Genomic DNA, 144,179 nt, shown 5'->3' on the forward strand with positions numbered 1-144,179 from the left:
TAATTTGTTTTAATTTAATTTTGGTTGATTTTGACAAAGAACTAGTTGGAAGATCAATTCAAAGACTTTTGGACCAATGGGATTACACCAACAGGAAGAAACTTGAATTTTTCTAGCTCAATAATGATGGAGCAAAACTACTTGCCACAAGTCTCGGTTTAGATTTCTTTATGTACATTATAAATAGTAGTATGGAGAATGAGGAAGGGTTCCTCTTTTTTGAAAATTAGGGACTCTTAGCAATTTTGTGATGGAATTTTCTTGTTGTAGATTGAGAGAAATACTCAAATCTGAGTTTTTAGGGTTTTCCTTTCAAGATCTAACCATTGTTAAAGAAGTGGAACTTGCATTATTGCAACTCTTTTCTTTGCTAGCAAAGTTGAAAGTCTTGGGAGGATTGTTGGAGAAATATATTGTAAAAGAAGAGCACAAGATCCAAGTTCATCATTGTACTTAAAATACTATTATTTGCAAATATACTTTATTCTTTTAATGCTAGATTTGTGCCAATTATTCCATGTTTTACACTTACATTTGATATGATTACATAGATCTGCTATTTATTTAAATTTCTTGATATGCTTTTGCATTAAATCAAATTTTTGACTAACCATTTACTCATAATTTTGTCATCATAAACGATTTAATTGTCATTCAATTTGTGTGAACTTTTTCCAAGTCTTAATGACTCATCTCTTATTATTTTTATTCCAAGACAAAGCATGCCATGCACTTACAATATTTATTGTTAGAACTAAGTCGACAACTTGATATTCATTATTGAAAGCATGTTAAATCCCCATAATATTTAAATCCTTGCACTTGGTATTTGGGTGCTATCTTTTAGGTATCGAGTTAGAATAGTTTCTTTTGTTTTCTTGCATTAGTAAGTTGGCTTGTATTTAAATTTATACTTATATTTAAATCTCATTTGTTTTTAGAAGTCTCCTTACGCAAAAGAAATCTTAGTAGTGGTTTGGTTGAGCCCTTGTTTTAGTTTAAGGATTGCTTTCTTTTAAGCTAGCTACAAGAGGGTAAGCCTTATTTCTATATTCTTGTTGATAAGTAATTATGAATACTACAAGTCAACAGGAAGGATGAGGGGATAACTGGACCCATTAGAACTAGTCAAAATCAACATTCCAAATGGATAAGGGCTTAGTTTGGGGCCCTAACCGGGTGATCTCCCTATTGTTGATTTTCGGTCATTTTTTACCATCAATAGGATCCAAAGTAGTTGTTCTAGGATAATCAGTGGGTTAATAGTCAAAATTTTATAGAAATAAACAAAAGGTCCAAACGTAGTCATTAGATGGAATGTGAAGGGTTAAAGTTCAATTATTATTATTATTATTTAAATTGAAATTATGAAAAAAGGATTAAAATCCAATATATAATACAAAAAAAAAGAAAAAAGAAAAAAAGATTAGGCTATGAAAGGACCATTATATCAAAAAAACATATGAATATTATAAAATATAAATATTTAAAGAAATTTAATAAGTAAAAAGTATATACATGAGGTACTCTTTATTATCCTATATTTCGCTCTTCATTAAAAACCATCCCCTTTCCCATTTTTACTTGACATCCTTCCTTGTCATCATCTTTTTTAAAAGAAAATACCATTTTTCATCTAATATCATAGTCAAAATCCTTCAAATATCTTATTAGGGAATCCATTTTCTAAAAAAATGGGGTTCGTATCACTAAAAAGTTTACCCTCTTTTACCACTACCCCTCTTATAAAGTCCCTAAAATACCCTAAAAATTGAAATTTATATTAAAAGGGGAAGGATATTTCATTTGATCCCTAAGATATCAAAAACTATATACCACCCATACATTTCTATAGACTCATATTTATATACAAGTATAAAGGGGTGATATAAATATTTTACATACATGGTGATATGTTTTGTATAATTTATGGTGTAACCCAACCTCTCAAGCCACCCCACTGCCAAATCAAATGTGACTCATAAGCCTTGAGCCGACTCGATATGCCAAGTCATTTCCATCATGTGCAAAATAATAGGTCAGACCACGTTGTGTAGGCACATTTCATGTGTCAACAACTAAATTGGCACCCAATTGACAACAATATGACATATGATTGTTCGATTAACGGGTAATAATGGTCACATTCTGCCACCTTACACCAATATCATTTTGCAACATGCAATAGTTTGTTTGGCAGCTCAAGGCATGCCCCATTAATCCAAATTAATTACTCCCAAAAATCATCTACCAAGAATTACAATCATTGAAGTCAAGATTGAATCTACAGATGTAGTCAGACACCATGGGAAGAGTAATTAATAGGGTTGAGCTAGTGAATGTAGGGGTTGTACAAATGAATCCAAAGGTATGGGGGGTATTTGTTAAGGTTGGATGGGCCAAGTTTCTTACCCACTTTCAGGGGCATGATACATCCATTGCACTGGAATTCACATAGACTTTTAATGGGGCTCAAGCTCTAGTGTGTCAACTCATGATAATGGTGAACGAGGAGATGATAGAAGTTGTTACTAAGTTATACAGGAAGGCCAAACATGGTCTAAGAATTTCAAGATTTCCATAGAATGTTGGTGCCCTTTCTTGCAGGAATCATCACCATTACCAGATTTAAAGAAAGGCATTCATCATGAGGCTTTCCTTCCTCTAGCGCAGGACATGGTGTTTGTAGTACAAAAATTGTGACTTGTGAAGGTTGATACAACATATCATACCACTTCCATATCAAGATCCTCATGCACCTGACAGGGCATAAGCCTCTAAACATGTTATATTATTTTCTAAAATGTTTAACCAAAATGGCAATGTTGGAGAGACAAAAAAAGAACCCTAAAGTCAGACTATGTCACCAAGTGTTAATTGATGCCAAATTGCACTACCTAGATATACCTTGAGACACTTTTATTCAAGGGATTCAAAGCAAACCCTGTGCAAGGGTTTTATCATGCAAGAAGTATATGAAATGAGAGGCTCCTTTTGCATGAGGACATTGAAATGCAACCAAGGGATAATCAATGTTGCATGCCTAGAAGGGTAAGGAGCCAACACATAACTTCGAAGCCTCAGATTTTGTCGAGGAATTAAGCACCAAACCATCTTATGGGCTAGATTACAGTGCACCAAAGGTATGACATAGGGTTGTGAATATTCTATGAGTAATGAAGCTACTAAGCCAATGGTTCCACCATAGATAGAGGATACTGCAAAGTATGTTGCATAAGAATTACCACAAAATTTCATAAATGGGACCAATGAAGTCAAGAAAAGGAAAGCAAAGTGAGGTAGAGGTAAGAGTCTGGATCTAAAAAAAATTTGATTTTCTAGCCATAGTTATCAGACCCTCCTAAATCCAAACGAGAAGTTAATTCTACAAAATGAGAAACTCAAGACTAAATTAGAATAATCCAAAAATTGAAAATCTAAGTACCCTACTTGACACTATTGATCATGAAGAAAACCATGAATCTAGGGCTAAAGCATTTTTTAGAGGGACGCACAAAGGAGGCTTAACAAATTATTAATATTATTCTAGATGATATCCTCACGAACACCTATCTATTCCTTCAATTGAAATCATATATGCCTTAATGGGAAACTAAAGACGACCTTTATTATTTATGCATTATCACTAAGGAGAGCCAACGACAAGTCATCAAACGAATAAGGAAAATATGGTTTTTTATGTACATGAAACAAGAGAAAAAGTGGAAAATTCATATCAGAAAGTGCAAGGATCTTTATTTGAAGGAACAAAAGCTTGAGAAGGCATCGTGTGAATTAGGGATGGAATCTTCTACCTATCGGGTACCTTCCATGGCATATCCCATTTACCTGCATGATCAATGGACTGCTTTCCAACTTAGATAACTCAGGGATGATCAACCCTATGAAATTGATCAACCCCATACATTTATTGAAGTTTATCATAACTCAAAGATGACATAATAAAATTTACTTTTTGAACTCTACTTGTTTAATTTTGTTTTACAAGGAAACTCTAGGTGGAACCCTAATCTCTTTGTTGGGGACCTATAACTAAGAGCCTTTATGTCTTATATAACCAATATGGTAAAATGGAAGAAGGCATCTCACTTTTATGCCCATATAGAGACTGGAGGCATGCTCACGGTCAAGGAGGAATATCCACTTAATGGGTTGGTTGTTAATCATTTACGAAGGCTAAGAGAGGATCCAAGTGATTCAGTCACCATTCTGCATAATCAACATTATGTTGTCATAAAATATCATGAACTAGCTAGGACCTATTCACTAGAGGCTTGCTTAGTTGCATGTGACATTTGGGAGGGGTTTCCACCATTTTTGCAGGATAAGCATCTTATCAGATATCCCTACTTCAGTCTTTCCCTCAACAGGGCAATGTTTTACACTTGTTAGTTACTTAAGCATGGTCCATGTTGGGTGGGACTTCATTTTCACTACCCATTGCTTTGGTATTCTACGAGATTTTACAGAGCTCCTGTTCAATGAGACAAAGAGGAAGAGAGGTCAAACTAGATAGAAATAGACAAGACATTGGGATATTATAATCCAGGAGAATTTGGACACCCCACTTATAACTAGGGTGAATTACATGCATGAAGCCCCAAAGTAGAATGAGTTGCAAGACACCATGCAACCAAAATAGTTAGGGGTACATGACCAACTATTAAATTAACACTCTTTTTATTTATTAAACTATCTCTTTTCCCCTAATTTACCTTTCTTTTTCGACCCGTGGTCATGATATGCACACTTTATTACTCTTACACTCACATGTGTGTGTGCGCACTTGTTAAGTTCTTTATTTCCTTGTTTTAGTTTATAATTAAGGAATGTTGAAGAAGTATCAAAGTGCAAGTGTCATGTAAGTTGGTATATACATATATGTTTATGTTTAAATTTTGGTGTGCACATAATAAAACGATGGACTAACTATGATACCAAAAGGTTTTCCTAAGTTACTATATTGGTTGTCAACAACAATTTCAGTTTTGATCAAGCACCAAGGAAATAGTTCCAATTCAGGACCAAGGATTTGATCAAGAACCAAGGAATTTCTGTTAGAGACCAAGGACTTTTTCCACTACATCCAAAACCACAAATCATACTATTATTTTGTAACTAGACCTAAAAGAGAAGCCCAATTACTTTGCAACCACATGGATTGATTTTGGAAAGACAACTAAATAGGTCAAATATACACATTGACACCAAGAATCATGGGTCAATGTGCCAATTTGCGTAGAGCATATTCGATCCAACACTGTGGGCCACCATAAATCATTAATGGAATTAATACCCGGTGCTTGTGGTATTTCCCCAATATTCACCAATTCCTAGCATTTTGAATTCAGCCAACACACACAGTTTCAAGTTGAGTAGGGCCATGAATTAGAACACTCATGTCAGATCAATGCATAGGATGTGTAGATGCATACAATTTTCATGTTAAGCATGAGATTGGAAAATGACACTGTATTTTGTTTTATTGTTATTAGATTGTTATTTTCGTTTCTATTCAATCCACCAAGCGAAGTCGTTCTATTATCCAAATATGAATTTAGACTCTTGCAATTCACATATATGTGTGTGTGTGTGTGTGTGTGTGTGTCAACGCTCTATCCCATAGAGTAGTGATCAACATATGAACTTTGTAATCACTATTTTCCTTTAATATAATTCACGATTTAAAATTGTGAATGTGAATTTCTTTTGATTTTTGTGATTATACTTTAATGCATTGTTGTGGATGGGTTTGAGATTAGATTTAAGCGTGTGTTGATAGCCTAACAATGTGAAGGTACAAGCCGACCTTGTGCAAGGGCCCACTCCAGGTGCGGTTTTGTGCCAACTTATTTTCCTATCTATTTTGCAAGTAGAATTAGTTGTTTAGTTATGTTTTCATGTATTTAAATGCTTTTACATTTAATTGGTCTTAATTTGGTTTGTTAGAATAACAATTCTCATAGTAGTGAACGTGTGGTTTTATGTTCTTTTCAAATTCATAGATTAACAATTATTTTAGATTGGGTTGATTGGGGTATATTTCAGATTGCTCTAAAGCAGATATTACATAATCGAGTGTTGTAGAATTGCTAGGATTTGAGTTCACTCGGTGACACTGAGCTAACCTCCCTTAAACGAAACCTAGGGGTATGAGGCACCATTTAGTTGAGTAGTGGGTTGTCCTTGAGCTAACTCTTCCATTTGATTCTGGGTCCCCATGAGTTTTCTTTCTTAGGTCATTAAGAACAATGTGAGGGGTTTTCCTCTTGTGTATATTGCACAGAGTGCCTCAAAAGTTTACCAACCCTGGTTTGACAAATTAAATGTATTGTTTATCCTAAATCCCCATTAAAATAAGAAACATATAAACACACCATCAGAAGGCATACCATAATCCATGTTGATTGGGCTTTAAAGTAATTTTTGTGAATGGAGTCTACTTGAATAAGATTAGATTTAGGCGATTGATAAAGTCTAGAAGCAAAAACTATGTTATGAGCAAGTTGTCATAGGATGTAGATTGTACTTTTCATGTGGCCATGAAGTGACTTTATGTTGTAAGCATTGTCTTTAGTATATTAATATCCCCGTAAACCATATGGAATGAAGAAGAGAAATCAAACTACTAGAAAACCCAAATTTTAGAGAAGTGCTAAGGAACATTTCCATTTCCTAGAGATCATGAACCCACCCAAGGAGATGGACCTTGTAGTTGATAAAATTGATCATTAATGGTTGCCTTGCAAGAGATACTTGACAGAGGAAGATAATGGTATTGATATATTGCAATAGGAGTTGTTGATGTTTGTGTCTAACATCTCACCTCACGGGGCTCAATAGGTGGGAGAAAAGGGATAAGAGACATCTCTACCTAAAAATATTATGTGTACAAAGCAATCAAGGTTGCCAAAAGGCCCCTCTACATTAGATCTTGGAGACAAGGGGTAGATTAAAGTTAATAAAATAAACTAGAAGGGGGGCAAAAGATTATTTTAGATTATATAACTTTCTGGTTAAGGAAAATCACAATACTTCAAGGATTCTCATTTATGTTCATCAATACAAACTAAAATGACAATTACAAATCCTAAAAATTGCATCAATAGAATTTTTTGTAAATGTTATAAGATGTAATAAAATTAATTAGTAATCAATATGAAATTATGTTTTGGTAATTGTGTCATTTATATTTATTTATTAAACAATATTGATTATTAATTTTGTAAGTGAAATTAATCCAAGGATAAAAAATTAAATTTCCAATCTTAATAAATGCTAATAAACAAAATATATATATGATTTTTTTGTTTTGTTTTTTTCTTTCTAAAGATTAGAGATAATACAAATGACATAATATTGCCTTCTTAAAAATTACAATGTTTTATAATAAACTTTAACAACCATATCCTATGTAAATTAGTTATAATTTATGGTGTATTTAGTTATAATTTATGGTGTATTTAGGCATAATGTGAAAATGTATTTTCTTTGAATGTTGTGATGATTAAACTATATAAAATTTATTAATAAAATAAAATAAAATATATTTCTTTCAAAAGATCGGGTAGTATTTTGTATTATAATGAAAAGTTGGAGATTGGCCAAGAAGCCTTACATTCTGCATTATGTGCCAAACACTACTACATTTTGTGGCCCACAAAGTAGAGCTTCTATGCATGTTACAAAAATTACTTAGTCTTCTGAAACAGAGCCTACTATAGATCACAAAAGACTCCTAACAATAATAGATATCTAAAATACATAAAAATGCTTCAGATAAAAAGGAACCCTAGGTTGTCTTCTCTTTGCGTCACCATCCTCAGGTTGGTTTTCAAATTCTTCATACAATTTTGTGCTTTTTCCGCTTTGGATCCTCACTAGTTATAACTATGTCCATATAAGACTTTGCTCCAATGCTAAACTTGCTTTCTAGTTCTGCCATCCCAAAATACAACACAGGCAATTCTAAGCACATCTTTGAGTAAAATATTGATTTGCAGTAATTCATGTTTGGTGGTCATGACTAGCTGAAAAGCCATTCTCCCTTTTTCCTCTACGCCTCCACTATGAATTAGAGTTTGCATTACTCCTTCAATTGACGCCATCAACTTTTCCAGAAGGCAATTCAGGTTGACCAACTCTCGTTCATGGGAAGTTTCCCCTAGAGCATCCATGTGCAGACCTTGCATCTCCTCACAATTGAAGCCAAGAAGAACTAACCAATTCTAATCCCTGCTATGTTTACTCAAGGATGGTACTGAGCAAGGATGAAATAGAACATTTCCCTTTGCTTAAATCCAAATCATCCACGGATTTTCCACCTTGGCACATTAAATTGCCATGCCTTCATATCCACAAATAGATTACAGAGGATTTCGTGGAATGTCAGCCAACCGATACAAAGAAAGATCGTAAATAATTTTGAGTTATTGAGGTTTAATTGAAAATTTGATGCCAAACCTCCCATCACATGAATTAACACCATTCCTTCTTGAAGGGAAAAATACAATTGCCACTTGCACCTTATTGAGGCAATGCTCAATCGCCAGATGGAAAAATAATGAAAACAAAGGACCTCCATTTTGTCTTGCCCTGGCAAAGGAGTTATTGCTAGCCTACATTCCATTCCCAATCTTAGATTGCTGACCAAATTTTGTTTACAAGGTTGATTTATATAATCAACTTTCACCATGAGAGTCAGATTCATTATTCTTTTGCTTAAAGACTATTTCAATAAGGCTTGATACTATAGCATTTCCTTTTATTTTCATGGAAGATGGGAGATTAATGTTACCCTTTGATTCACTTCTAGACCCCATTGAGACAAGGTGACTCCTCTATTTGCCATTGAATCGACATTCATATTCAATTGTCTTATGATGTGAAATAAATTAATTTATTCAAACTACTGAGATAGTAAGACTATCCCTTTTCCTTTTTTTTTGAGGAAATATCCGGGAAGATCCACTCGAAGGGATCACATCCTGCTGGCTTCTTAGCAAATCCTAACCCCAAGTGTGTCAACGAAAGTTGACCTCAAGACCTCCCATTAGTGAGGTGCCTTAGCGATGAGAACTTGACTAATTGGGCTAACCCTCGGGGCTATAGTAAGACTATCCTTTGTAAAGTCGGAGGGAGATCTAAATTTGATGAATCCCTTGCTTTCTTCAATTCATGAATTATTATCATTGAGTCTCTGAACACTGGAAGTTTGGTGATTTTCCTATAAATTACCAATTCTAGGCCTTGCCAAAGATCGAGATATTCCGCTTGGTTATTGGATGCTATTCCGAGAACCCAAGCAAATTACAGCTTTATTTGTTCGTCAGGTCAAAAGATTACCCCTCACGCTCTTGACATCCCTAAAATGAAATAATATTATTAAAAATATAAATAAATTATATTAATTAAAATTAATTTACAATATTTTTATAAGGTTATATTGTTTTTGATTTTGGTAAAAAAACTGACTGTCAATTACTTTGAAAATTTTAAACAAATCCTATGAAATTTATTAAAGTTTTGAAAATAATAAATATTAAACCAAATATTTTGAAAATTAAAAAATAATTTTTCATTTTTTAAAATATAAATCATTTTTTTCTAATTGGTTGATGACTATTATGTGGTTTTAAATTGAATTGTCAAATATAAAAATTATATTAATTTTTTTTTATTAGCCAAGTGTCATAATAATTTAGGTTTTTTTACAATATTATAGGGCCAATACCATGTCTTATCATAATTTAGGCTTTGTTACAATATTATGGGGCCAATACTATGTCTTATCAATACCACATCCTAAAAAACTATAACTCATTTCAAAATAAAAATATTTAACTCATTTCAAAATCAAAATATTTTATTTTAATTTAATTTTATAACATTTTTTAAATTAAAACTTAATACTTACAATATAACAAGATTCTAACCATGGATATTTACCCCATGTAATTAGTTGATGACTATTATGTGGTTTTAAATTGAATTGTAAGATATAAAAATTATATTAAAAATAAAAAATTAAAAAAAAATTTCTATTAGCCATGTGTCATAATAAGTTATGCTTTATTACAATACTATGGGGCCAATACCATGGCTTATCAATACCACATGCCCAAAAACCACAATTCATTTCAAAATCAAAATATTTTATTTAATTTAATTTTATCACATTTTTTAAGCTAAAACTTAATATGTACAATATAACAAGATTCTTAACCATGGATATTATTAACTTGTAAATAGACTTTTTTACTAACTTATTACTACCACTTTCCAAAAAACCATAACTCGTTTCAAAATCAAAATATTTTATTTTATAACATTATATATATTATATATATATATATATATATATATATATATATAATTTTCTATAAATTTAAAATTATCAATAAAATTATTATTATTATTATACTTCAGGTTTTGCATTGACTTGCTATTGTTGGAATCACAATTGCCATTACACTAGAACCCATAGGTGTTAGTAAACATACACATTCCCAGAGTTAAGGAATCCACAAATTGGTGGTTAAGCACATGCCACAAAACACATGGGGAATGTTGGTTTCTCCCATATCCAACAATCTCCCTCCCAACGCGAGCAGGGTGTGATTTGAACTCGAGCCCTTTGGCTCTGATAACACTTGTTGGAATCACAATCGCTGTTACACCAAAACCCCCAAGTGTTAGTAAATAGACGCATCACTAAAGTTAACGGATCCTCCAGAAGCGGCGAAGCACATGTCACGAAACACACAGAGAACATTAATTTATCAAATATCCAACAACTATTAATCTATTTTTGACTAATTTTTTTAAAAATTATGATATAATTTAACTTTATACATTAAATTATATTATTCTTTGATAATATTTAAATTTAATTCTCTCTCCTCTAATTCATTCATTTTATTCCCATCTTATTTCATCATGATGATTTCTACTACAATAGTACTACATTGACTTGATATTTAATGTTTGATTGCTAATATATAATAACTAAAGAAAATAAAATGTATGGTTCATCTGTCCGTCCAATCAGACAATATCCCACCACCATTTCCACCAACTATTCAAACCTTCTGCGCTGAATTGTGTGAACAAAACAACTAGATAAAACTTTCTATTTTATTCAAATTTTACAATAAGAGCACCAATATCAAAAAAAAAAAAAAAAGAAGCGGATCATGCCTTTTATATCCTTAGACTTTTTCCGGACACACATGCAATCACAATTACATTACCTACATTACCTTGTGACTATTAACTTTAATATTTCACATTTAATGTTAATATATATCACTAATTAAATGAACATATACTTCATAAATTTTTATATAATCAACCAACACACATTTTTAAAATTCTCCTGTCTATCTGATCTGGCAGTATCACCACTCTGATATGATCAATGATGACCCAGGTTCATGCTGCGGCCTCCGGGGTCCTTCATATGCAATTTTCTCGGTCCTCCTCATGGGGACACAAATGTTTTTTAAAATTCTCCTGTCTATTTGGAAAATGTCTCCACTGAGACACCTGTAATACTGATCATTATATAAACTTAATATAATCTATTTTGATTTTTTCTTCTGAAAAAAAAAAAACCAACACACATATTTTTATAAAATTCAAAATATCCTCAACGCAATTTCTTGTGGAATATTTTCCGTGCTTTTCAAATGGTGGTATGATCCTGAGAATTTTTTAATTAATAAAATTTTATGTATTAATATATAATCACTAATTAAATGAACATATACTTTATAAATTTTTATTTCAAAAAGGGAGGGGCTAGTTTCCAGAAGAAGAAGCATTTATTGGTTTTTTTTTTTACATATATTACATATTGGTCAAAGCTGACGTCACATCTCATTACAACCTTCAATGAAACTTTTTTATGTAGCAAAGCGCTTCAATCGGGACTCGATCACTGGTGGGGTGCGTGGCAGCTGTCTGCCCCAACCGTTGATCCATGCACTCGTGTGTAATAATAAGCTTTTATATAATCAACCAACATACATATACGATAATTTTGGAATATTTTTATAAAATTCAAAACATTTTCCACTCATTTTCTTGTGGAATATTATTATTATTTTTTTTCAAAAGAGTTGTCTATGCAGATAGGGGAATTGTTCGGATAATTAAAATGATAACTAAAAGTAATCATATTTTTGATGGTGGAAATGGATTCAACACCATCCAAAATTTTTAGGGCACCTAAAATCTTGAAATTTGACAACTCTAACTTGCCAGATTTTTTCAAAATATAACTGGAAATAACTTTCCAGAGAAAAAAACAGTCTTATTAGACTATGACCTTTTCAAATGGTGATATGATTAAGACAATTTTTTAATTAATAAAAATATATAAATGCACATATTTGATAAATCAAATTTTAATAGCTAAAAAACACATAAATAAAATTTCAAGAAAACATATAATACATAAAGGTCCTAAACACACCTGGAATTTTATGTTCACAAATTTATTTATATAACTATTAAATAGATATTAACCATATAATATATTATATAAAATTAAAAAATAAAATATTTCATTATACATTTATCTAATTAATATTAATAAATTTCTTATCTGCATATCAAATTGCAACTTTATTATATTTAAACTAAACCATAGATACTAACTATTATGTAACACTGATTTAAAATGGAGTCGTTTACTGAGATGAAGGAATTGCCCGGAGGCTAAAAGTAGCCAGAATTTGGGAAAAAAACAAAAAAATATCTTGTAAAACATGTTTTTGATGGTGGAAATAGATTCAACACCATCAAAAACTTCTAGAGTAACTAAAATATTAAATTTTAATAGCTGTAACTTGAATTTCCATAACTTTGAAGGAAAAAAAATCACCATTTAAAATTATCAAATAAATCAGTTTAAAGTTTTAAAAATAAAATAAAATAAAATCTAACAATGTTCATATTGCAATTATTACACTAACACCACACGGCATTTTCATGTTATTGGATATCCGCAAAATGGAAATAGCGCTCCCCTCCTTTCCTTCTTCGGTTTGGATGGCCAAAATAAAATTCAGTCTCTGGGCGTTTAGATCAAATCTATTAGCTTTCATGAATACGACTGCAATACGACTGCAAGTGGTTTATCTCCAGATGACAAGCATTATTTCTCGTCTACTTCCCTGCCATCTTCACCCAAATCCATTCCCTCAACCATCTTATCTGCCGTCATCCAAATCCTCCAGTGCTTCTATTTTGTTACTGTTACCTGCAATACAACAGTCATCGAGAAGGAAAGATTCGGATGGGTCTCTGCGTTTTAGGTGGTTATATTCATGGCAACAACAGCATTGGGGTGAGAAAGAAGATGATTTGGCAGATGGGCCAGTGCAGCCAAAGCCTTACACAAGTCTTCAAATTGGATTCGGGCAATGTGGAATGAATTATTCTAAGAGAGGAGTTGTTTCCACTCGCAGGGAGGGCTTGATTTCAGTTGCTCTGCTGGCTGCATTAATGGCTTCAGGTCACGGCAATGCTGGAGCTCAAGGTTGCTCTTAAGTTTGTACTGAATTGTTATTTTTAATTTTTTTATATTGTTCAGATAGTAAATCTGTTGCCCAACAGCACGTTTCAGGATATGTCTTTATCAACTCCCTTACATGCAGCGTATTTTAAATGTAATGCTTATGCAGTTGTAACTATTATGCCCCCTGTTCAACAAACATCAAACATACTACTGACAACACGTCCTTGTCTGTTACGCCGTCCAAGAATCCCATCCTCTTCGTGTAAGACAATCAAACTGGAAACCAAATAAACTGTATATTAATTGATTTCAATAAATGATGTACAATGTGTACATATTAATAAGTACATGAAACAATTGAATTAGTTTCTGGGGCTTCTTGGACTCCAATAACTACTCAACTAACCCAAGCTTAATCCCATCTAACATTCCCCCTTAATCCGAAGGATGTACCAAAGTCCAACAATGAGAGTTCAAAATGCAAAAATGCATCTCAGTCAAGAGCTGAATGTCTCTCAGAAATGGTTTTTAAGGATAACCACAAACCAATATTGGAGAACTCAATGTCTCAACCAACACCAACTTTGGAACCTTCATAGCAGTTCTCAGAACAACCAAAAATGTGGTTTTAAGGTGACCACAAACTCTAGAATTGTCACAGTAGTTCCTTGAACAATTCCAAATATGGAAGTGCTCGTTCACAAACAACTCAATCAACTCAACTCTGACTCAGGCTTGCTTGACATCTCGAACTCGACCCTGTAGCAGACTATCAACAATTGTTCCCCCCTTAATCCGAAGGGATGTACCAAAGTCCAAGAATGAGAGCTCAAAATGCAAATATGCATCTCAGCCAAGAGTTGAATGTCTCTTAGAAATGGTTTTTAAGGATAACTACAAACCAATATGGGAGAACTCAAGGTCTCAACCAACACCAACTGTGGAACCTTCATAGTAGTTCTCAGAACAACAAAAAATGTGGTTTTAAGGTGGCCACAAACTCTGGAACTATCACAACAGTTCCTCGAACAATTCCAAATATGGAAGTGCTCGTTCAAAAACAACTCAATCAACTCAATTGTGACTCAGGCTTGCTTGACATCTCGAACTCGAACCTGTAGCATACCATCATCAATTCCCCCCTTGTCAGATACAGGTTGAGAAGTCTTTTTCATCACTGCAAGGCTGGTCATCGCTCTTGAACATATCCTTCGGTATGACCTATAAATCTTCTTGGCTGTTTTCGTCCAATCCCAAGAAGCAATCCATCCGAAATTTAGCTGCTCTCTTGCAATAGTCTTATTTTTGGAACATCTATTTGTATGGTGATTGCGCTTTTCACAATGTTCACATCGGTGAAGATCAAAACACCGATCTTTCACATGTCCAACTCTATTACACTATTGGCATCTATCAACTTGCTCTGGATCAACACCATCCAGAAATCCAACACTTCGGAATTGTATAGGTTTAGCAAAATTTGGAATGTGAAAAGATATATTGAGAATATCCTTGTTGTAATTCAAACCAGTTCTGTGTTTATTGTGTGTAATTTTTTCCCATGGTCTTATAAAAGTTTTGGTAACGATAGGCTTCACATTTGTATGCAAATGACTCTCGCATACACTTGCCTGAACATGACTTTCCGTTGCACCCAAATTTTCTCTTGAAATCACTTCATTACTCTGATCATTCTCTAACTGATGATCAGGCTCAAACAAACTGTTGTTCTAAACAAGAACAGGTTCATAATTCTTCTTTTGTAATTCATGTAGTTCATCTCACTGAAACTGGGACTCTAGCTCCAAGAATTCAATTTTGCTTTTAGCATTTTTCAAACATGATTGGATGTCAAAGAGCATGTCCTTGCTGACTTGGACACAGTTATGAATAGTAGACGACATTAAATTGTTTAATAATTGTAACAAATCATCGAGTTTAGTCATTTTCTCTAACAATCAACTTTGAAAAAAGGGGTGTCGGCTACCACCGGAAATACACCCAATAAAAATGAATTTACAATGTAAGATCAACAATGTTCAAGTGAAACTATTGCAAACAAAAATTATATCTTCTTCACAACTTCAAAAAATGTCTCCACAAAGATTTGAACTTATGACCTTGTAATCTTCAATATCCCAGATTAGTTCTTCTAACTACCATGTCCTTTTCCTTTATTGATTTTATATTTCGTAAATTTTATAATTAAAATCAATGCTCAATAAAAATCAAAACCTATGTCAAATTCTTTGTGGACTGCGACCAACTAATGGCCTCTTTTTATTTGCTGTCTTGTTTGTACAAAATATGGCCATGTTCTTTGATGTCTCCAACATATGGAAATGCTTGCAGGTGGTTTCTACTATGGGAAAACAAAGAATAAAACCATCTCTTCCTCTTGCTAAAATAACTAGTATCTCCTTGATAAAGGTTCCCACTTCTCAGAACAGACCACACTCAACATAACTGCAATTATGAGGATACCAAAACAAATGACCCATTTTCTCTGCACTTTCAAAGAAATTAATATGCATAAAATTTGGAAGGGAAAAATCAAATCTTGGTCGCCGAGTTCAACTTTATATATTGAAAAACAACATCAACAAAACTTTTCTTGTTGAATTCTCACTGGCTCTCAGCATTTGCCCCGTTTTGCACCATTGTTAAACACATTGTTAAAAAATGGTTAAAAATAAACCAGAGATGCAATCAACGGGCCACGGTCATTAAAAGTTCAAAAAACTTCACTCACAGAGCCACACTTTCAATAAAGGCATCAAGAAAGAGTGAGTACGCTGATAAGTAATCATAAGTTCTTCGACCACAATGTTTAACAGAATTGAGATTGAAATAGAATTAAATAAAAAAAATTGATGCTTTTGTTGTGGTGAAATTTCCTGTATTAGTTGTTACAGTGAACGCACTGGACTCCACCGATTCCAAATAAAATGAATCCAAATGTACATGGTCCAATATAAGCAGATGAAATGCCAATTAAAAAAGATCGCTACAACTCATGAATATGCCCCTCACCTGGCATAATCGGATTTAGGAAAAGGTTTCAAGTTTTCCACCTATTTCAAAACAAATTCCATTCTATTTTTCATTGCATAGAAGCAATCTTTCAGGGGGTTAGAGTAACATCACCATACCTTCTTCTCAGTCTTGTCTTTGACCATCAATAGTTGCCTGTAGTTAAAAAAACAGTTGCAGCACGCACCCTCAACTACTCACGACTGTTATTCATTGGAATGGCATTATCGTAACAATTCGACCCGTCGTTCAAAAACTCTGAACCGGTACACATCTCATCACTGAAATAGAAAGTTCGCTCTTGGAACTAACTTGGTCTTTTAAGATTCATCAACACAAGAATCCAACGCAGTGCACGACAATTAACACATCTAACTTCTTGTCCTAACAAAGAAAGAAAGAAAGAAACATTGTGGAGCTTCAAGGATCTGACCATGTGGTTCTAGGCCCAACGAGAGAAGCCACAAAGATGTGTCCAGGACAACCCGGAATCTGACCGGTGGCGGCCATACCCTGTGATTTCTTTGCTGAGACATCAAGGAGATTAATGGGTGAATTGAGGGTGGATGTAGCTAACTTTGGAACTGAAGTTACTTTTGGGGCCTGCATAAGCAGATGGAAGAAATCGTCCCGACACTTGTCCTGGTCTTAAGACTTGGTTAACTTAGGGTGCTATGAAGTAACGATGGACTTGAACGAGTTCTTGACAGACTCGTACCCAGAACTATCTGCATATAATAATGACAATAGCAAGGGTTTCTGTAGTATGGCTCATAAACAAGGCGAGGTTTTACAGAAGTAGCTCAATGACTTATATGCTACAAACCAAAGTGGTCAGATTCACTTTGGTACTTGTATCATGTGAACACAAAACATGGTTGAACATTATTGGTTATTAGGTAGTAATGGTGGTATGAAGACAGGGAAGGAAGGACTGTTGCCATGATAAATTTTCAGCAAAAAATAAAAGCATTTCAAAAATTAAGACACAATATATATGAATATACTCTACTCCATCAGGGCTATGTTCATATTGCTGGGGCGCTGCATATTCAAAACATATTGAATTTGCATGGATCGTTGAAAAGAAAACCAATCACTCATTCGTTCACCAATATCTGATAAAACCTCCAAGTTATTTACTGTCGACCCACTTTTCACCCGCGCTCTATAAGAAGGCCACACAACCATGGCTCAAGTTACTCAACAGAGCAGATAAACCTCTGCTATGATATTCCTCAACTTGGGTTCTAATACCACTGTAAGACAATCAAATTGGAAACCAAATAAACTGTATATTAATTGATCTCAATAAATGATGTACAATGTCTACGTATTAATACTTACAAGAAACAATTGAATTAATTTCTGCGGCTTTTTGGACTCCAATAACTACTTAAACTAACCCAAGCTTAATCCCGAGGATTATCTGTCTAACACTTCTGTCTGTCATGCCCTCCAGTGACATGTGACCTCCTGTTGTTCCTCGAGACTGTTTTATGTATAAGAACAATACCAAGGCACGTTATGGAGGACAATATCCTACTTTAGGCTCTCTGAAAGTTTTTAGTAGCTAGAGGGGTATCCCTCATATGAGAACTGGGAATTCTAGTAAATCTAAACACAAAGTTTAAAGATAGGATTTTAAATCATTTATAAAAGAAAATAGAGGGATTTTTTGGCAAGAAAATGAAAACTTCATTTGACAGAGGGCAGAGGACATGATATTCTTTTTTGTTTTTTGTTTTGTTTTTTCCTATGTGGTTCATAGATCCTAGAGATCAGTGACTGCTATGTCCATGGAATATTTGTATGAAGCAGATCCACCCAAAGGGATCACTTCTTGTCGCCTCAACCACAAAGATTAGTTACAACCATTTCCTAACTGTTGACTTGTACATTTTTCTTTTTATTTTGTTTTTTTGGTCCCAATTGCCAATTTGGTACTAGTGGTGCTACCTTGAATGCTAATGAGGTTGACTCCGGAACTAATTTTGTGACTGCTAATGAGGAAACAATTGTAGAACTTTGAGGAGGATTCAACAATGGCCCTTTGTTCCTGCTACCCACCAAAAGTGGGTAACCCCTAGGAGAATTTTTCTCTCCTCAGTTGACAGCCAACCAACGAGTAGCCCTATGATGGTCAACACATAGCATTATGCTAGAGTTATCCACCCATTACTCTTGTCAGATCTCTATCTCATCTGGCATGCTTCTTGAAGGAAGGTGGGTCATTTCTTGGAAGGTACTCTAACCATTCTAGCAATCACGTGGTTCATTTATGTTATGTGCATATTAATATGGATCATACGGAAAACTAGATGATTGAACGATCTCGATTGTATCCTTGTTCTCACATTTCACTCGGGAGGTTAGTCTTTGACTCTACTCCAGTGGTTTCTCCTTTGAGGCCTTAGGGTTTAGGAAGGGCACACTGGGGAGACATTGATTGCTATAGTGTGTCCAAGGTAATCCATCTCTCCCCAGTCATCCATCTCCATTCTTCAGGTTGGTAGTCATTGGGATTGACAACCTATATCCACGCCCTTGAGTCAAGGCTCAGAAATTTGGCCTTGGAGGTTGATGCAACTGAAAACACGTTAAAAGCATGTAAAGCCACATTGAAAGAAAATGTAAATGTGAAAGATGGTTGGGACATATGTAGTATGTGGAAAGAAGCCTAGCATGAGCTCTACTCCCCTCATTGTGAAATTTCCTTGGGCTGCAGTAACTGGAGTTTATTCTTCTCATTGATTTAGTAGTTTATTTGTTTTATGACAAATAACGAATAAATCACACTGCAATTCTTCACAATAAAAAAAATATGTCGCGGAAGTAAATCAAAAACTGAGAATTAGATGCACGCACATAAAAATTGACACGATTATTTTGGACTGAAAAGTCCTTGGAAAAACCTCGAAGGGAAAACCAGTGCAACAGAGGGGTTTATTTTATTATTATGCAACAAATTTTGAGAGTACAATAATCTAAATGCCCAACTGGCTATCCTCCAGCAAATATACTGGAAAAATATTTGGAGATCCCAGAACTCCTTTGCAAATCGACTTGGCCTCCTCTGGCCTGCTCGAACCTCACATTGGGTACTCGCATGGCACCTTGGAATTTGCACTGCTGGCATTGGAAATTTCTCATTGCTTGGAAATTGGCTCCAAGTGAGTCGTCTTGCCTTCCTCTATCACTGGAAACCACTTGCACCTCCTCCTGAATATAGATCTAGCCTCTAGCTACTGATCTATGGCTCTCTCGACAACTTGCACTAGGGTTTCTGGCAATTCACACTAGCTTCTGCGACCCTCTCTGCAAATAATTCGACCTCCTTTCTCTCGCCAATCCGACATTGGAGAAACACTAGAAAACTCTCCTGAATCCTACTCTCTGATCTGCTACTGCTCCCTCTCTTCGATTCTCTCCCTTTGGCTCAAATTGCATCCTCATTGTGTTGAAATTTGGACAACTATGGGACAAATTTCCCCATATAAACCCTAAGACCCCAAGAGGAGCCCATCTCACTCCAAAGGAGGATTCAATTTGCATAAAAGAAATTATTATTATTAATATGTTTGACACCTCTCTAATTACTATTATATTGTTGTGACAAAATTATATGGGCAAGAATATTTGAATTTTGTTAAAATTGGCAACTAGGGCCAACATCCACCTTAGGACAACTCATATGATGGAGATGATTATTGCATTGGATTCCTCTTTCGGAGAGGTACAATTTTGATATAAAGACCATCTCATTCTGACAAGCATAAATGGAATTATGGATTTATTTCTCTTATGGTCAAAATTATCAAGGTCGGCTCTAGTAAAATGTAGGCTCACGAAGCCCAGTAGATGTGTCTCTTCACCCTCAATGAAGTGTATGTTGAAGTTTCTAAGTTTACTTAGTTTAGAAACCCTTCATGCACCTTTTCTGATTTATTCCTACCTACTTGTTATTTTTCTTTAACAAGTTATTTACAAAGTAAATACTAAAAATAAACACCAGTGCATGCTCAACATATTACAGATCAGTAACTAAAAGAAACAAGAACAAACACACCACATGACACCATTATTTTTGGATCAATGTCCCCGGAAAAACCCAATGCGGGAAAACTGGTGCAGCTATCTGAGGGTTTTCTTATTAAGCAATATCAGAGTACAATCTGGGTGCCGTAACTGGCCTACCCAACAGATAATTTCCTTAGCAACTATACCTCACAGTTTGAGAGAAATCTCCTGGCTGAAACCCCGGAAAACCCTTTCGGCAGCTCCTCAACACAAAACTGCTCCTGCAACCCCAGCGTCTGCCAAATCTGGACTGCCTCAGCCCCTCTCTGTCTCACGCTGGCCCTACGTTATCCTTTCTTGGCCCTCGTCAGCCCCAGGAGGCCTTGCGTCAGCTCTGGGAGCCTCTGCATCAGCTACGCCGCCCCTCTAGTGCTCTGCGCAGCACTTGGCTGCCTCTGCGTGGCCCTACGTGAGCCTTTGCTGGCTCTGCGTCACCCTCCTTGGCTGCTGCGCTGCTCTCCCGACATAATCTCTGCCTTCTTTGTTCCTCTGTACTCAATGTCCCTCAACTGCTCTCTCGATCACTGATTCTATCTGTCTTAGCAAACCCCGCTCTAGAGAATAGAATAACTGATCATCTGGTGTGATCTCCAAGTGACCCTCAAGTCTCCACTTATACTTTTCCTGTTGACGATTCAATGACCGAGATTAAGTCCCTAATCAATGGCTAATATTAGATCTGGCTTGATCCATGCCTTTTGGACCACTCTAACACAGATTCATATTAATACACATTAATATTTTATTTTCCCTAAGTTTAAACTTAGGGACTCCATTAAAAATATTAATTATTTTAATATCTCCTGATCTGTTTAGAATTTGCCCAAACCCTTTCTTGGTATTGGAGATCTCATGTGCCCCAACCTCTCCACCAAATTTTGTGGCTAGATCACATTCGATGCTACCCCAAATCAACACTCCCTCTTAGTGAGGACTGTGCCCAAGCAATACTCCTCACTAAGTATTACTTTGATCATCCGACAGCGGTACCTGTGTTGATGCTAGGCCTTCCTGCCCAACATCCTCTGCACTGCTGCCCATGGTTCTGCCACTGCCACTGCTGTATCTGTACGACAACTCCCTTTGCATCCGTGCTGCTGCTGGCCCTTTCTCCCAGCATTGCATCCGCACTGCTTCTCCTCTCATCATGCTGCATCGTGTTGCCCGCTGCTACACTGCAACTCAGTTACTGATCTCCCAACTGACCTCCCTGTTGGGCTAGAAACACCCACTGATGCTGAAGCTCCCTTTGTCGCTGACAAGTGCTCCCTCTCTGACCTTTGTGCTACTGCAACAACTCCTTGCATCTCGCACTGTTGCACACCTCTCTGTGCCATCCTGCACTAGTGCAACACTCTTGTGCCTCTTGCACTGTAGCTCTCTCTGCTGCTCCATTCGCATCCGTCTCTACCCACATCAGCCAGTCCTGCTACTCCTCGTTGGGGCTCCCGTATCAAGGTCTAATCCAAGAGGCTGGGTACCTCGAGGATCCTGCCCCTCATCGCCTATAGTTCACCTGACTACAGCTTGATGTTTCCCCATTTCCTCTCAAGTGGTGCGTTTTCACTCATGGCATAGTCATCATCTGTCAAAACTTCCTTCTCTGCCCGTGTTGGCGCTGCCTTAGTCTCAGAAGACTCTCCCTTACTCCTCTTCCTTGGGCACTGGGTCGCATAATGACCCATCTCCCCACAGTGGAAGCACTTGATCTTGGAGCAATGTTACTTGGGAGCGGGAGCGGAAGCGGGAGCGGGAGCGACCATTTTCAGAAGCTCCCGGTTTGGGAGCGAATCTCGGAGCGATTTTTTAAAAATATATATATTTTTATATTTTTTAATTTTTGATACATATATGTCAACAAAAACATGTAGAATGATGAATTAGATATAAAAAACATAAAAAAGCATAGATTGAACCATATAACAACAATCATCTAGAAGTTATAATCTTCATCAACCACGTCCGCAAGTTAGTAACATAGTAACATACAACATATTGAGTCTCATGATTCATCAATCTTAAAGTTTCAAGCTTTCAAAATTCAATATATAACATTTATCATCATTGATCACCAAAGTTGTACTTGTAAGCTAAGTGTAACCATTACAACAAATAATATCTAACATGAAATGAAATGTTATAAAATGAAATGAAATGAAACAACTTTCAACTTTCATGAAGCATCATATTCATAATTCATTACTAATGAGTTATAATTGCCAACTTCAAACTTAAATTGTCATATATTGTTTAAAAAAATATCATAATAAATATGAAAGAGTCAATAGTTATAAAAGCTACTAGAAACTAGAAAAGAGAAGTAAATCTATTATCTATTTCTTATGCTTGGGCCTCTTGCCACCACGAGAAATGTCTAATTTTTTAGTCTTGTTGCAAAATCAGGATCTTTGTCATTAATATCACCCTCCAAGCATTAATATCCAGAGGTATCTTTGTCATTACCTTTGTATCTGTATAGGGATCTTTGTCATTAATATCACCCTCTAAGCATTAACATAAGATAGAAAAAGCATAGCATGTCAAGTCAAGATTTTGTTTGAGTGATGCGTACATTTTTAGAAGGGTCATGATAGAGGAGTTCGACAACCAATGTCACTAACATCAAGGTACATAGATGGATTGGTACTCTTGATTAAATATGAGTTCCATACCCTAATACATGACAAAATTCAATGGAAACATTGCAATCCCCCATTCCTGAAATCCTGAAAAACTGATAAGTCTGCTGGATTTTGAATGAAATCTAAAATTCTACTTTCTCCATATGAAATCCAATGAGGACGAAACCACTCTCAAACATCCTGAGTCATTTCATGGTAATGTTAAAAATTTAAGTAAAAGGATGAAAATGAAAATTAAAGAAAATGTCACTTTTACTTTAAGAATTTAACATTACCATGAATAGCATATCAATACTAGGGCCTAGACTTGATCATTAAGTTGCCCCACTCAAAAACTATTTGTTTCTTTCAAAAAAAATTGCATTTCGAACATTACTACAAAAAAAAAAAATGCAAAAAAGGCAAAACGCTCCCGAAAAGGCAGGGAGCGAAATTTCTTTTAGAGAGCGCGCTCCCGACCCGCTCCCGAGTCACTCCCGCCCGGAGCGCGGATCGGGAGCGGGAGCGAGGGGGGGGGGCGCTCCCCCGCAACACTGTCTTGGAGAGATCTTTCATCTTCCGCTTCTCCTGCTTTCCCTCAAATGCTAAGGCCACATCCTCCTCCTCATGCTTAACCTTGATCCCTTTGCTGCTGCTACCTGTCTTTGACTGCCGTCTGATTTCTTCTTGGCAAAGAGCTACCCACATCTCGTCCCAATGTAGGAGAGTCCCTCTGCCCAGGATGCTCTAGACAAACACTTCCCACTCTTCTGAGACATCATTCAGGGTTGTCCTGACCATAGCTCCTGATCCGGTGTCGCTCCTATAACAGTGAATTGATCTCGGATCTCATTCAGTCCTTCGAGGAAGGAGTCAATCGATTGACCCTTCTTCATCTGATACGACCTCATCTGGTTCTCGAGCAACATTCTTCTCTGCACAGAAGTATGCTGGTACAGGTTCTTGAGAGCCTCCCACATCTCAACTGCCGTTTCCTTCTCGGCTATATGTGGTACCACATGATCCTTGACCCCGTCAAGGATAATGCACTTGGCCCTTGCCATTGCCTCCTCGTACTTGTCGTTATCATTGGGGTCGACTGGGATAGCTATAACCTTCAAGGCGAAGTTCTTGACACGATTCCTGTCAAGCACTGATAAGATTCTGGCCTTCCAGACTGCGAAGTTCGATGCTCCGTCCAGTCTATCCTGGTCTCTTACCCCGTGTAGTGCCATGACGCTCCTTTACTTCCTTCCTGGAAGTTCTCTGTTCGACTCCTCTAAGTCTCAACTTCGTCTGGAAGTTCTCTTCTGGACTCCCTCTGAGTCCTGATTTCCCTCCTGGAAATCCTTTTGCCGCTTGTCGAGATGCCCCCTACTTTGATCGTCTTGTGCAACTGCATTGCGGATCCAGGTTCCTTGGCTAGAAACCCTTGGTAACAACTCCTCTGGGCCTGCTCTGTCAGGTACTGTTCTGACTACAGTACCTCACCAGCTCCACTCTGCAATATTCCTGCAGCCTTCTAGACTCCAACAATTGCTTTTCTGTGAACTGCGTCAGCCCCTCTCCGTCTCACGCTGGCTCTGCGTCATCCCAGATGGGTTTGCATCAGCCCTCTGGCCCTTTGCGTCAGCAACGCTGGCTTGTCTGAGGCTCTGCGCAACTCCCGGCTTCTTCTGCGTGGCTCTAGCTGGCTTTGCGTCACACATCTTGGTTTCTGCACTGCTAGAAACAACTTCTGTCACCTCGGGACAACTATTTTCTGCTGCTATTGCTCCGATCGACTGATGTCTTTTAGTCCTCCTTTGATCTGCAATCACGCTCTGATACCATGTTGAAGTTTCTAATTTTACTTAGTTTAGAAACCCTTCATGCACCTTTTCTGATTTATTCCTACCTACTTGTTATTTTTCTTTAACAAGTTATTTACAAAGTAAATACTGAAAATAAACACTACTGCATGCTCAACATATTACAGATCAGTAACTAAAAGAAACAAGAACAAACACACAACATGATACCATTAATTTTGGACCAATGTCCAAAAACCCAATGCGGGAAAATCGGTGCAACTATCTAAGGGTTTTCTTATTAAGCAATATCAGAGTACAATCTGGGTGTTGTAACTGGCCTACCCAATAGAGAATTTCCTTAGCAGCTATACCTCACAGTTTGAGAGAAATCTCCTGGCTGAAACCCCGGAAAACCCTTTCGGCAGCTCCTCAGCACAAAACTGCTCCTGCAACCCCAGCGTTTGCCCAATCTGGATTGCGTCAGCCCCTCTCTGTCTCACGCTGGCCCTGCGTCAGCCTTTCTTGGCTTGTGTCAGCCCCAAGAGGCCCTGTGTCAGCTCTGGGAGCCTCTGCGTCAGCTACGCCGCCCCTCTGGTGCTCTGTGCAACGCTTGGCTGCCTCTGCGTGGCCCTTTGTGAACCTTTGTTGGCTCTGCGTCACCCTCCTTGGCTGCTGCGCTGCTCTCCCGACATAATCTCTGCCTTCTCTGTTCCTCTATACTCAATGCCCCTCAACTGCTCTCCCGATCACTGATTCTATCTCTCTTAGCAAACCTCGCTCTAGAGAATAGAATGACTGATCATCTGGTGTGCTCTCCAAGTAACCCTCAAGCCTCCTCTTATACTTTTCCTGTTGACGATTCAATGGCCGAGATTAAGTCCCTAATCAACGGCTAATATTAGATCTGGTTTGATCCATGTCTTTTGGACCACACTAACACAGATTCCCTAAGTTTAACAATAGGGACTCCATTAAAAATATTAATTATTTTAATATCTCCTGATCGGTTTAGAATTTGTCCAAACCCTTTCTGGGTATTGGAGATCTCATGTGCCCCAACCTTTCCACCAAATTTCATGGCTAGAGCACATCCGATGCTACCCCAAATCAACAATGTATAAATAGGAGAGACTTTTTCCTCATTTGGACATCATCTCATCACATCTTCTTCTCTCTCTTGATTGGGTCATACAACATTGGAGGCATCTCTCTTTCTTCGCACGTGTGGCAACTCTTTCTCTCTCTACTTTGCACGTGTGGCAGGAGGCCGAGTTTTTCTGGGTGAAACAAGTTGCAGATTTCAGGGCGTTGACCAGCGTTGACTTTGGGTGATTTGACCAGCGTTGACCTTGATTTTTGTGCCAAAAGTTTGATTTTAGGAGGTCACATTTATTGGCTCAGACATCGAGGTGATTGGGGACAATTTGACCAGCATTGATTTCTGTTTTGATCATAGAAAATTACAATAGGCTTTCTCTCTCCTTTGACTGGGTTTTGACCGAAGAATTTGGGCCAACCTTGACTCTCCTGGAAGGCCGAATTGAACTGCTGTTTGGAGGATGTTTTGGGGCAGCTTTGACCACCGTTGACTTTCTGGTTAGGGTTGATTTGTCTGTTGATTTAGCAGATCTGTTTTGGGCTTATACTTATGATATTTGTACTCTCTCTGCTGAACTATTGAAAAATAATAAGAAGATTTGATAAAAGGGTTTCCCCACATTGGAGTTTGTCCCTGGCATCCGCCACATCTTGTGTCCACTTGTCTTGGCTTGTCTTCTGCATATGATTTTATGTTCTATCTGCATTTACTGTCAATGTTTATATGCTAATGTGATTGCTACTGGATATAATTCGAATTTGTCATTGGGCTGCTAAAGGAACATTGAAGTAAATTGTCTTAAGCATAGAACATACCATTGCTATCTAAAATTAACATGGGATCAGAGCTGAGGTGAAGACAAAGCCCAATCAAGAGTGAATCAAAGCAATCACTAAGGGAAGCTGTTGGACTAGGACTTGGAACTAGTCCCAATGAGGACTACATCTTTCTTCAAATCCGAGGACAAGCTTAAGGACAAGTCCGACTACCATGCATGGAAGATGACTTTGGATTTGACTTTGGAAGAGAATGATGCCATGGACTATGTCAAAGGAAGAATAACAAATCCTCCTTAAAATGCATCCGTTGCTGCTCAAACCAAGTACAAGAAAGGTGAGGTAAACGCTAAGAAGATTGTTGTTGATTGTATTCATAAGCCTTTGGTTGCATATATTTCTGATTTGGAAACACCTAAGGGGATGTATGAAAGGCTAGTTGGGATGTTCAAAGTGAACAATGCAAATCAAATCCTCTTTCTCAAGAACAAGTTCAAAGACATCAAGATGGATAGAGGAGAATCCATCCAATCCTACTTCATGATGATTACCGAGATCAAGAGTGATGTCCTATCTATTGGAGAAGTCATTGGTGACAAGGAGCTCACTCTTATTACACTTGGAGGCCTTACAAGAGATTGGGATGTGTTCAACACCACCATCCTCAACAATGACAGGATTCCAGGATTTGAGGAACTATTGGCCAGATGTACTCAAGAAGAAATAAGGATGATGGAAAGAGACAAGCCCTCAAATGGAAACAATCCTACTTCCTTCTTCGCTCATTCTAGAAGAAGGAACAATGCTGGTCCAAGGAATCAAGGACAAGGGCTCAGGACGGGGTTCAAGGAAGGAAGAAAAGGAAGGTGCTTCAATTGTAACAAGTTTGACGACTTTGCCAGAGAGTGTCCTCACAAAAAGGATACTCCAAGAGATGATGGCAACAATAATAACAACAAATTCAAGGGCAATGGCAATCGAAGGAACAACAGGTTCAATAACAAAGGAAAGAGGAATGCTTTTGCTGCTCAAAATGGAGGTGGTCGTCTTCCTAAGAAGTCGAGAAACTCTAGGTATGATGAAGCTAATGTTGTAAAGCAAATGAATTTTATCCTATTTCTACCCTCTCCACCACCTCTCCTCTGGATACATTGGATCACTGGTTGATTGATAGTGGTGCCTCAAGGCACTTCACTGGGTACAAAGAAGCTCTCTCAAACTTGGTTGAGAAGGAGACAAATATGGAGATTATACTTGGGGATAATGCCACTTATCTTGTGAAAGGAACTAGGACCGTTACTCTTCACTTAAATCAAGGTCAAACCCTTCACCTACAAGAAGTGCTATATGTACCTTACTTGAAAAAGAACTTGGTTTCTATTTCTTCGATGTAAGACTAAGGTTTTAAGGTGTCATTCATTGATGGGAAGGTTCGTCTTTGGCAAAGGAATCCAAGAGATGCATTCACTCTAGGATTCAAGGTTGAAGGTCTCTATCAGGTTGGAGGAATTCCGTTGGGAGCAATGATTTGTGACAACTCTCTAATCCGAATTATGGCACCGGAGATTTTCTCACCTTCATTTCAAAGCCTTACTCGATGTAAGGAAGATGGTAACATGGATCCCAAAATTCAACTTAAATCATGAAGGTGTTTGTCAGGGATGTGAAGCTGGAAAACATACAAGGGGACCATTCCCCTCAAGTGAAACTCAAAACATTGATATTCTTCAATTGGTCCATTATGATCTATCAGGTATGTTGCTTGTGACATATTTGGGTGGATATTTATATTATGCTATTTTTGGACTTCTCTTGTAAGACATGGAACTATTTCTTAAAGAAGAAGAACGAAGTATTCAAATGGTTCCTCTCCTTCAAAGCCTTGGTTTAGAATCAAACAGGGAAGAAGATCAAAATTTTGAGGACCGATAATGGGACCGCATATGAGTCTAATGAATTCAAAGACTATTGTAGAGAAGCTGGCATTAATAGGGAGACTACAACCGCTTATACTCCTGAACAAAATGGTGTTGCCGAACAGAAGAATCGTACTATCATTGAAACCACCCAGGCTATGCTTCATGATCAAGGTATTTTGAAGTTCTTATGGGGAGAAGCTGCCAACACCAATGCCCAGATCAAGCTTCGGACTTCAAGACACCCGAAGAAGTATTCATTGGTAAGAAACCTGATGTTTCTCATTTTAGAATTTTTGGTTGTCCCGTATATTTTCATGTGCCGAAAGAGAAAAGAAACATACTAGATGCATCTGGGAAGAAAAGAACATTCGTGGGCTACAATGAAACTTCGAAGGCATATAGATTCTATATGCCTGGTCAAAGGGAAGTGGAATTAAGTCATGATGTCACTTTCGATGAAGATTCTGCTCTTAGAAAGATCCAAGATCTTCCTATTCCAAGGAAGGCCAATGATGATGCTGATGCAAAAAAACAAGATGAATCTCCGTCCGATGAACCGATGCCCGATGTTGAAAGTTTGATGGATCCCATTGATCCACCTCCTAGTGAGCCCTCTACTACAAGGAAGAGGCCTTTGTGGCTCAAAGATACTCTTGAAGATGCCGAGAAACACATTGCATCGAGGGGGACATTTCGTGAAAGCAAGAAGCCAAATAGGTACCAAGGGTACTTAGCTGCCATGAGTACGATTGTACAATCTGAGCCTTGTATATTTGAAGAAGCTGTGAAGAACAAGTTTGGAAGGATGCGATGAACGAGGAGTATGAGACTTGAGTTAATCATGAAGAATGGTGTCTGGGATGTGGTTCCTAGACCCAAGGATACGTCTGTGGTTACTTCGAAATGGCTCTACAAGATCAAACATGGAGCTGATGGGAATGCTGAGAAATTCAAGGCCAAATCTGTAGCTCGAGGCTTCTCTCAAAAGAAAGGAGTAGACTATGATGAGATTTTTGCACCAGTTGTCTGATATACCACCATCCGTTCGATCATAGCCCTTGTTGCCTCGCAAGGATGGAACCTTTATCAGATGGATGTCAAAATTGCCTTCTTGCATGGTTCGCTTAAGGAGGAAGTATATGTGGAACAACCTGAGGGGTTCAAGGTTCAAGATTGTGAGACACATGTATGCGGGTTGAAGAAAGCCCTCTGTGGGTTGAAGCAAGCCCCTAGGGCTTGATATGAGAGAATCGATAGCTATCTTATGAAGTTGGGATTTATGAGAAGTGATGCTGACTCGAACATTTACTTCAAGGTTGAAAAGGACAAACCTCTCATTCTGGTCATTTATGTGGATGATCTCTTTTTGAAAGGTGATGACCCTCTCATTCATCAATGCAAGAGGGAGTTGGCTTCTGAGTTTGAGATGAAGGACCTAGATCTGATGCATTATTTCCTAGGGTTGGAGCTCTGGCAAAAGGCAGGTGAGATTTTCCTTTCTTAGGGAAAATATATTATGAAATTACTTGAGAGATGTGGGATGGTGGATTGCAAGTCTGTGGCTACTCCGATGGAACTCAACTTTAAGAAGCTATGTGGAAGTGCTGCTGGGCCCGAATTGGAAAACCCTACCGAGTATCATCAACTTGTCGGGGCACTGATGTTCTTGGTCAACTCCCGTCTTGACATATGCTTCACTGTGAACACGTTGAGTCAATATATGGTCGAGTCTCATCACATTCATTGGATTGCTGCCAAGAATCTCTTGAGATATCTCCAGGGCACTATTCACTATGGATTGAGATACACAGCCACGGATTTGACACCACATGTATATACAGATGCTGACTGGCCTGGCAGTGTGGTGGATCATAAGATCATGTCTGGGTGCTACTTCTCTTTGGGGGCTGCTTTTATATCATGGATAAGCAGGAAGCGTAAATCAGTTGCATTAAGCATCGCTGAGGCTGAATATATTGCTGCGAGTATGGTCTGTTGTGAAGCAGTTTGGTTGAGGAAGCTCTTCAGTGAGCTATTTGAGCACATGCTAGACACCACTGTAATATTCTTCGACAACTAGAGTGAGATTCGTCTATCAGAGAATCCTGTGTTCCACGACCGCTCCAAGCACATTGATATCAGGTACCACTTTTTCTGGGATATGGTACAACGGGGAGTAGTTAGGCTCCAACACATCAGGACAGATGAGTAGGTTGAAAATATTCTCACGAAGCCTCTCGAGAAGGTCAAATTCTTAACCTTTTGAGAGAGACTTGGAGTCGTGGAACGACCCTCTTATGAGGGTCCTGTATGAGTTGAACATAGAGCTCTGGGAGCTCCTGGGGGCATGGGGTACTTCTTGGAGCTAGCTATGAGCAACCATAGGGTGAGTGGTTCACCTTCCCCTAGTGGTGCGCTGGATATAGGGTGAGTGGTTCACCTTCCCCTGTGATACCCCATTATGGTTGACATGTGTGTAGGGTGAGTGGTTCACCTTCCCCTACAATTGACATATGCATAGGATGAGTGATTCATCTTCTCCTATGGCATATGAGCAGGATGAGTGTTTCATCTTCTCCTATGGCATATGAGCAGGATGAGTGGTTCACCTTCTCCTGTTGTTGCCCCAACACATCCTACCCATAGAGTCCGGGACTCATGGGAAGTACCTCTCATCTGGCCAATGAGTTGGGAAAAGCTGGTTAGGGACCATAGCACTACCGATGGACACATCGTGTACTGTTGTACTCCCTATGACTAGGATGCTTGGTGTTCAACAACTTGATCTGGGATCAAGGACTGACTTTAATCAGTGAAGAGTGGTATGATACACTTTCGATCACTTCTTCTTCATTATTATTTCATGGTTCAGCAGAGCAGAGTAGAGCAATGATGGCAGAAATAGTTCAAGATGACAGGTCAACATGATGAAGGATTGGCAGGTGGAATTCTCCCTAGTTGAGTGTTAAAAGCTGGCAAGTAGGGCCAACTTCCACCTTAGGACAACTCATATGATGGAGATGATTATTGCATTGGATTCCTCTTTTAGAGAGGTACAATTTTGATATAAAGACCATCTCATTCTGACAAGAAAAAATGGAATTATGAATTTATTTCTCTGATGGTCAAAATTGTCAAGGTCAGTTCTAGTCAAATGTAGGCTCATGAAGCCCAATAGATGTGTCTCTTCACCCTCAACAAAGTGTATAAATAGGAGAGACCTTTTCCTCATTTGGACATCATCTCATCACATCTTCTTCTCTCTCTTGATTGGGTCATACAACATTGGAGGCATCTCTCTTTCTTTGCACTTGTGGCAATTCTCTCTCTCTACTTTGCACGTGTGGCAGGAGGCCGAGTTTTTTTGGGTGAAATAGGTCGCAGATTTCAGGGCGTTGACTTTGGGTTATTTGACCAGCGTTGACCTTGATTTTTATGCCAAAAGTTTGATTTTAGGAGGCCGCATTTATTGGCTCAGAAATCGAGGTGTTTGGGGACAGTTTGACCAATGTTGACTTCAGGTTGACTTCTATTTTGATTGCAGAAAATTACAGCAGACTTTCTCTCTCCTTTGACTGGGTTTTGACCAAAGAATTTGGGCTGACTTTGACTCTCCTAGAAGGCCGAATTGAACTGCTGTTTAGAGGGTGTTTTGGGGCAGCTTTGACCACCATTGTCTTTCTGGTTAGGGCTGATTTGACTGCTGATTTAGCAGATCTGTTTTGCGCTTATACTTGTGATATTTGTACTCTCTCTCTCTGCTGAACTATTGAAGAATAATAAGAAGATTTGATCGAAGAGTTTCCCCATATTGGGGTTTGTCCCTGGCATCCGCCACATCTTGTGTCCACTTGTCTTGGCTTGTCTTCTGCATATGATTTTATGTTCTATCTGCATTTACTGTCAATGTTTATAAGTTAATGTGATTGCTACTGGATATAATCGGAATCTGTCATTGGGCTGCCAAAGGAACACTGAAGTAAATTGTCTTAAGCATAGAACATACCATTGTTATCTAACATAAACATATTTGAATTTGAGTAATTCCCTCTCCAAGCTACAAATTCAGCGTCGTAATGCTCATGTCGGCCTTCCTCTAATGGTCACGTCCTTTCACTTTCGGAATCAACTATGAACATCCTATCAATGTTCATTCAAAAGTGGCATACTTGACTTGATGTTCGATACATTGCTCTGTGGCTTGCTATAACTTCGTTATGGTTCATATGTCTATTTCTAAGGTTCATTCGATTGTTTTACTTATCTGAGGCTCACATTTATGGAAGATCGTATTTATTTTTATTTAATTTTTTATATTTTATTATTTTTTTGTATGGAAGACTTGCATCCTTGATTACTGTGGCTTGAATCAATGGTTCGGATCTAATTCTCTATTGCACGTAATTACTCAATAGTGGCACACATTTATTGTTTGACTCGTAAACAATGTCTCACTTTTCTTGTCATCTCTGTAGCTAGATTATTGTGGCACACACTTTGTGGTCGCATTGCTTGCTATTGGTGGCTCGCATATTTATATCTATGTATTTTATTTCTCATAGGCTTGCATTGATGTTTTAGTGGCTCGCTTTATTTCTGTAGCTCGCTCTCCTAGTATAGTAACACACATGTATTCTTGTGGATTCGCTTTTGTGGCTCATTTGTATCCGTAGTTTGTCTACTCTATGATTCACATTCTATGTCACAATTGCTTGCTTTACATATATATCTGTGGATCATTTATGTGGTATCACTTGACTATTCTGGCATCGCTTGAATGCGTAACACGCACGATGGCATCGCTTGACCATTCTAGCATCGCTTGACTATTTTGGCATCGCTTGATGACATCACTTGACTATTCTGGCATCACTTGACTATGTAACACGTACAGTAGCATCACTTGATCATGTAACACGTGTCACAATGACCTTTGATATGGATGTAATGATAATTGTGATAGTGATCTTGAGACATTGATAGTGATTTATATGACTATGATCTTTTGATATGGCAGTGAACATTGAAATGATAGTAACCCTAATATTACAACGACCCTAATATATTAGTAAATTTCTGTTGGAATTTCTAATTTTAACCCGTTATAAATTCTTCCTATACTATCTGATTTATTGCTTCCTACTTGTTCAATTTCTTAACAAGTTATTTACCATGTAAATACTGAAAATAAATATAAATACAATATCAACACATATAGATCATCAACTGAAAGTAAACAAGCACACAAATGACACCGTTGTTTTTGGACTAAATTCCCCGTAAAAACCCAATGCGGGAAAACTGGTGGAGCTATTCAGAGGGTTTTATTATTATGCAGTTTCAGAATACAACCTAGCTGCTAGAAATGGCTCACCCAACAGAGAATTCCCTCAGAGTAGTACCTCTCAGTTGGAGATAGATATTTCGGCTAAATCACTGGATGAACGATCCCATAGCAACAATGCAGCTTCTGCTGCTCTGCATCACTCTGATAGGGACTGCGTCACCCTATCCCACTCTCCAGCTCTTAGTGTGTCCCACAAAATGCTCCCAGTGCTGCCTCTAGGCCCTGCGTCAGCCTCTCTAGCCCAACGTTAGCCTCTCTGGGCTCTGCGTCAGCTTCTGGAGCCTCTGCGTCTGCCGTTGGACCCTCTACATCTCACACGTTGGCCCTCTCTGCCTCTGCGCAGCTTCTGGCTACCTCTGTGTGGCCACTGGCTCGCTCTGCATCAACGTCTCCCGGCTCTGCGCTGATCCTCCCGGTACTAACTCTGCGTCTCTGCTATGTATTCACTGCCCCTCAGCTGCAACTCAGATCACTCACTCTATTTACTTAGCAAACCCTACCCCAGAAAATCGAATTCTTGATCTCTCTTGGTGTATTCTCCAACTGACCCTCAAGCCTCCTCTTATACTTTTCTCGTTGGTCCATCAACGACCAAGATTAAATCTCTAATCAATGACTAAGATTAAATTTGGCTTGATCCATGACTTTTGGACCATTCTAACCCAATTTTATATTAATACCCATTAATATTTTATTTTTCCTAAGTTTAGACTTAGGAACTCCATTAAAAATATTAAGTATTTTAATATCTCCCAAACCGGTTAGATTTTGCCCAAACCCTTTCTGGGTCTTGAATATCTCATGTGCTTTAGCCTCTCCACCAGTTTTCATGGCTAGAGCACGTCTGGTGCTACCCCAAATCAACACTCCCTCTTAGCGAGGATTGTGCTCTAGTAATACTCCTCACTGAGCATCACTTTGATTATCTAGCATCGGTACCTGTGCTGATGCTAGGCCTCCCCACCCACATCCTTTGCACTGCTGCATCCTGTACTACTGCCCATGGCCTTGCCACTACCACTACTGCATTTGTACGACAGCTCCCTCTGCATCTGTGTTGCTGCCCATGGCCCTGCCACTGCCACTGCTGCATCTGCACTGCATCCCCTTCTCCTCACGCTGCATCGTGCTACCCATAGCACTGCCACTGCTAACTGCTGCACTGCAACCCAGTTACTGAGAAGGAAGTAACTGATCCACCCAACTCTGACATCCTTGTCAGGTTAGAGACTCTCCCGAAGCTGAAGCTCCCTCTGTTGCTAACAAGTGCTCCCTCTATTAACCTCTGCGCTGCTGCAACAACTCCATGCATCTCGCACAGTTGCACATCTCTCCGTGCCATCCTGCACTGGTGCAATACTCCCGTGCTTCTCACACTGTTGCATTCTGCTAGCCTCTGCACTGTCCCGAGACTCCTGCACTGTAGCACGCTCTACCACTTCATCCGCATCCGTCTCTACTGACATCTTCTAGTCCTGCTACTCCTCTTTGGGGCTTCTGTAGCAAGGTATAATCCAAGAGGTTGGGTACCTCGAGGATCCTGCCCCTCATTGCCTGTAGTGCATCTAACTACAACTCGATGTCTCCCCAGTCCCCACTTCCTCTCAAGTGGCACATGAGCACTCATGGCACAATCATCATCTTTCTCCACTTCTTTCTCCGCCCTCGTTGGCGCTTCCTTGGTCTCAAAAGCCTCTCGCTTACTCTTCTTTCTAGGACATTGGTTCACAAAATGACCCAGTTCCTCACAATGGAAGCATTTGACCTTGGAGAGGTCCTTCTTTCTTTTCTCCTGCTTTCTCGTAGATGCGAGAGCTGCATCTTCTTCTTCCTCCTTCTTGATTCTGACCCCTTTTCCGCTACTCCCCGCCTTGGTCACCCATCTGATCTCTTCTTGATGAAGAGCCACCCACAATTCCTCGCTATCTGGAAGGCTCGACCTGCCTAGTATGCTCTGGACAAATACCTCAATCCTCTGAGATTGCGTTCAATGCGGTCCTCATGGTCAGTTCTTGATCCGACGTGGCCCCTATGGAAGTTAGCTGATCACAGATCTCCTTCAATCCACCAAGGAAGACATCTATCTGCTCTCTCTTCTGCATCTGGTATGAATGCAACTGATTTTCAAGTAGCATCTTCCTCTGCACGGAGGTATGTTGGTACAATTTCTTCAGGGCCTCCCACATCTCATTTACCGTATCCTTCTTAGCAATATGCGGCACAACATGATCCTTGACCCCATCAAGGATGATGCAGTTTGCCCTGGCCATTGCCTCCTCATACTTCTCATTTTCAGCTAGGTCAACTGGGATCACTATCGTTTTCAAGGCAAAGTGCTTGATGCAATACCTGTCTAGAATGGACAAGATCCTGGCCTTCCAAACTACGAAGTTGGAAGCTCCGTCCAGTCTATCCTGATCTCTCAGCCCATTCACTGCCATCTTGCTGCTCTTCTTCCGACTCCTCTGAGTCTCTTTACTTCCCTCCTGGAAGTCCTCAGTTCGACTCCCTCTGAGTCTCGATTTCCTTTCTGGAAATCCCTCCTCCTTGGTCTTTCCCTGTTAGGTACTGTTCTGAACACAGTACCCCACTAGCTTCGCTCTGCAAATTATCCGCAGCTGAGTATCCCATCCCATGAGCCCAGCAGCTATGACTGACTTACTATGACTGGCTTACTATGACCTTCTTGCAATGACCAGCTAGCAATGACTGGCAATATGACCGGCAATTAGGGGTCCTGCCTGATTATTAGGATTGGGGAGTTCATACTATTAAGAAGAGGACTAGTGACTCTGTAACTCATGCATAATATGGAACCGAGTTACTACCTTGACTTTTTATGGATGAACAAGAGAAACTGTTGATGAGTCTCCAGGGGAAGAAGAAGGGGAAGTATTAGATGGCATTTTTCTTAATGATGATTAGCCCTTTCACCTAACTCTTGTCCTCAACAACTTGAAGAACTGAGCCTTTAGGCTCTGCGCAATCCTGACACCGGCAAAATCTGCACCTACTGGCCACAGCGTTAATCCTTCATGACTGAGAAAGATGACCGGGCATTGCGTAGGTGAGGTTTGATCCTCTCTACCACTGCGCTAATCATCCTCCTCGCTCGAACTGATAATGCAGACACTCCGTGTCACCCCTTCCTTGCTGCTTTTTGCTAGGAACAACTTTTGTCACTCGGGACAACTGTTTCTGCTGCTACTGCTCTGCTTGGCTGATGCCTTTAGTTATCCTGTGATCTGCAACCACGCTTTGATACCATGTTGGAATTTCTAGTTTTAACCCATTAGAAATTCTCCCTGTACTATCTGATTTATTTCTTCCTACTTGTTCAATTTCTTAACAAGTTATTTACCATGTAAACACTGAAAATAAATACAAGTACAATATCAACACATACAGATCATCAACTGAAAGTAAACAAGCACACAAGTGACACCATTGTTTTTGGACTAATGTCCCCGGAAAAACCCAATGCGGGAAAATTGGTGCAGCTAATCAGAGGGTTTTATTATTATACAGTTTCAGAATACAACCTGGGTGCCAGAAATGGCTCACCCAACAGAGAATGCCCTCGGCAGTAGTACCTCTTAGTCGGAGACAGATTTTCCGGCGAAATCACTGGATGAATGATCCCACAGCAACAATGCAGCTTTTGCTACTCTGTGTCACTCTGATAGGGACTACATCACCCTATCCGGCTCTCCAACTCTCAATATGTCCCACGAAATGCTTCCAGCGTTGCCTCTAGGCCCTGCGTCAGCCTCTCTGGCCCAACGTCAGCTTCTTTGGGCTCTACATCAGCTTCTGGAGCCTCTGTGTCAGTCCCTGGACCCTCTACGTCTCACACGTTGGCCCACTCTGGCTTTGCGCAACTCTTGGCTGCCTCTGCGTGGCCACTGGCTTGCTCTGCATCAACCTCTCCCGACTTTGCACTGATCCTCCTGGTACTAACTCTACCTCTCTGCTATATATTCACTGCCCCTCAGCTGCAACTCAGATCACTCACTCGATTTCCTCAGCAAACCCTGCCCCAGAAAATTGAATTCTTGATCTCTCTGGGTGTATTCTCTAACTGACCTTCAAGCCTCCTCTAATACTTTTCTCGTTGGTCCATCAACGGCCGAGATTAAATCTCTAATCAACGGCTAAGATTAGATTTGGCTTGATCCATGACTTTTGGACCATTCTAACCCAGTTTTATATTAATACCCATTAATATTTTATTTTTCCTAAGTTTAGACTTAGGAACTCCATTAAAAATATTAATTATTTTAATATCTCGCAAAACGGTTAGATTCTACCCAAACCCTTTCCGGGTCTTGGAGATCTCATGTGCTTTAGCCTCTCCACCAATTTTCATGGCTAGAGCACATCTGATGCTACCCCAAATCAACAACTTCTGACAATGACCTTGATACAGGACAAAGATCTATATGTATAGCAGTGACTTTGTTGCATGGTAGAGAGCTTGATGAATGACATGGTAGTGATCTTGACCTCGTTGTATGACAGTGGCTTGGATGGATGATCAATGACCTTGGGGTATGACTTGTCTCTATGATGATGAGATGACAATGATGATGTTCCTTGATAAGTGAATTACAGTGACATGTATGATGCTACTTGAGACAATGATACGACAATATCTCTCTTGAACTTGTTTGATTTCAGATTGTTCAGTTCACAAACTGACTTGGGTTAGCCCTAGGAGGCACGATGTGATTATACTTATAGTATCTCATTCTTATTGTACTTTTTGTCTCAGTTGAAGAATTGATGAATATCTAGGAAGAAGAATTTGGTTGGGTTTTACCCCTTGTGGGGTTTTGCCCTTGTCTCTGACCTAATCCCGGTGTCTCTATTGTGCATGCTTCTTTTCGACTATTCTTTACTGTTTCGCTATATTGTTAATGCTTATTGTTCTCTCTACATAATTGCTAAATATGAAACAATATTATGGGGTGAATGCTATATGAAAATGCTGAAAAGTTTAAAATTGCAATTATTTACAACATAGAGCAATTTAGCCCGAAAAATTAACATGGTACCAGTGTTGATTTGTGGTAGCATCGAATGTGATCTAGCCATGAAAATTGGTGGAGAGGTTAAAGCACGTAAGATTTCCAAGACCCATAAATGGTTTGGGGAAATTCCGCCCGGTTGGAGAGATATTAAAATAATTAATATTTTTAATGGAGTTCCTAAGTCTAAACTTAGGAAAATTAAAATGTTAATGGGTATTAATATAAAACTAAGTGAGAATGTTCTAAATGACATGGATCAAGCCAAATCTAATCTTAGCTGTTGATTAGGGACTTAATCTCGGCTGTTGAAGACTCAACAGGAAAAGTATAAGAGGAGGCTTGTGGGTCAGTTGGAGACACACCAAGATTGATCAGTCAGTTCAGTTTTCTGGAGTGGGGCTAGCTGAGAAAATTCGAACAAGTGATCTGTTGCAGCGAGGGGCAATGAGTACATAGCAGAGAGGTAGGGATAGTGCCTGAGGGTTAGTGCAGAGAGCGAAGACGCTGATGCAAAGGCAACAAAAGCTACGCAGAGGCAACTGGGGACTGCGCAGAGGATGAGGGGCCTGTGTTGGGTGACACAGAGGGCCAAAGAGCTGACGCAGAGAGTCAGAAGGCTGATGCAGAGGCTTCAGGAGCTACGCTGAAGCTAGCAGGGCTGACGCAGGGCCAAGAGGAAGCACCAGAAGGATTTTCGGTGGGGCAGATTAGAGTTGAGAGGCTGAATATCTATCTCCAAAAATAGGTATTACTGCCATGTAACAATCTCTGTTGGGTGAGCCATTTCAGCACCCTAGTTGTACTCAAGAATCTGCATAACAATAAAACCCTCAGAACTGCTGTATCGATTTTCCCGCATTGGGTTTTTTTAGGGACGATTGTCCAAAAATAACGGTGTTCCTTGCATGTTTGTCTCAGTATTTCAGTTGCTAATCTGTATATGAGTTAAGGCTGCGTTTGTGTTTATCTCAATATTTATATTTATAAATAGCTTGTTAATGGAATAAACACGTAGGAGAAATAAACCAGATAATGCAGTAGGGATTTTTGACGTCTCAGACGTAGAAATCTCAACAATCAGAGCTAGTCTAAAGAAAAGTCATTGAGATCACCCTCGTAGACACCTATGATAGAGCAAGCATGCGTGAAAGGGATGAAGATGGCAGGGACCTAAAAGAATGCTAGGGTTTGAAGGAAACCCTAGGGAGACCTTTTGTTCTTGCAAGTACATGATATGGTTTGGGAGAAACCCTAGGAGTAGCCTAGATATGAAACAGGGTTGGTATGATTCAAAATTGTTCATAATATGATATGATCTGGAAGAATCCATTTAGTTATTCCAGTACTTGTCTAAGATTTAGAGAAAACCTAGATGGACTTGTCTCCTTCCCAAAAAAAGATGATATGATGCAAATTCAGTGATCATCTTGTACATTGATAAGTTGAGCTTGGCTGACAATGAAGGAAACTAGGGATACAAGTAGTACTCAAAAGGATGCATTTCTTCTGAAGATGTCTTTGACATTTGGTTGATGGACAATGGTGGCTCTTGGAGGCAAGATCAAGAGGGAGCTTATAGCTTCCTTCATACTTGGTTAAAGATAAGGATTTTCAAAAGCTTATATTACTTCCTTATGTCGCTGCTCTTGTTTATCATTTTAGACTATTGTTTATTCTTCCTGCATAAGTATTTGAATGATTTGTTCTCTAACTTCTTGGATGAGGATGTGATCAAGGAAAACAAACCTGAGGATCATCAGGATGCAGAATGGTGCAGGAAGAGTAAGCTCAAAGAGGGAGCTAGTGCATGAAAATGAAGGAGCCACTCTCATATCTAGAAAAGAAAGATAGCCCTGGCTCATCATCAGGTACACTTTTATTATGTTTATTTAATTTTTCTATTATTGCACTTGCTCTTGTCTTGGGCTCATTAGGTACAACAGATGGATGTAAGGACCTAGTCCTCAACATCGAGATTGAGAAGGATACAGAGCCATCCCATGATTAGAGTGGCACTTGAAAGATGGACAAGAGCTCAAACTTTGAAGGAACGATCCTCGTCTCCTAGGTTGATGTCTATGATTGAAGAAGCTTCCTATTCAAAGGGAGTAGATTGTTAGGTTGGATGTAACTGTTTGATGAGATGATGAAAGCTATATTTCCTTCATGCAAGGACCTTTTTAGATGACAAGTTGTAGCAGTGTTAGATGCCTTGTCTATGTTAAATACATCAGTGATAAGAAATATGCTTTCAGAGGGAGAAGTTTGCAGCTCCTATTGCTAGATACTCTACTATCAGATGTTTGTGTCATGTGAAGCTGGCTTCCTCCGTGATGATCTTAAGGAAGAAGTGTATGTGGAGCTACCTCAAGGCTTTGAGGCACATAAGAAGAGACTCATGATTTCAGATTGAAGTAAGTCCCATATGGACTCAAGCAAGTCCCATGGACTTGGCATGCTTGGTGTTAATTTGGCAGCTTAGGGACAAATTCCCTCCCTTGGGCAGTCTTCCTCGTCCAGAGAAGCCTCAAATTGCCCTTGGAATAATTTAATTTGGTTAAGGAAAAATGTATTTTTAAAGTGAAAACCCATAATGGCACAAAAGTCAAGTTTAGCCTAAAAGTCTAATTAGCCCTCCTCCAGTGCCTATAAATACAAGTCAAGGCACCTCATTTGGAGACATCACATCAAGCATCTCTCTCTTCTCTCATTGGTTCGTACATTTGAAAAATTGCAGGGTTCTCCTCACACATGCGAAGGAGGAAGTCTTCTTTTTTTGTTGACCGAATTCTACTTTTGTTTGGGTGACTTTGACCAACATTGACCAACCCTGTTTTGGGACGTTTTGACTTGCTTTAACCAGAATTTGACATGTTTTGGAAGGTCACATTTATTGGCACAAGGAACGAGCTTTCTTGGGCATGTTGACTGCAGTTGACCACAAGTTTGACAATAGGCTTTGACTGCAAACCTTCTCTCTCCATTGACTAGGTTTGATCGTGATTTTTGGAGCTGTTTTGACTGAGGTTTGACCAACATTGGAGGCCGAGTTTATTGATTGTTGACTGAGCTATTGGAGGGCAGTTGGTGTTGAAATGTAACTAGTTTCGGTCTTCATAATTTGTATTGAGTCATGACTTGATGTAATTATTGATGTACTTATCAAAAGAAAAGAAATGAAAAATTATTTGTAAAAGAAAATTATTATTATTGAAATGGATTTCTTGCCCATCATGTTGTGGTCCTAGGTCAAAGCACCCGTTGAGTGCTCTAGGAGTCTTGTTGACAAGTCAAAAGGTCAAAGTCATGATGAACTAGCCCCTAGAGGGCTCATGTATCAAAGAAGAAAAATTACTATTGTAAAATGTGATGCCTAGAAGCCTCTAAGGGATGAGTCGGCCAACCCTCTTCATGTCGGCCCAAGGAGGCCTAATTCGCTCTTGTGAAAGGCTATATAAAGAAGAGCCGCACCTCATTTGTGATACTTTGATCAAGTGAAGCATTTCTAGCAAAGTCTGGGCAAGGAAGAAAGAGGGAGAGCAAAGTTCTCACGGAATCCAACGAAGTTCTTTTAAAAGTCAATGAATTGGTTAAGGAAGGAAATCTCTGTCCCTGCTTCCCACACATGCGAGTTTTGGAGGGAAACCTAGGGTTTCCTCAATCTTGTTTTGCAGAGAAGTTGTTTAAGGGTTTGGCTGGCTCATCTCTTGGAAGGTTTGGCCTTGGGTCAAGGTCAAGGTCTTGGAAGTCTTCATTGGGACTCTATAAGAAGATAATTTTGTGGGTTTTTCTCTCTAGAAGAGGTTTTGGCCCTAGCTAGCAACCTACATCTGGTGTTCTTATGTTTGCATTGTCATCTTCTTATTGGCATTTGTCTTGATGATGAACAAAACTAAATAATAATGCTAATGTTCTAATATAACTCACAAGAAAATGTAAAGAATTATAGAGACATCAATTCAATAAACACCCTAAATTTCTGCCCTAGATTTCTCAACATGGAATTAGAACTAAGGCTTTGGGTAGAGGGCAGAAAGAAGATCAGTTTGGCATCATATCATCTCAAGGAAATCATTTACCCTAGACCAAATTTATGAAGGCTGAAGGATCAATATTCTGGGCTAAATTAGAAGCCCTAACTGCAGAAATAAGAACGCTAGCATTCACAGAAAAAATCTAGGGCATTTTGAAGGCAATCAACCCCTGTTCTAGAAGACCGAGAGGCATTTCTAATAGCCCTGTCTAGGACGAGCACTCTGTCAATCAAATTGAAGTTTTGGTCACCTCTTTTTAGCCCTCTCCTCTGTAACAAAATTGTAGACCTATTCTAAAAGGAACGTAGGCATAAAAGTTCTGTGTTTGAAGGAGCGAAAAGTTTTGGAGATGGCCGGGTAGCTAGAAGATCTTCACTACTTAAACCAAATTCATCAATCAAACAATCAAAGCTCTGGATTTATTATATTAGTCTTCTTCTTTGTGGTTCTCAAATCTCTGTCACAAGGCCGCATAACTACTTCATCAGAACAAAGATATGTGAAGGTCATTTGTGGATGTTGAGACCCTTACCTAGCAGCCCTAAGGAAGCCGCATTCTTTGGTATATGAGCGAAGGTTAGCAGTATCTCCAAGAGGTCTACAAAATCTTCCAATCTTCTAAAGCTATCTCTGATATGTATAATTTATTTCTGTTGCAAATTGTTCTGGGTATTGGAAGGCATCAAAATACATATCTACTATCTTCTCCAACAGTCTTAGAAGAGGAGGCAAACCCTCTATTAAGAATCAAGATTTCTGTGATACTACTATTGCAAGTCGAAAGCTCTAGAAAAGAACCAATTTTGATTCGTTCATGTCATTTGTAAGCCCTAGAAGAAGCATTACTCTTCTCCTATGCAAATAATTGATCCATGATTATGAGCATAAGTCTTATCTCCAACTTCTGTCATAAGTACCAAAGGTTTGGAATGAAGAAAAGCAAGATCCAATCTCTACATGTTCAAACCGAGATTCTGAGCATTTCTGTGGGAAGTCAAGTTTTGAAGATCGAATCAGTCCTTAGAGATACAAATTAGAGACTACAATCATCATATAGGAAGGAGCCAAGATCTCCTTCATATTGACTACAAAGATATTCCTTAGTCCTGTAAGAAAGAGACGTAGATCGAGTTATTCCAAGAATATCTTAAAATTATAGTCACCATTGCTCAAAGTTTGTTGACCTGAATAAATATAAGTATGAAGGATCTGTACAGACATTGGTAATAAGGTTGGCACTCATATATATATAGATACTATTCTATTTCACCCTAAGTCAGTAAGCCAACCTGTGGTAACCTTGATCAAGGGTCCATAAATTTATTTGGCCACATTTAGAGTTAAGGGAAGCCACAGGTTGTAGGTAAGATCAGACTATTGTGATAGTGACATCATCAGTATACGGTAATTTTGAGAGATTGTTGACAAGCATTGAAAATATTGCTACACTTATATCTATTAGTCCAGCGTGATCTGTGCAAAATGGTTAGCAGAAAAGAAAAAGGGTTATAGACTTTGAAGAAATAACAAGGTTATATCATTGTGACAGTCATCAATAATTCTGTGTAAATCAACTTTTGGGTATACGAAATATTGTCACACATGTTGCAAGCAATTTTGAGGACCTGTGCATTTTAAGGTGGATACAAAGGAACAACATTCTATTAAAATGTAGGTTTTAACCCCGTACAGAAATTACCTGCATACGAATTCTAAAACACAGAAAATAAATAATGCGAGAGTAGAACACATATACACAGAGATTTTCCCTTGGATCCCAAAACTGGGACTACCAGCTTGATTTTTCATTATGTTCCTTTCAATGTTATAATACATATTTATACATGCCGAAGCATCCAATACCATGGACCGAAAACCATCGCGTCTAATACCATGGACCAAAAACCATCGTGTCCAAAAAACATGTGCGAAAATCATGCACAAAACCATAGGTGGGTCCACCCAACCTAACATAGGGTCCAAAACCAAAAATTTTTGGGGCGCTGCCCCGGACCCCATAAAGTGGGGTTACAGGTGCCCCTCAAAACCCCTGTTAACTACGTGGAAAGAATATAACACAACCCAACATTCTCCCACTTCTTATTTTCTTTCCACAGGGGGCCACAAGAGAGCTTGGTCATTTTTCCAGCCCTAAAATGCCCATTGTCTCTCTACAACAAGAGAACTTCTCAGAGCTCACAAATTTTGTCAATTGCATCTGCAGTATTCTTCAAAGTGTCCACCTTTACCAGCAACACCTTTTTGTCTTCTATCATATCCCTCACAAAATGATACTGAACATCAATGTGCTTTGTCTTTGAATGATATGCAAGGTTCTTTGCCAAGAAAATTGCACTTTGGCTGTCACAGTCTATCCTTATAGCTTCCTATACTAACCCCATACTTGAACACAATCTCTGCAACCAAACTGCTTCCTTGTTTGCATGAGTGGCTGCCATGTATTCTGCCTCTGTAGTTGACAGTGCCACTACAGATTGTTTCTTACTCATCCAACTGGCTGCACCTCCAAATAGGTTAAACACATACCCACTTGTAGATCTTCTCTGATCCAGATCTCTAGCCCAGTCTGCATCAACAAAGCCATGAATATCCAACACTCTGTCCAATCCTGGTCTTCCTTGGTAGCACAAACCATAATCACTAGTGCCATGCAAATACCTGAAAACTCGCTTCACTGCTGTCCAGTGCTCCTTCCCTAGTTTTGACATAAACCTGCTCAATGCTCCCACTGCATGTGCAATGTCTGGTTTAATACAAACCATTGCATACATCAAGCTACCGACTGCACTTGCATATGGAACATGGGACATGTCCTCTTCCTCTTCTTGTGTCTTGGGACACTGTTCAGTAGATAACCTCACACCTACAGGAATAGGAACCTTCACCGGTTTACTATCCTGCATATTAAACCTTTGCAATATTGTCTCGACATACTTCCTCTGGTTTAACCAGAGTTTCCTCTTTGCTCGATCTCTTTTAATTTCCATGCCCAAAATATAGTTTGCAGCACCAAGATCTTTCATGTCGAATTTGGAGGACAATTGGGTCTTCAAATCCTGGATAACTTCTTTGTCATTTCCAACCAACAACATATCATCCACATACAAGACCAGATAAATAAAACGGTCACCAATTAATTTAAAATACACACAGCAATCTGCTTTGCTTCTGGTGAAGCCAAGTCCCCATATAAATGTATCAAATTTTTGATACCACATCCTTGGTGATTGTTTTAACCCATATAGAGACTTCTTTAACTTACATACCAGTTCTTTCTTACCCTTCACCGCAAAGCCTTCAGGTTGCTTCATGTAGATCTCCTCTTCCAGATCCCCGTGAAGAAATGTTGTCTTCACATCCATCTGTTCTACCTCAAAATCAAAAGCAACAACAATAGATAAAAGTAATCTAATAGAAGTTACCTTGGCAACAGGAGAAAAAATATCACCAAAATCAATTCCCGGCACCTGGGAATAACCCTTTGCTACCAACCGAGCTTTGTATTTCTCCACATTTCCTTCTGCATTTGTCTTCTTTTTGAACACCCATTTGCTGCCAATGGGTTTCCTTCCAGCGGGCAACTCCACTAGATCCCAAGCCTCATTTTTGTGCAAATATGCCATTTCATCAACCATGGCCTCTTTCTAGAGTTTTCCATCCTCTGAATCCACTGCTTCCTTCACAGTTCTGGGATCATCATCAGTAACAGACAGTAAAATTTGAACAAGAAGCATATGGACTATACCTTTCTGGCTGCCTTCTTTCTCGAACTGATCTTCTCACAGTCGGAGTTTGTGGCTCTTCATCTTCTGATTCCTCCTCTAATGTAGAATCTGATTCTTCCTCCTTTAGCTCAAACTCTATCTTCTCAGGTTCCTTTGGTTGGACTTCATGTTTAATAACATCTTGCACCTCTCTGAACACCACATCTCGGCTGTACACAACCTTCCTTGTTACTGGGTTCCAAAGCTTATAACTCTTTAAACCATTCTTATATCCAATAAAGATGCACTTTTCAGATTTACTATCCAACTTGGTTCTTTTCTCCTTTGGAACATGTACATATGCATCACATCCAAATACCATCAGATGTGAAAGAGAGGGTTTCTTACCAGTCCATACCTCTTGTGGAGTCTTATCCTCCAACGCTGATGAAGGTGACCTGTTGACCAGGTAACATGCAGTATCCACCGCCTCTGCCCAGAATCCTGTCCTAACCGACACCACTGAGCATGCTTCTTGCCCTTTCCATCAATGTCTTATCCATTATTTCTGCAACTCCATTTTGCTGAGGTGTATATGGAGTAGTCTTCTGTCGTGCTATACCACACTTCTTACAGAATTCTTCAAATTCCTTGCTGCAAAACTCTCCACCATTATCTGTCCTCATCACCTTTATCTTCTTTTCTGTTTGATTTTATACGAGAGCCTTAAATTCTTTAAACCTGTCAAAGGCTTCAGATTTCTTCTTAAGGAAATATATCCATGTATTCCTTGAGAAGTCATCTATAAATGATACATAGTACACAGACTTACCCAATGATGGAACCTTCACAGGTCCAAACACATCACTGCGCACAAGTTCTAATATCTGTTTCGCCCTCTTACTACGAGAGGGGAAACTCACCCGATTCTGCTTCCCATATACACAATTTTCACAAAAATCAAAATCCAGAGAACTATTACTCATACCTTCTACCATACCCTTACCATCAAGTATTCGAAGGCCCTTCTCTCCAATATGTCCAAGCCTTTGATGCCACAACATGGTCTTTTCTCCAGAGACCACTAGATTTTCTGCTCCACTTTCAGGAACCATGGAACTGCTGCACCCATTAACAACAGTGCTACCTTGCAGCTTGTACAGAGTTCCAATCTGAACTCCCCGCATCAATACCAGTGCTCCCTGAACCATCTTGCAGGTATCCTTCTCGAACACTGTTTTTACCAATGTTGCATTAATCGTTATCGGGATAATATCGGCGCAAGGAAAAAATCGGAATTATCGGGAAATAATCGGGAAATAATCGTTTGGTACAAAAATATTCATTTTTTTCAATTTTTTTAATATCTAAACTATCTACAACATAAAATAAATACATTGACATATGATAAAATAACTAATATATAAGATGTTTAATATCATTTCTAGTGCTAAAATCACACATAACATTGAATCGTGTCCTGAATAGTAAGTCCTGACTCCGGAGTCCCAACTCAGCCTCAAAATATCAACAAAAAATATAATAATGTATCTCATCATGTCATAATGTCATATGCAATAAAATGAAGAAAATAACTAAAGTCTAATCCTATTGATTTCCTCTGTCCCTCTTGCGAGAAAATGCCATAGCGTTCCCTTTCCCTCTAGATGTAGATGATGGTGCTGTTGGAGTTGGCAGTGGAGTCTACTATGCTCTAGAAGCTGAAGAACTAGAAGTAGGAGCTATAGGAGGTAAACCATGTCCTCTACTGGTGGCAAGGGTAGCCTGGGCAGGTGGTGTCACCTGGAAACATTACAGTCTCCCAATCCTGAAATCCTGAAAAACTGATAAGTTTGCTGGATTTTGAATGAAATCTAAAATTCTACTTTCTCCATATGAAATCCAATGAGGCTGGAACCACTCTCAAACATCCTGAGTCATTTCATGGTAATGTTAAAAATTTAAGTAAAAGGATGAAAATGAAGATTAAGGAGAATGTCACTTTTACTTTAAGAATTTACCATTACCATGAATAGCATATCAATAATAGGGCCTAGACTTGATCATTAAGCTGCCCCACTAAAAAATTATTTGTTTCTTTAAAAAAAAATTGCATTTCAAACATTTAGCATCCCTTAAAAAACAAAAAAAAACATTATAAAACCTCGCTGCCAGAGACCCCCACGATAATTTCAATTGTTATTGCGATAAATTCAATAAAATCGGCAAAAAAAAATTCCGGCGATTATTTCGTATAGTTATCGCGATTTTATCGGGATAGCGAAAAAATCGCGATTATTTCAATTTATCGCGATATTATCGCGATTTTCACAACACTTGTTTTTACACCTGCATCATCCAGCTTACTAACAGAAATCAGATTTCTGGCTAATGCAGGAATATGCAGAACATCCGGAAGTGTTCTAACCCTTCCACCTTGTAGTTTCAACTTTACTTTTCCACGACCAATGATTCTAGCCTTTCTGTCATCCCCCAAGAAGACATCACCACGATCATATTTCTCATACTCACAAAACCACTCTCTATGGGGAGTGAAGTGAAAGGATGCACCTGAGTCAATCAACCATGCCTCATGATCTACATGTGTACTTGATGAAGCCAAGTACACATCCCTACCTTCATCTGAGGTGGTTTTCGCCTCTGCAGAAGGAGCCTCATCAGATCCCTTTCCTTTGTCAGGAGCTTTAGATTTACAGTCCCTTTTGAAGTGGCCTTCCTTTCCGCATTTCCAGCACCCCACCTTTATAGGTTTTCCTGGAGATTTAGATCTCCCACTCGATGACTTATTTTTGTTTCTATTCTGGGACTGTCCTCGTACAGACAAGGCATCACCATTTTGGCTCTCCATATTTTTCTGTCTCATCTCCTCCGTCAGCAAGGCTGAGACTATTTTATCAAACTGCAAGGCAGTTGCATTGCTACCTATTGCAATAACCAGACTGTCCCACGAATCTGGTAGAAAACACAACAAACTGATGCACTTATCTTCATCTGAAATTTTAATATCAACAGATGCTAACTGACTTACCACAGTATTAAATGCGTTTAGATGCTCTGTCACCGAGTCTCCATCTTTCATCCTCAGGTTATACAGCTTTTTCCGCAGGAACAGTTTATTCACCAGAGACTTAGATTGGTACAAAGTCCCTAACTTCTCCCACAAAGCCTTTGCTGTAGCTTCCCTTGATACATTCAACAATACTAAATCTGAGACACACAATTGTATTGTGCTCTTTGCCTTTTGATCCAACTTCTTCCATTCTTTATCAGACACTCCCGTTGGTTTAGTACCCGGATCTACCACGATCCACTGATCTTTATCCACCAACAGATCCTCCATATTGAGTTTCCACAACTCAAAACTCTGTCCATTAAATTTCTCGATCTCTATCTTTCCACTGCTCGCCATCTTCTTTCACCACCAGAATCGATCTCGCAGATCTCCCACTGAACAGGGTCTATCACAAGCTCGAGCGAAACCCCTCAACAACAAAGGCGTCCCCTTGAAGCCAAATCTGCTCTGATACCAAATGTAGGTTTTAACCTCGTACAAAAATTACCTGCATACGAATTCTAAAACACAGAAAATAAATAATGCGAGAGCAGAACACATATACACAGAGATTTTCCCCTGGATCCCAAAACCGGGACTACTAGTTTGATTTTTCATTATGTTCCTTTCAATGTTATAATACACATTTATACATGCCGAAGCATCCAATACCATGGACCGAAAACCATCGCGTCCAAAAAACATGTGCGAAAATCATGCACAAAACCATAGGTGGGTCTGCCCAACCTAACATAGGGTCCAAAACCAAAATTTTCTGGGGCGTTGCCCCGGACCCCATAAAGTGGGGTTACGGGTGCCCCTCAAACCCCCTGTTAACTACGTGAAAAAAATATAACACAACCCAACAATATCATTGTGACAGTCATCAATAATTCTGTGTAAATCAACTTTTGGGTATACGAAATATTGTCACACATGTTGCAAGCAATTTTGTGGACCTGTGCATTTTAAGGTGGATACAAAGGAACAACATTCTATTAACATAAATGAAAAATTGTAGTCCAAGGGGCTAGATGCAGGGTCACAATTTTGTGAAGAAAGGAAATATGTTCCATCATAAGAAAGGGATGTCGTTTTGTTGTCTCACATCTTGGAAACTTCTAGAAATTCTTGGGTAAATGATATCTCGTTGCGGACAACCCTCAGAGATTTATGCATCACTGATAAACAAGCAGAAGAGTAGTAGTATGATGGAGCAAGAAAAGATAAAGAAAAAACAGAGAAGGATATCTCGAGTTGATGCACACCTTGAAGGAAAAACAATAAAGAATCCATGGCATTCGAAATTGCAGGGCTCTATAAGTATGTAACCATGAGGTATGTATGGCATATTTTTGTTAAGGGTCCAACATGAATTGTTGTAGGGTTGACTGATTGTATAGGGTTTGTTGTTAAAATTGTTGACTCTAGTAAAAACCTTAGTCATATAGAAACCTAACTTTGTTCCCTCAAAGAAGTCCTATCCCTTGGTCTTTAGGGTTTGTGTACAATCTAGGGCTCATGTCAAGTAAGCATGGATTAGGTTGATAAGACATGGAAGTCTTGATCTATGGTTGGCACTTGAAAACCCTAGAAGTACAACCTCTACGTCTTGTGGCAACCTTATATTGAAAGATTGACATCATGCTTTTGTGATTGTATACTTTGCTTGGGTGTAATTGTCAATAAATGCTATAGGTAAGGAAGTAAAGAAAGAAGGATGGGCAGATCCTCTCTTTTTGGCAAGCATGATGGAAGGAGGGAACTGTAAGGATCCTTGGATCCTTGGGAAATATGATAGATCCATGATGTAATTGTGCAACTGTGGATGCTTGGAAGAATCAATGACAACATACGAAAGAATTCATGGTATAGTAGTCAGCTCGTTGATAGAAAGATTTTGCTACACACTGATAATAAGGATCATTTATGGATCCTCCTTCGGGATGACATGAAATGAGTTGTTGTTGGAGATTTCCAGAATAGAACTGTGTAATATTTGTGATCCGTCCAATGTTTTGGATGGTAACTCCATCCATCATCAGGGACCAAAGAGCCTTGTGCATAAACGAGTGTTGAAGAGCCTATTAATAGGATAAAAGGAACTAGGTATCTGTTGGATTAATGGTAAAAAGTAATTAATAAGTAAATTAGAAATAACAATTATAAATTATTTGACCAAAATCACTTTTAACAATTAAAAGGAATTAGTTAAAATTTAATGATTAAAATAGATAAGTAACACTTTTAGTTTTGAAAAATTAATAATATTTATTAATTGAGAAAGCTTAAAGAGAATTAGGAATGAAATAATTAAAATAAGTTTTTTTTTTGAAAATAAGAATAAGAATTAATCAATAAAGGGGGTTTAGCATAAAATTAAAATTAATAATTAAGTATTAACAAAAAGAATTAGTTGTCAAGTCTCACTAGCACAACCAGTTGAGGATGGGCCTCGTTAGCAAGGCGTCCTGGGATCAAAACTTATGGGAGGTGGTTGTGCCCTGTGCTAGGGGGAGGAGACATGCTAAAAAATTTAGTCAACTAAGGGTTGGTGTGGCCGAGGCTGGGTGCGATCCCCGGGTGAATTTGACGGGTTAGATGCCCCTGGGTCGCGGCTCCTCAAGCCATAGGTCAAGCTTGGAGGATCACAGACAACTTCACAAACAAAAAAAAACAATAAGAATTAGTTAAAATTGACCAAATTTCAAATGAAATAAGAGATTTAAAATGAATTGGAATGAGAATTAATAAAAATAATATTTTTTTTTAAATTTCTATAGTTAAAATTTAATAATTAAAAGTAGAAAACACAGATAACTAATGAAATCGTGAGACTTAAGATCTAAAGCAAGAGTTAATTAAAATAAGAATTGAAGTACTAATTGCACATAAAAATTCAAAAAAGAATTAATAGAAATTAAGAATTAATCAAATAATAAGATTAAGATTTGTTAATTAGAATATATATATCTGTTTTAATTAGATAAAAATAATAATTAAGAATTTGTCAAGATGACCATAAATTAAAAATTATTAAATAATTAAAGGAAAAGAAAGGCTCATAAGGGAAAGAGGGCAATAAAAGTTTTGAAGGCATCTAGGGAGGGGGAGAAGTTAACCAAGGGAGGGTGAAGAGTCAATGGGTGAGATGGTAGATGACGGGTTTCTTCACCCTAGGAAGAATGGCTATGATGATATCACTGTTTTTGGAGTAGGCAAGCTTGCTGGTTGAGTGGCAGCATGATGGACCTCATCCTGGAAATGAGGAGCAGGGCTAGATGACTGGCTGAGATATGTTCCGCTAAAGACTCTGATGAAAAAATTAAAGACCATGAAGTTGATGAAGACATGATATGCTCTGCATGATCCTGCGATATGGAGAAGATCCACTTTAAAGGAGGATATGATGACTCCATTTTGTTGCTGCCTTGGTACTTAGTCCCATGAGTTGATGTACATCATGATATTAGATATGATATAGCAAGTTGTAGATGGTTTGATGGGTCATGTCCTGATCTCTTTCCGGATGTTCAAAAAGTAGCCATGTTCGAGCTCTATGATGATTAGTTCGTGATGAAGATGATGATATAACAAAGGGCCATCATAAAAAGGTAACTTTAATTTGATATTCATTTTGATATTTGAACTCATTTGGTTGAGTTGAAACATGACTACCGAAAGAGGGTTGTAGAATGTCACCTACAACCAGTATGATTGGATGGAAGATCCTAAAAGAAGCATGACATGAAAGAGATTGCTGGATGAAGGATAACCAGATGTGGACTAAAGGATCACTTTCTGAGGAAAAAAAGGATGACATGATTGCTGTTTCAACACTATGGTTTGTTGAAAGGAAGTGATGAAGAAGATGGCTGATGTCCTACGAAGAAGTTATGAAGAAGAAAAGCTCCATGATGAAGCCATATATAGAGGGTCATGTAAGAAAGCTTGTAAGTGTGATGATAATGATAGAGCCCTGAGAGCTACTATCATAGCTGCTAGTGATTGACACTTCTCCCTAGTTGAGAGGGAGCTCCTCCCTGGTGGAGAGGAAGTGACGAATATAGTTCTCTGCTTCATGTGTCATGCACTAGACCAGGACTAATAGCCGTGTTGTCGCCTGGATTGTACAGTTACAGCGAAAACCGCTCAGGGCGTTGGCTGTCACTCTGATCCCCGCCCACTCCGTTCTAGCTGTCTCCCAATAACAAACTATGGGGGGTAGTCCCTATGGAATGAGGTGAAGGAAAACAAGTTGGGAACCAACTTGCTTGGGAGACACGGATGAGTGGCCTAGCTACTCGTTTAAAATTATCGAGACTTAGGGATTTAATGAGATTTAGAGATGAGACCAATGCCTTATGGAGTCACAATTCTTGCTTATTACAAATTTAAACCAAGTAACCGGATGGACACCTACTACTTAATATGATAGACTAACCTGTATGAGATGCAACTCCTAAGAACTAGGTGTGATGCAAGGGTGTTGGTTGATTTTAGATTAAATGCTTTGTCTAAGTTGAACCTTTCCCTTAACTGTTTTGAGAAACAACCTTCAGAGTAGGTTGTGGGATGGAAGCCAACGGGAAGCACACAGTGGCCTGATTAACGATACCTCCCCCCGTGTTCCAACCACTCAGTGCCTTCGGTGCTGTAGAGATTGTGGCTCTGACAACTGCAAGGTCACTGTGTTAACTGCTAAGAAGGACTGAAGCCCTCAAACTAATCGGAAAAGGGTTACCTTAGGAGTCTATAAACCAAGCTTATGCTTGGAGGTAAATTGTTAATGCAAACTATGTCTTGAATGCTTATGCAACGATGGTGAGTGGAATTATCTTGAGTTAAGATTAGTTTATATTATTTAAGTACTTAATGCGAATTTCCTTATAGCAAGAATACTTAACACGGATTAGATAACGATCTTAAAACAAGATGAGTGCTTAAGGATACAAGTGCATGCTTCAACTATGGATTAATCCACAAGATGCCTAACCAATTCTTGACAAGAACTTAGAGCAATTTTTCTACTTATCAATTAGCCAAAAAGTTATAAGATGCCAATCGCAATTAGCCAAAAAGTTATAAGATGCCAATCGCAACTACCCAAGATGATTCCAAACAAGATTATGTGTGATCTTATTACTCAATGCCAATTATTAAGAGAAGCTCAATCAGATTCAGAAGATCCCAATATACCAAAGAGACTTATCACCAAGATGATTTATGATTTAAGTGCTTTAGTGAGTGAACCAATTAGATGTGAAATATGAATTCTTACATAAACTCACAAGAAAAACACAATGTTAGCCACTTCCACAATGTAAATGCTAGGTACAAGTAACAACGAAATATAGAACTATGAAAACTTATGTACTTTATGTTCCAATGATGTTTTTATGAGCAATAAGTGACTATTATGACAACAGTAAGAGAGTTATGACAAGAAGTAAATTCTCTTTAGCTATCAAATTCAAAGTGTATATGCTTGCCTAATGTCATAGAGAGGAACGCAACTGCCAAATAAATTTAGCCAACTCAAGAATCAAATGTGTTAGCCCTCTTAAGATGTATTTTGCCACGGTTATATCAGATCTGAATGTTAATTACAACAGTAAGAAAAGTGCATAAACAATTAGTTATTAATGCTTGAACCAATGCCAAATTTGATCCAAAACTTAGAAGAATTTGCAAAAACTGAAAAATCAAGTTTTTAGTCCCGTTAGAGTGTGTTATTCAGAAAACTTCAGATCTGATTCAGTGATTATACAGAAAATTCCAGCAAACAAAACTTTAGATCTAGGCTGCATCTTTGAAGCCCAAGTGGCCAAAATTTAAGAAAATCCAAATTTTGCAATTTTGAGTTATTTTGATGAATTTAAATGTGATTTTAGGGCTTATGATATCACTGTTATAAAATGAAAATTACAACAGTAACAAAATAGTGAAAATTAGGGTTTAGAGAGAAAACCCTAGGCTCAAGGCCTTGAAGATCCCTTGACCCAAATTCGTTGAAACTTTGGGATGAAGTTGCCACCTGAAAAAGTATATTTTTTGAAATCCAAAACCTGCAAAACCACCAAGTATTCAGTCCAAAAAAATTAGAGATGAATTTAGGGCAGATTAGGGTCAAGGAGGGCCAACACTAGGCCTAATAGGGCTAGCGTTGAGAGGTAAGGGAGCTAGGAGGCCGAGGAAAAGGTGAATGAAGAAGGAGAAGGCCAAGAAAAGTCAATGCTGAAGGGGGAAAGGCATACAAGGTTGGACGACTAGGGCTAGAGGGAAAACGACTAGGGCTTAGAGGCCTGAAGGTCCACAGATAGGCCTAAGGGCAACCGTCTAGAGCTTTTGAGGGAGGCTGAGGCTTTTCAAGGCCAAGGCTAGGCCAAAAATGGCCTAAAACCCTTAGCGCAGGGTTAAGGAGGGAAGGCTGAAGCCCCTAGGGCTCACGACCAGTCCTAAATAGGGCCAAAAAGCTTCCGCTGGGCATTTTTAGGCTGCCGCAGAGGCTGAAGAGGGGGACGCTGCTCTCGGAGGGGCTGGATCCGGGCCCGGGAGGCCTGAAAAATGAAACCCTTGCTTTAATTTTTTTTTCTCTTCCAGATCTGATTTTTTCTGCAATTTTTCCAATAGTTGGCCCTGCAAAATTTCTAGAAACTAGATCTTATTCTCAAGGGTCTAGATCTAGCTCTACATCAGCTTCTTCTCTTAACTTCACATGCAAAAATAGAAATAAAACACCCAAAGGCCCAAATATATACAAAATCTCAAAACCCCATAACCCCAATTAGCAAAAATAACTTACAAAATAATTTTACAAACATACAAATATAAGGGTTTTGAAAAACAATTTTTTTGAGTAATAATTTTTTTATGGATATTTTCTTTGATAAATGGCTAGAATATACTTTAGAAACCCAATGCACACTATAGCCTTAGTGAAGATTAAATCTACCACATAAATATTCAGGATGCAAGCAAAGTTGATGCCTGCTCACAATTTGTGAACTTGGAGACCAAGGATTGAAGTGCCCACAAACACTATGTATTTATCTCAAGAAAATCCGTTAATCATATGGCGAATCAAATCACCTAAGATTAGCCTAAAACTATCAATAGAATGATTTTATCTCCATCTAATGAAAAACATATCTTACCATTTATCAACACAACATAGGAAAACGTAGTAAGTACATACCACAAATAAATGAACATGGAACACCTTGAATTGCACCCCAATGTCTTTATTATGATAGAAATAAAATTTCCCAGTTGGACAATAGTGTTACATAACATGTTTCAACAACAATTTCTTAGCCAAAAATTTGATGGCTAGAGACTCAAATGACTCTCTAATTTATAGATAAATTCTCCAAGTGGAAAAATAACGACTAGTTTGCTTGATTTTTGTCAAAATAATCTCGACCGTCAAAAAATACTTGATCATCTTTTAATCTTAGCCGTTGAATTTTTATTATTTGAGGAATTTTCGAATTTATCATTTAATTCCATTTTTATTAGCTCAAAATTAATTATTTTGAGCTAATTTCCTAAAAAATTTGACTTTGATTTAACCACCAAGGTCCAAAGGTCAATTTTTCTTGAAATATCCAATATTCCTTTGGTGAAGGACCTCCAAAAATTCATTCTTTTAAGACCTACGAATTTTTCCACTTGAGAATTTAATTTTCCTAAGACATTTTAATTTGACTCTAATTAATTAATTTTTTGGCTTAAAATTTAATTATTTTTGCCAGAAAAATTAATTAATTGACACTTGAGGGGATTTAATGTTTTTTCCACCCTCTAATATTTTAACCATGGTGTCTAAGTATGAGGGACCATGCATTAAAATATTTTTTACATAAGATTTTTTACAATTCAACCCTCAAAGGGGGAATACTCGTTCGGCTTAGACCCTCAAATTACATACCCAATCATGCAACATAATATGATATAGTAGACCAAGTGATTTGTAATAAAATAATTTAGCCAATTAGCTTAAATTATTCTCAAACCACTTTTACATAAGACTCAACTAGAAAACTATGACTCACCTAACACTTTGATGAAGAATTCCACCCTAGCTTTGGGGTGAGGTTGGAAGGAAAAACTTTGCCGACCATCTGTGTTTAGAAACACAAATGAATCAGTGAGACGAAAAACCTCGTAAGATGAAACTCTTGCCAAAATAATAGGCTTGCTTAGGTTGTTACATACGTTCACAGTTTTACTAACATCATTTACATTACATAACTTGTAGAATAGGTTTACAACGACACATAAACTGTTGATAGATGATCCGATCTTGTTGAAAAAATAGGTACTTCCGCTTCCTTGGAACTTTGACAAAAAACGTGCAACTTCTGGCTCCATATGGGGATATGTTGTTTCCAAGAAGTAACGTGAGAATCCCAAAATCCTGCATCCAAGAAAACAAAAATCCATCAAATAGATATCCATTCAAAATTGAAATTATCATGCATACATAATAAATGTCATTGGAATAGAAAATTCTACTCTAACAAACTGAAACATAAAAGACATAATATAAATGTGTGAAATAAAACTATCTAATGACATGAAATAAAAGGGAGTAGGGTTAGATATACTATACAAAACGATGTTCTATGGCATTAGATGTCATTGATGAGGTGCAATCTCGGGCATCTGCTTGTTGATTGGTAGATTAATGGGCTGCTTTTCAGATGTCCCTTGTTGAAATTTCACCCTCTTCAGTCGGTGTAACTGCTCATCACTCTGTTGCATATCTCTATCAAACTAAAATCTGTTTCTCTTTCTGCTCAGAGGAGGGGATGGGCGGTGAAATGAAGAAAAGTGATAGACTGGTTGAACAAATTCTGACTCGAAGTGCGGTGGATGACCCTGTGGCGTAACTTCTTCACCATTTTCCAATCTCTTTCCAATCCCCTCCTAGGACCCTTTTCCAATCCCCTCCTAGGACCCTTGCTAGTTTGAACAGTAACACTATCCACAAGCTAGGCTTGTTGGGATTGCCACCCATCTGGCCAATGGTTGAGGATACTTGAGATATACTATAATTCTTACCATATATGGTAACTGGTATCCTGCTCAAGTGATGGGATGCAGGTGTTCTACCACTTGACTCTTGAGGGTCAAGGTGGGAAGGATCAATGGACAATAGGATAGATTGCGATCTTTACCTTACATGGTAAGTTGTATCGTTCCTATTGTCGGACAATAGGATAGAGTGTGATCCTTACCTCTCATGGTAAATGGTATCCTACCTATTGTAGATCAAATATATAGGGTGGCAGATTAATCTCCCCTATTGTCTGTGGATATAGGGTTCGTCTTCTATAGATAAGACATCATTATTCAACTGATGATCAAAGGGGAGACAAGCTGAGATGAGATGTGCTGAGATGGATATCTTGTTGATACAACTGAAATGAAGGTCATGCAACTTGACTTGGAGGCTTGTAGGGTTTGGAGGATCTAATCAATCTCCTCTACCGTCGATTGTGGATTATTCTTCTTTTATGAGACAAGATGAAATGCTTCGAAACTAGATAAGATGAGATATTTGAGATGCGACTTTTGATGTAGATGGAAATTCCTCCCTAACTGAGAGGGAGCGTTGAAATTTGGACAGCTATGGGACGGATTTCCCCATAGAAACCCTAAGACCCGATGAGGAGCCAATCTCGCTCCAAAAAAGAATTCAATTTGGACAAAAGAAAATATTATTATTAATATGTTTGACACTTCTCTAATTACTATAATATTGTTGTGACAAAATTATTTCTGTAATATTTGAATTTGAATTTAAGTAATTCCCTCCACAAGCTACAAAGTTTGTTCATAATGCTCATGTTGGCCTTCCTCTAATGGTCACATCCTTTCACTTTCAAAATAAACTATAAATATCCTATCAATGTTCATTCAAAAGTGGCATACTTGACTTTGATGTTTGATACATTGCTCTGTCGCTTGATATACCTTCGTTATGGTTCATATGTCTATTTCTAAGGTTCGTTGGATCGTTTTACTTATCTCAGGCTCGCATTTAAGGAAGATCATATTTTTTTTTTGTGGAAGACTTGCATCCTTGATTACAGTGGTTCGAATCAATGATTAAGATCTAATTCTCTGTGGCACATAATTTCTCAACAATGGCACGCATTTGTTGTTTGACTCGTAAACAATGGCTTGATTTTCTTGTCATCTCTACCGTGGCTCACATATTTATATCCGTGGATTGTATTTCTCACAGGCTCGCTTTGTTTCTGTAACTCACTCTCCTAGTGCAGTAACACGCATATGTATTCTTGTGGATTCGCTTTTGTGGCTCATTTGTATCTGTGGTTCGTATACTCTATGATTCACATTCTATGTCACAATGGCTTGCTTTACATATATATCTGTGGATTGTTTGTGTGGCATCACTTGACTATTTTGGCATCACTTGACTATTCTGGTATTGCTTGACTATTTAATTGACATGGTGGCATCACTTGACGATTATGGCATTGCTTAATCAGGTAACACGTATCACAGTGACCTTTGATATGGACGTAATGATAGCTGCAACAATGATGTTGAGACATTGGCAATGATTTATATGACTGTGATCTTTTGATATAGCAGTGAAAGTTGAAATGATAGTAACCCTAATATTACAGTGACCCTAGTATATTAGGAAACTTCTGACAGTGACCTTGATACAAGACAAAGATCTATATGTATAACAATGACTTTGTTGCATGGCAGAGAGCTTGATGAATGATATGGTAGTTATCTTGACCTGGTTGTATGATAGTGACCTTGATGGATGATCAGTAACCTTGGGGTATGACTTGTCTCTATGATGATGAGATGGTCGTGATGATGTTCCTTGATAAGTGAAATACAGTGACATGTATGATGCTACTTGAGACAGTGATATGAGAGAAACTCTCTTGAACTTGTTTGATTTCAGATTGTTCAGTTCACAAACATAGTTGTAAACTGACTTGGGTTGGCCCTAGTTTTAGTTTTTGTAGCATCAGATATATTTTAGCCACAAAATTTTGTGGAGAAGCTAGAATACATGAGATCTCCAAAACTCAGAAATTGTTTCTGGAAATTCTGCCTAGAAATGACTTAATTAGATTATTAACTAATTTTTAAATATTTCCTAAGCCTAAACTTAGGGAATATGGTTAATTAAATCAATATTAATTAAGTTAAGGCGTGAATCATCTAGAAACTCACACAGATCGATCCAAAGATGATCCTAGCCATCGATTATGTTTTAATCTTTGCTGTTGGTGGTCTAACAGAGGATTATAAGAGGAGGTCGATGAGGTGATGGAGAAGACACTTGAGTGGTTCGATTTATGAGCATATTGATTTCCAGAGTAGTAGCATTTAGTTGGCACAGAGAGAGCTAGAGATCGAAGCAGTGTGAGAGGGGCAGGGATAGTGATCTGGAGAGGCAGCAGCAAGAGGACCGAGTTATTCCCAAGAGGCAGCGCAGAGGCTCTGTACAGTAGCTTTAGCAGGCAGATCGATTTGCTGGTGAGAAAATCGTTGTCAGTTCCAGAGGCCCGGAAGAGGTTCCAGAGGGCTGGAGAGATGATTTCCTCAAGAGCTGGAGGCAGAACGACTTCATTAGTTGTAGTTTCGAGCCACACGTGTGGCAGAAAGCGCAGAGGCATCACAAGAGAGGCTCACATTGGGGTTTGGAGGACAAGTTTTTCTGAAGGCAAGTCATGCCAGAGATTTCCTGTGGGAGTGTTGAAATTTCTAAGTATTACTAGTTAGAAATTTTATCTGTATTCTCTGGTTTATTTCGCCTACTTGTTTAATTACTAACAAGTTATTTAACCATATAAACATTGAAATAAACATAATACAGTCTCAACCATCTACAGATCAACCACTGAAAAAAATAGACAAACACACAAGGGACACTGTTATTTTTGGACAATCGTGCCTGGAAAAACCCAACTTGGGAAAACCGGTGCAGCAGTTCTGAGGGTTTTTATTATTAAGCAACTTTTCTGAGTACACTGGGTGCCAAACTGGCTCACCTGACAGAGATAAAAAATCTGGCAGTAATACCTTTCTTCGAAAGCCCTTCTGGCCTCTAAACAGTCCCTGCTAGCCTCTGCGTGGCTCCCTCTGGCTCTGTGTCTGCCTCTCTGCTTCTGCGCTGGCCCTTCGACACTATCTCTGCCTCCCTGCCTCGTAATCATTGCCCCTCGTTGCAACTCTGGTCACTGATTCGATTTCTCTTAGCAAACCCCGCTCTAGAAAATCGAATGACTGATCACTCTGGTGTATTCTCCAACTGACCCTCAAGCCTCCTCTTATACTTTTCCTATTGGTCCTTCAACGACCGAGATTACATCTCTAATCAATGGCTAAGATTAGATTTGGATTGATCCATGTCATTTAGAACCTTCTAACCTAGTTTTATATTAATACCCATTAATATTTCATTTTTCCTAAGTTTAGACTTAGGATCCAGGAACTTCATAAAAAAATATTAATTATTTTAATATCTCCTTAACCGAGTAGAATCTGCCCAAACCATTTATGGGTCTTGGAGATCTCATGTGCTTTAGCCTCTCGGCCAATTTTCATGGCTAGAGCACATCCGATGCTACCCCAAATCAACAAGGAGAAGAGAAATTCCCTTCAATATTTTGCCCAAATTTTCTTGCTATGGATTGTCAGTTTCAGGCATCCAAATGGTACTCAGATTTTTCACTACTGCATAATATTAAAACCTCATCTGCTGCACCGGTTTTCCCAAGTTGGGGTTTTTCCGGGGATTTTTGTCCAAAAATAACCGTGTTATTTTTATGTGTGTGCACTAGCATTTCTTCCAGTGTTTATTCTTCCGCAGTTTTGTTTGTGAAGATTGCATTGTGATTTATTCAGTATTTACTGTAGCAAACAACAAATAAATTGTTAAATTAAATTAACAATTAGGAGAATAATTTTGAGTTGCTGCAATAGGATTTCAGTTTGGAATTTTCACATGGTATTGGAGCACTGTTGATTAGCTAGAGAGCTTAGAGGCGAAGAGAGAAGGAATTTCACTAGTCATTGTGGGCAGTAGACCGAAATTCCTAAGGGCAACACAGTTGTTCTGCCAGGATGGCGAATTACTTGTGGGGGTTCAATTTTTTTGAGTGGGGCAGAAAAATTCGATCTCTCCAGATCGAGTGAATCCAGAGGTATAGGGAGCAGCTCAATATTTTCGTTGGGCATATCTCTAGTTGGATGTAGTGGTTTTTTCAACAGTTCGCTAGAGCAGAGGCAACGTCGGGCGGAAGGAAGAAGAGCACACACACACGGAAAATTTTCCCCAGGGAACTTCTAGTCTCAAGAAATTCGATTTTTCTTTGCAAATCAATAGTCGTTGTGAGAAGATCTTCTCACTCCAGAAGGGAGTGCGAATAATAGAGCAGCAACTGAGCAGAAAGAAAGAGGAAGTTTTCTACAGATCATTGAGATGGCCACTGCTGGGCTTTGTGATCAGGACAAGTTGGATGGAGCTTCCAACTATGTCATTTGGAAGGCAAGGACGTCCTTCCTTCTACATGAATATGGCCTGAAAGCCTATATTGATGTAGTGGTAGTAGTTCCCACTGATGCATATCAGTTGAAAGAGTACAAAAAGGAGATGGCATGGGTGAAGAGGTTGATCCTAGACGGAGTCCGAGATCATATTGTCTCACATATAGCTGGCAAAGATACTGCCAAAGAGATGTGGGAGACTCTCTCCACGCTATACCAGGGTACTTCCGAGTAGCGAAAGATGTACTTAGAGGAGAAGCTGAGATGCATCAGGATGCAGAAGGGGGAAGGCATAGATCCCTTCCTCACCAGGGTTCAGGAGGTTCCGGACCAGTTGTCAGTTGTTGGGGTAACACCTCAACCCACAGAGCTAGTGCGATTGGAACTCAACAATGTCTCAGAGGAGTGGCAGGTATTCATCCAAAGTATCTTGGGCAGAGATACCTTGCCAAGGTGGGACAGGATGTGGGCCGATTTGCAACAGGAGGAGTTGAGACGAGCTCTATTGAAGAGCTCCATCAGTGGCAGTAGTAGCGATTGAAGTAGGTGAAGGAGGAGGAGAATGTGGCCCTCGCATCTAAGTGTCCCAATCAGGGATAGGGGGAGCAAAGGAAGATGAAGAAGGACCTTTCGAAGGTCAAGTGCTTTAGATGTGGTGATCTTGGTCACTACAGTACCTAGTGTCCTCTCAGGAAGAAGGACAAGAGGAGAAGCAGGACCAACAGAAAGCTTCAACAAAGATCGATAGGTTGTCCTCCAGGATGGAGGAAGACTTTGCCATGTTTGCTGATATACCTCCAGGAATGAGGTGGGTAGATTTGTTGTTGTAGTTCGAGAGTGCTACAGATGGGCAGGATCCTTGAGGAGTCCATCTCATGGATCATTACCTTGCTACGGGGGCCCACAATACTCAGTAGTAGAATGGATCATTGACATTTTATGCAGTCAAATTCTAGAGTGACAGATGCAGGGACTAGTAGCAGTCAGATGTTGAGGAGTGCAGTGCAGAGTTGGCAGTAGTGAAGAGTCAGCAACAACACAAATTTTTCAGTGATAGTGTAGATACTAGCAACAATCAGAGGCTTGGGTGACAAATGCATTATACTGATCACACTTGATTCAGTATTTTGGATGCTTTTCAGTTGCAGATGTTGTAGCGCAACAACAACAAAAGAGAGGGAGTTGCAGTGTTGGTAGCAGTTCAGCAGGGTCAGCAACAACACAGATGCAGCGTATATCAGAGTTGCGCAGTGGTTGGTGGGCTGTATGTCTAGACATCAGCAGTGTGACAAGAGATGATGCAGAGATAGGGTGTAGGAATTTACAGGGTAAGTTCCTTAGATAGAACACCAAAGGACACCGCTCACAAACAGATCGCAGATCAATACACTAGTATTTTTGACGTGGTTAAAACCCTCAAAGAGGGAAACAGTCCACGGCCTGAGCCAATGCGGCCACTTCAAGCAATTTATTAATAAAAGAATGAAAATTTACATAAGCTTCTCTCATGGACGGTTACCCTACAAATGACCCTCCATGCTCTTTAAATAGAGATCATGGACCAATCGGGTGTTAAGCCACGGATCAAGTGTCGGTAATACCGAGGAAAGAATGAACCATCGGATCACTACATATCGTGACCATCGGATTTTAAGTTACAAAAAGTACATAGTAAAGAAACACACTTTACCTAACTCTATACTAGACCAAGTTATACTTAACTATTTCCTATGTGTCGGAATATCCTAACATAGGGTATTGCTACAGGGTGTGCAATAGCACTAGAACACATTCCTCGCTAAGAGGGAGTGTTATTTTTTGTAGCATTGGATGTGTTCTAGCAACAAATTTTGTGGAGAGGCTAAAATACATGAGATCTCCAAAACTTAGAAATTGTTTTTGGAAATTTTGCCTAAAAATGAATTAAATAGATTATTAACTAGTTTTTAAATATTTCCGAAGTCTGAACTTAGGGAATATGGTTAATTAATCAATATTAAGTAAGTCAAGGGCAGAATCATCAAGAAACTCACACAGATCGATCCAGAGATGATCCTAGCCATCAATTATGTTTTAATCTTGGCTGTTGTTGCTCCAACAGAGGATTATAAGAGGAGGTTGATGTGGTGATGGAGAAGACACTTGAGTGGTTCGATTTCTGAGCAGATCAATTTCTAGAGTAGCAACAGTCAGTTGCCCGAGAGAGAGCTAGAGATCGAAGTACTATGAGAGGGGCAGGGACAGTGATTTGGAGGAAAGATTTCCAAATCCGAAGAGGCAGTAACAAGAGGGCCGAGTTATCCTAGAGAGGCAATGTAGAGGTTCTGCGCAGTAGCTTCAGCAGGCAAATCGATTTGCTAGTGAGAAAAACTATTCTCAGTTCCAGAGGCCAGGAAGAGGTTCCAGAAGGCTGGAGAGACGATTTCCTCAGCATCTAGAGGCAGAACGACTTCATGAGTGGTAGTTTCGAGCCACACATGTGGAAGACAGCGCAAAGGTAGCACAGGAGAGGCTCACACTGGGGTTTGGAGGCTGAGTTTTTCTGAAGGCAAGTCGTGCCAGAGATTGACTGTGGGAGAAGGGAAATTCCCTTCAGTATTTTGCCCAAATTTTCTTGCTGTGGATTGCCAGTTTTAGGCATCCAGACTGTACATAGATTTTTCAGTGCTGCATAATAATAAAACCCTCATTTGCTGCACTGATTTTCCCAAGTTGGGTTTTTCCAGGGACTTTTGTCCAAAAATAATTGTGTTATTTTTATGTGTGTGCTAGCATTTCTTCCAACGTTTATTCTTCCGTAGCTTTATTTGTGTAGACTTCATTGTGATTTATTCAGTATTTGCCGTAGAAAAGAACAAATAAATTGTTAAATTAAATTAACAATTAGGAGAATAATTTCTAGTTGTTGCAATAGGATTCCAGTTTGGAATTTTCACACCTAGGAGACTTGATGTGATTATTGTATCTCATTCTTATTGTACTTTGTATCTCAACTGAACAATTGATGAATATCTAAGAAGAAGAATTTGGTTGGGTTTTCCCCCTTGTGGTGTTTTGCCCTATTCTATGACCTAAATCCTGGTGTCTCTATTGTGCATGCTTTTCTTCTACTGGTCTTTATTGTTCTGCTGTATTGTTGATGTTTATTGTTCTCTCTACATAATTTGTAAAGAAGAAATGATGTTATAGGGTGAATGTTATATGAAAATGTTGAAAAGTTTAAAATTGCAATTATCTACAACAGAGAGCAATCTAGCCCTAAAAATTAACACACTAAAGCTATGAACTAGGTAGCTTGACCTACCAAGATAACTGATGCTCTCACAACCGTGTCTCTCCCATCCCTTTGAGCTGCTATTATAATCTCTCGTTGAGACTTCAAAGGCCAAGATTACATCCTCATCAACGACTAAGATCAATTAGACTTCATCAATAGAAGTCTTTAGAGCAATTTTGAGCATCCTTAATTAACTTTAATTAACCAACTTTCCTAAGTTAGACTTATGAAATAATTTAATTATTAGCTAATTAATTTAATTAAGCTGTTTTAGAGCCATATTTTGCGAAAGAATTTCTGGGTTATGGAGATCCTGTGTTCCTTACCCTCTTAGCACCATCTGAGACGAGAACACCTGTCCGATGGTACCACCATAATAAAAAGATAACACTCCCTCGTAGCAAGGAAGGTGTTCTCTCTCCCCATCATCTCTCCACTACAACGTATAGTTGGACAGACCATGCTGCTGATATCTGCCATCCATTTCACCTCTTTTTTTCACATCTCAACTGATCTGATTCCCTGCCACTAGAAATCAGTGTGAAGACATCAATCTGTCGAACATTGTCCACCAACAACTGCACATACTCTCATCTACCTCACACTATTGTTGTCACTGCTTTGGTGTTGCGACCACTGCAATAGTGAGTCTGATCTCACCTGATCTCTGTCTGAACAGAACTAAGAAATTTCTCCTGGATGGAAACTCTCTCTAGGAGTCTCACTCTGGTTGGAACTACTCTTGCCTTCTGCAACTGGACAATTTGCATTGCCTCCTCCAAATACACAAATTTCCTGCAATTGCAACTAGAAACTCGATCTCTCCGGATCTATTGTGTCCCTGCAATTGGTTCTGCAACTATCCTTGAGTTTCTAACTGCAACTAGCTCTGCTCTGTTTACTAAGCATCTAATTGTGCCTAACTGTCTCTACGCCTCTCAAGTATCTGACTGCAACTAGCTCTTCACTGTCTCTCAAGACTGTGCTTGTTGAACACTAATCCTACTACTTTGTATTGTGGGCTCCTGTAGCAACGGAATTGATCCATGTGAAGAATAATGTTCTTCAAACAGATCTTGCCGAATCCTGCAATCCTAAAGTATCATGCTCCTCCTCCATCTGGAGGTGTAAGTGCTATCAATGCGAACTTCTCCAACCTGAAGGTCAACTTATCTATTTCCGCCGAAGCTACCATTTTCTCCTGCCCCGTCTTGTCCTTCTCTTTGGACACTGTGTGACATAGTGACCAAATTCACCACGTCTGAAGCATTTGACCTTTTCTTCTTCTCGCCTCCCTTTGAGTTCTGTGGTTGACTAGGACCCTTCTTCGCTTTCCCTTTTGTAATATTCCTATCAATTCTTCAGTGAAATCAGGTGCACAATTTCAATCTTTTCAAACAAATGTTTCCAAAAGTATTTATGAATTCTCTTTGACAGTTTTTATCAAACACTTAAATTGCAAACTCAGGAAATTCACTTCAATAGATGACAATAATATTTTATCAAACAATTGGCATGCAAGAACACTTTCAAAGGCAAATCTAATCTTTTATTAGGAGCAAATATCAAAAATTACAAGGCCATTGCAGAGATAACACCTGGAACATGCACAATCCTACAGTACTCTCCTTGGTGAAGCTTTGAAACCCACTGGGCCTACCCAGATTAGCTGCCTCAGGTATGGGGAGCAATTCAGCCTATTTGGGGAAGCTACTACAAGCATGAAATATTAATTTCGATCCCCTTTAATGAGCTGCTACAGGTCTGAACCAATTCGGCCTTCTTGGAACCTTGGAATGATCTGCTTCAGGTGCTGATATGGTCTTCAAATCTGGAAACAAATTCGATCCTTCTTACAGCTGTAACTTGGCAGCCCAACAATGTAATTTGGCCCTTCAAGAATTGATTGGAATTCTGATCATTAATTTCCTCTGCTACAACACCTCCAATTGAACCAATTTCAGTCTCTGAAATATATATATATATATATATATATATATATCAGCAGAAATGGATGTATAACTTCGAATCCCTGAGTATACCCAAAATGATAAATGGAAAAACTTAAATCTGAAACATGAATATACCAGTGACTTCTTAACTCAGATTTCAGTCCCCAAGTGATATCTTCAAGTCTGGACTGTTTGTGGATATGAACATATTGATGGTTCCTTTGGCTTAGAATTTGGTTCCACCATTGAAAAATTGCATCATGACCTCCATGCAAGTAGGCTGCTTGGCCCCTTAGAGAGCTAGGCCTGGAAACTCCTAATTCTTTCAAAACAATTAGGCCTTCCCTTGGAGACAGAATTTGCTCCCTTTTTGCACTGGTAATGGATGGAAAACTTGGCCCTCTTTGGTGATTAATTATTAACCATGCCACCCTCTTAAAGACATCTGGAAATGCACTATTTATCTCTGCTACAGTCTTCAGATCTGATATGATGGAATTGACATTAGGCTGGTCATCACATTGCTCAATTCAGCCTCGCTGTAGACAACCTCTGCTCTTGGACAATGCGCAGAACAATGCTCCAGTTCTGGGAAGATAACTCGGTCCACCTGGCGTACACAATTTCAGCCTCAAAGCTTGACATCAAAAGTCAGATTGACCTCTGGAAATAACAAATTTGGCACTGTTATCTGTGATCCTCTTGAAGGTTGATTTTCTGGTTGCTAGACAATTAATTTGGCCCTTCTTGAAGGAAGAATTCTGGTCTGCATTTTTTGATCACAAGAACCTTCTCCAGAACTTGATATTCAGCCCTCCTGGAAACAATATTCAACTCGCCCTTCTTGGAGGGAAGGAAATTCGGCCTCAAATGATGGAAATAAGAACTTGGTCCCTGAATAGCCCTGCAAACTGAGTGACAATACCATTAATCTCCTGCAATATAGAATTCTTGTTAAATCTCAAAATAAAATTCAACCAACCAAACCATCAAGCTCTAATTGAAGATCTAAGTTAATCTTCCCAACTAACTAACTAGGGTGGCACTCGAAGTCCACTAAAATTAGCTTGAGTTTCGCCTGAAACTCTTCAACTCTCTTGAGCTCCTTTCAATTGTCAAAGAGATAGATAGAATTGAGTGATTTTCAATTGAGCCCGTCTTCCATTTATAATTCTCCCTTTAGTCTCCTTCTAGCTTCTAGACTCTCATTTTCCCTATTATTTTATTGGTGGTGCCCAATTTCCACTAGGAGGCTCTTGCAGCCATTTTGAATTAAATAATAATTTGCCTCCTTTATCAATAAAATATTATTTTTCCACCAATCTCCAATGAAATAATAGTTTTCCTCCATCCTCCAATAAAATATTATTTGCCGCCATTCTCCATTAAAATAATACTTTGCCTTCCTCTAATAATTTATTCTTTTGCCGCCATACCATTAAAATAATAATTTCTCCTCCTTTTTCACAAAATAGTATTCTCCCCTCCTAGGACCCCTGCTAGTTTGAGCAGCAACACCCCCAAGGCCACACCCAGTGGATTGAAGATTTCTTCCACGTGACCTGAGGTGTGGGTTAGGCAGCGATAACAAGTTACAATAATCAATCTTTGAAAAGTACCATATACTGATTAGCATCATCATAAGTTTGCTCTACACAAATTCCTATATGCTGAACTTCAATTTTTTATATTAGGTTAATGCTTGAGTTATTATTTGAATCATTTAATGCGAAGTCATAAATGCTGTAATGTCATATGTATGTTCTTATTTCATATTTCATAATTGCTCCTTCTTTCATAGAGGTAACATGATGGTAAGAAAACATATGAAGACCTTTTCAAAAAAAGCTTTTTGGTTTTCATAGAAGGGCGGCAAGCCAATAGCCATTTAAACAAATGCAGGACTTAATTTCTACATTTGAAAGGAGGGAACTATGTATATGCCTTTAAGTTTTATAGCAAGTTCCTTAATTATATTAATATCTAAAGTGTGATCTTCCCTTCATTCTGCACGTGATGGGTTGTATGTAAAATAAAGCCTTATACCTATAAAGTTTAGGCAGGCTTGTCATATTTGGTCTTTATTGTAAATAATTTGAACTTTCTTTGTCTGTGAACAGTAGACATCCATAGAACAATTTTATGGGACTGGCTTACTGACAAATCCAATCTGCAAATTGAATGTATTTACACTTCAATCAAAATTTTGTGGTTTTTGAACCTAATCTTTTTAATTTATCAGTGCTTAGTTTCTGAAGATCCTCTTATGCTTGAAATGCAGATGAGAAGAGTATGAATAGCCTTGAGAGATTCATTGATGAAAAAGAAGGTTTTTCTCTTCTAAAACCATCCAATTGGAACAAGGTAAATGCATATCCACTACAGAAGGGAAGGGAATTTCTGCAGTGTCACTTCCACTTTCTGATTTTGACTCAATTCAATCATGAAATTAAATCATTAAATGCTTAAGCTCATTTACTGTATTTGTACTTTACATGATGTTGGTACTGAAATTTCTTGGATATGAAAAGTTTTATGTGCATACAAGAATGATTTTTCAACTTTTTTTAAAGTAGGTTGACAAAGCAGGTGCAACAGTGCTATTTGAAGATCCTGATGTCAGGTCCAACAACATAGGAGTTGTAGTTAATCCTGTACGCATATCTTCTCTCAAGGACTTTGGCACTTCTCAGGATGTTGCTAACAAACTTTTACAGGCAGAAAGGAAAAAGGTAACGCACATCCTATTTAAGACCTATCTAAGATAATTCTCTGTTATGGGCTCATCCTTGTCAATCTGCAGCTGTCTTCCTAATGATGTAGAGTGATCTATTGTCTGATGCTTTTTTCCTTGGGGTTTGTTGCCATAACTTTTGGTCCTTCTCATGCTGAGCCATTGTGTTTGCTTGATGAATGCCACACAGCCAAGCACAAATGATGTGCGGCTCATTCGGATTGAAGAGAGGGCAATCCATGGAGATATTCCTCTTTATGAACTTGAATACACTTTGGATAGCACAAGGGGAATAAAGAGGGTTTTCTCAGCAGTTACTGTGGCATCCAAGAAGCTTTATTTATTGAACATTTCCTATTCAGACAGTCCAGATAAACCTCTCTTGCCAAATGCTCAAATGAGGTTGGAACAAGTACTTGATTCTTTTGATGTTTTGAATTAGTCTCCGATGATCATGAGTATCCTTGTACCATACACTTGCTGCTGTTAAACAGGCTTCGTGGCACTCTTATTCTGTTGTCTATACTGATTCCTATGTTGGAAAACAGAACTGATAAATGTGAAAAATATAATATGCAATATATCCCATTCAAATCTTCTTAATTTCAGTACAGCTAATTTATATCTGTTCATTATTGTGTTTAGCTTCACAGAACTCAAAATTGCACTGCCTATCAGATGTGTTGTGATTGTGAAAGCAGAGTGCAACAGTTAAGTGTTCAGTCATTTTATCACGGGGTCTCTTCATAGGTGGCTATATGGTTTCTGTTCATTAGGGCTGTGCTAGGTATTATTGAAGAAATATTGAGACTTTCCTATATATGGCCATATAAATCAGTAATCCTTCCATACAATGATAACAGTAGGGATTAATTCCAGGGCAAAACCCCACAAAGGGGAGAACCCAACTACCTTCTTAGAGAAATCTTCAAATCAACAGGAGAAACGAAAGTCAATGTTGCCTTCCACAAGTGCTAAGGTCCTTGTTACCCACCATTCTGTGGGTGATATCGCTAGGAGATTTTTTTTTCTCCAATATGGTCCTCAGCCGACAGCCAGTAGCCCCTTGCAGCCACCAGCTAGCTCATTGTGCCATTTCTTTGCCACCTGAGTCAGCCATGTGGTCTCTCATCCATCTGCCATGATCGTATATTTGAAGGTGAGCCTCCCGAACCTAAAGTTATGCCTTGCCGTTTGGTAATTGAGTATTTTAGTTTGCTTATCATGGACACTTTTGGGCATGGATTAATGGGGGGATTCGGCGAAAAGAATGGGCTAGGTCTGTGATCTCGTCCCCTAGACCCCTTTTGGATATTAACCTAGTATTCTAGTCCCATGGGATCTCTTTTACTGACCATTTGGCCTTAGGGATGGTATTTCACGGGAAACCCTGATTTTGGTTGCGTGGTCCCGCTCCCTTATCTGCATATATTACCCCTTTTCTACTCATTATCACCCCATTCATCATTTCTCCAACCTGGGTCCACATAGGATTGGCTTTCCCCTTTCCCTTTGCCCACACCTTGGGTTAGGCCTGGAATGATCCCCTCGAGGTTGATGCAACTAAAAAGGAAGATAAAAGCATAATTGGTCACATTCAACAGGAAAATATACCACAAAATGTAAAATATGGTTGGGACAAACAAATTTAGCACGTGGGCAAAAGCTAATACATGAGCTCTTCCCCATCATCATGGCCATCACCTTAGTTCGTACAGGGTCTATGAGCTTCCTTCATCATATAGGAACCCATAATTGTCCCAACCCCTGGTGGGCAATGAACCGCCCTACCTTAAAAGGGGGTATTCACTGCTATATCTCGCACGTCATGCTCTTACCCCTTGAGCCCTGAGTAGTTAGTCAAAGAAAATCATTAAAAGACAAAAGGAATATAAAGAAGGGTGGAAAAATCAAGGGCAGGGGTCCTCTTGTACCACGATTGCTCCCTCCTATACATTATATACTCAAGTTTTGGCTTCCTTTTTATTAGCTTCCATTATATCCCAGCATGTGGCCCAGGGTTGCCCCTTCTCATCCCCTACTTCATTCAAAACTCTATCACACACCACCACCTTTTAAAGGATGTACCTTGAACATATTATTCCCTTTAGAAGTAGAAACCACCTAATAGGATACTTGGTTAACCCCATTTGGAGTTTGGGAGACATTGGCACATCCCGAAGCCCATTATGGAAGGGCAGGCCATTATGAAGTCCCCACCTGTGGTCCATGGTTGGTAAGCTCATTTACTCGATTTCTCTAATGACTTGTTGTACTAGAAGGCTAGGGGATGCATTGGATCTTATGCAGGATTGCAGATGGTCTCCATCTTGGGTTTGGTCTCTCTATACGGGGTCCTAACCCTCCAGAGGGCTACATTGGCACATGTAGGGTGTGTGTTGAGAGCCATGGGCCTCCACAGCAGTAGACAACACTCCATGGATCCATGTGGATGTTCAAAGATTGCTCGAGATTCACCTATTGGACGAGGAAGATGCACTTGTTCACCTTTGCCCAGCCAACCCCATAGATGTACCATGCACTTGGCAGCTGATTCAGGACTTGTAGGATGATGTGGCATCACCCACACCATCATCAAAGCCCTTACAGATGATCTACAGGCATCTTCGACTCATTTGGAGACCCATGAGGTTGTTATTGTGCCCCCACACCCACTGGGACCACAACAGGTTTATTGTTTGGAGAACAAGGGGCCAAACCCTTGTCCATCACTTTTGAGGGTCCTATTCTTCATTATGGCACCAATGGACCTCATCAGGCCTCTTGGAGGGCCATACGACATGTGTTATTCATCATTTGACCTCTTAAGAGGCTTATTCTCTCATTTGTGAGCTAGTTTCATGGGCTTGTCACCAAAATTTAGATTATTAGCACATTATTTTATTTTTGGGGCTTATGTAGGCCAAGGAGACTAATTCAAACTCCTCATTAGTGTATAAATACAAGTGAGATGAGTTCATTTGCTCATCATCACTTTGGATTAGATCTCTTCTCTCTCTTGAGAATTTCGCACTTTTTCTTGGAGGATGAATTGGAGCTTTATGGATGAATTTTGATGTGTGGATTTGGTTTATCTTATCTTGGAGCTTCTCTATTGTCAAATTGTGGATGGTTGGATATGTTCTATTACATGTAAGTACATGCTTTTAATGCTATTCTTGTTTTACTTTGTCATATACATTGGATTGGGATTTTCGCTATTTTTAGGGCTAATTGTTGCATGCATTTATTGCTTAAATTGTGGAATTTTGTCTCTATATAGCATCTCTCAATGTATGGGCCATGTAATTTGAATGAAATCTCCTAGGGATAATTCTATCAATGAATTCATCTTGATAAGCCATCACCTTTTGCACATCAAAGTATAAACACTGCAAGATTGCTTCTCTTTTCCCTAAAAGGCTAGCGAGGTAGCCTTGAGGCCTCCTTGACCAAGAACCAAGGCCCTCATTCATATTTATCATAGACTCCATTCTCCCAATACTAAGGCACTGATCTATGAAGAGGTGGTCACCTAAAATCAACTCTTTTTCACATTTTCCTAGGTCTAGCTAAGTTGGGTCACCTAGGGCATCATTTTCCCGACAAAATAGCCCTCCAAAATGTTTGATCTTCTAGCCTATCCCACGCTGGTGTCTCCTCAAGGCCTCCAATTTTGAAGCCAGTCCGACGGTGGAGTTGTGAGAAAAGCGAAGCCCTCGCTCCAAGATTAAACTTTGCCCTAGTATACCCAAGGTTAGTGCCTCATAGGATCAATTCAACACCTTTAAGTGAAAATTATTTGTTTCATCCTTTCCCCCTCCTTGTCTGGGTTAAGAACATCATTGGTTACTAAACTATTACCTCCAAACCTAGGTTGGGTCCACTTGGTCCCGTGTGGTCTCATTCTTTTGAAAATATAATTCTTCAAGAACCATCTGGGATACCAATTCCAACAAGGATTTTAGGGATTGGGAAACTGTTTCACAAGTCGTATTCCCTAAATCTAACCCTCAAATCTCCCATGCCTCTCCTAGAAGACATTGTACCTTGCTTAGAAAGCAAGCAAGCTCTATTCTTCAACCTCTTGTGGAAAGGGATTATTTGGGTCACTCCATATCCACTTATTGATTTATCCTTCATTGGTGACTCCATAATATACTGGGTTTCCTCCCATCGACGAAAGTACGTAAATAGTAGGGAGCCTTAGCTGAGGTGACAGTGGGCTAAGTCTCCATTTGTTGCCCTGGGTCTAGCATTTGCTCTTTAGGTCCCCTGCTAGTTTTTGCGGTAACAGTCCTCTACTCAAGTCTTTCAATAGGATCTTTCTTCAAAAGATTAGACCTTCAAACTCAAATCACTGCGTGATCACAAACTTCTACCCTTTCCACAAAATCACAGAGCTTCGACTACTGCACTTTCCACAGAACTCAGACCAATGATTATAGACTTCGGTTCTCTCCACAAAATTTGTACCTTTGTTTACAGACTTCGTCTCTCTCCACAAAATTCAGACCTTTGTTTACATACTTCGGCTCTCTTCATAGAATTATGAACTCTGGTCTTTTGGATCTCTGTTTTCTCCACAGAATTGCAGTCTTCAGACTAGGATCTTTCAACAGAGTTGCATACCTTGTATTACAGACTTTGGATCTTGAATTCTTCAGTAGACTTCAACTACTTAAGAAGATTTTGGACTTGTGATGCTCCAACAGACTTAACTTGGTACAAAACTCATTTTGATCCTTGAATTCTTCCTTTATAGACTTCGTATGCTAGATCAAATGTTTATTTTGTATTTTTCACTGAATTTCCCTCCAAGAAGGACAAATGCACTTGTTTTTGTAGTAATTTGAGGGCCCGAATGGGTGTCTTAATGGGTCAAGCTGACTTGAACAGTTTGGAGACCGACCAACACTTGTGGAGGCTATTTGTATTTACATAACAAATAATAAATTTTCTCCTTTAATTTCATGAGAAACATGACTTAACAAAATATAATTTTGATTAATACAAGCATGAAGAACATGCTAGGAACAACATAATAAATTTATTTTTCCAATTACAAAGATATTAATGACATTATGAAGACGGACCATAGCTACATTCTCCAACAATCCCTCTTAGCTAGGGAGGTATTCATAATTACTGTCTAGATATTCTTTGTTGAGATATTTCTTTAAGAATAAGGTTACATACTTTATAGTACCATTATCCGAGTTAGCATCCCTGACCAATGGTACTACAACATGATCATGGTTAAACAACTAGTCTCCTACATAGTCTAGGTGAAACTCCAAAGGCCTAATACTAAACAAGCTCACTCTAAAGAGATCTGACTATGATACTAGGAGGAACATGCTCAACTGAGCTGCCTCCAGGAATTTCTTTGACCAAGGTCACAATGATAAGAGCTCTTTCTTCAAAACCAAGGCACCAACCCAACAAACATGCTTCTCCAGGACTCTAGGTGCTATGTAGGCTACTGCCAAGACACCAATCCAAAAGACATGCTCTACTAGGGATCTAGGCCCCATCTAGGCTATTGCCAAGGCATCAAACCAACACATATTATTCCAGGGATCTAGATACCGTCTAGGCTACTGCCAAGGTACCAACCCGACATCTTTTAGGGATCTAGGTACCATCTAGGCTATTGCCAAGGTACCTGTTGAAATATGTAACTAGGTCCGGTCTTCATAATGACATATTTAATCATGATTTTATGTATTAAATGTAAAGAGAAAAATAAATTTATTATTGTTATTCTTGAGAGTTTCTAGGGCTTGTCATTGAGTCTACAAGTCAAGAAAGTCATTGCCACGTATGGAAGATCCATTTGGGCATGTAACATATTGTAAAGGAAAATTTATTTGAGTCAAAAGACCCTCCAAGAACTCGTCATGTTGCAAAGATCAAGTCGGCCTACTCAAGCAGACAAGTCAGCCTAAAAGGATCAATTTGACCCAATGAAAGGTCTATATTAGGGAGACTTCGGCGTCACTTTGGACACACAATACACTCACACAAGTTCGATCACAAGAGAGAAAAAGGTGCGAGGAAAAAGAAAGACGAAGGGAGAAGAAAAGGGACAAGATCTTTGAATTGTTTTTGGGCTATGTTGTCGCGCAGATTGACATGACAACGCTCAGACCGGGGGCTGTCACCCTGATCCCCGATCCCTCCGTTTAAGCCTGTCTCCCGCGGCTAAGGGGGGTAGTCCCTGAGAGATGATGAGACCAACTGTCGACCAGTTGGTTGGGAGACACGAGATACGATATAAAAAGCACTCGATGGATTTGATTAATTTAGCAGACCAGTGCCTTAAGAGATTGTGGTTAAAACGATTACTTGTTAAATGATATAAAAATATGGACCATGAACAGCAATCATTTATCATCAGCTAAATCACAATGCTCTTAGAATGACCAAAACGATATCCAGCAATTGAGAATTTTAAAAAAATGAATGCTCTAAACCACCACGAATCATAAACCATTAACCAGATATCAATTTCGCATCTCGACTTGAAAATTCAAATCTCAGCATGAAAGATATAACATGAAAAACCACTGAAACTGGCAAAACTAATTTTCCACAATTTTTTTTTTTTTTTTGAAAAATTTTTAAAACTAAATTAAACTAAAAATTAAATTAAAATTAAAAAATCTATTTTTTTTTTTTTTTTTTTTTGATTTTTTATAACAAAATTTAAAACTATTTTAAAATCTAAATAAAACCAAAACCTAAACTAAAAATAAATTAAAATCTATGTTAATTTAAATTACAATCTAAAATTAAAATCTATTTTAAATATAACACAAATATAAAAAAAATTTAAATCTAAATCTAATCTATTGAAAACTTATTAACATATCATCTAACGTCTAAACGAAATAACATTATAATGAAAATTTTATAAAAGTCTAAACTAAATAAAACAAAATCGAATTTTAAATCTAACTAAAGCTACGCTAAACAAAATCGAAGTCAAAAAAATGAATCGTAACTACATACAAACCCTAACTGCTAACTGTGCGTATCAAACGAAATGACTTATGGAAAACGACGGCAGGGAATATTGATTCGAAGATTAAACGCAGACATAAAAATTTTACCTGAGCCGACGGATGATTTACGAATACCTGATATCCTTGAAGATCGCCCAACCTATAACCTGATACGCAAATGCATTAATCGTTTGAGAAACTTCAACCTGAGCCGCAGATTTACTTGGTTTTCAAATCGGTTTAGGCACGGGATTGCGGTTTGATAAGCCGCAACAATGGAGATGGCGGCAGACGGTATTGACGCGGAAAAATGCCACTGTTGAACGCTTTTTTCTCTTTAATTCAGTCGATGCACAGCACGTAATGCTGACTCTTCACGCACCAAAACACATTATCATACCGCATACCAACAGTGCTCTCACGATCGAACTGCTGTGCGTAGAAAGAAATTTTGCTGAAGAATACTTGGCCGCTGAGGATTTAACGCGCTGAGGAGACTGGAATCACGCATACGCTCAGAAATCTTGAAAGATAATATAACCAGAGCCAAATCGTGATCCTGAGTGATTTGAACTGAGATCCGGGATCTGCCACTTAATAAAATTTCGCGCCACTGTTTGAACGTATGCGGCCTTCAAACGGCGGTGAGGAGAAACGTGTTGGTTGAAGACTGCGAAAGGCGAATTCGGCTGCGGCACAACACCAGCCAGTATACAGATTGCTTGCAGATGAACCGAGGCTTGAGAACAGTGTACTTAAGTCGATTCTTTTGAAAGCCTAGACGGATGCTCAGTTTTCAATCGCACTTCCTCCTTTTTATAGGTTTTAAATCAATGAGCTGCCTGCATAGACTTCTGATTTTTGCCTGTTTGAGATGGCTTTGGTGACTGGATGGGTGGACGTGATGAGGACACCTGAAACCGATGTGTGAAATGGTAAAAATGCAGATACGATAGTGGAGAGAAAAGCAGTGAAAGATGGCCACGCTTTTAAGCAGAGGATGGGCAGCCACGAATTCTTGAAAACTTGATCTTGATGAAAGCCCTGTACACGAAAACAAAACCCTAATGAAAACTGCATAAAGAAAAAAAAATATTAAAACCCTAGATCAGCTTAATAATTTACAGATTTGGCCCTCTCAACAGCCAGATTCAGCAATAAGCACGAAAATATTTTAAAGAACAGAAATCTCAGATTTTCACTGTGAAGGACTTCAGAAAATCTCCCATGCAAATTGGAAAATAAAACTGAATGATAGACCCAGGATCAAATCCAACTGGGCTCAGCAAAAAATGCTTGCGGGAGTTGGCTGGTTCAGCCGAGAACTTCCCCGAACGCCCACAAATTTCCTTCAGAAAATGTTTTCTGCACAGCTCAAAACAACCGTCAATAAAGAGGGCAAAAATGCTGCTAGATCTCAAACAGTAATGGAGATACCTGCCATTACTTCAGAAACCCTAACAACACTCAAACCCTAGCAGGTGAACAAGATACCTGTGCTCACAATACTCTACGAAAAGCTATTATTAATGGCTGAAAATAAAATATGCAGAAACTTAAAACAATCTCACAGCATTTCAAGAGAGTAACACCAGCAAGATATGGACCCCAAAGTCTTCTTTTATTAACCAGAAACAGATTTACAAGAGAGCTTCTTCAGTACCAGACTCACAGCTCAAAATGATCTGAAATGACCCCCTAAGACCCTATATAAAGGAAATGATCCCAACGACTAGTTCGAATGATCCATGTAGAAATGATCTCAACCGTTGATGAAGATCAAGACATCTCTTGATCTCATCCGTCGATTTATTCACTTAAAATATTATTATTTTATTAGTTAGGGTTTTTGCTTTATTTTTTTAATTTTTTATTATTTTTTATTTATTTCATTTTTTAATTTTTATTTATTTTATTATTTTTATTCATTTTTTAATTTTTTAATTCATTTTAAAATGGATCATCGAACTAAGCCTTCGGAAACATCACCTAGGACCTAGGACTTAGGACTCATGAGGGGATTTAAAACATTTTTCGACCCTCAAGACACATTACATCATGACTTTTACAATTTACATCTTAAGGGAGAAAACCCCTTTAACATAGACCCTCACAACTCACCCAGTTCTGCGACACAACTATAATCTAGCAGATCAACACACTAGGATTCTCCTAAAATTCCAATGACAAAATCCATCCCGGCTTTGGGGTCAGGTTTGAAGGAAAACTCTGCCGATCCATGGATCGGTGAGACGAAAAACCTTCCGGGACGTAGATTACCACTAGAAAGTTAGGTCCACCTAGGCAATTCACATACACGACTCATATCTGCTAAGATTATTTACAATTAATACATGCAGACTGGGTTTACAATTAGATTGATCAAGCTGCTGATGACTGCTGGATGGCACGGACACGCTGATCAGGTGCTGCCCCTTTTTTGCAAAGAAAAAGGGGGTGTACTGCATGGGTAGTTGACCAGTAGAGGTCAACAGGCTATACTCTCCACACTTGTGAAGGAATTGAGGCATCTATTGCAATAGTAAAGGCCAAGTTGTAGAAGTCAAGTTAGGGCATCAGGAAGTACACCTTGCAAGCCGAGTTCTCTAGGAGAGAGAATCAACTCAAGCGAAAAGGAAAGGAGAAGAATTTACCATTATTTTCCACACATGCAAAGGCTAGGGTTTCTATAGAAGCACTGGGCAGGTCGAAGTTGTAGAAGAATCTACTGGGCAGGTTGAAGTTGTAGAAGGATCTGTTGGACAAGTCGAAATTGCAGAAGAATCTGTTGGGCAGGTCGAAGTTGCAGAAGAATCTGTTAGACAAGTTGAAAATGTAGAAGAATCTACTGGGGATTAGAATTGCAGAAGTTGTTGGGGTCAAGGTTGCTGGAAAGAAGGAAAGATTTGACTTGGTCTTGGAGGGTCTTAGTCAAGGGCCATAGGTCGTGGAATTTGTCAATTGAAGTTCTATAGGAAGAGAAGAATTCTTGTGGGTTTTCCCCTCAGTTGGAGAGGTTTTGGCCCTGGCTGATCGCCTATATTCTGTGTCCTCTTGTTTTATTGTTCTTTATGGTTTTGTAGTTGTTTGATGAAGAGAACACCAATAATAAACAAGTAAAAGAACAAGCTAATCAAGTTAAGTAAAAATATATCACAAGCAATTATTAAAGAAAGAGAAATCACCTAATTTGCTGCCCTGCTAGATTTCTCAACAATACCAACTTGAGATCTTTCAGGGATCTAGGTACCATCTAGGCTACTGCCAATGTACCAACCCGATGTACCAACTCTATGTACCATCATATAGGTTGTTTAGCCTAAGGTACAACAACTGGTCACCATGATCTGATCAACGCCTCAACCTCATGGTATATAGACTAGTAAAGGTTTTCCATCACCAAGGTCAAACCTCCATGAACATCCGTGTTCCAACTACACAGGGTTGGCCAAACCCTAAAGGACATTCAAATCCCCACACCACTGTTAGTTTTTGTAGCATCATATGGTTTTCTAGTCTTGATTTTGGTCAAAGAGGCTAAGAAACACTAGATATCCAAAACCCAAGAATCGTTTCTGGAAAATCCACCTAGAAACAACTCAATTTAGTTAATTATTCAGCGATTAATTTTTTCTTAAGTCTAACTTACGAAAAATAATTAAGTAACAACAATTAATTGAGAAAGTTGAGTTTCTCTAGAAATTGACATGGATCAACTCAGAAATGATCTCAACCATCAATAAGGACTTAATCATGGCCATTGGTGATTCAACTAGAGATTATAGGAGGAGGTCGATGGGGTTGATGGGGAATACACAAGAAGAGTGATTTTCCTTGGTAGATCAATTTTCCAGAGAGTATTCAGCTGAAAGAATTTGAGCCAGAAGGAAGCAAGACTGAGAGGGAGACAGTAGCAGATTTCCGGAGGAGATTTCCAGTTCTGGAAGAGTCAGCTGGGAGAGGGACGAGTTTTCCTCAAGGAGTCATTCAAGCTACGTGTAGAGGGTTTCAGAGGAGAGTTCAATTCAGCCAGAGGAGGAGTCGATTCAACTGCTGAAGGCCAGGATAAATTCCAGGAGGCCAAGTGAGTCACTTCTCGAGGCTAAGACATGCAGAGTTGTAGGATTCAGTGTGTTTTGGAGGCAGAGCAGATAGAGCCTGCGCAAGCACTACACAGAGGCTCACACAGGGGCATTTCGCATAGCCCAGTTTGGCCAAGTTTTGGAGAAGAATTAATTGTGGTGCTGAGGTATTGGCCTCACAGATATTTTGCTAGTATTTCCCTCAGATTGGATTGTCAGTTTTGGACATCCAGATTCTACTTAGAATTTCTGCTACTGCATAATAGTAAAACCCTCATCTGCTACACTGGTTTTCCCACATTGGGTTTTTTCGGGGACATTTGTCCAAAAATCACTGTGTCAAATTTATAGTATGTGTGCTCTATTTTCTCAGTTTCCAACACTTTATTTTCCGTAATGTTTTTGTGGTGAAAATTGAAGTTGTGATTTTATTCATTGTTTTCCATAGCAAATAAACTGCTTAATAATTAATTAGTTAAAAGAATAATTCCAGTTGCTGCAATAGATTTGATATTTTTACATGGTATCAGAGCGTGTTTAAAGGATTAGAGGCTTCGAGACGAAGAGGGAGAAATTCACTGCCTAGATGGAGTAGCAACACGATTTCTTCAGGGGTTGTGCAATGCCTAGCCAAGTAGTGCGAATTGCTGGATAGGGGGTCAAGTTTCTAGTTGCAGAGTGCAGGAAGGGTCATTTTCTCTAGGAAGTAGTTGTAGTAGGCTAAGGTGAGCAACATAGTATTTTCGCAGAGTAGACTCTTGATTTGGGCACAATTGTTTTTGCAGCAGTTTGCAATAGCAGAATCAATGTCGGGTGGAAGAGAAATTGCACACATAGAGGGAAGTTTTCTCAAAGGGTTTCCTTTCAAGGAAATTCGTGATTTCCAGTTGTAGAGGCAGAACTAGCTAGCAAGACAAGCATTCCAAAAGGGAGTGCGAATTGCAGAAGCTGATAGCCAAGCAGGAGAGGAGGAGATTCCTGTTTATTTCCTAGTTGTGAGATTTACAGAAAATGGCCTCATTAGGGCTTAGAGACCTGGACAGATTGGATGGTGCATCCAACTATATCATTTGGAAGGCCAGAATGTCCTTTCTGCGAGATGAACATGGTTTGAAGATGTATGCAAAAAGAGTTGTAGCAAAACCTATAGACCAACAATAGCTAGAGAATTTCAAAAAGGAAATGGTCAAGGCGAAGTGGTTGATCCTAGATGGAGTTCAGGATCATATAGTCTCACGCTTAGCGACCAAGAATACGACTAAAGAAATGTGGGATGCTTTCACATCACTATACGAGAATCCTTCTGAGAATCGGAAGATGTTCCTGAAGGAGAAGCTGAGGACCATTAGGATGCAGAAGGGGGAAGGAGTTAACCCCTATCTCACCAGAGTTTAGGATATTTGAGATGAGCTAGCAGTGATAGGTGAGAAGTCATAAGACAATGAGCTTGTGCGTGTTGCTATCAATGGTTTCACTGAGGAGTGGGCTACTTTTGTCTAAGTCATTTTTGGACCTACTTGGATGGGATTGGTTGTGGGCAGACTTCACTCAGGAGGAAATGGGACTTGATCTAGTCAGGAGTAACCTCGGTGGCAACAACAACAAAGGATCGAAGAGTGTGAAGGAGGAGGAAAACGTAGCCCTTGCATCAAAGGGAAAAAGAAAAAATGGTCCCAGTTAGGGACAAGGCTCACAAGGAGGAGGAGAGAAGAAGAAGAAAGACCTATCGAAGATAAAGTGCTTCAGATGTGGTGAGTTTGGTCACTACAATACCTAGTGTCCTCAAAGGAAGAAGGACTAGAAGGAGAAGTAGGAGAAGGCAACAACTTCGAAAGAGATTGATCAGTTATCCTCCAGGTTGGAGGAAGATTTTGCTTTGTATGCAACTATACCTCCAGGAGAGAGGTGGGGAGACATTGAGTTCTGGACTCCAGAGTTGCATAGAGATGGGCAGGGTCCATCGAGGTAAGCATCAGATGATGTTTCCTCTTGGATCAATACCCTTGCTATAGGGGTCCACAATATTCAGTAGTAGATGGATTAGTGTTAGATTGATGCAGTCAGTACTTGAGAGACAATTGCAGTAATAGTGGCAGTCAAGTGCTGAGGAGTGCAGTAGAGTTGCAACGCAGACAGACTTAGTGGGCAGTGTAGAGGCTAGTAGTAGTCAGAGGCTCAGGAGACAATTGCAACATGCGGACATAGTTGGTTCAGACTTGGGATTTCGGTTGTAGTAGTTGCAGCAACAACAACATGAGATCAGTTGCAGTGCAATGGGAGAGTTGGCAGTAATACAATTGTATAGTGAAGTTTCAACAATAACACGAATGCAACATTGTTAAGTTGCGCAGTAGATGGTGGGTAGTGGCAGTTTGTCACAGATGTCAGGCATCAATGTGTATGGGAAGAGATGTTGCATAGACAAAGAGTATGGGAGAACACCTTCCTTGCTAAGAGGGAGTGTTATTTTTTGTAGCATTAGATGGTGTTCTAGTCTCGACTTTGGTCAGAGAGGCTAAGAAATGTTGATTTTTGGTAGCATCAGATGTGCTATAAGCCTCAAAATTTGCAGGGAGGCTAGGACACATGTATTCCACAATACCCAGAAATCATTTTGGGAAATTGCATCCGGAGACAATTTTATTAAAATAATTAATAATTTTAAATGGATGCCTAAGTCTAAACTTAGGAAATTAAAATAATTAAGGGGCATTAATCAAACTGAGGGTGAAACTTCTAGAAGAAGACGAAGATCGAGTCCAAATGATTTGAGCCATTGATTAGAATCTAATCTGGGCTGTTGATTACTCAACTAGAGGATTATAAGAAGGACTTAGATGGGTATTTGGAAAACACATTGGAGAGAGATCAAGAGATCGAATTTCTCAGAAAGGGCAACACAGTAGTTGCTAGAGAATCGATTGAGGAGATTTCTTGCAGTGAGGCGCAGGGATAGTTCTGGAGGGAGATTTCTTGATCCGAGAATACGTTGCAGAGGAGGTAGAGAGAGATCCGGAAGAGGCAGTGTAGAGGCTACGCTGGGCAGCGTAAACTCACGCAGAGGCAGCGTAGAGCTTCAGAGGGAGTCCAAAATTCACCTGGGAAGTCGAGTTCCGGTGCCAGGAGTCAGGGTGTGAGATCAGAGAGCTAGTAGAACGAAGCTCCAGATAGCAGGAGATTCGGGAAGAGGTGACACAGATCCCCAAAGAGGTTGACGCAAAACTACATAGGCTGACACAGTGATTGCGCAGAGCTAGCGTGGGGCCAACCATCCAGGGCCTAGATTAGTGTCGGATGGCCAGTGATAGTGTGAGGTATATTTCTCACTAATCTTCTCCCAGTCAGATTCTTTGTATTGGATAGCCAACAAGGCATCCAAAGATTGTATTCACAAAACTACTGCTTAATAATACAAACCCTCAGCTGTTGCATCGATTTCCCCGCATTGGGTTTTTCTGGGGACATTTGTCCAAAAATAATGGTGTCATGTGTTGTGTATTTCTTTCTTGCTCAATTTCTTGTTCTCACATTTAATTTAATTGGTGAAGGTCACAGTGTATTAGTTTTGGTATTTGCTGTAGGATGCAGTAAATAATTTTTTCAGTAATTTAAAAAATAGAAGATACTTAATCAATTGTTGCAGTAGAAACTTGGGCAAATCGAATTTTCACATGGTATCAGAGAGCAGGTGAAGCAAGAGAGCAGAGCCGAAAGAGCTCAACGCTGAAGAGAAGGAGGGAAGTCGAAGTGTTGCGTAGGCAGAAATCAAATCCCTAGAAGGATTGCGTAGTCTAGGCCAAGAGGGAAAAATTTTCGTGGGAAAATCTCTCTCTGAGTGAGTCGACAGAGAGAAAGATTTCCAGATGGAAGTTTGCCAGTGTTAGATGGAGCAACGTAGAAGCATTAGCGCAACGCAGTTTTCTGGTGAGACACAGTTTTCTGCAGCAGTTGTTGGGGAAAAAAGCGTCAGAAGGAAGAAGGAGACACTGTTGAGGGAATTTCTTCCTCAGAGAATTCCTAGCCAGGCAATTCAATTTCTTTATTGCTGAGCATCGGCAAAGAGGAGCAGATCTACTAACTCCAGCAGGGAGTGCGTAGGATAGCCTAGTGTTGCATAGAGGAGAGAGGAGGCAGTTCAACATTTCATTGGCAGAGATGGCAGCTACTAGGTTAAGAGATTCGGATTGGTTGGATGGTGCATTCAACTATATGATCTGAAAGGCAAGGATCTCATGTCTTCTGGATGAGCACGATCTCAAAACCTATGTCGATAGTGTGGTAGCTGTATCCGCGGATCCAAATCCGTTCAAGAAGTACAAGGGTGAGATGGAAAAGGCCAAGCGTTTGATCCTCGATGGAGTGAGAGATCACGTAGTGTGTCACATTGCCGGCAAAGACACTGCCCGACAGATGTGAGAGGTGTTGTTGCACAAAGTGTCTAGGCACCGCGACAACACTCAGAGTAAGGGTTGTCACTCTTGATCCTTACTCACTCCGTCTAGACTCTCTCCTAGGCAAGTCAAGGGGGGTAGTCCCTTAGGTAAATGGACGAGGAAGTCTGTGGAACACAGGTTTTAGGATTTTAATGATGGAAAACTTGACGAATGTAGAATAAGTCTTGGTCAATTAAAATAGATGGATTGAAATAAGACACAATTACAAGATATACATGACTACAGACCAGTGCCTTTTATATTGAATTAACCATAGACTAAGCAATAACAAGTCGTCCAAAGAAAACTTATAGATGTGGCAGAGCGACGATCATGGACAATTAATGTAAATGCCTAAAACTTCAACATGCAAGAGATTCCTGATTCAAAATGGTTTTCATTAACTGCCTAGATCTAGATTCAATTAACCTTCTTCAACAGTCAATATGATTTAAAACGTTTATTGCACTTGACAATAGAGAAATATCAAAAATGCATTTAATCACCAGATAACACCAAGGAACTTTAGATTAGCGCTTCAATTATTCCTTAGGCAATTGATTTAATGTGAAAAATAAAGAAGTAAAACAAATCAACACGTTAATAAATCAAATTTTTAATGGGCCATAGGCCACATTAATTATTTTTAATGTTTAAGCACAAATCCGTTAATTTATTTCATTCTTAATTCTCACGTCACCAAGAATTTAATTTTTTTAGATTTTTTAAATGTTTTAGATTTTTTTAATGTCTTAGATTTTTAATGTTTTAGATTTTTTTAATGTTTTAGATTTTTTTAATGTTTTAGATTTTTTAGATTTTTTTAATGTTTTAGATTTTTAATGTTTTAGATTTTTTATTGTTTTTGATTTTTAATTTTTTAGATTTTTAGGATTTAAATAAAAATGAAAATCAAATCAACAATCAAAAGGCAAAGTCAAATCATTAGTAAAAAAGATGTTGAAGAACAAAAGCCTAAACAAAATGGTGGAATGAAATGAAATTAAAATAAAAAAGGTCAAAAAACTAAAAAATAAAAAATAAAAATAAGAACAAAAATTGAAAAAAAAAAAAAAATTTAACTAACCGGACTAACCTAAACTAAATAGAAATGAGACCATACATATTACAAAAATGAAATCGAAAAAAATTAAAATAAACTAACCCTAACACTTAAAAGGAAATATAAACAAACCGAAATCAAACAAAAGGATAAAAAATAAAATCGAAAACCCTTGATTATTGTCTGCATGTGAGCCCGATGGCGGCAGCGAGAGGAATGCGTGAAGGAAGATGGGCAAATGGAGTTGCAGGTTATAGACAGTATGCGGATGGAGCAACGAGGGGATACGAAGGCAGGTCGATGGAGCTAAGTGATGGAGTATTGTAGCGGACAACGCGAATAGGAGATCTACGGGTTATTATGGCAGCGTTTGGGAGCTGCGGATCAGAGAAATGAAGGCGTGCAGGCTTAGGAAGCTCGACGGACAACGAGGGTTTATGCAATGGCAGCAATGGATGACGACAGAGGGAGAATGAGTAGCGGGAAGACCACGAAGCAGAGCTGCGGCAAGAGGAGTTGCGAATATGGATAGGGTGTTGACTGCAGGCAGCGAGGAAGGCAGGGATGAAGAGAGCTGGCTATGATGGGTGCGGATTTAATGAAAGACAGAAGCAACGTAGAAAAGGGAGAAGAAGCAGCGATCTGGCAGCAAGAAAGGCTGCGGAGAGCAAGAGAGAGCAGAATCGAGGGTTTGGAGATGAGGAAACAACGAACGAATGTTGAGCGATGGGCAGCGGATAAGGGGTCACGCTTTTGTAGGTTGCTGATGGAGATGACAGCAAGGGTTTTAAGCATATTTGCCCAAAAATTTCAAATTTTTTCTGCAACAAAGAAATTAAAACCCCAGGCAGCAGCCAGTTAGCCAAAAAACTGAAGAAAAACTTACAGATTGGAATACTATACTTCTGCTTAGAATTTATCAATGAAACCCTCATAGAAAATTCTCTAGATTTAATTAAAATATTTAATCCACTTGCTTCAGGTTTGACCTTGAAACCCTTACAAAATTTCCAGATCAAGAATAAAAAATTTAAATTTAAATCCTTGGACTGCAAAAATCTAGATAGAATCCTTACAAAATTGATGTTGATCAACTCCAGAGATCCATATCTTACCCTCTAGGGCTGAGATCTGGACAACAAGAAAACACCCAAGCGATATATACAATGATAAAAACTAAAACCCCAAAACCCAAGTCAAAAAACCAAAATAATTACAGATATATGCACAGTAATGATAGATCTATCAAATTTGAGGAGTGTGAGTCCAACTCCACTCCTAGGTCTGATAGTCTAAGGTTCTCAACAACCAGATCTATCAATTTCGCACATTTTTTTAACTTTAAAGGAGGTGCTGAGCTCAAAACCCTTCATGCATGACCAGTGAAAATCTTATGATAAGCCCGGGATCAAATTAAGTTGGGCTCTTCAGAAAATACGGATCGGGAGTTGGCTGGTCCAACTAAAAACTTTCCCGAATGCCCGATGATTTAAAAATCAAGACTTTCCTGCAAAATTCAATTCAACCATCAACATAGAGCGAGAAAACAATAATAAAACTCAGACAAATAGAGATACCTACTATTACGTTTAGAATTTAGATTATTATTCAAACCCCAGCGACTGAGCAAGATACCTGTACTCAAATCACTCTTCAGAAGCTATTATCAATGGCTAAAAAAAATTTACACATGAAAAATGATACATCTTACAGTGTTTCCATGAAGAGTAACACCGGCGAAAATTAACCCCAAAGACTTCCTTTATTATATGAAAAAGTTTACACAAAAGCTTTTCGCTTAGCACACAATCAAAAGATCAGATGATTGGACTGACAAATGACTTCCTATTTAAAGATAAATCCTCCAACAGCTAGTTCGACTGATCCTCGTCAAAACAATTTCGACCGTTGATGAGGATCAAAATTTCTTTTAATCTCATCTGTCGAAATTTTAAACTCTTGAGGAAATTCGAATTTTTCAATTAAATGCATTTTAATTAATTAAAAAATTAGTTTTTTGAATTAATTTCCTCAAATTTTTTACTTTGACTTAACCCCAGGGACCAAAGGCTTAAAATTTAGCAAAATAATTAATTTACCTTAGTCCCTAGACCTCTTAAAATTTAATTTTTAAGGACTGACGAATTTTGCCTTTGGAGAATTTAAATTTACCTAGGACCTAGAATTAATTAAATTTCTGGCTTGGAATTTTAATTAATTTTGGCCAGAAAATTTAATTAATTAACCTATGAGGGGATAAATTATTTTTCCAACTCTCAATACACTTTACATCACAATTTTCATATTTTTTACATCTCAAGGGAGAAAACCCATTTGTGATAGACCCTCATAGACTGCCAATTTCTGCGACACATATAATCCAACAGACCAAGCAATTTGTAATAAAATAACCTAACTAAATAGTCATGATTATTCCCAAATCACTTTTACATAGACTCGATCTAGAACACTAGGACTTGCCTAAGTTCCCAGTGACAAAATCCCTTCCGGCTTTGGGGTAAGGCTGAAGGAAAATTCTGTCGACCATTCGAGAATGGATCATTGAGACAAAAAACCTCCCGAAATGTAGATCATCACCAGAAAATTACGTTTACCTAGGCAATTACATACACAACACGGATCTATTAAGATTATTTACATTATACACATGCAGAATGGGTTTACATGATGATTAGGTTGATGATGATCGCTGAATGGCACGGACACGTTGTTCCGATGCTATTCCTTTTATGAAAAAAGGGGGTGTACTACTATTGGTCGTTGACACGTAGTGGTCAACAGGAAGCATTGGCTATGTTATACGAAGGATCTTCCAAGCAGGGAAAGATGTACTTGGAGCAGAAGATGAGATCCACACAAATACAGAAGGGGGAATGCATTGATCCGCTCCTAACGAAGCTTCAGGAAATCTGAGACTTGTTGGAAACTGTGGGGACAACACCTCAGCCTACCGAGATGGTGAGGCTGGCACTAAATTCTGTTTCAGAAGAATGGCAAGTATTTGTCCAGAGCATCCTGGGCAGAGAGAGATTGCCAGATTGGGAAGGGATGTGGGCTGCTCTTCAGCAGGAAGAGATGAGGAGAGACTTAGTCAAGTGCAAACTTGATAGTAGCAGTAGTAGTGGGACGAAGCCCAAGGAGGAGGAAGAGAATGCAACCCTTGCATCTAAGGGGCAACAGGAGCAGTGGAAGAAGAAGAAAGATGTTTCGAAAATCAAGTGCTTCCGATGTGGTGAATTTGGTCACTATGCTACACAGTGTCCTCTTAAGAAGAAGGACAAGGAAGAGAAGCATGATCTGAAGGCTACATCTGCAAAGATCGAGGAACAGGAGTTTGCCATGATTGCCTAAATACCTCCAGGGGAGAGGTGGGGTGATCTAGTACTATAGTTCGAAAGAATTGTAGATGGGCAGGATCCTTGAGGAGTCCACCTCTTGGATCAATACCTTGCTACAGGAGCCCAGATCAAAAGTAGTAGGATGGACTAGTGTCACTTGGCGCAGAGGAGTGTCAAAGTAATAGTTGCAGTGATTAGGAGCGCCAAAGACTGAGTAGAATTGGTAGCAGTGCAGTTGGCACAGTACAGAGTCAACAACAACGCAAAGGCTTCACTGACAATGCAGAGACTAGCAGCAGTCAGAACTCTAGCAGTAGATGCATCACGCTGAACATCAATGGTTCAGTATTTTGGATGTTTTTCAGTTGCTGATGCAGTAGCAGCAGCAGTTGGAGAAGGTTGCAGTGCAGATGTAGTGTTGGCAGTGGCAGTGCCCGCAGTAGCACAGATGCAGAACTTATGAGGGTTGCAGTACAGATGCAGTGTTGGCAGTGGCGAGTCAGCAGTAGTACAAATGCAACATTTGCGCAGTAGTTGGTGGGCGGTGATGTCAGACATCGACAACACAGAGGGAGATGCTACAAAGTCCGGGTGATGCTTTAGCAGGTTGCATTACTAGAGCACATTTCCCGTTAAGAGGGAGTGTTGATTTCTGGTAGCATCAGATGTGCTCTAAGCCTCAAAATTTGCAGGGAGGCTAGGACACATGTATTCCATAATACCCAGAAATCGTCTTGGGAAATTCCATTTGGAGAGAGTTTTATTAAAATAATTAATTATTTTTAATAGATGCCTAAGTCTAAACTTAAGAAATTAAAATAATTAAAGGGTATTAATCAAATCGAGGGTGAAACTTCTAGAAAAAGACGGAGATCGAGTCCAAATGATCCGAGCCATTGATTAGAATCTAATTTGGGCCGTTGATTACTCAACTAGAGGATTATAAGGACTTCGATGGGCATTTGGAAAACACATTGGAGAGAGATCAAGAGATCGAATTTCTCAGGAAGGGCAACGCAACAATTGTTAGAGAATAGATTGAGGAGATTTCTTGCAGTGAGGGGCAGGGATAGTTCCGGAGGGAGATTTCCTGATCCGGGAATACATCGCAGAGGAGGCAGAGAGAGATCCAGAAGAGGCAGCGCAAAGGCTACACTGGGCAGCATAAGATCACGTAGAGGCAACGCAAAGCTTCAGAGGGAGTTCAAAATCCAGTAGGGAAGTCGAGTTCCAGTGCCAGAAGTCGGGGTGTGAGACCAGAGAGCCAGTGGAACGAAGCTCCAAACAGCAGGAGATCCGGGAAGAGGTGACGCAGATCCCCAGAGAGGTTGATGCAGAACTGCGTAGGCTGACACAGTGGCTGCGCAGAGCAAGCGTGGTGTTGAAGTTTCTATGTCTAATAGTCAGAAACCCTCCATGTACTTTTTGATTTATTCCTTCCTACTTTTTTTGATTAATTAACAAGTTATTTACCATGTAAATATTGAAAATAAACACAAGTACATGCTCAACGCATTACAAATCATCAACTGAAGGAAACAGAAACAAGCACACAAATGACACCGTTATTTTTGGTCTAATGTCCTCGGAAAAACCCAATGTGGGAAAACCGATGCAACTATTTGAGGGTTTGATTGATTAAGCAGTTTCAAAATACAATCTGGGTGCCAAATCCGTCTCACCCAACAGAGAAAAATCTCGACAGTAGTACCTCTCCTTCGGAAACAGATGCTCTAGTTGAAACCCCGGATAAACACTCCGGCAGCTCCTAAGCTCCAATCTGCCCCACAAAAAACCCCAACGTCAGCCTCTAGGGACTGTGTCACCCTCTTCTGCCCTTTGCGTCAGCTTTCCCGGCAGTTCCGGCTTTTGCCCTCTGCATCAGCTTTCCTGACAGTTATGGCAGTTCCCGGCAATTTTGGTTGTTCTCGGTAGTTCCGGCTTCTACCCTCCGCGTCAGCTTTCCCGGCAGTTCCGACAGTTCCGGCTGTTCCCTGTAGTTCCAGCTTTTGCCCTCTGTGTCAGCTTTCCCGACAGTTCCAACAGTTCTTGACAGTTTTGGTTGTTCCCATTAGTTTCGGCTTCTGCCCTCTGCGTCAGCTTTCCCAGCTGCTGCGTTGATCCTCCCGACACTATATCTGCCTCTCTGCTTCTATATTCACTACCCCTCATCTGCAACTCCAGATCACTCTCTCAACTTTCTCAGCAAACCTAGCCCCAGAAAGTCGAAATCTTGATCTCTTGGTGTATTCTCCAAGTGACCCTCAAGCCTCCTCTTATACTTTTCTCGTTCACAAATCAACGACCGAGATTAAGTCCCTAATCAACGATTAAGATTAGATTTGGCTTGATCCATGACTTTTGGACCATTCTAACACAGTTTTATATTAATTCACATTAATATTTTAATTTCCCTAAGTTTAGACTTAGGGACTCCATTAAAAATATTAATTATTTTAATATCTCCCAAACTGTTTAGAATTTGCCCAAACCCTTTCTGGGTATTGGAGATCTCATGTGCCTTAGCCTCTCCACCAAATTTTGTGGCTAGAGCACATCTAATGCTATCCCAAATCAACACTCCCTCTTAGCGAGGACTATGCTCTAGCAATACTCCTCACTGAGTATTACTTTGATCATCCGGTATCGGTCCCTGATGCTAGGCTTGCTGCCCATCATCTGTACTGTTGCATCCCGTATTGCCACCCATGGCTCTGCCACTGCCACTGCTGCATCTGTACGACAGCTCTCTCTGCATCTGTGCTGTTGCCCATGGCCTTGCCACTGCCACTGTTGCGTCTGCACTGCATCCCCTCTCATCATGTTGCATCGTGCTACCCATAGCACCGCCATTGCTAACTGCTGCATTGCAACTCAGTTACTGAGAAGTAAGTAATTGATCTCCCAACTCTGACATCTCTGTCAGGCTAGAGACACTCCCAGTGTTGAAGCTCCCTTTGTCGTTGACAAGTGCTCCCTCTCTGACCTCTGCGCTGCTGCAACAACTCCCTGCATCTCCCACTGTTGCACACCTCTCTGTGCCATCCTGCGCTGGTGCAACACTCCCGTGCCTCTCTCACTGTTGCAACCTGCTAGCCTCGCGCTGTCCTGGGAATCCTGCACTGTAGCTCTCCCTGTTGCTCCATCCTCATCTGTCTCTACCGACATCCACCAGTCCTGCTACTCCTCTTCAGGGCTCCCATAGCCAGGTATAATCCAAGAGGTTGGGTACCTCGAGGATCCTGCCCCTCATCTTCTGTAGTCCTCCTGACTACATCTCGATGTCTCCCTACTTTCGCTCAAGTGGTGTGTGTGCACTCATAGCGCAGACATCGTCTGTCTCCACTTCCTTCTTTGCCCTTGCTGGCGCTGCCTTGGTCTCGGAAGCCTCTCCCTTGCTCTTCTTCCTCGGACACTGGGTCACATAATGACCCAACTCCCCACAGTGGAAGCATTTGACCTTGGAGAGATCCTTCTTCTTTCGGTTTTCTTGCTTACCCTTAGATGCTAGGGTAGCATCCACCTCCTCCTCCTTGATTCTGATCCCCCTTGCTGCTACTTCCCGTCTTGGTCACCCACCTGATCTCTTCTTGGCGAAGAGCCGCCCACATTTCCTCCCAATATGGAAGGGTCACCCTGCCCAGTATGCTCTGGACAAACACCTCCCAGTCTTCTGAGAATACATTCAGGGCTGTTCTCACCATCAACTTTGGATCTGGTCTGGCCACTATGGAAGTCAACTGATCTCGGATCTCCTTCAATCGATTGAGGAAGGCGTCGATCTGTTCTCCTTTCTCCATCTGGTATGACCACAACTGATTTTCTAAGAGCCTCTTCCTCTGCACGGAAGTATGCTGATATAACTTGGTCAAGGCCTCCCACATCTCCCGTGCCATATTCTTCTCGGCAATATGTGGTACTATATGATCCTTCATCTTGTCAAGAATGATACTCTTGCCCTTGCCATTGCTTCCTCATACCTTTCATTGTCAACTGGGTCAACTGGGACCGCTATCGTCTTCAAGGCAAAGTGCTTGACGCGATTTTTGTCAAGTACGGATAAGATTCTGGCCTTCCAGATTACGAAGTTTGAGGCTTCGTCTAGTCTGCCCTGGTCTCTTACTCCGTGTAGTGCCATTCCGCTATTCTTCTACTTCCCTCCTGGAAGTTCTAGATGTGACTCCCTCTGAGCCTCGATTTCCCTCCTGGAAATCCTTCTGTCGATGTCGAGATGCCCCCTACTCTGATCGTCTGTGCAACCGCATCACTGATCCGGATTTCTCAGCTAGAAACCCTCGGTAGCAACTCCCTCCTCCTTGGCCTTGCCCTGTTAGGCTATGTCACACGGTTTGGGTTCGAATTCGAGTTTGGCAGCGATTAAGTTCGATTCGAATTCGAATTTTCCAATGAGGTTCGTATGAGGTTCGACATTAAATTCGACTATACATATTTTTCAACATATATATACACATATATATGGCACAAAATAATAAAAAATCAAAATCAATCAATAAAGCTATATGAGTAAGAATTCTTAATACTTATTAGTAAACATACATGAATAGCTTAATCATAATAGCATCTAATTATCAATGACATTAGTTAAATCAAAATGTAAACATACACCATTGTAGTTTGCAAATACAAAAAGGAATGGCATAATTTTCAATCTTCGAAATTTAAAAGAAAAGAATATGTATAATGTCAAATACTTATAATCTCGAAAAAAATCACATAATTAAAATATAATCAGAATTTAAACATACAAATTACAATAGAACTATATTGCAAAATCATGGAGAAATCACAAGCCACAAATCACGACCACGATTCATTTCACGCTCCAAGCGGCGGGGACAAGCAGCGTCTAGAAATTGAATTCAGGAAATTGTATAGAATACAACACGCAACAGCAACACTGAGCACAATAGAGCGAGTACACTCAGACTGAAGTTGGCTTGTGAAAATCTATCGACAACCATGGTAAATAAAGCCAAACTAGTGGCCAACGCGGGAAACTAATTGGCGGGAAGTGGAACAAGAGAAAACCATGTGTTGCCCATGGTTCTTCTCATAAACCTTAAAACAACTAACAAAAACTGCCTGAACTTTAACCTTGAACCCCAAAAAAAAAATTAAAAAATTATAAAATTCGGCTTCAGGTTCGTCTTTAGGTTCACCTTCAGGTTCGAATTTGTTTAGGTTCGAATTTGAGGTTTGACTATGAGGTTCGCTGAACCTAAACGAATTTGATTTTTTTTTTTGAGTTCGCCGAATTTCGAACCTCAAGGTTCAAATTCGGCGAACTCTGTGACATAGCTGTTAGGTACTGTTCTGACAACAGTACCCCACCAGCTCCACTCTGCAACTTATCCACAACCTCCTAAACTGCAGCAACCTGAAGGTGAGAGCTCCTAGGCTCTACGCGGTCCCAACACCGACAAACTAGCTCCCTAAGCCAACTGTGTCAGCCCTCCTGGCCTCTGTGTGGCTTTGCGTGAGCCTGTCTTTGCCTCCCTCAGCCTCTGCGCAGCCTCTTCTTGGCCCGAACTTGATGACGCAGGCACTGCGTCACCCCTTCCTTGCTGTTTTGTTGCTAGGAACAACTTTTGTCACTTGGGACCACTGTTTTTTGTTGCTGTTGCTCTGCTTGGTTGATGTCCTTAGTTCTCCTGTGATCTGCAACCACGCTCTGATCTACAACCATGTTGAAGTTTCTAAGTCTAACAGTTAGAAACCCTCCATGTACTTTCTGATTTATTCCTTCCTACTTGTTATGATTAATTAACAAGTTATTTACCATGTAAATACTGAAAATAAACACAAGCACATGCTCAACACATTACAGATCATCAACTGAAGGAAACAGAAACAAGCACACAAATGACACTGTTATTTTTGGACTAATGTCCTCAAAAAAATCCAATGTGGGAAAACCGGTGCAGCTATCAAAGGGTTTGATTTATTAAGCAGTTTCAGAATACAATCTAGGTGCCAATTCCGGCTCACCCAACAGAGAAAAATCTCGGCAGTAGTACCTCTCCTTCGGAGACAGATGCTCCGGTTGAAACCCCGTATAAACACTCCGACAACTCCTCAGCTCCAATTTGCTCCACGAAAAACCCCATCGTCAGCCTCTAGGGACTGTGTCAACCTATTTTGCCCTCTGCGTCAACTTTCCCTGCAGTTCCAGTAGTTCCCGGCAGTTCCGGCTGTTCCCGACAGTTCCGGTTTTTGCCCTCTGCGTCAGCTTTCTCGGCTGTTCTCGGATGTTCTGGCAGTTCCTGGCAGTTTCGACTGTTCCCAGAGGTTCCGGCTTCTGCCCTCTGCGCAGCTTTCCTGACAGTTTCGACAGTTCCTGACAGTTCCAATTGTTCTTGGCAGTTCTGGCTTCTGCCCTCTGCGTTAGCTTTCCTGACAGTTACGACAGTTCCCAACAATTTCGGCTGTTCCCGACAGTTTCAGCTTTTGCCCTTTGCGTCAACATTCCCGGCTACTGCGCTGATCCTCCTGACACTATCTATGCCTCTCTGCTTCTATATTCATTGCCCATCAGCTGCAAATATAGATCACTCTCTCAACTTTCTTAGCAAACCCAACCCCAGAAAGTCGAAATCTTGATCCCTTGGTGTATTCTCCAAGTGACCCTCAAGCCTCCTCTTATACTTTACTCGTTGATATATCAATGGCCGAGATTAAGTACCTAATCAACGACTAATATTAGATCTGGCTTGATCCATAACTTTTGGACCATTCTAACACAGTTTTTATATTAATTCACATTAATATTTTAATTTCCCTAAGTTTAGACTTAGGGACTCCATTAAAAATATTAATTATTTTAATATCTCGCAAACTGTTTAGAATCTGCCCAAACCCTTTCTGGGTATTGGAGATCTCATGTGCCTTAGCCTCTTGACCAAATTTCGTGGCTAGGGCACATCCGATGCTACCCAAAATCAACACGTGGGGCCAACTATCCAGGGCATGGATCAGTGTCAGATCGCCAGTGATAGTGTGAGGTATTTTCTCACTAATCTTCTGCCAGTCAGATTCTCTGTATTGGATAGCCAGCAAGGCATCCAAAGATTGTATTCATAAAATTACTGCTTAATAATACAAACCCTCAGTTGCTACACCGATTTTCCCGCATTGGGTTTTTCTAGGGACATTTGTCCAAAAATAACGGTGTCATGTTTTGTGTATTTTTTTCTTTCTCGGTTTCTTGTTTCCACATTTAATTTAATTGGTGAAGGTTGCAGTGTATTAGTTTTGGTAGTTGCTTTAGGATGCAGTAAATAATTTGTTCAGTAATTTAACAAATAGAAGATACTTACTCAGTTGCTGCAGTAGAAATTTGGGCAGATCGAATTTTCACAAGAAACACTAGATCTCCAAAACCTAGAAATAATCTATGGAAAATCCACTTAGAAACAACTCAATTAAGTTAATTAGTCAATAATTATATTTTTCCTTAGGAAAAATGATTAATTAAGAACAATTAATCGAGAAAGGTGAGATATCTCTAGAAACTCACACGGATCAACTTAGAAATGATCTCAGCCATCGATAAGGACTTAGTCGTGGCTGTTGGTGATCCAACTGGAGATTATAAGAGGAGGTTGATGGGGTTGATGTAGAACACATAGGAAGAGTGAGTTCCCTTGGCAAATTGATTTTCTAGAGATCAGTACTCAGCAAGAAGAGTTCGAGCCAGAAGGAAGCAAGACTGAGAGGGAGATTAGTAGCATATTTCTAGAGGATATTTCTAGTTTTGGAAGAGTCATTTGGGAGAGGGATGAGTTTTCCTTAGGGGTTGCGCAAGGCTTGCTTAGAGGGTTTCAGAGGAGAGTTCGATTAAGCCAAAGGAGGAGTCGATTCAGTTGCTGAAGGCCGAGATAAATTCCAGGAGGCCAAGTGAGTCACTTCCCAAGGCAGAGATAGGAAGAGATGCGAGATTCAGTGTGTTCCAAGGGAAGAGCAGATAGAGCCTACGCAAGCACTGCACATAGGCTCACACAGGGGCATTTCACATAGCCCAGATTGGCTAGGTTTCAGAGCAGAATCAATTGTGGTGCTGAGGTATTGGCCTCATAGATATTTCGCTAGTATTTCTCTCAGATTTGATTGCTAGTTTTGGGCATCCAGATTGTACTTAGAATTTTTGCTGCTGCATAATAGTAAAACCCTCATCTGCTACACCGGTTTTCTTGCATTGGTTTTTTCTTGGGACATTTGTCCAAAAATAACCGTGTCAAATTTACAGTGTGTGTGTTTTATTTTCTCAGTTTCCAGCACTTTATTTCCGCAATGTTTTGATGTGAAAATTGCAGTTGTGATTTTATTCGTTGTTTGTTGTAGCAAATAAACTACTTAATAATTAATTAGTTAGAAGAATAATTTCCACTTGTTGCAATAGAGTTGAAATTTTCACAACCACAAGGTCAAAACCCTAAAGGATCCTTACATCACAGGGTTGCCATTATCTTGGTCAAACCCTAACATCACAAGCCTCACTTTAGGCCAAAAGGCTCACTCAACAAGTATTTGAGCCTGAAAAAGGCACCCACTATTGAAGTTTCTAATTTTCCTTAGTTAGAAACCCTCCATGCACTTTATTTGATTTATTCCTACCTACTTGTTATCTTTCTTAACAAGTTATTTACAATGTAAATACTAAAAGTAAACACTAGTGCATGCTCAACATATTACAGATCAACAACTAAAAGAAACAAGAACAAACACACAACATGACACCATTATTTTTGGACTAATGTCCCCGGAAAAACCCAATGCGGGAAAAACGGTGCAGCTATCTGAGGGTTTTCTTATTAAGCAATATCAGATTACAATCTGGGTGCCGAAACTGGCCTACCCAATAGAGAATTTCCTTAGCAGCTATACCTCAGTTTGAGAGAAATCTCCTCATTGAAACCTTGGAAAACCCTTCCGGCAGCTCCCCAGCACAAAACTGCTCTGCAACCCCAACGTCTGCCCAAACTGGACTGCGTCAGCCCCTCTCCGTCTCATGCTGGCCTTGCTTCAGCCCCAGGAGGCCCTGCGTCAGCTCTGGGAGCCTCTGCGTCAGCTGCGCTGGCCCCTTTGGTGCTCTGCACAACACTTGGCTGCCTTTGGGTGGCCCTGCGTGAGCCCTTGCTGGCTCTGCGTCACTCTCCTTGGCTGCTACGCTACTCTCCCGACACAATCTTTGCCTTCTCTGTTTCTCTATACTCAATGCGCCTCAGCTTCTCTCTCGATCACTGATTCTATCTCTCTTAGCAAACACCGCTCTAGAGAATAGAATGACTGATCATCTGGTATTTTCTCCAAGTGACCCTCAAGCCTCCTCTTATACTTTTCCTGTTGACATATCAACGGCCGAGATTAAGTCCCTAATCAACGGCTAAGATTAGATCTGGCTTGATCCATGTCTTTTGGACCACTCTAACACAGATTCATATTAATACACATAAATATTTTATTTTCCCTAAGCTTAGACTTAGGGACTCCATTAAAAATACTAATTGTTTTAATATCTCCTGATCTGTTTAGAATCTGCCCAAACCCTTTCTGGGGTATTGGAGATATTATGTGCCCCAACCTCTCCACCAAATTTCGTGGCTAGAGCACATCTGATGCTACCCCAAATCAACACTCCCTCTTAGCGAGGACTATGCTCTAGCCTCTAACAATACTCCTCATTAAGTATTACTCTGATCATCCGGCATCAGTACCTGTGCTAATGCTAGGCCTTCTTGCCCAACATCCTCTGCACTGCTACCGCCTGTACTGCTGCCCATGGTTCTGCCACTGCCACTGCTGCATTTGTACGACAGCTCCCTTTGCATCTGTGTTGCTACTAGTCCTTTCTCCCAGCACTGTATCCGCACTGCACCTCCTTGTTGGGCTAGAAACACCCACTAATGCTGAAGCTCCCTCTGCCGCTGACAAGTGCTCCCTCTATCTAACCTCTGCGTTGTTGCAACTACTCCCTACATCTCACACTATTGCACGCCTCTCTGTGCCTTCCTGCGCTGGTGCAACACTCCTGTGCCTCTCGCACTACTGTAGCCTACTAGCTCTGTGCTGTCTTGGGACTCTTGCACTGTAGCTCCCTTTGCTGCTCCATCCGCATCTGTCTCTACCCACTTAGCCAGTCCTACTACTCCTTGTCGGGGCTCTCGAAGCAAGGTCTAATCCAAGAGGCTGGGTACCTCAAGGATCCTGCCCCTCATCGCCTGTAGTCCGCTTGACTACAGCTCGATGTCTCCCCACATCCGCTCAATTGGCGTGTGTGCACTCATGGCACAACCATCGTTTGTCAAAACTTCCTTCTCTGTCCACGCTGGCGCTGACTTAGTCTCGGAAGACTCTCCCTTACTCTTCTTCCTTGGGCACTGGGTCATATAATGACCCATCTCCCCACAGTGGAAGCACTTGATCTTGGAGAGATCTTTCTTCTTCTGCTTCTCTTGCTTTCCATCAGATGCTAGGGCCACATCCTCGTCCTCCTACTTGACCTTGATCCCTTTGCTGCTGCTACTTGTCTTCGACCGCCGTCTGATCTCTTTGTGGCGAACAACTGCCCACATCTCGTCCCAAGGTGGGAGAGTCCCTCTGCCCAGGATACTCTGGACAAACACTTACCAATCTTCTGAGACAGCATTCAGGACTGTCCTCACCATAAGCTCCTGATCTAGTGTCGCTCCTATAGCAGTCAATTGGTCTCAGATCTCATTCAGTCCTCCAAGGAAGGTGTTAATCGATTGACCCTTCTTGACCTGATACGACCTCAATTGGTTCTCGAGCAACATTATTCTCTGCACAAAAGTATGTTGGTACAGGTTCTTGAGAGCCTCCCACATCTTAACTACCGTTTCCTTCTGGACTATATGTGGTACCACATGATCCTTGACCCCTTCAAGGATAATGCACTTAGCCCTCGCCATCACCTTTTTGTACTTGTCGTTATCATTGGGGTCGACTGGGATAGCTATAACCTTCAAGGAGAAGTTCTTGACATGATTCCTGTCAAGCACTGATAAGATTCTGGCCTTCCAGACTGCGAAGTTCGATGCTCCGTCCAGTCTATCCTGGTCTCTTACCCCGTGTAGTGCCATGACGCTCCTCTACTTCCTTCCTGGAAGTTCTCTGTTCGATTTCTCTGAGTCTCTACTTCCCATCTGGAAGTTCTCTTCTGGACTCCCTCTGAGTCCTGATTTCCTCCTGGAGATCCTTTTGCCGCTTGTCGAGATGCCCCCTACTCTGATCGTCTTGTGCAACTGCACTGCTGATCTAGGTTCCTCGGCTAGAAACCCTTGGTAACAACTCCTCTGGCCCTACTCTGTCAGGTACTGTTCTGACTACAGTACCTCACCAACTCCACTTTGCAATATTTCTGCAGCCTTCTAGACTCCAGCAACTGCCTCTCTGTGAACTGCGTCAGCCCCTCTCTGCCTCACGTTCACTTTGCGTCACCCTGGATGGGTCCGTGTTAGCCCTGGGATGCCCTGCGTGAACCCTCTAGCCCTCTGCGTCAGCAACGCTGGCCTCTCTGAGGCTCTGCGCAGTTCTCGACTTCTTGTGCGTAGCTCTGGCTAGCTCTGCGTCACACTTCCTTAGCTTTTGCGCTGCTAGAAACAACTTTTGTCACCTCGGGACAATTGTTTTCTGCTGCTATTGCTCTGCTCGGCTGATGTCTTTTAGTCCTCCTGTGATTTGCAATCATGCTCCGATACCATGTTGTAGTTTCTAATTTTCCTTAGTTAGAAACCCTCCATGCACTTTATCTAATTTTTTCCTACCTAGTTGTTATCTTTCTTAACAAGTTATTTACAATGTAAATACTGAAAATAAACACTAGTGTATGCTCAACATATTACAGATCAGCAAATAAAAGAAACTAGGACAAACACATCACATGACACCATTATTTTTGGACTAATGTCCCCAGAAAAACCCAATGCGGGAAAACCGGTGCAACGATCTGAGGGTTTTCTTATTAAGAAATATCAGAGTACAATTTGGGTGTCGAAATTGGCCTACCCAACATAGAATTTCCTTAGCAGCTATGCCTCACAGTTTGAGAGAAATCTCTTGGCTGAAACCTCGGAAAACCCTTCCGGCAACTCCTGAGCACAAAACTGCTCTGCAACCCTAGCGTCTGTCCAAACTGGACTGCGTCAACCCCTCTCTGTCTCACACTGGCCTTGCGTCAGCCTTTCTAGACCTGCGTCAGCCCCTCTCTGTCTCACGCTGGCCCTGCGTCAGCCCCAGGAGTCCCTGTGTTAGCTCTGGGAGCCTCTGCGTCAACTGCGCTGGCCCCTTTGGTGCTCTGCGTAGCACTTGGCTGCCTCTGCGTGGCCCTGCGTGAACCCTTGCTGGCTCTGTGTCACTCTCCTTGGCTGCTGCGCTGCGCTCCTGGCACAATCTTTGCCTTCTTTGTTTCTCTGTACTCAATGCCCCTCAGTTGCTCTCCCGATCACTGATTCTATCTCTCTTAGCAAACCTTGCTCTAGAGAATAGAATGACTGATCATCTGGTATTTTCTCCAAGTGACACTCAAGCCTCCTCTTATACTTTTCCTGTTGACATCTCAACGTCCGAGATTAAGTCCCTAATCAACGACTAAGATTAGATCTGGCTTGATCCATGTCTTTTAGACCACTCTAACACAGAGCCATATTAATACACATTAATATTTTATTCTCCCTAAGTTTAGACTTAGGGACTCCATTAAAAATATTAATTATTTTAATATCTCCTGATCTGTTTAGAATCTCCCCAAACCCTTTCTGGGTATTGGAGATTTCATTTGCCCCAACCTCTCCACCAAAGTTTGTGACTAGAGCACATCCGATGCTACCCCAAATCAACACCCACTCTTATAGAGTGATTGGACCAACACAAAAAGGCACCTACTCTTTTGAGTAATTGGGCCTAAAGGACCATTCTTGCTTAATAGGGGAAGAATGACTGTTCTTTGCCCGACCATTCTCCTAGGGTAGAATGACTATCCATGATGCTATTGAACCATATTCCCTAATCTGGTCAAACATGACAGATAGGGAAGATGTATATCTTCTTACTGGGAAAACTTATCTTAACAAGTCCAAGCTTGTCTTGAAGTGCAAGTACTTCATCTAGGATAGAGGCTTGTCAAAGGCCTATCACAACTTTGGCTATTAAATATAATTTAGAGATAATACTTAAAGAGATACCTCAAACCTTGAGAATTAAAATGCTCCCTTTGAGTCCAAAGTGTTTTTTTTTTTAAATTCAAGGTTCTTTCAGGATCCAAAACTCCCTCTGAAACCATATAGCCCTTTCAAGATTTAAAGCTCCCTTTGAAGCTCCCTCTAAATCCAAGGAATAGTCACAAACTTTGTTTTGATATTATAACTTCTAGCCCAGAGAGTCTTCAGTGCGTACTTACAATCCTCTTTGGGGAGATCATAAAAGAATAGTTATAATCAAACAATGAAAATAAAACAAGAGATTAGATTTATTAAAGAAATCAATAATAGTAAAAGAAGAGAGATAGAGCACTTATATTTTATGAAAAACAACTCCCTCTTTATCTTGTACTTCTCAACATCATCAATCAGGACATCATAAGGGTTTTTCTTCATTTCAACAACTCAGCCTAGGGTTTTTTCCCAAACTCTAGGTACTCTCTTATCAAGCTTTTCTAGGTTCACAAACCCTAGAAACCAAAACCCTCATTGCACATGGTAGAACTCAATCTAGGGTTTTAATCCACAAACCCTAAAGTAAATTATGCAGAAGCCATGATCCACATTAAGGTTTTGCTCACAAAACCTAAAGTCTAAAACCTAAATATATTTTTTACACAAGGGATATATTACACTAGGGTTTTGTCAAAAACCCCTAAAACCCTAAACCTTCTCTTGTTTAGTAGTATAAATATTTGACATCAAAATCTTCTGTTTTGGCCTTCTTTGTTGGTTCATCAGTGTCAGCAACAACAACCTGATCCCTTTCACTTTTCCTACAGTCATTTAATTTCTTAGGAAATTGGTTTCTATAATGACCAAATTTGTGACAATGGAAACATTGAACTTTTGACGAGTCTTTCTTCCTTTGTTGAAAAGGACTTTTACTTGAGCTTTGTTTTGAAAACCAAATTTCTTACTTTCTCCTTTCTTCTTGAAGTGAGGTGCATAAGCATTAGAGAGAATTTTCTTCTTCTTGGTTTCTTTCCATTAGTGTAAGTCTAGTTTCTTCTTGAGAGCAAGTTGTCCACAACTCTTCAAAAGATGGAGCCTCTTTTCTGCTATAATACGAGCTGCATAAGTGTTCTAGGATCTAGGTAGCCCTAAAAGTGCTCAGATTACATGTTCTGTATGTGGGATGATTTCGTCAATTGCTTGAAGTTCATCTGTTAGACACGAGATCCTTACAAAATATGAAGACACAGTGTCATCTTTTGTCATCTTGATAGTTCAAAGCTCATTCTTTAAGCTTGCTACTTGACCAATATTTTTTATTGTAAACAGATTAGACAGAGCATCATACATCCTCTTTGAGGTATCTAGGTTAGAAATATAAAGAATTAGATTGCTTTGACTGAATTCACAATGAAGCTCATAGAAATTATGTCATTTCCCTTGAACTTTTCTTTCCCTACATCATCTGATGGTTCTTTGATTTTGCCTTTCACAATATCCAAAACTTTGATTCTTGCCATGATAAATTCAATCCTTGTCTTCTAGGCTCTGAAATTTGAAGCCCCTTGTAACTTGTTCTCTGATTTCATTGAGGATGCCATTAGTATAGATCATATTAGAATATTTGTGTCTCTTCAACAAAGATTCAATCTCCAAGAATGGTTTTGATCTCACTGTCTCTTCCTTCACCAAAGCTTTTCAACCATGAGCTCTGATTCCATGTTGAGAAATCAAGGTGCTTGTAGATTTCTCTTAACTTGATAATTACTTGTGAATGATTGCTAGCTTCTTATTAAATTTATATTTTCTTCATCAAACAATATACCAAAACATGAAGATCACAGAGACACAGAACATAAAAATTAAGCTCCAAGCCAGGGCAAAACCGCACAAGGGGAAAACCCAACAACCTTCTTCTTAGAGAAATCTTCAAATCAACAGGAGAAAGCAAAGTCAATGTTGCCTTCCACAAGTGCTAAGGTCCTCTACTCAAAGTCTTTCAATAGGATCAGAAAAGAGGATCTTTCTCAAAATCTTTGACCTTCAGACACAAATCATTTGATCATAGACTTCTGCCCTTTCCACAGGATCACAGAGTTCAGACTACTGCACTTTCTACAGAAATCAGACCAATGGTTATAGACTTTGGCTCTCTCCACAGAATTCAAATATTTGTTTACAGACTTCATCTCTCTCTGCAGAATTCAGACCTCTGTTTACAGACTTCAGCTCTCTTCACAGAATTTAGACCTCTTTTTTTTGGATCTCTGCTTTCTCCAGAAAATCGCAGTCTTCAGACTAGGATCTTTCCACAGATTTTGGACCTAGGGTTTCCGCAGAGTTGCAAACCTTGGATTACAGACTTCAGATCTTGAATTCTTCAGCAAAATTCAATTACTTCAGCAAATTTCGGACTTGTGATGCTCCAATAGACTTTAACTTGGTACATACCTCGTTTTGATCCTTGAATTCTTCTTTTATAGACTTCGTGTGGTAGATCAGATGTTTCTTCTGTCTTTTTCACTGAATTTCCCTCCAAGAAGGACAAATGCATTTGTTTTTATAGTCATTTGAGGGTCTGAATGGGTGTCTTAACGGGTCAAGCCAACATGAATAGTTTGGAGGCCGACCAACACTTGTGGAGGCTATTTGTATTTACATAACACATGATAAATTTTCTCTTTTTAATGTCATGAGAAGCATGACTTAACAAAATATAATTTTGATTAATACAAGCATGAAGAACATGTTAGGAACAACATAATAAATTTGTTTTTCCAATTACAAGATAATAATGTCATTATGAAGACCAACCATAGCTACATTCTCCAACAGTATAGACTTGTTTTCCTTTCAAAAAAGTCATTTATGCGTCTCATTCCTTTTTTATTATTATTATTATTTCTTGCAAGATAATGTTGACATTCTTTAAGTATGCCTATTCGATTATTATGAAAATGGATACCGTCCTCAATTGTTGATTAATGGATGGTAAGTTTATTATTGTGTCGGGACAGTCTATGTCTTGCCTGAAGAGAATGAACCTAACAAGGTGAGTTCCAAAAATCATGTTTCTTTCTTTAGTAAGCTAGTTTAAGAAAATGATAAACCGTTCATGTTTGCTTTCCTAATACTTTACTTAATTACAAGTTTTTTTAGTACTATTTAAATATAAACTAGCAATGGGAATTTGTTCTTGCCATGAATTATCAGTTTGTTTACTCTTGGTGATTGGCTTTCTTCTCATTTGATTTTTTTTTGTGAACATGGTTAGCAAGGTTGAATTCTAGTTTTTTGGTCGAAGATGGACAAAGGGTGTTGTATACAATTTGAATGCCTTTAATGGTAAATCATTTGATCCAAATTAACCAAAATATTCAGTTGTACAGATGAATGCTTCATGAAGATGGTTCACAAGTGTTGTAGTATGAATGTGGACATCATGGTCATCTACCCTGCACTCTATGTTCAGTATCATGGTTATTTGATGAAGTCTCTCTCTTTGTTGTTATAGAATGCATGCATTTTTCTTTTTCTTGTTTTTTGGGAGGTTTGTGGTACTACAATACTAATTTGACACGATTTTGTGCTACTATAGTAGCATAAAAAATAATTCCATAGCAGTGCTTTTTATGCTTATGGTACTTTACGACATTATTCTATGTAGAACATCATGAGTAAAACAAGATGGTAGATCAAGCTAGTTGGTTATTTTGACTTGCATTACCATAAATTTGGATTGACATAAAATTTTATTCTTGAACAAAGTGCATGTTGACATCAACTTCTATTCTTGAGAAAATGTGATATCCCCAGCTAAATAAATTTTGCTAATTATATTTCTATTTTTGCAATTTTGACATTAGGAGAGTATTTTGATAATTTGGAGACTTAGGAAAAGTGGGTTGAGTAGACCCCACTTTGATTTTGGAGGCAAGGAAGGCCATGCACATTAGAAAGAAGGAAAAATCAATATGCTAGTGGAATGTGGGGGCCATAAGGAGGGAGTTCGAACCACATGAGGAATTCACACTAGAGGAGGGAAGAGAGAGAGAAAGGAGGTGCAAGTTGGTGGAATCAGAGTTGCAAGGGAGCACACCCCCCCACTTGAATCTACGTTCCCGAAGCACGCTCCGAGCGAGAGCGACCCATGAGCGCGTTCTCGAAATTTGCTTCCATAGGGATCAAATTTCAGGAGCGTGCTCTTGCTATTTTTTTCTCGCTCCCTAGCTTTTCTTGCAAAAACAAAATTTGCAAACACATTCCAAACACAATGTTTTTCAAAGAAACAAGAATTTTTGAGTGGGGCAACCTAATATTCAAGCCTATGGCCTTAGTATTGATGTGCAATTCATGGTAATGTTAAATTCTTAAAGTAAAATGATGAAAATGAAAGTTAAAGGAGAATGTCACTTTTACTTAAATTTTTAACATTACCATGAAATGACTTGGGACGTTTGAGAGTGGTTTTTCCCTCATTGGATTTCATATGGAGAGAGTAGAATTTTAGATCTCACTCAAAATCTAGTAGACTTATCAGTTTTTCAAGATTTCAGGATTGGGGGGATTGCAATGTTTCCATTGGATTTTGTCATGTACTAAGGTATGTACTATGGAACACATATTTAATCAAGAGCACCAAGCCCTCTATGTACGTTGATGTTAGTGGCATTAGTTGTCGAACTCCTCTATCATGACCCTACTAAAAATGTACCCATCACTCAAACAATATCTTGACTTCACATGCTATGTTTTTTCTATCTTATGTTAATGCTTAGAGGGTGATATTAATGACAAAGATTCCAAGATAGACAATGATTTTGGTGATATATAGGTATTTGTTGTAGCATGTTATGCAACCAGCTCACAAAATAGAAGAAGAGATAGATCAACGACTTCAAAATTAACCTCTTTGAGGGGGAAACCTCCTTTACATTACACAAATAAACAATTCTTGGATGATTCAAATGAAAAAACCTCCTTTCTATATATAGGAGTCTAAGGGGTCACAATATAATCAGAGCCGACATAACAATAATAATGTAAGGGCACAACAATAACAATAGTGGGCTTCTATGGAGTACAATAATAACAATATGGGCACAACAATCACAATAAGGGGGCTACACTAACAGTAACAATGAGGGAATACACTAGTACACTAGTATTATAGGGACCTAACATGCTCCTCTCCTCCAAAAAAGTGTTGTCTTCAACGCTTGAGTAGTTATGGATGCTTCTGTATAAAATTCTCATCCTCCTATGTGGAATCTTTAGCAGGTAAGTTCTTCCACTTGATGAGATACTTTGAAATTGATCGATTTCATAGCTGTCGAGTTCTTATTTCCATGACTGCTTCAGGTTCCAATATGATTTTTCCCTCCTCGTCAAGTTCTGGCAATATTGTTTAAATTGGGAGCTTGTCACCTATAACCTTCTTTAAGCATGAAACATGGAAAACTGGGTGCACTTGGGAAGATGCAAGAAGCTTCAATTTTAATGCCATAGTACCAATCAGGGTTGCGGGGGAGCGCCCCCCCCGCCCCTCTCCGAATTCGCGCTCCGAGCGGGAGTGGCTCCAGAGTGCGCTCCCTAAAAAAAACGCTCCCTGCCTTTTCGGAGAATTTAGTCTTTTTTGCAAAAAAAAAGTTTGCTGTAATGTTCCAAATGCAATTTTTTTCAAAGAAACAAATAAGTTTTGAGTGGGGAAGCTTAATTATCAAGCCTATGGCCCTAGTATTGATATGCGATTCATGGTAATGTTAAATTCTTAAAGTAAAAGTGACATTCTCTCATTTTCATCATTTTACTTAAATTTTTAACATTACCATGAAATGACTCAGGATGTTTGAGAGTGGTTCCGAACTCATTGGATTTCATATGGAGAAAGTAGAATTTTAGATTTCATTAAAAATCCAGCAGACTTATCAGTTTTTCAGGATTTCAGGATTGGGGGATTGCAATGTTTCCATTGAATTTTGTCATGTATTAGGTTATGGAACTCGTATTTAATCAAGAGCACCAATCCCTCCATGTACTTTGATGTTAGTGACATTGGTTGTCGAACTCCTCTATCATGACCCTCCTAAAAATGTACGCATCACTCAAACAAAATCTTGACTTGACATGCTATGCTTTTTCTATCTTATGTTAATGCTTAGAGCGTGATCCTATACAGATACAGAGGTAATGACAAAGATACCTCTGGATATTAATGCTTAGAGGGTGATATTAATGACAAAGATCCTGATTTTCCAACAAGACTAAAAAAATAGACATTTCTCGTGGTGGCAAGAGGCCCAAGCATAAGCAATAGATAATAGATTTACTTGTCTTTTCTAGTTTCTAGTAGTTTTTATAACCATTGACTCTTTCATATTTATTATGATATTTTTTTAAACAATATATGACAATTTAAGTTTGAAGTTGGCATCTCATTAGTAATGAATTATGAATATGATGCTTCATGAAAGTTGAAATTTGTTTCATTTCATTTCATGTTAGATATTATTTAGTGTAATGGTTACACTTAGCTTACAAGTACAACTTTGTTGATCAAAGATGATAAATGTTATATATTGAATTTTGAAAGCTTGAAACTTTAAGATTGATGAATCATGAGACTCAATATGTTGTATGTTACTATGTTACTAACTTGTGGACGTGGTTGATGAAGATTATAACTTCTAGATGATTGTTGTTATATGGTTCAACCTATGTTTTTTTTTTTGTTAATGTTTTTTTATATCTAATTCATCATTTTACATGTTTTTGTTGACATATATGTATCAAAATATAAAAAATATATATATTATATAAAAAAGGCTCCGGGATTGACTCCCAAATCGGGAGCTTCTGAAAATCTCGCTCCCGCACCCGTTTTCGCTCCTGCTCCCCACTTTCGCTCCTGCTCCCAAGTAACACTGGTACCAATCTTTTGCAACACCTTGTAACGACCATAATTATTTGGTGATAATTTATTATCCTTCTTAGCTTGCTTGAGGGACATTTGTTTATATGGTTGTAGCTGTAAAAATACCCAGTCACCTACATAAAAATTTCTTTCGCTGCGATGTTGATCTGCCAGTGGTTTCATTCTATTCTGTGCCAAAGTGAGGTTACCCTTTGAGAGTTGGAGAACTTGTTGATGATCAATGTGATCTTCCACTGTTTGAACCTTAGAATGATTGTCCAAGACTTTTGGGAGATCTAGAGAAATAGATGATTTCGATGTTTGAACCTCTAGTGAACATGATTGTGTAATTACGCCCCGTTGTTCTTTCTTTAGAAGCTTTGTCATCCCATTAGAATTGATTACCTTTTTTGGTCTCTTTGTGATACCCCTTAATTCAATTTCCTTTCCTTCCCAAAAAAATTTCAAAAAAAGTTCTTAAAAATTAAAAGCTATCATACCCAAAGATTGTAACCATTGCACTCTTAGTACAACACCAGCACCACCCATTGGAATGGAAAACATTGGAATATTCAATACATATTCTCCCATGGATAGCTTGATATTATGGCACATTCCAGAGCAATTTATGGTTCCTCCATTTGCAACCATCACTTGACACTCTAGTGTTGGATATAGGAAGAAATTCAATTCCTTGGCTATCTTACAATGAATAAAATTATGGGTACTACCCGAATAAATCAACACTATTACCTTTTTCTTCTTGATATGTCCTTCTTTCTTGAGAGTTTGAGGAGTTGTAATTCCTGCCAATGCATTACGAGATATGGTCGGATTCATTTCTTTTTTCTCTGGGGTTGGTTCCTGGTGTATATCCTCTTCTTTTGACATTTCTTGTTCCTTTTCTTCCTCCTCTTCACAATCTATGTAAATCTAAGTTGCAGGAAACATGGGTCTTGGGTCCGTTTCTGTACGGAAACGAAACGAAAATGGGGAAACCCGTATGGTACGGCCCGGAAATTTGTTTCTTGCTGTACTAGCCCGTTTCTCGAGGAGGAAACGTGGCCAATATGGCTGGAAATGAGTTTCCGGGCCATACGGTGGAGTTTCCCCACGCAGATTGACTTTTTCTTATTATTATTATTATTATTATTATTATTTTGTTTTCTATTTTTTAATTGGGTGACTAAAGTGGCTTCTAGTTGCTTCTAGATGCCTCTCTCAAGTTATAAAAGTGACTTTCGCCTCATTCTCTCATCACACAATTGAGCAAGTCGTTTCTCTTGGAGATTGGCGATTTTAGCAAAGGAGAAGAGAGGAAGAGAGCAGTGGTTTCAGCTAGGGTGTTTTCAACAGTGAGCAAAGGAGATTTCAGCAGCAAGAGAAAGAGATTTCAGCAGCAGATTTGGAGTGCAGAGTTTCCGGCTATGACATTCTTGGCTTTTTGGCTCAGCTACAACCATATTTCTCTTCTCTTTTCTGGCATTTTGTAGCTTCACCTACAGAAAATTAATATGGGTAAGAAACATTCATTTTCTTAGTTTTTTCCTACTATTTCTTCAATTTTTCGAGGGTTTATGCTGCCAAAAATATGAAAAACGTTTTTTATTTACATATTTGTTTTTTTGTTTATTTTTGCAGCAATGGCTTCCAACCAAAGTGCAACTGCAAGTTCAAGCGCTAGGGCCAACCCAAGGGTTGAATATTATCCTCTTTGGAGGCATGTTCAGAAGCTTCAAAAATGTGGAGGTGGTGGCTCATGGGAGTGGCCATGTAATCTTTGCAATAATTCGTACAAGGGCTCCTACCCAAGAGTGAAGGCACATCTTTTGCATGGAAGAGGACAGGGGGTTGTGGGTTGCACAAAAACAACAGACCCATTGGAAAGGAGGGCATATTAAAGAGAGCAAGATGAGGCGGATGTTATTAAGAGAAGGCATGATGAGCTTACTCAAGCTACTCCTCAAGCTCCATCTAACATTGAGCTAAGGATTGTAGTTGAAGCAAGAAAGAGGAGAGCCAATGCCACTCAACAACATGAACAACCAGCACCCAAAAATACCAGAGGGGCATCCCCTTCAGTTCAGGAGAGCATAATTGCTAAATTGGTGAATGTGCAAGCGAGAGAAGAAACCGATTCCAGAGTGGCTAGGTGCATTTATGCATATGGTATCCCATTCAACGTTGTTCGCTCTCCTTACTTGCAAGATATGATAAGGGCAACTAACAAAGCTCCTCAAGGGTACAAGGGGCCCAACTATTAAAAAGTCAGAACTTAGCTTCTCAAAAATGAGAAGGAGCTTGTGGAGGATATTTTATCACCAATTTGTTTTTCCTGGAGTAGCTCTGGGGTTACCATAGTCTTAGATGGATGGACAGATACAAGGCACAGACCATTGATAAATATCATTGCCACTTCCCCGAAATGAGCAATGTTTATCAAGGCAAAAGACTGCTCAGGAGAGGTAAAAGATGCACAATTCATTGCTGATGTTATTATAAAATCTATTGAACAAATAGGGCCTAACAAGGTGGTGCAAGTTATCACGGATAATGCACCAGTTTGCAAAGCTGCAGGTTTAATGATTGAGGGGATGTATGACCACATCTTTTGGACACCATGCATTGTCCATAATCTGAATCTGATCTTAGAGGAGATCGACAATAAAGTTTCATGGATAAAAGAAATCACAGGGGAAGCAAGGGAGATTGTCAAATTCATCACCAACCACCACCAATCTCAGGCCATATTTTAAGAGTACTCCAAATTAGAGTTGTTAAAAGTTGCTGAGACAAGATATGTCTCAAACTTCCTGATGTTGCGTCGCCTTGTTGAGGTTAAGCATGCATTAGTTTCTATGGTGGTGAGTCAACTTTGGATTGAGTGGAGACAAGCAGATTTAGAGTGGGGATATATGGTGCGTAGATTGTGCTTTGATGAGGATTGTTGGAGCAAGGTAGTTTTTTTGCTCAAGTTCACAACCCTTGCATTTGAGCTTCTTCGGAGTGCTGACATTGACCAACCTTTCTTAGGAGAGGTATATGATGGCATGGATTCCATGGTTGAGAAAACTATGGAAATCATTTCGCAAGAGTCTCCACAACTTTTTTTTGTTGATGATTATTTTGTTGGTTTAGTCAAGAAAATCATTGTTGATAGGTGGAACAATTTCAACACTCCATTGCACACTTTAGCACATGCCTTGAACCCCAAATTTTATGATGAGGAGCTTATTTCTCAAAGCAATGGGAGAGGAAGGCACCCCATAAGGATAGAGAGGTGGCTAATGGGGTGAAAAAAGCCCTTATGAGAATGTTTCCTTCTCATCTACATAGGGAGGTAAATGAAGAATTTGCCAATTTTGCTGCAGGAATAGATGATTATGTAGATATATCAGCTTTGGAGGAGAGAAGCACCATGAATCCAGTTAGGTGGTGGATTTGTCATGGAGCAAATGGTGTACATTTGCAAAACCTTGCCATTCGTATTCTTTCACAAGTGGCAAGCTCTTCATCAACAGAAAGGAATTGGAGCACTTATGGTTTTATTCATTCTGTGAAGCGCAATAGGTTGGGCTCACAGAAGGCAGACGATCTTGTTTATGTGCACTCCAACCTTCACCTTGCATCTCGTAGGGGTCCAGAATACAACAATGGTCCTTCTAAATAATGGGATGTGGATGCAGAAAGTCCTGATTTGGATCTCTCTCTTGTTGCCCTGAATATTGAGGTCTAGCCTGGAAGTGGAATTGGCCCATCATCTTCTTCAGCACCACCATCCACTGTTGAACATGGTTCTGCTTCTATTTTTGATGAGGATTATGATGATGAGGATTAGTCTTTTGTCTCTATAGTTCTTGTAACCTTATAATATTTATTGTACTTGCAACCTCATATATTATATATAATAAACGCTGATTTTGAGATTTGGATATATAATAAAGGTTGTTTTTGGATATTTCAATATTTTTATTTTCATTATGTGATCATTCATGAGTAAATGTGATGTAAATTTAATCATAATGTTTAAATGTAATAAATTATAATGTATCATGTATGATTTATGATTGCACATAACATTTCTCAAATGTCCTAATTTCTAATATATATATATATATATATATATATATATATATATATATATATATATATATTCACGTTTCCCCATTTCCAAAATTTGGGAAGGTCGCGTTTCGTACCTGTGCCCGTTTCAGAAACTCATACCCGTTTCCCCGTTTCGTGCAACTTAGATATAAATTAATTTCTTCTCAGCACACTTATGAATTTAGTGTATTTGCTACCACAGCTGTAACAAAGCCCCTTTGCTCTTTTTCTTTCAATTGTTGTGGCATCAACCTTGTAGGTTGTGGAAGGCTAGGAGCAACAACACTTCCATCTTTATAGTTATGAGTGGTAGGTTTCCTTGTTGGCATAATTTTGCTTTCAATTTTTCTTGCCAACCTGAATGCCTTCTCCAATGAATCAGGTTCCCAAAGGCAAACCTCATGTGAGATGTTATCTTTTAAAGTCCCTATGAAGACATCAATCCTATGTTCCTCTGGAATATCATTTACCCTTATATTCAATTTTTGGAAGTCTTCAATGTGCTCCACCATTGAACCCTTTTGTTTGAGATTTATTAATTGGCTAAAGAAGGTGTTGCTCTTTGTATCTTCATAATGTGCTATCATTTCCTCTGTAAAAATTGACCAAGTGACAAGTGGTTTACGAGAATAAAGCCATCAATACCATACAAACTGATTGGGTTCTAAATATAAAGTTGCAATGCGTACATTTTATGTGTGTTGCACATTATGGAGATCAAAATATTGCTCCATCTGTAGTATCCATGTTATCAGATCCTTGCCATCAAACTTCCTCATATTGATCTTTGGAATATGGTGGGTCTTCAATCCAACGTTAGAGTATATGAAATCATGATTAACATTTCTTTTGTTCTCATCATGAGTTTCATCTAATATATTTTCGCCATTAGGAAGCATTTGTTTTAGCAACTTTGTCAAACCTTCCATGTCTGCTTTTAAACCATCCTTCAAACCTTCCATGTCTGCTTTTAATCTATCTTTCAAACCTTCCATGTCTGACTTTAAACCATTCTTCAAACCATCCATCTTAGCTTCCATTTCATTTTTGGTTACTCTTTGCGAGAGAGAAATTTGTTGCACTTGGTCTTGTAATTTTGATATATCATGTTGCATTTCTTCCTCTTCTTCATGCACCATAATAGAGCTTTCTGGTTGGTTACTAGGTGTTTCCATTTTCTTGCTTTGAGGCATTTTGAAATCAAACAATGATATCTATGCTTCACTATGCCCTTTGAATCACTTCAAACTGATTTTTCAAACAAAAGTTATGCAATTTAAAAAAAAATATACACATTTTTCTTGTTTTTATGAGCTCGCTCTTGAAATGATTGTCACTTTGTAATTTCAGATCTCCAAGTTCTGAAATTTCTTCTTGTGGTAGCTCTCTGAGTCCTCTTTCCAACCCCACAAGTCTGATCGAGATTGGATTCTTCAAGAAAGAGTTATGCCAAATCTCCCACGATGACCTGATTATGGACTGGTTCAATAGAGCGAAGTTGTATGGGATGCCATGTGTCACTGTTTGAACCTTCGGCCCTGAAATTACTACACGAAAAACTATAATATGTGCACTTTCAACCACCTTTTACAGAATTCAAATCTGATGTCTGAAACGAAAGTTATGATGATTTTCCCTAGGTCACCTTTTCGAGACAAAATTCTGTCTCAAACAGGTGACCTAAGAAAAATTGTCATAGCTCTGATACCAAATGTTATGTAGCCAACTCACAAAATAGAAGAAGAGATAGATCAACGACTTCAAAATTAGCCTCTTTGAGGGGCCAACCTCTTTTACATTACACAAATGAACAATTCTTGGATGATTCAAATGAAAAAACCTCATTTCTATATATAAGAGTCTAAGGGGTCACAATATAATCAGAGCTGACATAACAATAATAATGTAAGGGCACAACAATAACAATAGTGGGCTTCTATGGAGCACAATAATAACAATATGGAGACTACATGGGCACAACAATAATAATAGGAAGGCTACACTGACAATAACAATGAGGGAATACACTAGTATTATAGGGACCTAACATAGGATTATTTTTTTGGATGCTAGAGGCCATCTACAACCTATTTGTTGATGTATTTTTGGTTCAAAGATGTATTGCACTCGATGCTATTTTGGTTATGTGCACCTTACATGCTATATAAGCGTGATGTTATATGGTTTAATCCATGTTTTGATGTTTTTTATATCTAATTCATCATTCTACATGCTTTTGTTAACATATAAGCATCAATATATATAAAAATATATATTATATAAAAATTCATTCTCGATTTTCTCCCAACCCGGGAGCTTTTGAAAATGTTGCTCCTCACTCCTGCTTTTGTTCCTGCATCTTGCTTCCGCTCTCACTCCCAAGCAACCTTCGATGGAATATGGGGCCCACCAAGGGGGAAAGGCTCATCACTTATACATATCACAAGGAGGCCTTCATTTGGAATATTTTGTCTATCTTATCTCAGAAATTGAATTCTCTTGTATCTGTTGAACACAAGAAGGGAAGTGTTGTTTAGCATAGGAATTCCACCCTCATTTTGGAGAACTTCAAGTGTCTCCCTAGTGAGGTAATTTGGGAGTCCAATTCAGGGCTTCCCTTGAGCCTATTGCAGGAGTTTTGCCCAACTTTGTGCATTTCCTGGGCGCAGAAGGAGTTCGTGGTACATCTTTTGGAGCGGAAACCGTGGGTTAGAGAATTTGGGCTTTTGGAGAGATTTTCCCTTGGTTGTAGCTGGAATTTGGTGGCATTTTGCAGGGCGGACATTGAGGTGATCTTCTGGGCTGAATTTATCCTTTTCTAGCAGTGCACAGAGGCCATTGGACTATGACTGCACAAATGTGGGAGGAAATAGAGATTGGAGGAGTTAGGGGCTGGAGTAATTAGACATTTCTAGAGAGGATTTTTTGTAGAGGTTGGGAGGCATTTCAGTGATGGATTTTAGAGGATACAACATATTTTCCTGTAGTACCCAAAGCTTGCCAAAGAGGGGAAATTCACACTTCTTGGGGGCTTCCGGGTTAGTCAGAATTAACCCAAACCCTTTATGGTTTTTTCTGGGTTTGTTGAGAGGATTCCAGAGCTATTTTTTGCAGAATTTTTCTAAGCATTCCTTCAGGAAAAAATCTAGTTTCATTTTCAGCAGTAGTTGGCAGAAATTCTATGCAGTGCACAAATTTTGTGGGAGTCATTACTAGCACCTGGGTCATCATACTTCTACCTTGGTTTTTCATAGCTTATATGAGCAAGCCTAGGTTCCTTTGTTCTCACTCTATTGTACTGAGATTTCATTGATATTAATAAAATGGCTTAGCTTTCTTACCTAATTTATTTGGTTTACTGATTGTGCATGCATGGTTGAAAATTATATTGTTGTAGCTTAGTTCATGTTCTTGATATATGTTGTTATTTCTTAGTTGGAATATTATAGTGGTATCAAAGCATGTTGTTGGCCAACTGTGGGCACAAGAATAAGTGATGCTACCCATATATGTTGGAGTAGTGTTTCAGAGAGGCAAAGGTAGGGGTGGAGGAAGAGGTCGAAGTAGGGGAGGAGACACTGACCCTTTCTCATCTACAAAACTTGAGCATGCTAGGGAGCGTGAAGTTTGGGATAGAGAGTACATGTGGGAATGGGAAAACAATGAGCAACCTAGACAGGGTGGTCAGGAACAGGCTATAGAGGAGCTGATAAGGCAGAGCAAGTTCATGATAAACATGATGTAGTCGATGGGAAGGTAGCTGCAGAACCAGCAAGGTCAAGCCCACAATGGAGAAGGTGGTTCCCACATTGGAGAAGGAAGCCATGCACATGCGTGCACAATTCAATAGAATAACATCCAGAAATATGGCCAGTCTAGTCGTCCTACCATGCCTCATTTTCTGGATGAATCAAAGAGCGAGAGAGAGCCAGATACCTTTGTAGATTTGATGTCGTATTTCACAGATGGGATTGATGAGTATGATGTGTTAGACCTCGATATCTGAATAACTTCATCGTTTGGGGAGTTTTTCCATTTGAAGGAGAACCATAGATGAGGAGCTGGACCATCATATAGAGGGGGGGCAATAGAACCAAAAGCAGGATACACAGAAGTTGGCAAGAAAGATCACATTGCCAAACTTTGATAGGTCAGATAGGAGTTCAGTCAGGGCATGAATACAAAATCTAGACACTTACCTCTAGTTGAACCCCATGCGAGAGAGAAATATGACCAGATTCACCACACTGCATTTAGATGGACGTGTGTAGAAGTGGTGTACCATGGGCTAGTTACGTTGGGGCATGCCACCATCACATTCTACACAGAGTTCTCGAGGAGACTTATAGAGAGATTTGACTGGAAGGACCTAGAGTTAGACTTCTGGGAGTTGGCTAACTTGAGGTGGACATGAAACACTAAAGCATACATGGATGAGTTTCAGAGATTGGTGGTGATGGTTTTTGATATCTCGGAGGTAAGATTGATCATGCTGTTTATTGAGGGGTTGTTAGAGCCATTGCGTGTATTGGTGAGGGCCTATAGACCATATCTGTATAGGATGTTATCTCCCGAATTAGGCACATGCTGGATGCAGTTCCAAAGAATAGAGCACCGATACCTCTTAGACCCACCTTCCCTCAGTGAGGTAGAGACACTAGGGCTCCACAGAGAGAGACTGCAATACAGGAACAACTTGATGACGAGATCAAGAGGGACCTTAGGAGGAGGAAGCTTTGCTTCACCTGGCAGGAGCCATGGGCCCCGGGATACAGATGTACTAAGGGCAAGGCCCATTATACTAAGGTCTTTTCAGATAGTGAGTCGGAGGAGGATAGGGACCATAAGGCCATTAGAGTAGAGAGTGAGCCTTAAGGTGCGGGAGGAGACCCGCCTTTCACAGTCCCTATAGGAGGTGTCATTGCCTCGCTCATGGGAGTTTTGAGGTACCTGATGTTGCGAATCAGAGGCACAATATAGGGACAATGTGTCAGTATTAGTGGATAGTGGGGCTATCCACAATTTCATTGATGTGGAGATGGTGGAGCGTAGAGGGATACCCACACAGACTTTTGTTGGATTCTAAGTATTGGTACGCGGGAACTAGACTATGCAGTGCACGAGATATGTCCCCAAGTTGACCTTGACTATGGGGAACTATTCAATCATAGATCATTTCTTTGTAGTAAACATGTCGAACACCAATGTGGTGATGGGTGTCCAGTGGTTGTACTCTCTTGGGCATGTCAATACAGATTACAAGACATTGGAGATGGAGTTTATGGGGCGAAATGGGAAGTTAGTTGTACTGAGAGGCATGCATTCCTATCCACCATAAACAGTGTCAGCTAATGTTAGGCGCCTATACTACTAGTGTAACCCCTTATTGTTATTAGTACAACCTCGTTATTATATTGTTGTACCCATGTAGACCCCATATTGTTATTATTGTGCCCCATAGAAGCCCACTATTGTTATTATTGTGCCCTTACATTATTATTGTTATGTTGGCTTTGATTATATTAGGACCCCTTAGACTCCTATATATAGAAAGGAGGTCTTGTCATTTTTATGACCCAAGAATTGTTCATTTCTGTAATGTAAAGGAGGTTTCCCCCTCGAAGAGGCTTATTTTTAAGGCGTTTATATATCTTTTCTATCTTTTTGTGAGCTGGTTTCATAACATTTGGTATCAGAGCTTTGGATTCTAGGGTTTCGCTGCTTCAAACAGGTCATCGTGGAATTTTCGCTATAACTTGTTTTATGCGACGTTTCAGAAGCTAAAAAAAAACCCAGTTGAGACGAAATGTCGCTGAACCTTGGGTCTGAATTTCAGATCTTGTTTCTCTATATTTTAGGATATATGATCTGAGGAAGTTATGGTTTTTGCAAGCTCCATAATTTAATCTAAAATAGGCTATCGTGGAAGTTTTGCTATAACTTTTTTGCTACGAAGTTTCAAAACCTAAACAAAAAACCCATTTTAGAAGAAATCGGTTTGAACATCGGGTCCAAATTTCAGATCTTGGCTCGCTATATTTTCGGATATATGGTTTGAGGAAGTTAGGGTTCTTGCAGACTCCCGAATTACATCCTAAACAGGTGACCTTGGAAAAATCATCATAACTTTTATCTCTGAGCATCAGATTGAAATTTCGGAAGAAGTCACAGCAAGAGAACATACTGTAGTTCCTTGTTTATATTTTTTAGATCCGAAGGTCAAAATAGTGACATGTGGCACTTCATACAAGTTCGCTCTTCTGAAAAGATATATAATCAGGTCATCTTGGGAGATTGTTCATAACTCTTTCTTGGAGAATCCAATTTCAATCAGACTGGTGGCATTGGAAAGAGGACGCAGAGGGCTACTATAGGTCGCAATTTCAGAACTAGAAGATCCGAAATTACAGAGCTACAGCCGTTTCAAGATCGAGCTCCTAAAATCAAGAAAATGTGATATGAGGAAGTTTGATGGCAAGGATCCGGTAAATTGGATACTACAGATGGAGCAATATTTTGATCTACATGAGGTGCAACTATTACAAAAGGTATGTATTGCATCTTTATATTTAGAACCAGATCAATTTTTATGGTATAAAGGGCTTTGTTCTCGTAAACCACTTGTTACATGGTCAATTTTCACGGAGGAAATGATAACACATTATGAGGATACAAAGAGAAACACATTCTTTAGCCAATTGATAAATCTCCAACAAAAGTGTTCAATGGCAGAGCACATTGAGGACTTTCAAAAATTAAATATAAGGATAAATGATATTCTAGAGAAGCAAAGGATTGATGTCTTCATAGGTACTTTAAAGGATAACATTCAACATGAGGTTCGTCTTTGAGAACCTGATTCATTGGAGAAGGCATTCATGTGGGCAAGAAAAATTGAAAGCGAAATTATGGAAATAAGGATTCCCACCACTCACGACTATAATTATGGAAGTGTTTTTTTTCCTAGCCTTCCACAACCTACAAGGTTTACACCACAACAATTGGAAGAAAAAAGAGAAAAAGGGCTTTGTTACAATTGTGATAGCAAATACACTAAAGGTCATAAGTGTGCTGAGAAGAAATTATTTTACATAGATTATGAAGAGGACGAAGAAAATGATCAAGAAACATCAAAAGAAGAGGATATACTCCAGGAACCAACCATAGAGAAAGAAGAAATGAATTCGACCATATCTTGTAAAGCATTGGCAAGGATTACCACTCCTCAAACTCTCAAGATAGAAGGACATATCAAGAAGAAAAAGGTTCAAGAAGTGAAAGATCACATCGAGAAAGAAGAAATGAATCCAACCATACCTTGTAATGCATTGGCCGGAATTACCACTCCTCAAACTATCAAGATAGAAGGACATATCAAGAAGAAAAATGTTCAAGAAGTGAAAGATCACATCGAGCATCAAGAAATGAATCCGACCATATCTTGTAAAGCATTGGAAGAAATTACCACTCCTCAAACACTCAAGATAGAAGGACATATCAAGAAGAAAAAGGTTCAAGTAGTGAGAGATCACATCGAGCATCAACAATAAGTTCTCCAACTTTGAAAGGATAACGCCACTTTGGTGCAGAATCGAATGAAACAACAGGTAGATCAATATCGTAGTGAAAAAAGTTTTGATGTAGGTGATTGGGTATTTTTACGGATACGTCTCAAGCAAGCTATTTATGAGAAGGAAATGTTGGCAATACTACGTGCACTTAAGAAATGAGGACCTTACCCAATGGGAAGACACTTCAAGGTAAAAATGGATCATGATAGTCTTAAATACTTTTTAAAACAAATATTATCTTTAGAAGAACAGAAAAAAGGGGTCACAAATATGTTGGATTATGACTTTGACATCATCTACAGAAAAGGGAAGCAAAATTTTGTTGCAGATGCACTCTCAAGAAAGGATGAGGATGTGGAAGCATTATTTTGTGCTATTTCTATTATCCAACCGGATTGGATAATTGAAGCAAGGGATGAATGGAAGAAGGACGAAGAAGTGTGGCCACTCATTCAAAAGTTGCAGAAGATCCCAATTCAAACAATATTTCCAGAACTTGAAGATGAAGGAAAAATCATATTGGAACCTGGAGCAATCACAAAAACGAGAACCTGACAGCTACAAAATCGATACATTTCAGAGTATCTCATCAAGTGGAAGAACTTACCCGCTGAAGATTCCACATGGGAGGACAAGAATTTTATACAGAAGCATCAAGAACTACTCATATGTGGAGTTGTGTTAGGAAGTCCTTATCTTTATGATCATGATGCAATATTTTACAGGAGAGAACATAAATATCACCTTAAGAAAGATGGGTTCGAATTTATTGTTAGGGCACATCAAAACAAAAATAACTTGAATTTACTTGTTGCTAATCAAATGAAGCAATTAATAAGTTCAAATAAAATATTTGTAATCATGTGTGTAAAGAAACAACATGATGTTTGTTTAGGTTATGAGTCTCAGCTTAAAGATAGTTTGATCAAAGAGGTAGAAACTTTTCTAGTTCTATTTAAAGAAACCAAACATCTTACTCATAAGCAAGGAATACAACATGAATTACAGTTGATGCCTAAAGCTCCTCTTCCTAATGTCAGAATGAATCAATTCAGTCCAAGTTTGGAAATTAATAGTTACAGGGATGCAGGTTAGTATTGGGGAAAGTCATTGTTAAATTTCTCTTGTATTGTGTCACCAATTCATGTTTCGAACAGTTTGGAAGCCTCTTTTCAAGTGGAGAGGAAGCTTATTTGTTTTCATCTCAAAGCCTTTTCTAAAGCAGTGTCAAAGTATCTAAGGGAAACTTATGCATTAGGGGAAAGTGCTAATCAATGGAAACATCATTTAATAAATGAATAAACAATGATTCAAACAAATCAACAACTAATTCAATACTTTCAAAATCAAACTAAGTTGCAGCAGTTTTCATATTATAGTTTGAAGGGTTCATTGCAGCAAGTTCACTTAGTAAATAGGAATCAGGAAAGTATAGCTGGTTTGATGTCAAGAATATCTTTGATTGTCTCTGTTATTCCACAATATAGGTTGTTAATACATGTCAATGGTATTGAATAATATCCTGTAGAGACTATTTTCAAAGCTGATTATGAATCACTAACTCATGGTATTTCGTGGAAAGAAATCAATTGCCATGTTCATAACAGGTTGTTTGGCCATCCTCACAAGTTGTACATATTGCAGGTGGAGGGAACATGTCACCGATTCAAAATGTGCCATAATCAGCATCATCAGGGTCATCACTTGCAGGTGATTGATCGAATGTATTGGCACATCATCAGGACAAGGTGGAAAGTGAGGGAGTTCTACCTTCATCGACTATTTGTTTAGTCAAACTTTTGTGGTCCAAAAGCTTTCAAGTGGAGAGGATTGATCCAGGAGGATCTCGTCAGATCAGTTACACAGGTTCAATGTCGTCATCAGCAATTCAGTCCAGTGTCGTTCAGTTTCAACAATGTTGTTTATGGTTCAGGTTGTTTAGGCGATATCAATGGTTTTCATGGTGATATGGTTTTGTACCTGGCTGTCGACATGTGGTTGTCGTCAGTTCCACTAGGATTTGGTCGTTGACATGTGTTTGTCGTCTGCCTCGCAGGATTTGGGTTTGTCGTCATGTGATGTTTGTTGCTAATGTCGTTTTGTGACATTTAGTTGTAAAGGAGTTTTTTATTTGATGTAAAGTCGTACTGAATAAAACCTAAACCTAATAAAAACCTAATCCTAAACCTCAAACCATACATTAAATACCATAAACCTATTGTAACAAACATTACAAATCAAATCAAATGTATTTTAAATACATTATCCTAAGTCCTAAACCCTATCAAAACCTTGTTACATTACAAACTATGTATTACAAACAAACGTATGATATAAACCCTCAGGCTAATTGTATTACATATCAAAACATTACAAAATACATATAATAGTCTTAACTGCAGCGGGAGAAGACCACGTGGGTTGTAACCATGTGAACAATCGTAGATGTTAGAGCCTTAATCGCCATCCCTAACTGCGAGAGTTAACCGCAACGGAACCACAGAGATAAGGCATGTGAACAACAGTCAAAATAAACTGTTGGGCTTGGGGTTAACCGCATCGGAGATTAACCACAGCAGAGACTGTGGTCATGTGAACGGAGGATAACCGTTGGGGTATATGTTATAGTTAACCGTAATGTGTTAACCATCGGAGCACCGTCCACCGAGACTGCTGGAAAGCAGCTGTCACATGCGTTGTCTCCTCCTCCGTGCAGTTAGTCAACAACTAACAATTTTCGCATTAACATAAGGTTTATATTTGGGCTTTTTGTTGCAGTTTGTTAAAAATTAATTGAAAGACCATACATATGAACCCTAAGGTGGCAAAACATAACAAGACCTTACCTCCAAGAACCCAGATTAGAGAAAATTCATTCCTAAACTCGGTGGAGGGAGTTCGAATGCACCTGGTAGGTTTTAAAAGGCAGTTTTTCTCATTGAAGTGGAGGAGAGTGATTTTGGATTTTGTATGCAGGTTCTTGAGGTTATAGTCTATTTTGTTTTTAGTGTAACAGGAGCATCATGAGTCGAAATTGGAAACTGTGACAGGCGTTGGAAAGCTAGTTCAAAGAGCTTTCTCATGACAGTGACTAGAAGTGCCTATGTGCACATTCAATTCGGTCAAATTTCTGTGTAATTGACCTCTTTGGTTTCAATCCTAATAAAGCGGTCGCCCATCTTGAAAGCGGACTTGGAGACGTAGTCCATCATGGATGGACTCCGCAATCAATCTTGCTGTATGGTATCGCTGTGTATTTGCTGTTTTCACTACTGTTTTGCTTCTTATTTATGTTTTCTCATATGTCGTAAAGTCTTCTTCTCAAGCAATTCTCACGATTTCAGCACTTTCAATTGACATTCTATTCATTAATGGCATAATCAATTCTACATCAGTTTTAACATATGATCATTTCAGATCAAAAGAGATATTTTCTTCACCATGTTTTTGAAGTAAGCTATTCAATTCTCTATTTTTGTTTCTAACCTTACCACTTTCTCTTTCATTATTCTTCAAATTTTCTTTAAGATCTTCATCTCCCTGTTTGGTTTCTGAATCATTTCTTCGTCCCCAATATTTTCATGTTTGGTCCTTTTGTTTCTTCATCTAAATCAATGACCTCTTCATGATCATTATTTTGGGTTTCTTGGGTTATAAAGAGAACCTCTCTTGCATCCCCTTCTTTTTTATCACTTTCATCTGAAGAGTTGTTGTCTTCTTTAGAATAAATAATTTTCTTGTGGAAACTTTTCTTTTCCCTAAAGGGACATCTCTTAGCATAATGACCTATTTTGCCACAATTGAAAAATTTAAAGGGTAGCTTAACTTTATGTTTTCTAGTTTCCCTCTTGAGCTTCCTAAAAAAATTTGCTTCTTCTTCATCTGATTCATTGCCTCTTGTGCCTTCTAACTTGAGTTCTTTGTTTCTTGTCGTGGCTTTAAAGCTACTTATCTGTTTGAATAACCAACTTTGTATTTGTCTCATTTCATATGTTGCAAGGTGCCATGTAATTCCTCCGTTGTCATTGTTCAAATCCTTGGTTTTTTCTATGGCAGATACCTTGGCATCATATCTCAAAGGAAGATATATTAGCACCTTTTTAACAATCAAGGATTCTTTGACTTCTTCTCCTATTCCTATGATGGCGTCGACACCTTCATCTACTCTAAGTAAATATGTTTCAATATCTTATGTTTCATACATTTTCAAAATTTCAAATTGCACTCCATGTCATTGAAGTTTGACCTGTTTGACTTTATCATCACCTTCATAAAAACTTTTAAGTTTATCCCAAACCGCTTTAGCAGTGATGCACATCATCGCTTTGGTCTTAATGGTTCTTGATAATCCACTTATGATGACATGACAGACCTTTAAATTATAGCTAGACAATGTCTTCTCATTAGGATTAGTTGGAGGATTTTTTGGGGCTTTGTAACCATTAGCAATGGAGAGCCAAACATCCACTCCTAAAGCCTTCAAGTAAGTTTCCATGTTGTTTCTCCATAATGCATAATCATTTCCATCAAATACTTGAATTAATCTTGAAAAACTTCCTTCCATTCTATCCATATGTATTCATGATCTTCCCTCCAGTGATTAGATTGTTTGAGGGTAACCAACTCTGATACCAATTGTTGGAAATATTGAGGGGGTAGGGGGAGTGGGGAGAATCGATATTTCATAAATTTCAACAATTTAAAGATCACATAGCATTAACCAAACACAACACATCAAAATTATACAAGATTTATATTTAACATTTTTTTTTATTTTTTTATTTTATATATATATATATGAAGCAAGCTACAACTTCCAGATTTACCAATGTTAAAATTGGCAACTAGGGACAAATTCCACCTTGGGACAACTCATTTGATGGAGTTGATGATTGCATTGGATTCCTCTTTTTGATAGGTTCAAGTTTGATATAAAGATCATCTCATTCGGACAAGCAGAAGCGTGATTTTGAATTTATTCGCTCACATGTGCAAATTGTTCAGATCGACCTCAACTTAATGTAGGTTCAAGAAGCCCAATGGATGTGTCTCTTCGCCCACAACGAAGTCTATAAATAGAAGAGACCTCACACCTCATTTTGACATCATTCAGTCACACATCCTTCTCTCTTCATCAGATTGGTGCGTACAACTTGGGAATCTTCTCTCTCTCTCTCTCACATGTGTGGCTAGGAGGACAAAATTTCCAAGCTTAAAAAAAACCAAATTTTAGATTGTTTGACCAACGTTGATTGAGGTTGTTTTGACAAAATTTGATTACAATTTTGAGGGCAAAATTTCGATTTCTCTAGGCTGCATTCTCTAGCACAAAAATTGAGGAGTTTGGGGTTGTTTGAGCTGCATTGACCGCAAGCCTGTTTGACCATAGAGCTAACTACTGTTTGACCGAGTTTGACAAGAGTTGTTGGGATTGGTTTGGATCGACTTTGACCTTTGCTAGAGGCTGAATTGGACTATCTTTGATTGAGCTTCAAAGGAGTTGTTTTGACCAATGTTGACTTTTTGGTTAGGGCTGAAGTTTGATTGTAGTTGACTGCAGAATTTGATAGGGCTGATTTGACTTTGTATTGGGTTAGTCTATTTGACTCTTGTAATTTCTCTCTGTGCTAAACTATTGAATAATAATAAGAAGGTTTGATCGAAGAGTTTTCCCCACATCGGAGTTTTTCTCTGGCATTCGCCAAATCTGGTGTCCTCTTGTCTTGGATTGTCTTCTACATTATTATTATTATTATTATTTTATTTTTTATTTTTTATTTTTTTATTTTTATTTTTTATTTTTATTTTTTTATTTTATGTTCTATCTGCATTCACTGCCAATGTGATTAATGATTAATGTGATTGCTACTGGAAATTATTGGGATACTAATGGAACATTGAAGTAAATTGTGCTAAGCATAGAACACACCATTGTTATCTAAAATTAACATGGTATTAGAGTTCAGGTCAAGAAAAAACCCAAACAAGAGTGAGAAAAGCAATCACTAAGGGACACTATTGGACACGAATTTGGAGCTAGCCTCAATGACGATTACATCATACTTCTAATATGAAGACAAGCTTAAGGAAAAACCCGACTATCATGCATGGAAGATGTCTTTGGATTTGACTTTGGAGGAAAATGATGCTATGGACTATGTCAAAGGAAGAGTAGTGGAGCCTCCTTCAAATGCACCCGGTGCTGTAAAAACAAAGTACAAGAAAGGTGAGGTCAAATCTAAGAAAATAATTGTTGATTCTATTCACAAGCCTTTGGTTGCCTATATTTCTGATTTGGAAACATCTAAGGAGATATATGACAAGCTTGTTTGGATGTTCAAAGTAAACAATGCAAATCAAGTTCTCTTTCTCAAGAACAAGTTGAAGGACATCAAGATGGATAGAGGGGAGTCCATTCAATCCTACTTCATGAGGATTACCGAAATCAAGAATTATCTCCTATCTATTGGAGAAGTTGGTGATAGGGAGCTCACTTTTATTGCACTTGGAGGCCTTACAAGAGAATGGGATGTGTTTAACACCACCATCCTAAACAATGACAAGATTTTGGGTTTTGATCAATTATTGGCTAGATGCACTCAAGAAGAAATAAGGATGATCGAAAGAGATAAGCCCTCAAACAAAAATAATCCTACTGCTCATGCTAAAAGGAAGAACAATGTTGGTCCAAGAAGACAAGGTCAAGGATTTAAGTGGGATTCAAAGAGGAAGAAAAGGAATATGCTTCAGTTGCAATAGGTTTGGCCACTTTGCTAGAGAGTGTCCTCACAAGAAGGATACTCCAAGGGATGATGACAACAACAACCACAACAACTACAAAGGCAATGGAAATCAAAGGAACAACATGTTCAACAAAGGAAAGGGGAATGCTCAGGTTGCTCGATATGGAAATGATCATCCTCCCAAAAGATCGAGAAATTCCAGGTATGCGGAACTAATGCTGTAGATAAGCAAAACGAATTTTATCTTATTTCCACCCTCTCCACTGTCTCTCCTTTGGATACATTGGATCATTGGTTGATTGGTAGTGGTGCCTCAAGGTACTTCACTGGGTACAAAGAGGCCCTCCCAAATTTGATTGAAAATAAGACAAATATGGAGATCATATTTGGGGACAATGCCACCTACCCCATGAAAGGGATTGGGACTATTACTCTTCACTTAAATCAGAGTCAAACCCTTCATCTACAAGAAGTATTGTATGTACCTGATTTGAAAAAGAACCTAGTATCTATTTATACGATGGAAGACAAATGTTTCAAGGTGACATTCCTTTATGGGAAGGTTCATGTTTGGCAAAGGAACCTGAAATATGCATTTACACTTGGATTTAGGGTGGATGGTCTTTATCAGGCTGGAGGAAGTCCCTTGGGAGCAATGACTTGTGATACTTCTCTTCAATTGAATTATGGCACTGAAGATTTGCTCACCTTCATTACAAAGCCTTACCTGATGTAAGGAAGATGGTTACATGTATGCTCGAATTCAACATAGACCATGAAGGATTTTGTGAGGGTTGTGGAACTGAAAAACATACAAGGGGACCATTCCCCTCAAGTGAAATTCAAACTACTGATATTCTTCAATTGGTCCATTCTGATCTATCAGGTATATTTCCCGTAACATCTTTAAGAGGACACTTGTACTATGTAATTTTTGTGGATGACTTCTCTCGCAAAACATGGATCTATTTCTTGAAAAAGAATGACAAAGTATTCAAATGGTTCTGCTTTTTCAAAGTCTTGGTCAAGGAACCAAACAGGGAAGAATATCAAAATATTTAGGACCGATAATGGAACAGAGTATGAGTCAAATGAATTCAACGATTATTGTAGAGAAGTTGGCATTAAGAGGGAGACCACTATTGCATATACTCCTGAGCAAAATGGTGTCGCTGAAAGGAAGAATCGAACTATCATAGAAGCCACCCGTGCCATGCATCATGACCAAGGCCTACCGAAGTCCTTATGGGGATAAACTGCCAACGCTGCTGTATATGTTCAAAATAGATGCCCACATGAAGCATTGTTCTTTAAGACACCCGAAGAAGTTTTCACCGGTAAGAAACCTTATGTTTCTTATTTTAGAATTTTTGGTTGTCCCATATATTTTCATGTGCTGAAGGAGAAAAGAAACAAGCTAGATGCATTTGGGAAGAAAGGAACTTTTGTGGGCTAAAGTGAAACTTCGAAGGCATATAGAATCTATGTGCCTGGTCAAAGAGAAGAGGAAATGAGTCATGATTTCACCTTCAATGAAGAATCTTCCCTTGGGAAAGTCTGAAATCTTCCTATCCCTAGGAAAGACAATGATGGTGATGTTGCAGGAAAGAAGGACAAATCTATGACAGATGATTCGATGCCCGATGTTGAAGGCCCGATGGATCCCATTGATCCACCTCCTTGTGAGCCTTCTACTTCAAGAAAAATACCTTTGTGGCTCAAAGATACTCTTGAAGATGCTGAAAGACATGTTGCACCAAGGGGGACATTTTGTCAAAGTAAGACGCTGAATAGGTACCAAGGGTACTTAGCTGCTTGAGTACCATTGTCCAAATTGAGCCATGTATGTTCAAAGAAGCCGTGAAGCACCGAGTTTGGAAGGATGTGATGAATGAGGAATATGAATCGATCACGAAGAATGATGTCTGGGATGTGGTTCCTAGACCCAAGGATGAGTCAATGGTCACTTCAAAATGGATTTTCAAAATCAAACATGGAGTTGATGGGAGTGCTGAAAAGTTCAAGGCCAGGTTCGTTTCTTGAGGTTTCTCTCAAAATAAAGGAGCAGACTATGATGAGATATTTGTATCGTTTCCCGATATACCACTATCTGTTCGATTAGAACTCTGTGTGCCTCTCAAGGATGGAACCTACACCAAATGGATGTCAAAATTGCTTTCTTGCATGGATCGCTTAAGGAGGAAGTCTATGTATAACAACCCGAGGGGTTCAAAGTACAGGATCGAAGGACACATGTATGCAGGTTGAATAAATCCCTCTATAGGTTGAAGCAAGCCCCCATGGCTTTGTATGAGAGGATAGATAGCTATGTTATGAAGCTGACCCAAACCTATACTTAAAGGTTGAAAAGGATATGCCTCTCATTTTGGTCCTTTATGTGTATGATCTTTTGTTGACAGGTGCAAACCTTCTCATTTATCAACACAAGAGAGATTTGGCTTCCAAATTCGAGATGAAGGACCTAGGATTAATGCACTACTTCCTAGGCTTGGAGGTATGATAAAAGGAAGGTGAGATTTTCATTTCTCAAGGAAAATGCATCATGAAGTTTCTTGAGAGACGTGGGATGGTGGATTGCAAGTTTGTGTCTACTCCAATGGAACTCAACTTCAAGAAGCTATGTGGAAGTGATGCTGGGCCCGCATTGGTGAATCCTTTCGAGTATCGACAACTTGTGGGGGCCCTGATGTTTTTGGTAAACTCCCATCCGGAAATATGCTTTTCTGTGAATACATTGAGTCAATTTATGGTCAAGCCTCATCACATTCATTGGATTGCTGCTAAGAATCTCTTGAGATATCTCCGAGGCACAATCCATTATGGACTGAGATACACTGTCGGGAATTTGAGGCTACATGGATATATTGATGCTGACTAGCCTGAAGTGTGGTGGATCGTAAGAGCACATCTGGGTTTTTCTTCTCTTTAGGGTCTACTTCAATATCTTGGATGAGCAGGAAGCAGAAATTGGTTGCACTAGGCACCGTCGAGGCCGAATACATTGCTGCTAGTATGGCCTGTTGTGAAGATGTTTGGTTGAGGAAGCTCTTCAGTGAGCTATTTGAGCACGTACTAGATACCATCATAATATTTTGTGACAACCAGAGTGGGATTCACCTTTCAGAGAATCTCATGTTCCACGATCACTCCAAGCACATTGATATTAGGTACCACTTTATCCCGGATATGGTACAACAGGGAGCAATAAGGCTCCAGCACATCAAGATGGATGAGAAGATCGCAAACATTTTCATGAAGCCCTTAGGGAAGGTCAAATTCTTAACCTTTCAAGAGAGGCTTGGAGTCGTGGAAATATCCTCCTATGAGGGTCCTGCATGAGTTGGACACTGAGCTTTGAGAGATCCTAGGGGCTTGGGGTACTTCTTGGATCTATGAGTGACCATAGGGTGAGTGGTTCACCTTCCCCTGTGATACTCGATGATGGTTGACATGTGTGTAGGGTGAGTGGTTCACCTTCCCCTACTATTGCTAACACATGTATGTAGGGTGAGTGGTTCACCTTCCCTTACGATTGACATATGCATAAAATGAGTGGTTCACCTTCTCCTATGGCATATGAGCAGGATGAGTGGTTCACCTTCTCCTGTCGATGCCCTACCATACATCCTACTGATGGAGTCTGGGACTCATGGGAAGTACCTCTCATCTGGCCAATGAGTTGGGAAAAGTGGTTAGGGACCATAACACTATCGATGAATGCATCGTGTACTTCTGTACTCCCTATGACTAGGATGCACGGTGTTCAACAACTTGATTTGGGATCATTTGAGGTTCTACCTCTGGTCTGACTTTTTTCAGTGGAGAGTGGTAAGGTCTTGTGACTCACTCTCGATCACTTCTTCTTCATTATTACTTCATGGTTCAGTAGAGAAGAGCACAACAGAGATGACAAAGATGGTACATGATGGGACGATGGCATGATGATGATAGATGGATTGGCAGGTGGAATTATCCCTAGTTGAGAGGGAGTGTTAAAATTGGAGACTAGGGCCAAATTCCACCTTGGGACAACTCATTTGATGGAGATGATGATTGCATTGGATTCCTCTTTTCGAGAGGTCCAAGTTTGATATAAATATCATCTCATTTAGACAAGTAGAAGTGTGATTTTGAATTTATTCCCTCACATGTGCAAATTGTTCAGGTTGGCCTCAGCGTAATGTAGGCTCAAGAAACCTAATGGATGTGTCTCTTCTCCCACAACGAAGTGTATAAATAGAAGATACCTCACACCTCATTTGGACATCATTCACTCACTCATCCTTCTTTCTCTTCATTAGATTGGTTCGTACAACTTGGGCATCTTCTCTCTCTCTCACACAAACATGTGGCTAGGAGGACATAATTTCTGGGCTAAAACAGAACCGAATTTCGGACTGTTTGACCAGCGTTGACTGAATTTGACTACGGTTTTGAGGGCATAATTTCAGTTTCTATAGGCTGCATTCTCTAGCACAGAAATTGAGGAGTTTGGGGTTGTTTAACCTGCTTTGACCACATGCCTGTTTGACCACAGAGCTGACTATTGTTTTTCCAAGTTTTACTAGAGTTGTTGGGACTATTTTGGTTTGACTTTGACTTTGTTGGAGGCCGAATTGGACTACCTTTGACCGAGCTTCTAAGGAGGTGTTTTGCTATTGTTTTGACCAATGTTGACTTTCTAGTTAGGGCTAAAGTTTGACTGTAGAATGTGACAGGGCTGATTTGACTTTGGATTGGGCTAGTCTATTTGACTTTTGTACTCTCTCTCTTTGCTGAATATATGAATAATAATAAGAATATTTGATCAAAGTATTTTCCCCACATTGGGGTTTTTCCCTGGCATCCGCAAAATCTGGTGTCCTCTTATCTTGGCTTGTCTTCTGCATTTGTTTTTATGTTCTATCTGCATTTACTGTTAATGTGATTAATGATTAGTGTGATTGCTACTGTAAATTATTGGAAATTGTTATTGGGCTACTAAAGGAACATTGACATAAATTGTGCTAAGCATAGAACATACCATTGTTATCTAAAGTTAACAACCAACTACAACTGGAAGGAGTTACAACCCTTGGTTTAACAACTCCCACTCGAAGGATGTGACAAACTCTTGAAGGAAGCTAAAACTTCCTTACCTAGCACCACTCTTCCACCCTTAATAATAATAACAATGGAATAATATATTTTGGGCTCCCATACCAGGGATAGTGACCTATTACAACAACCTTCAAACACTGCTATCTCTACTAAGTCATTTACAATTTCATATCTTCTCCTTAGTCATGTCCAACTTGCATGCTGCTATAAATTTTACTTTAACTATGCAATCTGTAGAGATATTCAAGAAAATACAGTTCAATAATAAAAGAATGATTCTATTTAGTACCTTAGATCACTAATAGTACAATAGAACTTTAGGACTGTGTATGTGCCTCCCTACTCACTGATATGCCATGGAATTTGTCCTTAGCTCTGTCTTCTAAGGTGCCTTAATCTTCCTTTTGATTTTTCTTAAGGAATGTAATTTATCCACCCTTAAACATTCTTCCAATCTCCTCTTCAATGGTTTCTTATGCAATCTTAAGTATTCTTGGGATAGGGCCTCTGAACAAACCTCAATCTGTCTCGGCTAAGGCCTTTTAACAGTCCTAGAAAATGAACCTTTTTCTTCTTGAACTTGACCTCAAAAAGAAATGAAAATTATGCACTTACAGTCTCTAAAAACTACCTCAACATAGGTTTAACTAATTGAAGATATGGCTTGGGTATGCTTTAGAAAGGGGCTTAGATTCTTCCTCAGGAACAGTCTTGAAGGAGGCTAAAATCTGTCTCGGAAGGGGGCCTCAGAGCGGGCCAAAGTCTACCTCAAGTAGAATGAATTTTCGCTAAGGTGGAGCCTCATGTTTGGATCTATGTAGGAGCTCACATCTTCCTTAGATATCAAATGAAAGATATTTCCAACACTCAAGGAAATGCCTCAACAAAAAGCTCGGTCTCCTACTTCAGATCAGAGAAATACTCACTCCATTAGCCTTGATCCTTTCTCTTCATGTAAGAAAATTTCTTCTTCTATTAACCTCAGATTTCTCTTGAGATATATCTATGCAAATGCACCAAATTCATGAGCTTTTGATGCTCCACAGGTAGGTTATATATATAGTTTGGAGAGGCCTATTTTGGGGTCGACTTGATCCTAGAGACATAAATAATTCACTTTAAAAGTCACTTCCATTTACAAGAGCTAAACTAAAGATAATTGGATGGAAATTAATTATTTTGTCTTGAGAATGAGGACTGTAATGAGGGCCATATGGACAAGGAAGAAATAAATCACAATTTAGATCTTTAAGGGTCAATAATGAACTATTTAGACCATGGTTTCTTGGAGCATGAACTGGAGGCACACCCAATATTTATGGTGACAATCTTCAAACTTGAATATCTCTCCAACCGAGAGGATTCATAGGGCGTACCACTTATCAAACAAAATGGCATGACGAGGGTTACTAATCTGGAGTGATCTTGCACCCAAAGTCCTTGAGTTTTGCATGCATATTTTCAAATAAGTGCATTGTACCAATGGCCCTTTCATCCTTTGACATCAACGACAATTTCTTCCAACATTAAGCCAATCATATTTATATACCTCTAGAATATAAATTTAATTTGATGCAATAAACTTCCTTTTCCCTAAGAGATAATTGACACATAACTTGGTTAGTGATCTACTTGAATTATAACCTTGAATATGCTCATATCTGATTTAATCAACCAAAATATTAGATTAAAAAGAAAAAGCAAAAATATTATATATGTTGAAAAGAAAATTTATTTCTTGTTTCATGTTTTCTTCTTCATGAGAGGGTGAAACATGTGAATATATTGAAACATTTAAAAGATATCATAGCATTATTATAGAAGCATTGTGAAAGAAAACAACTCAGTGTTAATCAAGAAAAGGATGTTGATATGTGGAACTTCATTTATTGAATTTGTAGTGATGATTTCCAAGATACCCACTACAACATCGTGAGATGGACAAAGGCCTTCGAGTTGGAGTTGCTAACTAGCACTAGGGCTTAAAACACACTTGATAAACTTTATTGTTAGACATATTAAGCATGTTTAGAGGTTTACACTTCTAAATGGGTGACATATTTGAATTTGAAATTCCTTAGCCACTACGACATTCAATGTGATAGCTTCTATTTACAAACCAACTAATTACAAAAACTTTTACAAATTTGAAAACACTTCATACAACTTCTAAGGTCATACGACATTGATAATATCATCTCCCTCAAAGTAATGATGTGAATTTTCCTTCCACCATGTGAATTGAGATGACATGTCCTGCATTCCTTGTTCTATTTATTTGATGTTAACTTCATGTTAAGCTAGGGCATGCCTCATAACTTTGTGTTCAGAATAATCAATAGTTGTATAGGAGAAAGTGGCACGAGAGGCGAGACTCTAGTAGGGAGCCAAAATCTCGAAAATTGTTGAATTTCAAAGAAACAAAACTAGGATGGTTTCCACCTAAACTCCTCTACCCGTGTAGAGACTAGAAATTTTCTAAATATCGATGGTTCTCCAAGAAAGGACAATGAGAAATTAATTATTGCAGGAGAATAATGCTAGTAGGGTTGGATCTATAAAACCAAAATTGAGAGAGAGAGGGTTAGAACTAGGGAAATAAGTTTGGGCTAGAAAGGAGAGAGATGGTTAGAAGGGCCAACAAGGAGATATATATTTCAAACTATCTACATAACTTAATTAGACCAGCCAAGCTTGGATTGATATCACAATGTTTCTCACCACCTTGAGCCATAATTCCAATCTCACCTTCTTTTGAACAATTTTTGGTAGAGAGGTCATAATTATAGATAGAAGGGAGGATGAACATGTGAGAAGGTTGAGATGGTCATGTATACCAATTTTTTGCATGGCCATCATTATTGTTTATTTCACCATCCAAGTGTTGATTTGAATCCATGCTTAATAATGAGAGGATATAAAACTTAGGGGATTGGCTGATCATAATGCTTCCCACTTTTCGTCTGGTTGGTGTGTTGGTTTCCTTCTCATTTTTCTTGTGGTTGGTGAGTTGGTTTGATTCCTTGATTAGATCTATGAGAACATATAAACAAATGACTAATTCTAAGGATTTTTTTACCTACTTTATTCTTGGTAAAACTAAGTTCATATGATGATCCAAAAATGAGAGATTGAAAAGGAGAGATTTGATAATTATAGAGGAGTCCCTAATCATTGTCAATTTGGGGATGTTGAGGGATTTTTTCTTATGGTTGGTGAGTTGGTTTGCTTCCCTGTTTAGATCTCCTAGAACATGCAAAAAAATGATTGATTCCAAGGATCACTTTAGCTACTTTATTCTTGCTAAAACTAAGTCTATATGATGGTCCATAGATGAGAGATTAAATAGGAGAGATATGGTAATTCTAAAGGACTCTCCAATCAATGCCATTTTGGGGACGTTGAGGGATTTTGCTAGATTTAAACCTTTTAGAAAAGCATAAATCTCTACCATATTGTTTGAAGTAGTGACAAGGTCCAAGGGAATTCATAAAATTTTATTCCCTAAGGTTATAAATAACCTCTCCTGCACCATTTTTTTTCGAGGAAATATCTAGACATATCCATCCAAAGGGATCACATCCCATCGACTTGTTAACATAACACAACCCTGCAGGCATTTATGAGAATTGAACCCTTGACCTCTCATTACTGAGGTGCTTTAACGACAAGAACTCAACCAATTGAGCTAACCTTTGGGGATAACCTCTCCTACACCTACTAGCCCTTTAGATATTTTTATTATCAAAAAAATCCCATTTTTAAGAATTTCTCTTTTGAGAATTTTATGTTTTTGGAAATTTTATGTTGTTTGGTCTTTTTTTTTGGGTTTGGAATCATGTTGTGGAAGCCATAGGTTACGTATTAGGATACGATTTTAGTCTATACAACTTCATTTAATGGTTGTGCCAACTTTAAAATTTAGAAATTGCCACAATTTAACTATATTTATCCATAAAATGACGGCTTCTATTTTTTTTCTCTATCATGTAAGAAATAATTGATTACGGCGAGGATAAGAATACATTGAATGACTATTATTTTCATAATTAATAAATAAGGGATAAATGAGGTCAACATGGAAGGGATCACATTGTATAAAAAATGGTTAAAATGTACTAGTGTGAAGTGTTTAAAATGGAAATGGGTCACACCTATTGAATGACAGTGGATTAGTTTGAGTTGTTGAAAGAAGTTTCCATCGATGTTAAAGGTTATCCAATTGAAAGGGAGTTACTTATTCAAATAACATATTTCAAAATATTGTTTTTAGACTTTTCATGCCCCATTTAGATACCCTAACTTCAAATGAATTTTTACTCCATTTACCTAGCTCAAATGGAAGCATAACAGACATGGTTAGAAATCTTATTTCGATACCTTTCCGATGGTATATGGAACTTATCGAATTTCCAAAACACATGAGAATTTGGGTTTGGTTTTAAAATATACAACACAAAAACAATCAAATGCCACAACCATCTAACTTTGCACAACATAAAAATTAGACATTAGTGAATCAACTAGCGCATATGGATTTTTTTTAAATTTTCAACTCGTCTTCGTTATATTAACAAACAATAATACAATAGTTAAGGGCTCTTGTACCATGGATCATGGACCTTTACAATCACACTGATACAAGCACACAACTAGGGCTTAGAGTTGGTGACTTTGACTACCAATCTACCCTTGAACAATACAATTCTTGTCCTACTTGCTAATGGTGGCCACACACAACCCTTTTAGTCCATGTGTCTTGAACACATATAGTGGGTTCTTTTGCCTTCCCATCTCTAATTCCTAAATCTTCCTCTATTAATGAACTCAAGTCCTTTAGGTCATTGAACTCAACTCAACAAACTCTGTCCTCTAGCTGCTTGCTTTGTCATTCAAGGTCTGCAACACTTAGGGTCTTCGATCAATTGTTCACAAGTATGTTTGTGAACAAATATTTGGTTTGCCCACTTTTTCCTTCTTCTGTTCCTACAAGATGGAAAGTCTAGGGCTTGGAGACGTCCCTTCTTCTCACTAAATCAACCCTTTGTAACACAATGAACTAGGGCTAGTTGGTTGCTTTCTTGGCTCGTCATTGGTCCTTCAAAGCTCAACCCTTGAGCTCCAATACTCTACCTCTCCTATCAACTCTTATACTCCTTCATAAGAGACTGATCATAGGGCACAATGGGCATCTCCTAACAACCCTCCAACTGTACTTAAGATGCCATCAGACTCTGCTCAAACTCCCTATAGAACAACCCTACAATGTTGCCCTCATATAGTCATCCTTTGACTGATCTAGGGTCAAATACATCCTGACCTCACACTTGTGATTTGATCCTCAAATCACATAGATCTAGTGCACCAAGATAGTGTTTCTCATGACCTATGAACAAACCTTTCCAATGTCACTTCTAATCGACTTGTTGCAAGACTCTTTTCTACCCAAACCATCACACTTCAAGTCCTGCAACCTTAGGGTATTTTGGTCCAAATACCACTGAGACAACTAACAGATATTGAGACCCTGCGACCCTTAACTAACTGACAATATCAACCTTTTATAGGTCTCCTTTAGCATCTTGTTACCTCTTCCCTTGGGATGATCTTGAATGAGTTTCACATGTCTTTTAGGACATATCTATTGAGAGTGTAAAGCTTGAACAATGCCCTAACTATGGCATCAAATCTACTGATATAGATACTTTAGAATCAACTCCTTCATCTCCTAGAAAATGATCAACAAGAAGCATAACTCTTACCTTTTAAGATGCCTCTTCTTAGAGTCCTAAAAGTCACTTCTGGGGCATAGGTTTTTGCAGTTTTCAATCCTCTGTTAGGGAAAATTTATCAACTACAGGTCTTCCCTAATATGACATGTTCATACCTCCATTATAACTCTCAAACCCCAATCTTTAGGCTTCTAGACTGCTCGCTGATCCCTAAGGTTATGTGAGCCTTCTTCCTACAACATTCTAGGCCTTACAACCCTCAAATACATGCTTCAAAGGGGTATTGACCCTCTCCTTGATACCAAAACATTTGCATCCTAATATACATAGGTTTTTCCAATGTACTTGTGCCTAAAATCTCATTCGACAAACAACTTTTTCCTACTTGGCCTGGGTCAAATATTTAGAGAGATGAAACACCTTGTTCTTCTCCAACCTTTTGGCATGGCTCCTTAGGTCTACGACTTTATTGATTGCTTCTTAGCCCATGATCAAAAGTACTTTAGATGATCAAACTTGGCCTCCCTTATAGCCCTCCTTGGCCTCCAATCTCGACCCCTCCTTGGCTACATCTCTAGCAATCATACAACCAAATGAGCCTCCTCTCACTTGATACCTTTAACCTAGCCTTAGGAATTAATTTTTCCTTTTAATTTTCTTTTTAATTCCTTCTTTAGATTTTAAACCTCATCATGGGTTTAAAACCGTTTTGCTTAGGTTCTTTACCCACAAACCCTTTTTGTGACCAAACTCACACAAACCCATTTCCCTAGGCCTGTGGAATACCTCCTAAACTACACAATTCAATGCTCCCTCTTAGCGAGGGAGGTACTTCCACTGAAGTATCCAACATCGTTGACAACACTAGCCCATCTGGTATCCACCTATGCAACATATCCTGTAGAATGAATCACTATCTTTGCCTCATTAGAACCTAAAGATCCTGAACTTCCATAGTGTTTCTCCCTCTGAATCTAGAATCCCTCTGAATCTACACGATCTCTACTAGCTCAATTTGCTTCCACTGTGCACACTCTGATCTATTGGCCCTTCAAAGTAGCTTTGATACCATGTTGACTCATTTCCATGGTACATGATAATCTAGGCTTAGTCTTAAAATATCTATCACAAACACACTCAAATGCCACAACCATCCTACTTTGCACAATGGAAAAAACACACATTAGTGAATCAACTAGTGCACTTGACAATTTTTAAAATTTTCAACCCTTCTTCATTATATTAACAAACTATAATAAATAGTCAAGGGCTCCCATACTAGGGATCATGACCCTTTACAATCACACTGATACAAACACACAACTAGGGCTTGGAATCAGTCACTTTGACTTTTAATCTACCTTGAACAAGACAACTCTTGACCCACTTGCTAATGGTGACCACACATGACACTTCTAGTCCACATGTCTAGAACACATCTCATAGGTCCTTTAGCCTTCCCATTTATAGATCCTCAATATGCCTCTATCAATGAACTCAACTCCTTTAGGTCACTAAAATCGGATTAACAAAATTTGCCTTCTAGCTGCCTCATTTTTCCTTTAAGGTCTACAACACTCAGTGTCTTCGATCAGCTATTCACAACTTTGTTTGTGAACAACTCTTTGGTCTGCAAACTTCTTCCTTATTCCACTGCTACAATGATCGTAAATCTAGGGCTTGGAGGTTTCCCTTCTTCTCAGTAAATCAACCCTTTACAACACAGTGAATTAAGACTAGTTGGCTTCTCTCTTGGCTAGTCATTAGTCCTTTAATGGTCAACCCTTGAGCTCCAATACTTTGCCTCTCGTATAAACTCTTATATTCCTTCATAAGAGACTGATATTAGGGCACAATGGGCATCTACTAATAGCCCTCCAACTGTACTTATGATGCCATCAAATTGTTGCTCAAACTCCCTATAGAACATCCCTACAATGCTTCCCTCATATAGTCATCCTTTGACTGATCTAGGGTCAAACACATCCTGCCATCACACTTGTGATTTGACCCTCAAATCACATAGTTCTAGGGAACCAAACTTCTGCTGCTCATGACCTATGAGCACACCTCTCCACTATCACTTCTAGTCCCCTTGTTACAACCGTCCTTTTTGCCCAAACCCTTGCACTTCAAGTCCTGCAATGTGAGAGTATTTTGGACCAAATACCACTAAGATAACTAATAGATCTTGACACCCCGCGACACTTATCTAATCCGCAATCTGAACCCTTCATATGTCTCCTTTAGCATCTTGTTACCTATTCCCCCCTTGTGCAGATCCTGAGTGAGTTTCACATGCCTTTTGGGACAAATCTCTTGAGATTGTAAACCTTGAATAATGCCCTAACTAGGGCATTAGATTTGTTGATCTAAATACTTTAGAATCAACTCCTTCATCTCCTAGAAAATGATCAACAAGAAGAAAATCTCCTACCTTTCAAGATGCCTATTCTTGGAGTCCTAAAATTCATGGTTCTAGGCATAGGTTTCTGAGGTTTTCCTCCCTCTGTTAGGGCACCTGTACCAACTACATGTTTTCCCTAATACGACATGTTCATTCCTCCATTCTACCTCTCAAACCTCACATTTTAGGCTTCAAGACTGCTCGTTGATTCTCAAGGTTATGCGACCCTTCTTCCTGCAACATTCTAGGCCTTACAAACCTCCAATACATGCTTCACATGGGTCTTGGCCCTCTCCTTGATACCAAAACATTTTCAGCCTAATCTATAGAGGTTTGTCCAAATTTCTTGCCTAGAATCTCACTCGACCAATGAATCTCTCCTACTGAGCCTAACCAAATCTTTGGAGAGCTAAAACAACCTCGTTCTTCTCCAACCTTTTGGCATGGCTCCTTAGGTCTATGAATTTACTAATTGCTCCTTTTCCCATGATAAAAATAACTTGAGATGATCAAACTCAACCTCCTTTGTAGCCCTCCTTAATCTCTAAGCTCAACCCCTCCTTGGCTACATCTCTAGCATCTCTACTACCAGATGAGTCTCCTCTCACTTGATGCCTCTAGCCTAGCCTTAGGCCTCTTTAAATAGATCCTTTTCTAACCTTTTAGGAACCTTCTAGACTTTAAGGTTTGGTCCTCTAGGATTAGGAGTTAATTTTCCATTTTAATTTTCTTTTTAATTCCTTTTTTATATTTTAAACCCCATCATGGGTCTAAAACCCATTTGCTTGGGGTCTTTGCCCACAAACCCTTGTTGTGACCAAACTCACACAAACCCATTTCACTAGGCTTGTG

At 39.1% G+C, this 144,179-nt stretch overlaps 1 protein-coding gene across 1 annotated transcript; it reads left to right on the plus strand.

The window, feature by feature from the left end:
• Nucleotides 1-13,006: 13,006 nt before the first annotated feature.
• On the plus strand, nt 13,007-72,212 carry LOC149140931 (Photosystem II reaction center PsbP family protein). The gene is made up of 4 exons (XM_089447543.1): nt 13,007-13,567; nt 71,147-71,229; nt 71,442-71,597; nt 71,790-72,212. The coding sequence occupies exons 1-4, from the start codon at nt 13,018-13,020 to the stop codon at nt 72,039-72,041; spliced, it is 1,041 nt and encodes a 346-aa protein (XP_089303669.1). The 5' UTR covers nt 13,007-13,017; the 3' UTR covers nt 72,042-72,212.
• Nucleotides 72,213-144,179: the final 71,967 nt, after the last annotated feature.

Source organism: Pinus tabuliformis, chromosome X, assembly GCF_031772625.1.
Source record: "Pinus tabuliformis cultivar Carrire ecotype Pingquan chromosome X, CPIR1, whole genome shotgun sequence".
NCBI lineage: Eukaryota > Viridiplantae > Streptophyta > Pinopsida > Pinales > Pinaceae > Pinus > Pinus tabuliformis.

Excerpts from the sequence above, each read along its gene's own strand:
- LOC149140931 (XM_089447543.1), top strand. The coding sequence starts at position 13,018 with ATGTTATTGGATATCCGCAAAATGGAAATAGCGCTCCCCTCCTTTCCT. Across the intron at positions 71,230-71,441 it reads AACCATCCAATTGGAACAAG|GTTGACAAAGCAGGTGCAAC; the intron begins GTAAATGCATAT and ends TTTTTAAAGTAG. Across the intron at positions 71,598-71,789 it reads TACAGGCAGAAAGGAAAAAG|CCAAGCACAAATGATGTGCG; the intron begins GTAACGCACATC and ends AATGCCACACAG.